The 122,328-nt window shown below is 44.6% G+C and overlaps 3 protein-coding genes across 4 annotated transcripts; all 3 read right to left on the reverse strand.

Annotated features, from left to right (window-relative positions):
• Positions 1–29,741: 29,741 nt before the first annotated feature.
• LOC142748955 (histone H3-like centromeric protein A) lies at positions 29,742–76,128 on the reverse strand. The gene is made up of 5 exons (XM_075856403.1): positions 76,107–76,128; positions 32,669–32,767; positions 30,815–30,951; positions 30,669–30,746; positions 29,742–30,366 (listed from the first exon to the last, which is right to left on the reverse strand). Exons 2-5 carry the CDS (start codon positions 32,751–32,753, stop codon positions 30,232–30,234), a joined length of 435 nt encoding a protein of 144 aa, XP_075712518.1. The 5' UTR covers positions 32,754–32,767; positions 76,107–76,128; the 3' UTR covers positions 29,742–30,231.
• Positions 61,576–64,969, reverse strand: LOC142748956 (histone H3-like centromeric protein A). Its single transcript, XM_075856404.1, has 4 exons — positions 64,870–64,969; positions 62,645–62,781; positions 62,499–62,576; positions 61,576–62,199 (listed from the first exon to the last, which is right to left on the reverse strand). The coding sequence occupies exons 1-4, from the start codon at positions 64,952–64,954 to the stop codon at positions 62,065–62,067; spliced, it is 435 nt and encodes a 144-aa protein (XP_075712519.1). The 5' UTR covers positions 64,955–64,969; the 3' UTR covers positions 61,576–62,064.
• Positions 76,129–105,236: 29,108 nt separating the features above from the next.
• On the reverse strand, positions 105,237–112,793 carry LOC142751010 (histone H3-like centromeric protein A). Of its 2 annotated transcripts, none has more exons than XM_075859982.1 (5): positions 112,692–112,793; positions 108,095–108,193; positions 106,306–106,442; positions 106,160–106,237; positions 105,237–105,860 (listed from the first exon to the last, which is right to left on the reverse strand). In XM_075859982.1, exons 2-5 carry the CDS (start codon positions 108,177–108,179, stop codon positions 105,726–105,728), a joined length of 435 nt encoding a protein of 144 aa, XP_075716097.1. In that variant the 5' UTR covers positions 108,180–108,193; positions 112,692–112,793; the 3' UTR covers positions 105,237–105,725. The 2 variants fall into 2 exon arrangements, with proteins under 2 accessions (XP_075716097.1, XP_075716096.1); XM_075859981.1 differs by having other exon boundaries at positions 108,095–108,196; positions 112,692–112,790.
• Between the last annotated feature and the right edge of the window lie 9,535 nt (positions 112,794–122,328).

The following is a 122,328-nucleotide window of genomic DNA, read 5'->3' on the forward strand; positions in this document are numbered from 1 at the left end:
CGAATTTTCCCTTAATAACCGGGTCAGTAACTCGTCAGGGGTCTCTCCTTTTTTTTGTAATTTTGGGTTTAATCCACGGTTCTCCTCCGTTTCACCTGGTAGTTCCAACAATCCTGAGGTAGAGGTCGTTCATCGGGAACTGTGCACAGTCTGGGCCCAGGTTCAGAAAAACCTAGAGGTGTCCCAGAGCGTACAAAAAACTCAGGCTGATAAAAAACGTTCTGCTAACCCCCTGTTTATGGTCGGGGATCTGGTGTGGTTGTAGTCTAGGAACTTGCGTCTCAAGGTTCCGTCCAAGAAGTTTGCTCCCCGGTATATTGGGCCGTATAAGGTCATTGAGGTCCTCAATCCTGTCTCCTTCCGGCTGGAGTTACCCCCGTCTTTTCGGATACACAACGTGTTTCATGCCTCCCTCCTCAAACGCTGCTCCCCGTCCTTGGCTCCCTCGAGGAGACCTCCTGTTCCCATCCTCACCCCGGAGGGGGTGGAATTCGAGGTGGCCAGGATTGTGGACAGCAAGATGGTCCAAGGCTCCCTCCAGTACCTGGTCCATTGGAGAGGATACGGGCCCGAGGAGAGGACTTGGGTACCCGCCCGGGATGTTCACGCTGGGGTATTGGTCAGGAGGTTCCACCTGCGTTTCCCCAGTAAGCCAGGTCCACTTAGAAAGGGTCCGGTGGCCCCTCATAAAAGGGGGGGTACTGTAAAGGATCTGCCAGGCACAGTGGGGTTAACTCCCAGAACTAATCAGTCAGCACCTGAGAATACATCCCTGAGACTGACTCCTGCTTCCACCATTCAGGCTGGCAGGCTTAGGAGTGGGAGAGCCTATCGTAACCAGGCCAGACTCAGCTAGCTCCCGCCCTCGGTCTATTTAAGCCTGCACTTCCTGTCCCTCGGTGCTTGTTATTGCTTTTGTTTCTTTCCTTGTGGTTCCTGGCCCAGCTACAGCTCCTGCTATTTTTGATCCTGCTCCATACCGACCCTGGCTTACCGACTACTCTTCTGCTTTTCGTTTTGTACCTCGCACACTCCTGGCTTGACTCGGCTCGTTCACCACTCTGGTTGCTCACGGTGTTGCCGTGGGCAACGGCCCCTTTTCCTTGCTTGTGTTCCTTGTATGTTTGTCGTGTTTGTCGTGCACTTACTGAGCGCAGGGACCGCCGCCCAGTTGTACCCCGTCGCCTAGGGCGGGTCGTTGCAAGTAGGCAGGGACAGAGTGGCGGGTAGATTAGGGCTCACTTGTCCGTCTCCCTACCCCCTGCCATTACACGTACACTCCTGGTTTTACTCGGCTTGTTCACTACTCTCCTGCTCTGCATTTGGTACCTCGTACACTCCTGGTTTGACTCGGCTCGTTCACCACTCTTGTTGCTCGCGGTGTTGCCGTGGGCAACTGCCCCTTTTCCCTTGCTTCTGTGTACCCTTGTCTGTTTGTCTGTCGGGCACTTATTGAGCGTAGGGACCGTCGCCCAGTTGTACCCCGTCGCCTAGGGCGGGTCGTTGCAAGTAGGCAGGTACTGAGTGGCGGGTAGATTAGGGCTCACTTGTCTGTTTCCTTACCCCGTCATTACATGTTACTCAAGTGTCCTGACAGTGAATAGACATCACTACCAGCCAGGACGTGATGTCTATTCACAATCCCGACACTTTAGTAACGTTTGAGTTTGACTTACAACACAGCTCATCGAGATCACGCTGGGCTGTCATTTACAGCGAGATCTCGTTGTGCTGTGCTGTAAATCCCACACAAACATTAGTGAAGTGTCAGGATTCTGAATAGACATCACGTCCTGGCTGGAGGTGATGTCTATTAGCTCTCAAGACACTTCAGTAACGTTAATGTGTGTGTATGTGGCTGCACATAGTGATCTAGTAAGATCACTATGTGCAGAGTAAATGAATGGAGAGAAGTGTATGGCGCTGATTGGTCAGCGTCATATACTTCTCTCCACAACGCCCACTTGGCTAAAAAGTAAAACACGCCCAGGTGTCTATTAAGAAACTCATTAGCATAAATCTAAAATAGGTCATCACTCGGTCAAAAATAATCGTTTTTCTAAATAAAAAAACACTGCTGTAATCTACATTACAGCGTGGATCACATCATGTACAAGATAGCCCACTTATAATGTGGTGACAGGGCCTCTTTAAGTGTCTTTTAAAATATGTTGGAGATCTGGGCTCAGTGTAAGATGTATTGCCCATAGTGTTTGCTAGTTGACTTTTCACTAACTAAAATCCAATGTAATTTAATCCGGGATTTGATAATCCAGAAAGTCTGATGATCTGGCTCTTGTTTCCAGCACAAATCTGTATAATGTGGAACCAATGAAGAAATTCCTCTAAGGAAATGTTGTTCTGAAATAATGGGGGGGGGTGAAGCTGGGCCCTGAGGAGTGGGGGGCCGACATGCCACATTAGAGGACTCAAGTACTATACATGGACATGATAATTGGGGGTCCCTGATACAGATTTACATTGGGAGCTTCAAGTTATGGCTCTGCTTACAAGTCAGTTTCATATACCTTTGTGTGTCGTCTGATAATCTGGCACCTATAAAGTCCCATTGATGCCAGATTACAGGAATTTTCCATACGTTGTGCACTACAGAGTCATGTAACATTGCTGCGTCCCTGAGGCGTCTTGTGAATATACAAGACTGTTCTGGAAACAAGTGCTGAATTATCAGATTTTCTGGATGATCGGAAGCCGGATTAAGGGAATTTCAGTGTATTTACATCACGTGCGCCGCGCGACCTGACTCGTCTTTATTTTTATACAGACGTCACATGACCTGGTTGTTGTAGTTTTATTTTTTATTATATGAAAGTTCCCACATATTAAATCCTTGTGTGAATGATGGGAATCCGAATCCCATATATGAGGCCGGCCCCGCAGAGAACAAGATTATGTAATATATTGATTATAGGCGTATGGATAGAGAACAGTCCAGCCGGCAGCGCAGTATCGTCTTGTCTCTATTGTGAAGCGATTTGGCGGCAGAATCAGGTTTTGTCGTGTACGGGTTGAACCCACGACTATTAGTAATAATGAAGCGGATCATATTGGTACATCGTGCCCCCTCCCTCTCCTCCTCTCAGATCCGGTTATTCCGTGTCCATTCGTTGAATGGTTTCTTCCACCAGATCGCAGCGAGTTACGGATTCTCTCAGGACGGTGGTGGTGCCCCGCAGGTAACAATAAGAAGCGAACCTGGGATGAGAGTAGGGAGAAGGATTATACGTGGACCGTGCGACATTGGTACCATCTGATGGAGTGTCCGCAGCGGGGGCATGTATAGGAGACGGGGCAGGACGTGTTCACATTATGGCTCAGGGTATATTCACACCCAGGGTCGTACTGGCCCACCAGAAGATCCTGCGGTTGCCCCTGAAGATCCAGCAGAAGACCCCCCCATTGGGAGCTGACACCACACCAATCATAAGTGTAGAGCCAACCTGAGCCCCTGACCCATGGGCACCATAGCAGCCGTAGGGGCTGATTCTATGTACGCACCGCAGGGTTTTATGTAAGTTCTGCAGCTTTCTAATGTACTTTGTACTTCAATTCTCATCATTTCCAAGATCTCTGCTTGCTATCAGTGAATGGAGCATGCATAGTTGCAACCCATTATGTCAAGCTGAAAATGTGCGTTGCTTGTCACAGTCAGACGGTGTGATCAAGTTGTGGTCTATTGCCATGAAATTGTTATGGTAATCACAAATATAAACCGCGATTTGACTGCACCATGTGAATAGACCCTAGCAGAGTTAGGTCAGAACGGATTTTCATTTTCTGGATGTAAACAATTAATATTTCCATTCACTGCAAGCAAGCAGAAATCTTGAAATGGGTGAGGAGTTAGAGCTGATAGTATATTAGAAAGTTGCAGAACTTTTCATTATACAGTGAATAAAACATAAACCCTTCATTATGGACGATCCTTGTTCTCCCCCACAAGAGATTTCAGGGGACACTGCCGCCATACACATTACATTGTCAGCGAGGTAGCATTGATATGGGGGTACCCTATATATGTATATGGCCTCTTATATTATTTTACCTTTTTCCCTTGGCCTCTGTTTCGGTGTAATCCCTTAATACCTGTGCCCCTCCACGTGTAATGACACAAAGATCCACGCCACTGCCGGAGCCAAGGTCACAGATGATGCCCGCCGTTATGGAGTCCGTGACTAGTTGCTTAGCGTCCTCCAGCTGAGAGAAGGTGGGAGTCAAATTAAATCTTATTGTCTGCATAATGAATGAGTCTATTCACAGTATATGAGTCTATTCACACAGTGCGTCATATCGCAGCTTACTGCCACAAAGCAATAAACCATAATTTGACTGCATTGTGTGAATCAACCTATAAGGCCACTTGATCAATATTTCAGGCAAACCCCCTCCTTTGCGCAATAATGATCTACTAAAAATGAATTGAGCTCATTATTTGGCAGGTATGAAAGTGCCGCAGATGACCACCAGCAGCCACTATTGTTGTATAATCTGTGGTGTATGGCCAAATCACCCCGTTATACAGTGACATGACGGATAATGAGGTAATGTTGCCATTCAGGAGCCTGGGAAAGCTGGGCGGCAGTTCCTGGTGGCCATATTAGTTGTCACTGCAGGGATATTACATTTCACATTGATGCCCACATTTATGGCCCCCTGTATTCTGTGACTGGAGAGAGCATAGGGGCTGCCATAAAGTGTGACCGGCCATCACAGCAGTTTTCACTTCCCTCCATTCACGACTCTCCTAAGTGACCCAACAATGCAGCACTAGCAGCCGGGGCGTCACTAAGGCTGGGTTCACACACCCTAGCATCAAAGAAGTGCCTGTCACTTCTTCAGACGTAAATGGAGCCGTTTTCGATGGACTCCATGGAAAAACAGCTCCAATTACGTCCGTAATGGACGCAGCGAAAGACGCCTGCACATGCTATTACGGCTGAAATTCCGGTGCTGTTTTTCTCCTGAAAACAGCACCGTAATTTCAGCCGTAATGGACGCTGCCGTGTGAACATACCCTCAGGGCTTAAAATGTCAGGGGAAATAGCCCCAATACATATGTGTCCGCCCCCCAAAAAATGTGTGTATAGGAGACAGCATATCTATGGCACTACGACCCTATAAACTATGGATAGGATTAGATACATTGGCTGAGCAGACAGTATCACACATGATAGGATTAGATACAGTGGCTGAGCAGACAGTATCACACATGATAGGATTAGATACAGTGGCTGAGCAGACAGTATCACACATGATAGGATTAGATACAGTGGCTCAGCAGACAGTATCACACATGATTGGATTAGATATAGGGCCCAGTAGACAGTATCACACATGATCGGATTAGATATAGGGCCCAGCAGACAGTATCACACATGTTCGGATTAGATACAGTGGCTCGGAAGGCAGTATCACACATGATAGGATTAGATACAGTGGCTCAGCAGACAGTATCACACATGATAGGATTAGATACAGGGCTCAGATCGCTGACATTGCGGCTCCAGCGTTGGACCCAGGAAAGGTAAGAATAATAATTTTGCTTCTTTATGTGTTACTGATTATTTTTGTGCGTTTGTGTTTTTTTACAGGTTCGGTTGTTGGACTTCGGATACGAGGACTTCAATGACGGCGTTTTTTTTATTCTCAATAAAATGGTTAATGAGGGTTGTGTTTTTTTATTTCAATAAAATATTTTTTCTATGTGCTTGTATCTTTTTAAACTTTATTATCACCGCCTTAGTAATGGCCGCTGGCTGATTGACAACCTCCATTACTAAGGCGGGGCTTAATGTTAGCAGGTGCAGAGGCCAACACTAACCCCCCATTATTACCCCGGTACTCACCGCCACCAGGGGTACTCGGAAGAGCCAGGTACGAACCAGTACCCGACCATCTGCAGTGACGGTCAGGCACCGGGGCGGCCGCAGGCTGGTAGCATTAGGCTGGGGAAGGCCAAAAACAGTGGCACCTACCACCCTGGTAATGCTACCTGCTGCTGCTGTGTTGTATCTGACTGGTTATGAAAATTGGGGGGGGGGGACCCGACATCAGTCTTTCCAATAATTTTTTATTTTATTTTTTTTAAATGACGTGGGGTCCCCCCCATTTTTCATAACCAGCCAGATACAATAGAGCAGCAGCAGGCTAGCATTACCAGGGTGGGAAGGGCCACTGTTTTTGGGCTTTCCCCTCCTGATACTACCAGCCTGCGGCCGCCCCAGTAGCCGACCATCACTACAGATGGTCAGGTACTGGATCGTACCCGGCTCTTCCCAGCACCCCTGGTGGCGGTGGGTACCGGGGTAATAATGGGGGTTAGAGTTAGCCTCTGCACCGGCTAACACTAAGCCCCACCTTAGCAATGGATGCTGTCAATCAGCCGGCGGCCATTACTAAGGCGGTAGTAATATAGTTAAAAAAAAATCAAAGACATAGAAAAAATATTTTATTGAAATAAAAAAAAAAAACACACAACCCTCATTAACCATTTTATTGATAATAAAAAAAAAAGACGTCATCGAAGTAGTCCTGGAATCCGACGTAGTCCAATGACCAAACCTGTAAGAAAACACACAAAAAAACACGATTAGTAACACATGTGTTAGGCTTAGATACAGGGCCCATGTGTGATACTGTCTGTGGGACCCTGTATCTAAGCCTACCACAAGGTAGGCTTAGATACAGGGTCCAGCAGACAGTAATCTTATACAGTATAAGATTACTGTCTGCTGGACCCTGTATCTAAACCTACAGTGTGGTAGGCTTATATACAGGGCCCATCAGACAGGATCACACATGGGCCATGTATCTAAGCCTACCATGTGATTGGCTTAGATACAGGGCCCAGCAGACAGGATCACGCATGGGCCATGTATCTAAACCTACAGTGTGGTAGGCTTATATACAGGGCCCATCAGACAGGATCACACATGGGCCATGTATCTAAGCCTACCATGTGATTGGCTTAGATACAGGGCCCAGAAGACAGGATCACGCATGGGCCATGTATCTAAGCCTACCATGTGATTGGCTTACATACAGGGCCCAGCAGACAGGATCACACAATCTGTGATCCTGTCTCATGGGCCCTCTAAGCCTGCTAAATCGTAGGCTTAAAGGGGTTGTGCAGTCCCTAAACATTGATGGCCTATCCACAGTACAAATCCATCGGTATGATGTGCACGGCCAACTTCTTATACATATAGCATGGCGCTGTAGGGCTTCAGGACTTGATCTGACAAGTCCCAACCCTCCCATGTACCTATTGTAATCCAGGATGCAGTCTGGTTTGGGGGTCACTGTACTCGTACCTCGTACTGGTACATGGGTACTGGTGTGGCCATGTATTGTTGTCAATACAAGGACATCTCTCTTGTCGTTGTACTTGACACACAATATGTTGCTGCTAGAATGTACCCTGCTCTCACCCCTTCTGAGTGTTTTCCCCAAGCAGAGTCTTAGGGAGGCCTCTCAGATTTCTTCTAGCAGTGCCGCATGACTGGAAGCGAGGCAGTTGAAGAGTGGGACGCTGGTATAAAAATAATCCAGGGACAGGTGGTAACCCTGGTCCAGCAGTGGGTGCACCAAATCCCACACAATTTTTGCATTAACTCCCAGTAAGGGGGGGCATTCTGGGGGCTGACTACTGGTGTCCTTCCCTTCATATATCCTAAACCTGTAGGTATACCCTGATGCACTTTCGCACAGCTTATACATCTTCACGCCATACCTTGCCCTCGTACCCGGCAGGTACTCGCGGAATTGAACACTCCCTTTAAAATGTACCAAGGACTCATCAATAGAAATACACTTCTTGGGGGTGTATGCTTGGGAAAACTGGGCACTGAAACGGTATAATAGGGGTCTCCGTTTATACAAACAGTCAAAACTGGGGTAATCTCGGGGTGGGCACGGCTCATTATCAGTATAATGTAAGAAGAGAAGTATTGCCCAATTTATTTATTTTTTAGTTTACAGTTCAGTTTTGAAGTTGCTTTGAGGGGCCCATATATTAGAAACCCCTATCAAACACCCCATTTTAGAAACTAGACCCCTCAAAGTATTCACAACAGCATTTAGAAAGTTTATGAACCCTTTATGTGTTTCACAGAAATTTAGAGCAAAGTAGAGGTGAAATTTACATTTTTTTTTTGTCAGAAAATCCTCTTTATACCATTTTTTTTTTAACACAAAAGGTTTTATCAGAGAAACGCAACTCAATACTTATTACCTAGATACTGCAGTTTTGAGAAATATCCCACATGTGGCCCTAGTGCGGTAATGGACTGAAGCACCGGCCTCCGAAGCAAAGGAGCACCTAGTGGATTTTGAGGCCTCTTTTTTATTAGGCACCATGTCCGGTTTGAAGAGGTCTTGTGGTGCCAAAACAGTGGAGGTAGGCTTATATACAGGGCCCATCAGACAGGATCACACATGGGCCATGTATCTAAGCCTACCATGTGATTGGCTTAGATACAGGGCCCAGCAGACAGGATCACGCATGGGCCATGTATCTAAACCTACAGTGTGGTAGGCTTATATACAGGGCCCATCAGACAGGATCACACATGGGCCATGTATCTAAGCCTACCATGTGATTGGCTTAGATACAGGGCCCAGAAGACAGGATCACGCATGGGCCATGTATCTAAGCCTACCATGTGATTGGCTTACATACAGGGCCCAGCAGACAGGATCACACAATCTGTGATCCTGTCTCATGGGCCCTCTAAGCCTGCTAAATCGTAGGCTTAAAGGGGTTGTGCAGTCCCTAAACATTGATGGCCTATCCACAGTACAAATCCATCGGTATGATGTGCACGGCCAACTTCTTATACATATAGCATGGCGCTGTAGGGCTTCAGGACTTGATCTGACAAGTCCCAACCCTCCCATGTACCTATTGTAATCCAGGATGCAGTCTGGTTTGGGGGTCACTGTACTCGTACCTCGTACTGGTACATGGGTACTGGTGTGGCCATGTATTGTTGTCAATACAAGGACATCTCTCTTGTCGTTGTACTTGACACACAATATGTTGCTGCTAGAATGTACCCTGCTCTCACCCCTTCTGAGTGTTTTCCCCAAGCAGAGTCTTAGGGAGGCCTCTCAGATTTCTTCTAGCAGTGCCGCATGACTGGAAGCGAGGCAGTTGAAGAGTGGGACGCTGGTATAAAAATAATCCAGGGACAGGTGGTAACCCTGGTCCAGCAGTGGGTGCACCAAATCCCACACAATTTTTGCATTAACTCCCAGTAAGGGGGGGCATTCTGGGGGCTGACTACTGGTGTCCTTCCCTTCATATATCCTAAACCTGTAGGTATACCCTGATGCACTTTCGCACAGCTTATACATCTTCACGCCATACCTTGCCCTCGTACCCGGCAGGTACTCGCGGAATTGAACACTCCCTTTAAAATGTACCAAGGACTCATCAATAGAAATACACTTCTTGGGGGTGTATGCTTGGGAAAACTGGGCACTGAAACGGTATAATAGGGGTCTCCGTTTATACAAACAGTCAAAACTGGGGTAATCTCGGGGTGGGCACGGCTCATTATCAGTATAATGTAAGAAGAGAAGTATTGCCCAATTTATTTATTTTTTAGTTTACAGTTCAGTTTTGAAGTTGCTTTGAGGGGCCCATATATTAGAAACCCCTATCAAACACCCCATTTTAGAAACTAGACCCCTCAAAGTATTCACAACAGCATTTAGAAAGTTTATGAACCCTTTATGTGTTTCACAGAAATTTAGAGCAAAGTAGAGGTGAAATTTACATTTTTTTTTTGTCAGAAAATCCTCTTTATACCATTTTTTTTTTAACACAAAAGGTTTTATCAGAGAAACGCAACTCAATACTTATTACCTAGATACTGCAGTTTTGAGAAATATCCCACATGTGGCCCTAGTGCGGTAATGGACTGAAGCACCGGCCTCCGAAGCAAAGGAGCACCTAGTGGATTTTGAGGCCTCTTTTTTATTAGGCACCATGTCCGGTTTGAAGAGGTCTTGTGGTGCCAAAACAGTGGAAACCCCCCAAAAGTGACCCCATTTTGTAAACTAGACCCCTTGAGGAATTCATTGTAGTTTTCTTGGGCTTTTTGATCAGTTTTTATTCTATTTTTAGGTGGCGTGGTGACTAAAAAACAGCAATTCTACTATTGTTCTTTTATTCTATTTTTTTTACAGCGTTCACTGTGAGCTATAAATGACATATTCACTTTATTCTGCGGGGTGATACGATTATGGCGATACCATATGTTTATAGTTTTTTTTATGTCTTATAGCGTTTGCACAATAAAATAAGTTTTGTAAAAAATCATTCACTTTTTGTGTTACCATATTCTAAGAGCCAGAACTTTTTTATTTTTCCATCAATAAAGCCGTACGAGGACTTATTTTTTGCGTAACGAACTGTAGTTCCGATAAGTTAAATTTTTAGGTACATGCGACTTTTTTCTCTCTTTTTATTCCATTTTTTGGGAGGTGAAGTGACCAAACAATTGTGTTTCTGGTATGGTTTATTATTATTTTCTTTTACGGCGTTCACCGTGCGGGATAAATAATGAAATAATTTTGTAGTTCAGGCCGTTACGGACACGGCGATACCAATTATGTATAGTTTATTTATATATTTTTATTAATAATAAATGACTGATAAGGTAAAAAGAGGGATTTTTACTTACTTTTATTTTCTTATTTTTACACATCTTTTTTTTACTTTTTTTTTTACTTTATTACTTTGTCCCTCTAGGGGACTTGAGGGCAGGAGGCCCTGATCGCAATTCTAATACACTGCACTACATGCGTAGTGCAGTGTATTAGAGCTGTCAGCTACTCACTGATAGCAAGCATAGTGGGTCCTGACTTTGTCAGGACCCACTAGGCTTCCGTCGATGGCATAACCGGACTCCATTGTTTGGTGCCCGGTTGCCATAGTCACCATCGCCGGCCGCTATCGTGTAGCAGGCCGGCGATGGCAGCTTAACCCCTAAAAAGCTGCGATCTCTATTGAATGCGGCTTTTAAGGGGTTAATCAGCGGTGACACAGCGATCGGTCCCCGCTGTAGGAGCTGTGACAGCTGTTGTACGAGACATCAGCTGTCACAGCTCCTGTATGTGTCGGGTGGACGGCCTAAACGGCCGTTACTCCCGAGACGTGCTATTAGGTCATGGAGCGCGAACGATACAGCTACCATGACCTAATAATACGTCCAGGAGCGGGAAGGGGTTAATGAAGTAGCCAGGTGAGGACCTGTGAGGCGTCTATTTCTCAAACTAGAGGCTCTAATGTACTTGTCTTGTTGCTCAGTTGAGCAGCGGGGCCTCCCACTTCTCTTTCTACTCTGGTTAGAGCCTGTTTGTGCTGTCCTCTGAAGGGAGTAGTACACATCGTTGTAGGACATCTTCAGTTTCTTGGCAATTTCTCGCATGGAATAGCCTTCATTTCTAAGAACAAGAATAGACTGTCGAGTTTCTCATGAAAGCTCTCTTTTTCTAGCCATTTGCAGAGTTTAATCGAACCCACAAATGTAATGCTCCAGATTCTCAACTAGCTCAAAGGAAGGTCAGTTTTATAGCTCCTCTAAACAGCAAAACTGTTTGCAGCGGTGCTAACATAATTGCACAAGGGTTTTCAAGTGTTTTCTAATCATCCATTAGCCTTCTAACACAGTTAGCAAACACAATGTACCATTAGAACACTGGAGTGATGGTTGCTGGAAATGGGCCTCTATACACCTATGTAGATATTGCATTAAAAACCAGACGTTTGCAGCTAGAATAGTCATTTAGCACATTAACAATGTATAGAGTGTATTTCTGATTAATTTAATGTTATCTTCATTGAAAAAAACTGTGCTTTTCTTTCAAAAATAAGGAAATTTCTAAGCGACCCTAAACTTTTGAACGGTAGCGTATATGTGTGTATGTGTATATATATATATATATATATATATATATATATACACACACGTGTTATATATATATATATATATATATATAATGTGTGTGTGTGTGTGTGTGTGTGTGTGTGTGTGTGTGTGTGTGTGTGTGTGTGTGTATGTATGTATATATATGTTTGTATGTGTGTGTGTGTGTGTGTGTGTGATATATATATATATATATATAATGTGTGTGTATATGTATATATATATGTGTGTGTGTGTGTGTGTGTGTGTGTGTGTGTATATATACATACACATACACACACTGCATATTATATTACACACACTGAGGCCTCGTTTCATTTGTCTTATCCATCATTCATCTCCCCTTGACTTATTCTCCGCTCACCCTCCATCTGCGTCCAAGGTCAGTACAGTCCTGTCATTCATTAGAACGTAAAGAGGTTGTGGAAAAAGGGAGGATCCCGTGAGGCGCTGCTGCGTGGCTGTTGAAGGAACTCAGCGATGGTAGACAAAATGATATAAATAAATATATGTTTATTGAAAAACATTAATAATAATGGCTACGCGTTTCAACGCTGTACTAGCGTCTTCCTCAGGCCGTTAAAATTACATACAAAAGAGGTTGCTTATATATCAACGGAAATCTAAGCACACAGGAAGGAAAAAATAAAAGGGGTCAAAAGGGGAAAGGTCAAAGAATGATTGTGACGTCATAAACAATTCTAAACAATTTTCCGATATAGATGTTATTTATGACGTCACAATCATTCTTTGACCTTTCCCCTTTTGACCCCTTTTTTTTCCTTCCTGTGTGCTTAGATTTCCGTTGATATATAGGCAACCTCTTTTGTATGTAATTTTAACGGCCTGAGGAAGACGCTAGTACAGCGTTGAAACGCGTAGCCATTATTATTAATGTTTTTCAATAAACATATATTTATTTATATCATTTTGTCTACCATCGCTGAGTTCCTTCAACAGCCATGCAGCAGCGCCTCACGGGATCCTCCCTTTTTCCACTACCTCTTTACGTTCTAACTAGCGGTGACCACCTGGTTTACCGGTTTGGATCCTGGCAGCAGCAACTGTGGGCTTTTTCATTGCCTTTTCCAAGCACTATCGTGGTGAGCATAATAGACCACGTTCAATATTCTATTTAAACCCCATTGACCTGCACTATGTGATGCCGTGCTTTTTGCTTTTCTGGTCATTCATTAGATGAAGCGATAAAACACAGGGGAAGGTCACGGTCACGGTCACAGGGTCTTGGGCTGTGAATAGAAACTCCATCATTTAAAGGGCCCCATCCACCCTATAGATAAACCGCACAGCACCTGGGCAATGTAGTGCGCAGGACCTGTAGGCGATGTGATATAATTTGTAGATTGCTATAGAGAGGAGTTCAGAGCCCCCAAATCTTGCCGCCAATGTAATTTGGACTTGCAGTGATCCCAGGCTGAGGAGTTCACTGTACTGGGCATGTGCAGCCTGAAGCTTGTGATCTTCTAGAGCGGAGACTCTCCAGCGGTTGTGAAACTACGACTCCCAGCATGCCAGGGCCTTGCCACCTGGTGAGGTTATTAAAGGGGAACTCCACTCAATTTATGGCTGTGCATAAAATGTGTCTTCTCCACACTGAGTGCTCACCCTGCGTCCGCTGCCTCCTCTCCTATCAATCTCCATGCCTGCCCCTGTATATTTCCTTTCCTCAAGTTTACGCCTGTCTCTACATATACACCCAGCATCTCCTAAGGCCCCATCTACACGAACGTGCTTTTGCGGCCGCAATTCCCCCGAAAATCCACGGGAGAATTGCGGCCCCATTCATTTCTATGGGGCCATGCACACAACCGTAGTTGTTACGGTCTGTGCATGGCCCAGGAGCCTGCACCGCAGAAAGAACGGACCTGTCTTATTACGGCTGTCTTCTGCGGTCCGGGCTCATTGAAAATAATGGCCGCGGCCATGTGCATGTCCCGCGATTTGCGGGCGGCTCGCGGCTGACAGTCCGCAGACGGCCGACCCGAAAATCACAGCCATGCACATGGCTACGGTCGAGTGCATGAGGCCTAAGTCTTCAGCTTCACTATGGTACCTCTGCTGCTGCCGGCCCTCGTCGTCCTCTTTTTTCTATACTTAAGATGTTCCCACTCCAAGTGTCACCTGTCAGGACTCGACCAGAATTAGCGCCCTCCGCGTCCCGCACCACTGCCCTTCAACGGGAATCTGATGGATCTGGGGCGCAGTGATCTTCCTCGACATTTCATGCACCTGGCCCAGAAATATGGCCCCATCTATCGTCTCAGCTTCTGGGGTCAAGGTATGTGAGGGTTCGGGGTTTTTTTTGTGGTATTTTATTACTAAAACTGCTTTACTTCCAAAACTAGAAATAATAAAAATGACACTGGCACTAAAAAAGTGACGACCAGTGCGCCAAGCATTAGATGTGGTCACTTCTTTAAGGCGACTTGCACCGAGACCAGCACCCATTCTGCTGGAACAATGTAAATTGCCGATTCATATGGTCATTACGAAGGACTCCTATGGTCAGCCATACAGCAGGCTATAGGTGGCTTATGAGCCACTGGTTGGGAACCCCCGCTGTAGCCTGTGACTTAAGGGTAAAATTGTTTACAGCGGGTATAGAAAATCTTGATTGGCATAACAAGGCAATGTGTTATACGGCCCGAAAAACTACCCAAAATAGGCCGTGTGAACATACCCTTGCAGCTCTTTAATATGTAGATGCCTCTTTTTCAAAGGACCAAATGTAATTGGACAATTATCTCAAGAGCTATTTAATGGGCTGCATGGGCTATTCCCTCGTTATTCCATCACCAATTAAGCAGGTAAAGGGTCTGGAGTTGATTCCAGGTGTGGCATTTGCATTTGGAAGCTGTTGCTGTGAACCTACAACATGAGGTGAAAGGAGCTCTCAATGCAAGTGAAACCGACCATCGCTAGGCTTAAAAAAAATGAAGAAATCCATCAGAGAGAAGCACAAATGTCAGGAGTGGCCAAATCAATAGTGTGGTATATTCTTAAAAAAAAAAGAGTGCACTGGTGATCTCAGGAACACCAAAAGGACTGGACGTCCACGTAAAACAAGAGTGGTGGATGATCGCAGAATCCTTTCCATGGTGAAGAAAACCCCTTCACAACATCTACCCAAGTGACGAACACTCTCCTGGAAGTAGGTGGATCAGTATCTAAGTCCACCATAAAGAGAAGACTTCATGAGAGCAAATACAGAGGGTTCACCACAAGGTGAAAACCATTAATCAGCCTCAGAAACAGAAAGGCCGGATTAGACTTTACCAAACAACAAGTAAAGAAGCCGCCCAGTTCTGGAACAGCATGAAACTAAGATCAACCTGTACCAGAATGATGGGAGGAAGAAAGTATGGAGAAGGCTCGGAACGGCTCATGATCCAAAGCACACCACATCCTGTGTAACACATGGTGGAGGCAGTGTGGTGGCATGGCGGGGGCAGTGTGGTGGCATGGCGGGGGCAGTGTGGTGGTATGGGCATGCATGGCTGCCTGGCACTGGGTCACTCGTGTTTGTTGATGATGTGACTGAAGACAGAAGCGGTCGGATGAATTCTGAAGTGTTCAGGGATTTACTTTCTGCTCAGATTCAACCACATGCAGCAGGTGATTGGACGTCGCTTCACAGGACAGATGGACAATGACCCAAAACATTCTGCGAAAGCAACCCAGGAGTATAGAAGGCAAAAAAGTGGAATATTCTGCAATGACCGAGTCAGATCTCAACCCGATCGAGCTGCATTTCTTTAGCTTAAAGGGAATGTGTCGCTAGAAAAATGTTTTTTGTTTTTTTTAGTTAAACTGTTAGTATATAAATGATTAAACATTGTTCTAATTTTTTTTTTTTTTTTTTCACAAGTCAGGAAATATTCTAAATTAGATTCTAATTTATAACATTTCCATGTGCTGGTCACTAGAGGGAGCAATTCCCAAAATTGCAGCATTGTCATGTGGTAAAGCAGCCTCATTGCTTTATTGTGCAAAATTGGAGAAGACACACTCGCTTTAGCGTCCTCAAACAATCCCCCCTCCTTTCTCCTGGCTAGTGCCAGGAGAAAAGAGGGGGTTGAATGTTCAAACCTCCTACACTGTGTGTCGCCATTTTTTGAGCGAATGTACAGTGTAGGAGGATTAGATACAGTGGTAAATACACAGTATAACACGAACATACACAAACATAACTTACCTGCTCCTGCCGCCGCCGCTCCGTCCGCTCCTAGTTCTTGCTTCTGAACATATGGACAGAAGCCGCGACCGGAAGTAGTCATCTTACTGTCCGGCTGCGACTTCCTGTCCACATGAAAATGGCGCCACATGTCGCTCGGCCGAAGACCTTCCTTTTGGATTGTGTGGGAGCGGCGCATGCGCCGTTCCCACAGACGGCGTACGCTATAGTGAATGGAATGGCTCCCGTTCGCATTCTCTATGGGGATGTATGTGCCGTATTCCATCTCTGTATGTGTCATTAATCGACACATGCAGAGATGAAAAAAAAATGGCAGCCCACATAGTGAAATAAAAGTAATAAAAAAGAAGAAACTACAACAAAAATAAATAAAATGTATTTTAATAACATACTAAAAGCAATAACATATATAAAAGAAAAATTTTTCACGACCCCTTCCCTTTAAAGATTAAAGGTTCTCTTTAATCTGTGTGTCAATATTGCAGGATGCGATCAGGTGGCCCTGTTATATAGGAGGTGTTCATTTGCAATAGAAATGAATGGATGAGTATTTTTATCTGCAATTATGGTCCGTAATTGAGTGTGATGTGTGTGCCAATATACAGAGCTTTACTAGCCTATTCTGCTGCCTTAAAGGGAATGTGTCGCAAATTTTAAAAAAAAAAACAGGCAGGTTGGACTTCCGGTTCCGGCCCCGGCATGTAGAGATGCACGCCTGAGAGCGCTCCTGCCTCCGTTCCACATATCTCCCTGTCAGACCGTACTTACGTCCTCTGGGGAAGCACAAATCATCCAGCCATCTTCCGGGCGCAGTACCCGTTCGACCGGTGAGTGCATGGACAGATTTGTCTCAGTAATGGGGAAATCCAAGACGCAAAGCAAATCAGGCCGCGTGGCTGAACAACTGCCCAATATGGCGGACGGGCCTGTCCCGCCTAGTGTATTGCCTGAACATTCGGAGCTCAGCTCCTCACAAATACAGGACATGGGCGACACATCTTGTGTCATTGATTACAAGCAACTGGCGGTACAGGTGGCACAGTTAATTACCCCAGATTTGCAGGAATCCTTGTCTAAAACGATAGAAACCTCATTATCACATCTGCATACCTCGGTGACACAGCATGAGGAACGTCTTGATAAGCTGGAAACGGCGATTCAAGATGTGGATTCTGGACTTGAGGAGGTACAACAACTGGTACGAGATGCACGGTTGGAGAACAAGAAGCTGTGGGAGCGGGTAGAAGATCTAGAGAACCGCTCTCGGCGGAATAATCTGCGCATTGTCGGCTTACCGGAATCGGTACCAGCTAAAGATCTGAGACGTCTATGTGAGCTGGATCTGCCGGCAGCTTTGGGCATTCACCATCCATGCAGGGTGGAAAGAGCGCATAGAATTGGAGCTGATCTGCGTGCGGCAAAGCCAGATAATCGTAGCGAGGTGAATACAATGAGAGATCGCCCGAGACAAGTAATTGTTAAGTACCTAGATTACTCTGACAAGATGTCTGTGCTCAAATCCTACAAGAACAGAAAAGATGGATTAGATTACAAAGGCCATCGTATCCTCATCTTTGGAGACTTCTCGGCGGAAGTTACGAAGAAAAGGCGAGCATTCTCTCAAATTTGCTCAGATTTATACAAACGCCAGATGAAATTCGCTTTACTGTACCCTGCGGTTTTAAAAGTTTTTCATTCGGATGGGTCATTTGATTCGTTTCAATCTCCGGAAGAGGCCATTGCAGGCTTGAAGCCCTCTACTTCAAAGGATGTACCCCATCGCTCTGCTCAGGGATCTCGGAAGCAGAGTGTAGAAGACAGTCGGGACATTACTACAATTCCGCCATCTTCTCCGAAGCCTCAGCGGGTGGGTCGTCTGGATGCAGCTGATACCTGACAAGATTTTGATGGCTAATACGGTCGGACAGAGCTGATGATCACCGGTGATTGCCTGTTTTGAGTCAGCTTTTATATTACCTGCCAGATCAAAAGAGAAGGGTCTGGATGACGGTTTTTCATTTCTTCTGAGTCTTGCCGATATGGAAGATGTGGTATGGACATACTAACTGTTTTATGTTGTTCTTTATTAAGCAACCCCAGTTGCTTTTACTTAGGAAGGGGGGAATGGAAGGCTACTGAATGTAATTGCACTATGATACATAACCTAGTTGCTTTTTTGGTAATGTATTTCTGTGTGTCGGAAATAAGTGAAGTCTTATTGCACCAATGGGTGGGTGATAAGGTATTAATCCACACCTCCAGTGCGGGAATTGTATTATTGTTTTTAGTTAAACAGTTGAACAGGCAGTTTATGTTGTGGGAATCCATGCTCAGGGACATCTATTTCTGTACCGTATATTTAATAGCTCTTATATGAGAATTGTATCTTGGAACGTCAAGGGGCTACGGTCTCCACATAAACGCATGATGGTATTGCGTCATCTGAAGCGTTTGCGTGCAGACATAGCGCTTTTACAAGAAACGCATTTGGCAGAGGCAGATTTCTTTAGGATGAAAAGGTTGTGGGTGGGTCAGGTGTTCGGATCCCCGGCTGTCGATTCGAAGGCGGGAGTTATTGTTCTCATACACCAAAAGTTTTCCTCAACAGTGTCACAGGTGTCTAGAGATTCGGAAGGTCGATGGATAAATGTATTACTTACTGGCTCCACAGAACAAATCAGTCTGTACAATGTCTATGGCCCAAACACGCGTAGCTCATCCTTTTTTCATAATTTAAGCACTACAATTGGAGCGGATGGACATCCACATAAAATTCTTGGAGGTGACTTAAATGTTGCTTTGCACCCGAGTGAGGATAGGACCAACACAGCTCAGGGGGGGAGAGCCCCCTCTATCACAACTGAAACGATATTAAAAAAATTCCTTGCGGCCACTGATTTGACGGATATCTGGAGACTTCAAAACCCGGACGGTAGGGAATATTCCCACTATTCACATCCACACCAATCCTGGTCTCGCATTGACTATATGTTAGTATCCCCACTTTTATTACACCGAATGCGAGGGTGTGTAATTGAGCAGATGCTTATCTCGGATCATTCCCCTGTAGTATTGGACGTACATGATAGCTTCCCCCACGGTACGGATTACTTATGGAGATTTCCGTCAAATCTGGCTGCGGAGGAATCCTTCCAAAGCAAACTGAAAGGATGGTGGCAGGAGTATGAATTGACAAATGGAGTTCATGCAGATAACACCCAGCTTTACTGGGATACAGCGAAGGTAGTTATGCGGGGTCACATCATGGCATATGTCGCTCATTTTAAGAAAGTAACTAAACAAAAAATTGAGACTTACAGTACTACTCTCAGGACATCTTACACTCTTTTCCAGAATTCGCCTTCTCTAGTTAATAGAGAAGCCTGGAAAAAAGCCAAAAGCGATTACGAGCTATGGTTAGATAAGGGTGAGAAACTGAAGCGCTCGGCCTTAGAGGCGAAATTGTTTCGTTTTGGCAACAAGGCAGGCAGTCTTCTGGCTAGGCTCTCAAAAGGTCCATGGTCACACTCTGTTATCGCTAGGTTAAAGGATCAATTGGGGCAGATACAAAATCACCCCAAACAGATCAATTCCATTTTGAGGGATTTCTATGCCACTTTATACGCTAGTCGCCAGAGTATACCGGGGGTGACTCCTCTTTCTTTAGATTCCCTAAATTTGCCGGTTCTTACTGAGGAAGAGAAGGTCCTGTTAGATTCCCCAATTACGGAGGATGAGCTCAAATCTGCGATCAATTCCCTGAAACTTAATAAAGCGCCAGGCCCCGATGGGTATACAGGGGAATATTTCAAAGCTCTGAGGGATCAAATGGCTCCATGTTTGCTTCAACTATATAATGGCTACCTGTCTGGGCAGCCGATCCCACCAGCCTCTAATGTCGCATATATAAAGGTATTGCCGAAACAGGATAAGGATCCTGCTTTAGCATCATCATACCGGCCAATCTCGTTAATTAATTTGGACCTTAAGTTGATGTCTAAAATAATGGCAGATAGGCTAGCCTTTATTCTCCCTAGATTAATTTCCCCTAGCCAGGTGGGCTTCGTCAAGGGCCGCTCAGCAGTGTCAAACATACGGAAAATTCTGAGTGTTCTAGACGACGTAAATCTTAATACTTCTGCTCATCCATCTCCGGCAATCCTTACCGTGGATGCCGAAAAAGCTTTTGATATGGTGGACTGGGGATGGTTGGGCAGGACTCTAGATTCCATGCATATAGTGGGCCCTTTCCGTAAATACTTGTCTGCACTTTACACAGAGCCGTCAGCACGGGTATACACTCCTGGTTTCCTGTCATCCCCTATTCCATTATTTAAGGGCACTAGACAAGGTTGCCCGCTTTCCCCTCTTCTTTTTAACATTGCCCTTGAACCTTTTATTAGGGCATTGGAGGCTGATGTGGACATTCATGGTATAGCGGTAGGTTCGGCAGTAGTTAAGGCGTCATATTTTGCAGATGATGTATTGGTCTTTTTATCAGATCCGCTTAGGGATCTTCCTAGGGTTTTTGATCTACTGAGGGCTTTCGAGGCCTCTTCAGGGTTTAAGGTGAATGTGGAGAAATGTGAACTCTTAGATTTGTCCCGTACACGAACCTCAAGTAACTGGTCCACTCTAAACATCCCTGTGACCATAGCCAAAAGTTCAATTAAATATCTGGGAATCCATATAGGACGTACCCCTGATTCTATATATACTCTCAACTATCCCCCCCTGTTGTCTAAATTGGTTAATGAATTAACGAGGTGGCGCAGCTTGCCATTATCTTTTATGGGAAAATGTCATTTAGTTAAGATGATAAGCTTTCCCAGATTGCTGTACCCGATGCAGACTATACCCCTTCTTCTTAGACACACAGATATTTTGAAACTTAATGCAGCCTTTACTTCCTTTATATGGTCCCAAAAACGACCAAGGATAGCGCTGAGGAAGCTTATGTTACCCAAAGACCAGGGAGGCCTCAATTTCCCAGACCTTCGTAGGTACAATTTAGCATGCCTTGCTCGGCATGGGATAGATTGGTTGCAGCAATCTAACTTTTATTCCAATTATTCCCTAGAGGCAGGAGTGGTGTACCCGCTACAGTTGTCATCGTTACTGCATACTGCTTATGGTATACTTCCTGACAATGTGAGATACCGTATATTATTAAGAGATACAATAATGGCATGGAAGTCACTTAGGTCTTCATTTGGGCTTCCTCAGCGTATATCCCCACACATGAATCTATGGGGACACCCGGGCTTTTCGCAGGGGAGAGAAAACTCTAATTTTAGACATTGGCGGGCTTTGGGCATCACAACACTCAGGCACATTCTACACCCTTCTGAAAACCGTGTAAGGAGCTTTCAGGAAATGGTGGATACTTTTAATGTCCCTTCACATCATCATTTAGCTTACTGTCAGCTACACTCGTTTATACGCTCCTTGAGTCGAGGTGTGACACAGGTGTGGTTGGAAAACCCCATTGATTCTATGATTGAATCTCCTCCAGCTAAAACCTCCTTATCACATCTGTATAAAACACTTCGGGACCAACAGGGGAGGTCTACGGCAGCATTGCTGTTTAAAGCATGGAGTAAAGAGTTCCCGGTCTCAGAATTGTCTCAACAAATCTTGGAAGGGTGGTTAAAAGTGAGGAAAGCGGTAGTAAATGAGCAATGGCGTGAAACACATTTTAAATTTATACATCGCGCTATCTATGGTTTCAATATTCCCCCACATCCAAATGCGCCAGATAGATTGGAGGCTTGCCCAAGATGTGCCACTCCCAAAACTGATCTTTTACATGGATTATGGAAGTGCCCCAAACTTGTTCCGTACTGGACCGAGATAGTGCAATTTATAAAGGATACTTGGGAAATCTCACTAACCCTGGACCCACTGTCTCTGCTGTTTCATGTCTTTCCTGATCTCCCTAGGGCACCACAAGCCCTTCATGTATTCTTGCTGATCGCTAAAAGATGCTTATTGGCACAATGGCTTACACCCCTTATACCTCCACTTACAGATCTAATGTACCAGATGAAGAAGGGTATACATATGGATAAGTTAGATATAGAGCGTACGCCGGAAGCTAAAGCTTCCAAATTTTTTCAGAAATGGAAGACCTTTATCTGCAAGCATTATCAACAAAGCGAGATTGTGGAATTGATGGCACCATTTCATTACACGTCCTGGTATTTGACAAGAGCGGTTGCAGGGACGCTAGGTAATTTGGGGCCTCAGTGAAGGACTAGCGCAAGGAGGGGGGATGCACAAAGCTTGATCATGACGATATATATGATTATTAGATCTGATGCCCAAATGTCGTATATTGGTTTCTATTAAAGATTAATTGAAAACTGATGGGCCCCTGAGCTATGGTGGGGGGGGGGGGGGGGTTTGTTTGATTGTTTAAGTTACCTGGGTCTAATATTATATGTAAAAACAAGTACCTCAATGTACATCGGTGATACTGTGAATGTAGCAGAATATGGTATTATCTGTTGTATCTTATGCAATATGTTGCTATTATTGTACATTTCCTTTTCTCAGGGATCAATTTTGATACAGAATATCTGATTTCTCATTGTTTTTCTGTTTTTTTTTGTAATGCTATAAAACCCAATAAAATTTGTTTACAAAAAAAAAAAAAAAACAAAAGGTTTAAGTGTCTTAACTTATTGCCATTATATTTTTTACGTTTTTTGCTGTATTTTTTTTTTTCTTCCATATGGTGGAAAGTATTACAAATTTAATAATAATTTTACATGTTTTCCTATGTTGGCCACCAGGGGGAGAACTTCCCAGAATTACAGCAAGGTGAATAAGGCAAAGCAACCTGACTCACAGCTGCCGTAAATGTGGGAGTGAATCTCAACCCCCCTCCCACAAGCCAGGAAAAGGTGTCTTCAAATTGCTAAGCAGTGTCAGGCAGCCATTTTGGGTGTGATTCTGCATCTGGCAGAAGTTATAGGAAACACCAAAAGGCTAAGGGTATGTTCACACGCTTACTAAACAAAGGGAAAACCGCTCCTGATTTTCAGCCATTTTTTAATCAAACTCGCGTTTTTATGGCCGTTTTTGGAGCTGTTTTTCTATAAAGTCAATTAAAAACGGCTCCAAAAACGTCCCAAGAAGTGATGTGCACTTCATTTTGGCGGGTGTCTTTTTACGTGCCGGTTTTGGAAAACGACCACGTAAAAAACGCCCTGTCGGAACAGAACGCCATATTTCCCATTGAAACCAATGGGCAGACGCTTGCAGGCTTTCTGCTTCCGATTTTTCAGCTGAAAACTCTGCGTGTGAACATACCCTTAGAATGTTGAAAGTGAAGTGAATGACTTTTCAGTTGACCGATTCACACGTCGTGTATTTGACACGTGTTTTTTTTGCACATTTTACGTGCCAAAAAGCACATTAAAAGAAATGCTTGATTACACTTGATTTTGCACAACTAGAGAGATTTATCGTTCAGGAGTCTGGGAAAGCTGGGTGACCACCATTACCCCTCCTAGTGGAGTGTGAAAGGGTCATTGTGGTCACCCAGCTTTCCCAGACCCCTGAACGATAAATCTCTCTAGTTGTGCTGAGACTGAGAGGTTCATTAGTCACATTCCCAAACAGTCTCAGCACAACTAGAGAGATTTATCGTTCAGGGGTCTGGGAAAGCTGGGTGACCACCATTACCCCTCCTACTGGAGTGTGAGAGGTTCATTAGTCACATCCCCAAACAGTCTCAGCACAACTAGAAAGATTTATCGTTCAGGGCTTTCCCAGTACAGTTGCATCATGTGTCCTTCATACAAGGGGGGGGGGCCCCATCGGGGGTCTGTGAGATAGAGAGTGGGACAGACAGAGACACACACCTTACCTGCAGTGCAGCTGGTCTTCAGTGTAGCGCCTGCTATCTCCCTGCAAACAGCTGCTCTGCTGTGTGACTCTGACCTGCGTCTGCGCAGTACAGAGACAGAAAGCAGAATCAATGGAACGGCTCCCGTTCATTGACTCCTATGCCCTGTAGCTGCCGTATTCCATCTCTGTATGCGTCGTTAATCGACACATACAGAGATGAAAAAAAAAATGGCAGCCCCCATAGAGGAGTAAAAGAAAGAAAAAAAAGAAAAAGAAAAAGTACAATACAAAAACACAAATAAATAAAATTTATTTTAACCCCTTGAGTACCCAGCTCATTTTGGCCTTGAGGACTAGACCCATTTTTTCAAATCTGACATGTATCACTTTATGTGGTAATAACTCCGGAATGCTTTTAGCTATCCAATTGATTCTGAGATTGTTTTCTCGTGACATATTGTACTTTAGTTTAGTGCAAAAATTTGGTCGATAAATTCATTGCTTATTGGTGAAAAACACCAACATTTAGCAAAAATATGAAGAAATTATGATTTTTCCAATTTTAAATGTATCTGCTTGTAAAACAGATGGTAATACCACACAAAATAGTTACCAATTAACATCTCCCATATGTCTACTTTATGTTTGCATCGTTTTTTGAACATCCTTTTATTTTTCTATGACCTCACAAGGCTTAGAACTTTAGCAGCAATTTCTCATATTTTTAAGAAAATTTCAAAAAGCGATTTTTTCAGGGACGAGTTCAGTTCTGAAGTGGTTTTGAGTGCCCTATATATTAGAAACCCCCATAAAACACCCCATTTTGAAAACTGCACCCCTCAAAGTATCCAAAACAGCATTCAGAAAGTGTTTCAACCCTTTAGGCGTTTTACAGGAATTGAAGGAAGGTAGAGCTGAAATTTTCAAATTTCATTTTTGTTTACAAAATTCATATGTAATACATTTTCTTCTGTACCACAGAAGGTTTTACCTGAGAAACGCAACTCAATATTTATTGCCCAGATTCTGCAGTTTTTAGAAATATCCCACATGTGGCCCTAGTGCGCTAATGGACTGAAACACAGGCCTCAGAAGCAAAGGAGCACCTCTTGGATTTTGGGGCCTCCTTTTTTCAGAATATATTTTAGGCACCATGTCAGGTTTGAAGAGGTCTTGTGGTGCCAAAACAGTGGAAACCCCCAAAAGTGACCCCCATTTTTTAAACTACACCCCTCAGGGAATTTATCTAGGGGTATAGTTAGCATTTTGATCCCACAGATATTTTGCTATATTTTCTGGAGTTAGGCCTGTGAAAATGAAAATCTACTTTTTTTCTGGAAAAACGTAAAAATTTCTAATTTTTGCAAGAAATAAAGGAGAGAAAGCACCCCAACATTTGTAAAGCAATTTCTCGCGATTACGGAAATACCCCATATGTGGTAATAAACTGCTGTTTGGACCCACAGCAGGGTTCAGAAGGGAAGGACCCCCATTTGGATTTTGGAGCTCTGATTTTACTGGAATGGTTTTCAGTGCCGTGTCACGTTTGCAACGCCCTGGAGGGACCTAAACAGTGGAATCCCCCCAAAAGTGACCCCATTTTGGAAACTATACCCCTCAAGGAATTTTTCTAGTGGTATAGTTAGCATTTTGACCCCACAGGTTTTTTGCTGAATTTATTGGAATTAGTCTGTGAAGATGAAAAGAGACTTTTTTTTGGAAAAAACACAGAATTTTCTAATTTTTATAAGGAATAAAGGAGAAAAAGCACCTCAACATTTGTAAAGCAATTTCTCCTGATTACGGAAATACCCCATTATGCGGTAATAAACTGCTGTTTGGACCCATGGCAGGGCTCAGAAGGGACGGAGCACCATTTGGATTTTGCAGCTCAGATTTTGCTGAATTGGTTTCTGGGGGCCATGTCGCATTTGCAGAGTCCCTGAAGTACCAGTACAGTAGAAATTCCCCAGATGTGATCCCAATTTGGAGACTATAATCCTGAAAGAATTAAATTAGAGGTGTAGTGAGCATTTTGAGCCCTCAGGTGTTTTATAGATTTTATTAGAATTGGTCCGTGAAAATGAAATTTTTTTTTTTTCCAATAACCTGTAGATTTAGCTCAGAATTTTTCATTTCCACAAGGAATACAGGAGAAAAGACACCCCAAAATGTGTTACACAATTTCTCCTGATTACGGAAATACCCCCAATTTCGTTTTTGGCGTGGAGATTTTACAAAATTTGTTTTTGACGCCATGTTGCATTGCGCTGAGGTACCAGTACAGTGAAATCTCCCGAGAAGTGACCCCATTTAGGAAACTACACCCCTCAAGGAATTCATCTAGAAGTGTAGTGAGCATTTTGACCCCCAAAGGTTTTGCAGAAATTAGTGCACAGTGGATGTTGCAGATTGAAAATTGACATTTTCCACATATATGCTATTTCAGTGCCCAATGCGTTGGGCCCAGCTTGTACCACTGGAGACATACGCCAGATAAATTGTTAAGCGGTTCTCCAGAGTACGGTAATACCCCATATGTGGTCATAAACCGCTGTTTGGGCACACTGCCAGGCCCAGGAGCGCCATTTGGCTTTTGGAGCGCAGATTTTGCTTGGTAGTAGTTTTGTTTAGTGTTTTACTGGTGTTTCAGTTTATAATGTGGGGGCATATGTAATCTGTGCGGAGTACATCAGGGTATATGTAAGTTGGGCAGAGTACATCAGGGTATATGTAAGCTGGGCGGAGTGTATCAGGGTATATGTAAGCTGGGCGGAGTACATCAGGGTATATGTAAGCTGTGCGGAGTACATCAGGGTATATGTAAGCTGTGCGGAGTACATCAAGGTATATGTAAGCTGGGCGGAGTACATCAGGGTATATGTAAGCTGTGCGGAGTACATCAGGGTATATGTAAGCTGTGCGGAGTACATCAGGGCATATGTAAGCTATGTGGAGTACATCAGGGTATATGTAAGCTGGGCGGAGTACATCAGGGTATATGTAAGCTGAGCGGAGTTCATCAGGGTATATGTAAGCTGTGCGGAGTACATCAGGGTATATGTAAGCTGTGCGGAGTACATCAGGGTATATGTAATATGTGAGGAGTACATCAGGGTATATGTAAGCTATGTGGAGTACATCAGGGTATATGTAAGCTGGGCGGAGTGCAACAGGTCATAATAGGATGATGTAATAATGGGGAGAATGAATAATAAAATTAATTATCCCTGGATAGTGACGTACGCTTTGAACCAATCCTTCATGCACAGGCCGGATTATTGGGTGCAGGAGTCGCACTTCTAAAGGGTGTCTGTGGTGTTGTACAAAATATCCGCACTCCAGCATTGCCTAATCTTTGACTTCTTCACTAGCCCCATATGTAGCACAGACCCCAAAACGTCGTTTTCGCTGGATTTACAGGGTCTACCAGTGGGGGCTGCAAATGATGACGTGGGGTTTTAGGTGAAGAACTGCTGCACATATAAATTAGTCTGGGCCATCGTTTTACATGACTGCGTTCCAAGAGTCATAACTTTTTATTTTTCCGTTGACGAGCTATGTGAGTGCTTGATTTTCATGGGACGAGCTGTCGTTTTTATTAGTATCATTTTGGGGTACATCCGATAATTTGATCAGTTTTTATTCCATTTTTTCTGAGGTGAGGAGACCAAATACCAGAAATTCTTTCACTATTTTTTTTATAATTTTTTACCGGCGTTCTCTGTGCAGTATAAACAACATGTTTACTTTATTCTACGGTTTGATACGATTATGGCAATACCAAATTTATATAGTTTTTATGTTTTACTACTTTTACAAAAAAAAAAACACTTTTTTCTAAATAAAATGTTTTAGTGTCACCATGTCCTGAGAGTCATAACTTTTTTATTTTTTTGTCGACAGAGCCGTGTGAGGGCTTGTTCTTTGCGTGACGCACTGTAGTTTTTATTGGTACCATGTTTGGCTACGCGCGACTTTTTGATCACTTTTTATTCCATTTTTTTGGAAACGTGACCAAAAAAGGAAATTCTGCCATTGTTTTTTATGGTATTTTTTTTACGGTGTTCACCGTGCGGGATAAATAATATGATATTTTTTTAGGTCAGGCCAATACGAACGCAGCGATACCTATTATGTATAGTTTTTGTCTTTTTTTTTCTAATTATAAAGCTTGATCAGGGAAACAAGACGATTATTGTTTTTATTACGTAAAACTTGTATTTATTTATTTATCTAAAACTTTTTTTTAACTTTTTATTTTACACATACTAGGGGACTGGAAGATCTGATCTTCTGATCCCCTGTACAATACACTGCACTACTTCTGTATGTACTGATGTAGTGCAGTGTATTGTAACTGTCACTTTACAACTGACAGTTGAGCCTATTACGTCCTGCCTCGGGCAGGATCTAATAGGCTCCCGTACCTGGCAACCAGGAAGCCGTTGCTAGGCTTCCCGGTTGCCATTGCAACCATCAGAACCCCGCGATTTTTCGCGGGGGGGGGGGCAATGGGAGCCCCCTCCCTCTGTATCAATCACTTAAATGCCGCTGTCGCTATTGACAGCGGCATTTAAGGGGTTAAACTACAGCGATCGGAGAGGACAGTGATCGCTGTAGTTGCAGTGGGATGTCGGCTGTATATTACAGCCGACATCCGATGAAGATGGAGCGAGCACAGCTCCTGTGCCCGCTTCATCCTCAGGGCGTTACTATACGCCCATTTTCGGGAAGGGGTTAATAAAAATAGTAGGTTTTTTTTTTACACCGCTTTCTCTGATCTCCTCACGTATCTCACAGAAGTGAGGAGATCAGAGAAAGTGACAGGAGCTTTCTCCTGCAGACGACGTCACAGACGGCTGTGATTGGTCAGTCTTCAGAGACTGACCAATCACAGCAATCGCCGGCATTGGGGACTGCTAATTGGTCCCCAGGCCGGTAGCAGAGACGGTTAGCTGTCAATGACAGCTGCCGCCGCTGTTCTGTCACTATGTGATTTCACATAGTGACAGTTTATTCCTGCGCCGTAATAGTACGTCGAAGGTACGCTGGAATAAGCGGCCAGCGACGTACTATTACGGCGAAGGTACGCAAGGGGTTAATGACATACTAAAAGCAATATTATATAAAAAAAATATTTTTTGTGACACCAGTCCATTAAGACAAAACTTAAAGCAGAAAGACCCACAAACAAGCAACAACTGAAGACGCGGCAGTAAAGGCCGGGCAAACATCACAAAGGAGGAAACCCAGCGTGTGGTGATGTCCATGGGTTCCAGACTTCAGGCCGTCATTGCCTGCAAAGGATTCTCTACAAAGTATTAAAAAAAACATTTATGGTAATGTTAATTTGTCCAATCACTTTTGAGCCCCTGAAATGAGGAGGTTGTGGCAATTCCTAAACTTTTCACAGGAGATTTTTGTTTAACCCCTTGAAATAAACCTGAAAGTCTAAACTTCAATTGCATCTCAGTTGTTTCATTTCAAATCCAATGTGGTGGCAGCAAAACCCAAATCATGAAGATTGTGTCACTGCCCAAATAATTCTGGACCCAACCCACAAATGCTGCAAACACTCTGAACAAGCATAGCTGCAGTGTAAAGAATGGAGGTGGGACAGAGCAAGAGTATTGAAGTACAGCGGAGCTGGAGTCATTGATCATATCCAAGTCCTTATGAAGATTAGTCTAAAATGATGAAGATCAAAGTTATAATATACATTTTTTTTTTTATTTGAAAAAATTAACAAATCTTCACAGAATAAAAACAGGAAGCGGATCACAAACTCAGCAGAACAATTAGAAGGTCGGCCAGATCAGAGGGTTCATTAGCGGTTGTGTCCAGCGTCTTTGTTAGCGGTTTTGTCCAGCAGTGCCGCCTTGTGGTCATTTTCTGTGCTACATCCTGGACCCCTACAACCCATTACATAGCTGGACAGAAAAACTACTGCACTACCACCCTGCAAACTGCAGTGGCAGCCATATTGGTTGTAACAACTTTCCCATGAACAGATAAATCAAAGAAAAAACCTCCACTGTAACCAGTGTCAGGAGGGGGCGCTAAAGCCGGTTTACTCTTCCAAACTGGATCTTTTATGCAATGGTAAAACTTGTATTTCCCAATAGATTTTCTCCATTAATATAAAACTATTTACACGTGATCATTCTTCATCAAATCTTGAGAGATAAAACGGCAGCGTTATCCCAGTCCATACGGGATGCCTCGGATTCTCCGTGCGAGCTGCATGTCCTTCACAAAGAGAGTGACCCTGTTGGCCTGGTGACTGCAGAGGTAAGAATCTTCAAAGAGACGCACGAGGAAGGCCTCAGCTGACTGTGGATACAGAAGAGCATTAGTCCCTCTTAAAGTGACAGCACTCCCGGTATAATTTACTACACAGCTCGAAGGACTGAGCAGATTTCACTTTTATGAGCTGATAGCTAGAGTGATGGTGGGGGGGGGGGTCTGGCCTCTGGAACTCCCACAATGCTTCACAACCCCTATGCAAATATCCCGCTAGGGCATATGGATGTGTTAGAGGGGGCGGGGGCTGAGTAGTGAACCACTGCAAAGAGCAGCTCCCTCTCTGGTTGACCCATGCGTTACATGGACAGTGCATTGTATCAGATACTGACCTCTTGTAGCGCCATAAGTGCGGTGCTTTGCCAGTAGTAAAACACGCCGCGGGAATACTTCAGGCAGATCTCTCTCACCTGCAAGAATAAAAGGGGAATATCACCGACAATAAAGAGGAGCAGCCGCAGAGGACACATCCACTCACCAGGCGGAAAAACGGGGCTTTCTGAATGAGCAGATTTGTTGATTTTTGGTACTTTCTTATTTCCATCAGCGCACGGGCTCCTGGGCGGTAGCGTCTTCTTCGTTGCGTGCTCGGTCTGTGACTTGTTTCCCCACTACCTGTAAGAAAGAAATCCATAATCATAGCTGAAAATGAATCTCCCGCTACATGGAAATTCACTGTCTGGCCGGGGTCACACGTAGGGTAAACACGGCGGATTTTCTGCAATGGATTTCATTGGGGAAACTCCACAGTGTAATACAGAAGCAGAGGAGTGGAGGAGATTCAAAAAAATCTCATCCAGACGCAGCGGAAAAAAACCCGCCAAACTTACCCAGATCTATCTGCTCCTGCGTTCAACAAGGCCTCCAGGGATGATGTCTCATCCCATATGACTGCTGCAGAACATCAGAGGGACACGTCACCATGGCTACGGGTAAGTATGGGGTTTTTTTTTTTTTTTTTTTTCTCTACCTACTATGGACATTCCAGCCGAAAAACTGCACTTTTTCAGCCAGAATTACCTCCGGTGCGCAGGGCCAATACGCTGTGTACTTTTACGCCGCGTATCTGCCCTGTGTGAACATGGCCTATTACCTTAATGTCCCCCAAGGAACATTAGGTAAACAGATTTAAAACATAACATGCTACCTGCAGCCACCACTAGAGGGAGCTCATTGTATATGGTTGTACATTGAACTTGGTAACAAAACAGTATGCAGTGAGCTCCCTCTAGTGGTGGCTGCAGGGAGACAAAATTATACCATGTAACTGTCTACGCAGGAGATTTAGAGCTCTGTTTCAGAAATCTGTGCTCCAACTGCTGTAAAACGACATTAAGAAATTAATCAGCACAGAATGTTGGACCTAAAAAGGATATAAATGTGGACGTTCACATTTTAGATACTTTTCTATGACTGATAATTTGGGGTCCATCAAGTCCCATTGATACCGGATTAAAGGGGTTGTACCACGAAAAGAATTTTTCACCTATCCACAAGATAGGTGATAAATGCCGGATCGCTGCGGGTTGTTAACAAGAGTACGGGTCCCAGAGTGGTGGTCACTCAAGTCATTCTCTATGGCAGTGGTCCCCAACCTATTTTGCACCGAGGACCGGTTTGATGCAAGAACATGTTTGCGCTGACTGGCGGGGGGGGGGGGGAGTGGGTGGAGGGGTTAGAGTCAGTTCACACATTGCGTAAATACGGCGTATACCTGTATTATAATGCGGAAAAATCGGCAGCATAATACAGTAGCAGCAAAGTGGATGAGATAAAACACGTCTCATCCACACGCTGCATAAACGGAGTAGAAAAAAGGCTCAGAAATTGACGTCACATCGCGGCTGCCTGCGCGGAGCCGCTCACGGCAGACTGCATAATTGGGCAAGGAGCAGTCAAACTTGACTATTTCCGTCGATCCCATAGGGAATGAATAGAGCGGTCGGACTGCAGGTTGGAAATTCTTAGATCCCTCATTTCATAATATATCTTCATGGGTGTGAGCTGTGTTCTCAGATTCCCTTCCCAGAGCCATATAGTAACGTGCTTCCTGCAACCACCACTAGGGGGAGACGATTGTGCACATGCATACAGCTCCTGTTGTGCCTATATAAATCAGTCCTCAGTTTGCTCCCCCTAGTGGCGGCCTTGTGCTACAGAAATTTCTGTATGTAACAGATTTTTACATGCATAGAAACGAACCCTCTAAGATATAAAGCTGAGAAACGGATTACAATCTAGTATTACACGACCCGAGGTTATCTGGAATTCATTTTTAAAATAAAATATATAATGAGAGTGATAAGATGATCAAGGTGCAACTTTCTCTTACTTGGCGGAGATTGAGGAGGAGCTGCAGGTTTCTTCTGTGGCTGCGCCAACTTCCTGCGGGACGAGCTTTTCTGGGGTGGTTTCATGATGATGTAAAACGCTGCTGAGAGACATACAATCAGTTAAGCGGATAAGAGATGGTGACAATTCAGCAGAATCACAGGTGACGTAGGATAAACGGAGCGGTTTTATCATTCCCCACAACTCCCCCCCCCCCCAATACCAAAACATTCAGGAGTCGGGAAGGTCGATTTTACTGCATCCAAGTCGCCACAGAGCGCTAGACTTATATACGTATATACTGACTGATGCCACCAATGCAAGTGACAAGAAAGTGATGACATTGACGGTGAAGATATGAGATTGCCGGATGTCAGTAATTAACGCACGCTGCATCAATGAATACAATAGATCCTCGTGACATCAATTACCAGAACAGCGACATCAATGATCTATTTAATAATGCGGCAACAGTAGAGCTACCCGCAGCAGATCCCGCAAGCAATGGGCAGAGGTTTGCAGACGTAATGGAGCCGTCTTTTCAGGCGTGATTCGAGGCGTAAAACGCCTGAAAATAGGTCGTGTGCACATAACCTTACAGAGAATCCGTAATCCAGACAAAGGTGGGAAATTTAAAACTGGAGCAAAGGAAAAGTGGAGCAGTCGTCATGGAAATGAAAGGCCGCAGCTGGAGGACGATGAGCTGCAACAATGCAGTACAAATATACAGAAATAAAACATCTAATAATCCATATGATCTCTAGACACGCAGCAGCGAAAATGTATAAAATCAACACACACGATAGACGAGGAGAAGAAACATTCAGTCGAGTGCGCAACTTTTCTTAGGACTCTCTGCTTTGTGCCGTTTCTCTGTTATTCCTCCTGGAAATGTAAGAATTGACAGCTGTGTGTTACCAGTTGGGGGTGTGTCCCTACACAAACTGACAACGTCCAATCAGTGCTGACAGAGAGACTGTAGGGACACGACCTTTGATGAGGAGAATGGCAACACAAAGTTATCTATTAATACATAAATTTCTAGGAGGAACAACAGAGGAACGGCACAAGCCAGAGATCTGAGAAAATACGCTCCAGAATAGTTATTTCATGGGGAATACAGGTATTTACTATAAGGGTATGTTCACACGCAGTGGTTTCAGACCTATTTCGGGCGTTTTACGCCTCGAATTACGGCTGAAAAAACGCCCCTAATACGCCTACAAACATCTGCCCATTGCTTTCAATGGGAATTACGATGTTCTGTTCGCACGAGCCTTAATTTTACGTGTCGCTGTCAAAATACGGCGCGTAAAATGACGGCTCGTCAAAAGAAGTGCAGGACACTTTTTGGGACGTTTTTGGAGCCGTTTTCTCATAGACTCGTGAAAACAGTTCCAAAAACGGCTTTAAAAAACGCAGCGAAAAACGCGAGTGGTTAAAAAAACATCTGAAACTCAGGAGCTGTTTTCGCCATAAAACAGCTCCGTATTTTCAGAAGTTTTTGCTCACTGCGTGTGAACAGAGCCTTACAGACACGTCAGGAGAAGTGACGGCTCCTCTTTAATAATATTGTCTGTATCCTGTATAATTCATGAGGACGCACGTGCTGCCCGGCGTGATGTCAGCGTCACCGTATCTATCAATGATTATACACTGAACTCTAGAAAACTGCCAGATACACCAGGACGACTGTATACATCAGAGTTTCCCAACCTTTTCAGGCTCGAGGCACCCCAGGGAAAAAAAATAATTCTCAGGGCACCCCTACCAAAAATTGTTTACAAAACGACAAAAAATGTCGAAAAACAAGCACTACACTCTTAGGTTATGTTCACACAACGTTTTTTTGTAAGGCAGAAACTAAAAGTCTGCCTCCAAATTCATTTACGAATTTTGAGGCAGATTTTGAATTGACAGCATTGTTTGACTTTTTTTGCCCACATTTTTTTTAAGCCGTTGAAGCGAATGCAAAAACCGCAGACAAAAAAGCACCAGAGGTCAGAGGCGGAAACCACTTGAAGACCATCAGCCCCCCACTCCCAGTAATGACCGTCAGCCCCCCACTCACAATAACGACCGTCAGCCCCCCACTCACAGTAACGACCGTCAGCCCCCCACTCACAGTAATGACCGTCTGCCCCCCACTCCCAGTAATGACCGTCAGCCCCCCACTCACAGTAATGACCGTCAGCCCCCCACTCACAGTAATGACCGTCAGCCCCCCACTCACAGTAATGACCGTCAGCCCCCCACTCACAGTAATGACCGTCAGCCCCCCACTCACAGTAATGACCGTCAGCCCCCCACTCCCAGTAATGACCGTCAGCCCCCCCACTCCCAGTAATGACCGTCAGCCCCCCACTCACATTATAATGACCCCTCAGTAAAGCCACCATCAGCCTCAGTCCCCCCGCCCCCCGATAAAATAACCATCTGCCCCTCCAGTAAAGGGACCATCACAGACAGAAAGTGTGCTTACCCCTGGGGAAGGAATAAATAAGGAGGTATAAGAACTACAACTCCCAGCATGCCCAGACTGTTGCGTGATATCAGAGGACATTATAGAGAGGAGGTATAAGAGAGAACTACAACTCCCAGCATGTCCAGACTGTTATTATGGGATATCAGAGGACAATACAGTGAGGAGGTATAAGAGGAGAGAACTACAACTCCTAGCATGTCAAGGCTGTTATTATGGGATATCAGAGGACATTACAGGGAGGAGGTATAAGAGGAGAGGACTACAACTCCCAGCATATCCACACTGTTATTATGGGATATCAGAGGACATTACAGTGAGGAGGTATAAGAGGAGAGAACTACAACTCCTAGCATGTCCAGGCTGTTATTATGGGATATCAGAGGACATTACAGGGAGGCGGTATAAGAGGAGGACTACAACTCCCAGCATGTCCAGGCTGTTATTATGGGATATCAGAGGACATTACAGGGAGGAGGTATAAGAGGAGGGAACTACAACTACCAGCATGTCCAGGACGTTATTATGGGATATCAGAGGACATTACAGGAGAAGAAGGTATAAGAGGAGAGGACTACAACTCCCAGCATGCCCAGACTGTTATTATGGGATATCTGAGGACATTACAGTTAGGAGGTATAAGAGGAAAGGACTACAACTCCCAGCATGTCCAGGAGGTTATTATGGGATATCAGAGGACATTACAGGGAGGAGGTATAAGAGGAGAGGACTACAACTCCCAGCATGTCCAGGACGTTATTGTGGGAAATCAGAGGACATTACAGGGAGGAGGTATAAGAGGAGAAGACTACAACTCCCAGCATGTCCAGGACGTTATTATGGGATATCAGAGGACATTACAGTGAGGAGATATAAGAGAGAACTATAACTCCCAGCATGCCCAGGCTGTTATTATGGGATATCAGAGGACATTACAGGGAGGAGATATAAGAGGAGATTACTACAACTCCCAGCATATCCAGGACGTTATTATGGGATATCAGAGGACATTACAGGGAGGAGGTATAAGAGGAGAGGACTACAACTCCCAGCATGTCCAGGACGTTATTATGGGATATCAGAGGACATTACAGGGAGGAGGTATAAGAGGAGAGAACTACAACTCCCAGCATGTCCAGGCTGTTATTATGGGATATCAGAGGACATTACAATGAGGAGGTATAAGAGGAGAGAACTACAACTCCCAGCATGTCCAGGCTGTTATTATGGGATATCAGAGGACATTACAGGGAGGAGGTACAAGAGGAGAAGACTACAACTCCCAGCATGTCCAGGATGTTATTATGGGATATCAGAGGACATTACAGGGAGGAGGTATAAGAGGGGACTACAACTCCCAGCATGTCCAGGCTGTTATGGGATATCAGAGGACATTACAGTGAGGAGGTATAAGAGGAGAGAACTACAACTCCCAGCATGTCCAGGAGGTTATTATGGGATATCAGAGGACATTACAGTGAGGAGGTATAAGAGGAGAGAACTACAACTCCCAGCATGTCCAGGACGTTATTATGGGATATCAGAGGACATTACAGGGAGGAGGTATAAGAGGAGAGAACTACAACTCCCAGAATGTCCAGGACGTTATTATGGGATATCAGAGGACATTACAGTGAGGAGGTATAAGAGGAGAGAACTACAACTCCCAGCATGTCCAGGCTGTTATTATGGGATATCAGAGGATATTACAGGGAGGAGGTCTAAGAGGAGATTACTACAACTCCCAGCATGTCCAGGACGTTATTATGGGATATCAGAGGACATTACAGTGAGGAGGTATAAGAGGAGAGGACTACAACTCCCAGCATGTCCAGGACGTTATTATGGGATATCAGAGGACATTACAGTGAGGAGGTATAAGAGGAGAGAACTACAACTACCCACATTCCCCTGGCTCCATTTCTCACACAACTGCTAAGAAAGTAAAGAAAAAAACCACTTACCCTGCCCAGTGTTAACGGCTCCTCTCCCTCCGTCAGGCTTCTAGTGGGAAGCGGTGGGCGGTGCTTGTAACGGACGTCCGCGCGTCACGTCTGCTACAACGTCGGGGGCGGAGCTTGTAGAAAAAAATAAAAAATAAAAAAATGTAATTTTTTTTTTTTGCCGTGGATGAGCCGCGGCACCCCTGAACAGCTCTCGGCACCCTGGTTGGGAACCACTGGTATAGATTATATAATAGCCCCACAATATAAAAGCCAATAAAAACCAAAAGGATCCCGCACTGCGTTCTTCCAGGTTATGTATCGCCCCCTTGTGGCTAATAGAAGAAGTACACAAAATGTTCAAACCATCGCTAAAGCCAACAAAACTATATCCTGATGTTTCATCTCCCACAATCTATAATAATTATAATACACGATCACCGCGCGGTCTCAATGACGTCATCAAAACCTCGGGCTATAAAGAAAAGCCTGTTTATACCCCTGGGTTCCAGGATGGGTCTATTTTAGGCTCGATGGGTTTCTATCAAGTTCTATAGAAAATGCTTAGAAACGTTGTGATATTAAAAAAAAAACTTTTATTGACATTAAGACCCCTTTACCAATGCCGATAATCATACGAGCGCTTGTTTTCGATCAGGCAGCGACGATCAGACGATAAACTGCACTGATTGGTCAGCTGATCACATCTTTTATGCGTCCCAAAAAAATCGTCGTTGTCCACTGCGTACAAACAGGGGATGTGCTGCCGACAATACGTAAACTGTACGAGCACGGACCATCGTATTAACCATCGCTCATCACCGTACAGCGTGCGTCGGCTCGTGTAAATGAGCACCGACTCACTGGATACATCGTTGATCGTGCAAGTTCTATCTAGTGAAACACTGTAAACAGGGAGGAGGGGGATGCAGCTGCAGTTTCTTATGCCCCACGCACGCGACCGTATTTTTCATCAGTAATTACAGCAGGGACTCTCTTATAGAAGTCTATGGGCGCTTCCGTAAATACGGCCGGCTATGGATACGCATCCGTACGCTGACCGTATTTACGGAAGCGTTGCTATGCAACATGCTGATGACATCATTTGCATCCTCCCTCTTTTTTTTTACGGATCCGTATATACCGATGCAATATGGACAGTATTTCGGGATAGATGAAAATACGGTCGTGTGCATGGGGCCTTACTTGGTGTTGCAATGAGGGGGAGGGGTAGCGGCTGGTACTTGCTAGTTATACTATTACTGATATACTCATTAAAGGGGTCTTCCCATCAGACACATTTATGAAGTATCCATAGGATGTCAGATAGATGAGGGTCCCACCTCCGGCTTTGTCTGATCTGTTTCCGTAACTCCCATAGTAGTGAATGCGGGTCCCAGAGGTGGGACCCCAATCTACCTGACATTTATGACATATCCGCTCGTTTGCTCCGGTCACACGGAGCTATGGTTGACACGGAGCTATGGATAACACGGAGCTATGGATGAGGGCGAGCGGTCGTTACTCCGATCGCTCGTCCCCATACGTTATTATCATGTCGGCAGCGCGTTTCTCTGTTTACACAGGGAGATGCGCTGCTGACAACAATAATATTTCACTTTTTTAACCCCTTCAGGACTGAGCCTGTTTTGGCCTTCAGGACGAAGCCGATTTTTCAAATCTGACATGTGTCACTTTATGTGGTAATAACTCCGTAATGCTTTTACCTATCCAAGGACCAGTTCAGTTCTGAAGTGGCTTTGAGGGCCTTATATATTAGAAAGTCCCCATAAATCACCCCATTTTGAAAACTGCACCCCTCAAAGTATTCAAAACAGCATTCAGAAAGTGTATTAACCCTTTAGGCGTTTCACAGGAATTAAAGCAAAGTAGAGGTGAAAGTTATAAATTTCATTTTTTTTTTACAAAATTCATTTGTAATAAATTTTTTTCTATACCACAGAAGGTTTTACCCAAGAAATGTAACTTATTATTTATTGCCCAGATTCTGCAGTTTTTAGAAATACCCCACATGTGGCCCTAGTGCGCTAATTTACTGAAATACAGGACTCAGAAGCAAAGGAGCACCTAGTGGATTTTGGGGCCTCCTTTTTTTAGCATATATTTTAGGTACCATGTCAGGTTTGAAGAGGTCTTGTGGGGCCAAAACAATAAAGACCCCCAAAAGTGACCTCATTTTGGAAACTACACCCCTCAGGGAATTTATCTAGGGGTATAGTTAGCATTTTGAACCCACAGATTTTTTGCTAAATTTATTTGAATTAGTTTGTGAAGATGAAAATCTACTTTTTTTCTGAAAAAACGTAGAAATTGTTAATTTTTTCAAGGAATAAAAGAGAAAAACCACCCCAACATATGTAAAGCAATTTCTCCTGATTATAGCAATACCCCATATGTGGTAATAAACTGCTGTTTGGACCCACAGCAGGACTTAGAAGGGAAGGAGCACCATTTGGATTTTGAAATTCTGATTTTGCTGGAATAGTTTTCAGTGCCGTATTGCGTTTGAAATGCACTGGAGGGAACAAAATAGTGGAAACCCCGGAAAGTGACCCCATTTTGGAAACTACACTCATCAAGGAATTTTTCTAGGGGTAAAGTTAGCAGTTTGACCCCACGGTTGTTTTGCTGAATTCATTGGAATTATTCTGTAAAGGTAAAAATCGACTTTTTTTCTGAAAAAAGGTAGCCATTTTTAATTTTTACAAGGAATAAAGGAGAAAAAGCACCCCAACATTTGTAAAACAATTTCTCCCGATTACGGAAATATGCCATATGTTGTAATAAACTGCTTTCTGGACCCACAGTAAGGCTTAGAAGGGAAGGAGCGCTATTTAGCTTTTGGAGCTCAAATTTAGCTGAAATGGTTTTTGGGTGCCATGTCGCATTTGCAAAGCCCCCGAGGGACCAAAACAGTGGAAACCCCCCAAAAGTGGAAATTAGAACCACTTAAAGAATCTATCTAGGGATATAGTGGGCATTTAGACCCCACACGTCTTTTGCAGGATTTATTAGAATTAGGCCGTGAAAATGAATATCAACATTTCTTCCACTAAAATGTTGCATTTTTTCAATTTCACAAAGGATAAAGGGGGAAAAAGCTGCCCAACATTTGTAAAGCAATTTCTCCCGAGTACGGCAATACCCCACGTGTGGTCATAAACGGTTTTTCATTAGAAAGTAATTAACCCTTTCTGGACTGATCCATTTTTTTATTTTCCTTCTTAGTTTTTTCCTCCCCGCGTTCCAAGAGCCACAACTTTTTATTTTTCAGTCAATAGAGCGGTATGAGGGCTTATTTATTGAGGGACGAGCGGTCGTTTTTATTGGTACCACTTTTTGGTATATACAACTTTTTGAGCACTTTTGATTCCATTTTTAGGTAGAGCCAAGGTGACCAAAAAACAGTGATTTTGCTGTTTTAAATGCTTTATTTTTCACGTGAGACGCTCCATACATCACCCCCCACACTAAGACATGCTATGTCGTGGTGTGCGCAGGAGTTAATGTGCAGCGGATGGTACAGAGTGAAAATTACAATTTTCCACTCATATGCCATTTTAGTGCACTACATGTTATGCCCAGTTTGTGCCACTGAAGACGAATACCTCATAAAATATTAAGCGGGTTCTCCTGGGTATGGCGATGCCATATCTATGGGCGTAAACTGGTGTTTAGGCACGCTGCAGGGCTCAGAAGGGAGGGAGCGGCATTTGGCTTTTGGGGCGCAGATGTAGCTTGGTAGTTGTTCTGTTTGGGGTTTTACTGGTGTTTCAGTTTATAATGTGGGGGCATATGTAATCTGTGCGGAATACATCAGGGTACATGTTATCTGTGCGGGGTACATCAGGTTATAATAAGAGGGTATAATAATGCAGTAAATACATAATAATCCATAGTTATGTGGTCAGTGTCGCACTGATAAAAGGCGCCCGATCTTATCCGCTTTTGGAACACTCTGCACATTTTGCATCGCCATATTCTGAGTGCCAGAACGGTTTTATATTTTTTCCACCAGAGCTGTATGAGGGTTTAGGGTATGTGCACACGCTAGCTGTCATTTACGTGTGAAAAAACAGACTGTTATCAAGAGAAAACAGCTGCCTCGTTTCACACGTAAATGCTCCTCCTCGCATTTTGCGAGGCGTCTGAGACGCTCGTAAATCTTGAGCTGTGCTTCATTGAGTACAATGAAGAACAGCTCAAATTACGTGGCAAAGAAGTGTCCTGCACTTCTTTGCCGAGGCAGTCCATTTACGCGTCGTCGTTTGACAGCTGTCAAACGACGACGCGTAAATTACAGGTCGTCTGCACAGTATGTCGGCAAACCCATTCAAATGAATGGGCAGATGTTTGCCGACGTATTGTAGCCCTATTTTCAGACGTAAAACGAGGCATAATACGCCTCGTTTACGTCTGAATATAGGTCGTGTGAACCCAGTCATATTCTTTGCGGGGCAATCTGTAGTTTTCATTGTTGCCATTTTGGGGTACCAGAAATTTTTTTGATCACGTTTTATTACATTTTTTGGCAAGCAAGGTGACCAAAAACCATCAATTCTGACACTGTTTTTTATTCTTTTTTTTAATGGCTTTCACCCTGGGCTATAAATTACCATTATATTTTATACTGCGGGTCGGTACGATTACGGCGATACCATATGTATATAATTTTTTGATGTTTTGCAGCGTTTGCGCAATAAAATCACTTATTTATAAAATAAATTATTTTTTGTGTCACCGTATTCTGAGAGCGATAACACTTTTATTTTTCAGTCAAAAATGCGGTGTAAGGGCTTGTTTTTTGCGGGACGGGATGTAGTTTGTATTGGTACCATTTTGGCGTACATGCGACTTTTTGATCACTTTTTATTGTATATTTTGGGAGGGTTGGTAACCAAAAAATTGTGATTCGGGCACGGTTTTTCGTTTATTTTTTTCGCGGTGTTCACCGTGCGGGAAAAATAATATTACAGTTTTATAGTTGGGGTCGTTACGAACGCGGTGATACCAAATATGTGTACTTTTTTTATCGTGTTAATTTTTTTCCTATAATAAAAGACTTATTATAGGAAAAAAAGCATTCTTTGTTTATGTCACTTCTAACTTTTATTTTTACACTTTTTCAAAACATTTTTATTATCTTTTTTTTACTTGTCCCACTAGGGGACACTTAGACTTGCAGCTTTGATCGCTGCTAGAACGTAGTGTAATGTGTTCTAACTGACATTGTGACGTAACTGTCACACTGACAGGAAGCATCGGAGGACCGGCCGGAGGCTGTTCCTCCGAGGCTTCCGTACATGGCAACCCGGAGGTCATTGTCTGGCCTCTGGTTGCCGTGAGAAGGATCGCCAGCCCCCGCAAATGCATGTGGCGGGCTGCCGATCCGCTGTAAACCTCTTCAATGTGTTGATCGCAATCGACCACCACATCGAAGGGGTTAATTGCCGATTTCAGCGGCGACAGGCCGCTGATCGGCAACAGGGAGAGCAGGGCTTACACCCTGCACAGTTAACCGCCGCTGCGGTGTAGCTCCGCGCGGCGGTTAACTGTCAAAGCACTGACGCTAGTGAACGTCAAGGTGCGCGAAGTTACTGCACACATTGACGTTCATTAACGTCAAGGTGCGGGAAGGGGTTAAAACGATACGACCAGCACATGATTGGGTGTTTGCTCGTTCATCTGCGGATCGCTGCCCTTTTTACACAGCGCAATTATCAGCAACGAGCGTTATATGAATACTTGTCTGCCCGATAATCGTCCTGTGTAAAGAACATTTTAGGCTAAGTTCACACTGAGTTTTTTGACGAGTTTTTTTTACGCGGAAACCGCGCTGCAAAACTCGTCAAAAACTGCCCTAAAATGCCTCCCATTGATTTCAATGGGAGGCGTCAGCGTCTTTTTCCCGCGAGCAGTAAAACTGCCTCGCGGGAAAAAGAAGCGACATGCCCTATCTTCGGGCATTTACGCCTCTGACCTCCCATTGACTTCAATGGGAGGCAGAGAAAGCGTATTTCGCTGTGTATTATGCCCTCGGCGCTCAATGGCCGCGGGCGAAAAACGCAGCGAAAATCGGCGTGCAGGGAGAGGAAAATGTGCCTCAAACTTCCAAACGGAATTTTGAGGCAGATATTCCTCCTGCAAAAAACTCCGTGTGAACATAGCCTTAGACTCATGTCCTGGTTACTACACTTCAGTGGAAAGCTACCGGCAGTCGCCACTAGGGGGAGCTACTGTAAATGTATTTATATTGTGCTAACTGACGTTAAAGAGGCTCTGTCACCACATTATAAGTGCCCTATCTCCTATATAAGGAGATCGGCGCTGTAATGTAGGTGACAGTAATGCTTTTTATTTTAAAAAAAACGATCTTTTTTCACAAAGTTAGGAGCGATTTAAGTTTATGCTAATGAGCTTTCGTAATGCCCAAGTGGGCGTACTTTTACTTTCGACCAAGTGGGTGTTGTACAGAGTAGTGCATGACGCTGACCAATCAGCATCATGCACTCCTCTCCATTCATTTACACTGCACTAGCGATATAGATATATCGCTATGTGCAGCCTCATACACAAGCCCTAACATTACTAGTGTCCTGATAATGAATAAACATGACCATCCAGCCTGGAAGTCATGTGTACTCAGAATCCCGACACTTCTGAATAAAGATCGTTTTTTTAAATAAAAAACATTACTGTGACCTACATTACAGCGCCCATCTCCTTATGTAGGAGATAGGGCACTTATAATGTGGTGACAGAGTCTCTTTAACCCCTTAGTGACCATCCCATTGTAGGCCCTAATGACTAAGCTATTTTATTCGTTTTTCTATAGTCGCATTCAAAGAGCTCTAACTTTTTTATTTTTTCAGCACCCCACAGGTGTCTCATATATTTTATTAGAAATGGGCAGTGAAAATGAAAAATGACATTATTTTCAAATAAGACGCATCATTAGTTAAAAATGTTTCATTTTCTCAACAAATAAAGGAGAAAAAGCACCGTAACATTTGTAAAGCAACTTCTTCCGAGTAGGGAAATACCCCACACGTGGTCATAAACTGCTATTTGGACACACAGAAAGGCTCTAAAGGGAAGGAACGCCATTTAGTATTTGGAGTGGAGATTTTATAAGATTCGTTTTTTGACACCATGTTGCATTGAGCTATAGTACCAGTACAGTGGTACCCCCCATGAAAAATTACCCCATTTTGGAAACTAGATTCCTCAAAGAATTGATCTAGGGGTGTAGTGAGCATTTTGACCGCACAAGTGTTTTGCAAAAATGAGTAAACAATAGATGTTGCAGATTGAAAATTGCTTTTTTCCACAAATATGCCATTTCAGTGCCCAATGTGTTGTGCCCAGCTTGTACCACCGTAGACACACATCCCATAAATTGTTAAGCGGGTTCTCCAGAATACACCATATGTGGTCATAAATTGCTGTTTGGGTACACTGCCAGGCTCAGTTGGACCACCATTTGGCTTTTGAAGCGCAGATTTTGCTTGTTGTATTAGTGTTATTTCAGCTTATAATGTGGGGGCATATGTGAACTGGGCAGAGTACATCAGGGTATATGTAAGCTGTGCGGACTACATCAGGGTATATGTAAGCTGGGCGGAGTACATCAGGGTATATGTAAACTGTGCGGAGTACATCAGGGCATATGTGAGCTATGCAGAGTACATCAGGGTATATGCGCGGAGTACATCAGGATATATGTAAGCTGTGCGTAGTACATCAGGGTATATGTAATCTGTGGAGTACATCAGGGTATATGTAAACTGTGGAGTACATCAGGCTATATGTAAGCTGTGCGGAGTACATCAGGGTATATGTAAGCTGGGCGGAGTACATCAGGGTATATGTAAACTGTGGAGTACATCAGGGTATATGTAAGCTGTGCGGAGTACATCAGGGTATATGTTAGCTGGGTGGAGCGCATCAGGATATATGTAAGCTGTGCGGAGTACATCAGGGTATATGTTAGCTGGGTGGAGTGCATCAGGATATATGTAAACTGGGCGGAGTACATCAGGGTATATGTAAGCTGTGTGGAGTACATCAGGGTATATGTAATATGCTCGGAGTACATCAGGGTATATGTAATATGTGCGGGTACATCAGGGTATATGTAATATGTGCGGGTACATCAGGCTATATGCAAGCTGTGAGAAGTACATCAGGGTATATGTAAGCTGGGCGGAGTACATCAGGGTATATGTAAGCTGTGCGGAGTACATCAGGGTATATGTAAGCTGGTCAGAGTACATCAGGGTATATGTAATATGTGCGGGTACATCAGGCTATATGCAAGCTGTGAGGAGTACATCAGGGTATATGTAAGTTGGGCAGAGTACATCAGGGTATATGTAATATGTGCGGGTACATCAGGCTATATGCAAGCTGTGAGGAGTACATCAGGGTATATGTAAGCTGTGCGGAGTACATCAGGGTATATGTAAGCTGGGCGGAGTACATCAGGGCATATGTAAGCTGTGTGGAGTACATCATTGTATATGTAAGCTGGGCGGAGTACATAATTGTATATGTAAGCTGGTCGGAGTACATCAGGGTATATGTAAACTGGGCGGAGTACATCAGGTTATATATAAGCTGTGCGGAGTACATCAGGGTATATGTAAGCTGGGCGGAGTACATCAGGGTATATGTAATATGTGCGGGTACATCAGGCTATATGTAAGCTGGGCGGAGTACATCAGGGTATATGTAAGCTGGGCGGAGTACATCAGGGTATATGTAAGCTGGGCGGAGTACATCAAGGTATATGTAAGCTGGGCGGAGTACATCAGGGTATATGTAAACTGGGCGGAGTGCAACAGGTCATAATAGGATGATGTAATAAATGGGGAGAATGAATAATCCATGGATTGGTGTGGTACGCTTTGAACCAATTATTTTATGCACAGGCCGGGTTTATTGGGTATTATACAGAATATCTGCGCTCCAGCATTGCCTAATCATTGACTTCTTCACTAGCCCTATAAGCCGCACAAGGCCCTAAAGTTTCCTCATCTCCGCTGCGTCTACAGGGTCCACCTGTGGGGTCCAGCAAATGACGATGTGGGATATTTAGTGAAATTCTACTGGACCTAAAAAATGAGTCTGGGTCGTCATTTAGCATCATTGCGTTTTGAGAGCCATAACGTGTTATTTTTCTGAGCTGTGTGAGGGCGCGTTTTTTGTGGAACGAGCTGTAATTTTTATTGGTTCCATTTTGGGGTACATGCGATTTTTTTATCACTATTTATTAAATTTTTTGGGAGATGAGGAAACAACAAAACAGCAATTCTAGCACCTTTCTTTGTTTTTTTTTACAGTGTTCACCGTGCAGTATAAACAACATGTTAACTTTATTCTGCGGGGCGATACGATTACAGCGACACCAAATTTATATCGTTTTTTTACGTTTCACTACGTTCCCACAATAAAAATACTCTTTTCTAAAAAAATCATGTTTTAGTGTCGCCATTTTCTGACAGCCATAACTTTTTTATTTTTTAGTTGATATCGCTGCGGGGCGGCTTGTTTTATGCGTGACGAACTGTAGTTTCTATTGGTACCATATTGCGTTACTTGCAACTTTTTGATCACTTTTTATTAAAAAAAATTTGAGACAAGACCAAAAACTAAAATATTGTCATTGTTTTTTATTAAAAATGTTTACGGTGTTCACCGTGCGGTAAAAATAATGTGATATTTTTATAGATCAGGCCGTTCCGAATGCGGCCATAACTATTATGTATAGGTTTTTTTCATATTTTAATTTATTTTCTAATAAAGAAGTTGATCAGGGAAACAGGGCAAGTGTTGTTTTTATTATTTATTTATTATTTATTAACTTTTATTTATTTATTTTTCTTTCACATTTTTTTTTACATTTTTTACTTTTTTTTTTACATTGACCTGGGGACTTGAAGATCTGGTCTTCTGATCCCCGGTACGATGCACTGCACTACTTATGTAGTGCAGTGCATCGTAACTGTCATTCTTCATTTGACAGTTAGCGTATTAGGTCCTGCCTCGGGCAGGACCTAATAGGCTACCATACCTGGGCAACCAGGAAGCCTAGTAACGGCTTCCTGGCTGCCATAGCAACAATCGCCACCCGCGATCCATCGCGGGGCGCGCGGGGGGTACAGAGGGAGCTCCCTCCCTCTGTCAACCACTTCAATGCGGCGGGCGTCATTGACAGCCGCATTGAAGGGGTTAAAAGGCTGTGATCGGCGGTAACAGCCATCGCAGCCATTGCAGCGGCATGTCACCTGTGTATAACAGCTGACAGCCGCTGAAGATAAAGCGCGCACAGCTCCTGTGCTCGCTTTATCTGCAGGGCGTAACTGTACGCCCGTCTGCGGGAAATCACTTTGATTTCGGACGTACAGTCACGCCCAATCGCGGGAAGGGGTTAATAATCTTTATTTCACATTTATTACTTATTTCATTAGTCCCACTAGGGGACTTTACTGTGCGATCTTCAGATCGCTGCTATAAGGCTTTGGTATACTTCGTATACCAGAGCATTATTGTCTGTCAGTGTAAGGCCTCATTTACACGAGCGTGTGCGTTTTGCGCGCGCAAAAAACGCAGCGTTTTGCGTGCGCAAAAGGCACTTGACAGCTCTGTGTGTCATCCGTGTATGATGCGCGGCTGCGTGATTTTCGCGCAGCCGCCATCATAGAGATGAGGCTAGTCGACGTCAGTCACTGTCCATGGTGCTGAAAGAGTTAACTGATCGGCAGTAACTCTTTCAGCACCCTCGACAGTGCATTCCGATCACCATATCGAGTAACCTGTTTAAAAAAAAAGAGGTTCGTACTTACCGAGAACTTCCCGGCCGTTGCCTTGGTGACGCGTCCTTGGTGACGCGCCTCTCTTGACATCTGGCCCCACCTCCCTGGATGACGTGGCAGTCCATGTGACCGCTGCAGCCTGTGCTTGGCTTGTGATTGGCTGCAGCTGTCACTTGGACTGAATTGTCATCCCGGGAGGTCAGACTGGAGGAAGAAGCCGGGAGTTATCGGTAAGTCAGAACTTTTATACGTTCACGTATATTGGGATCGGAAGTCACTGTCCAGGGTGCTGAACCAGTTTAACTCTTTCAGCACCCTGCACAGTGACTGCCTCCTGCCGGGTTCGGTCAAAACGAGTTCGGCCGAACCCGGTAAAGTTCGGTTCGCTCATGTCTAAGACACTCCGTTCGGATGTTTGTAAACAGAAAAGCACGTGGTGCTTTTCTGTTTACATTCGGTTTTGACAGCTCTTGCGTGAATCACACCGTTCGCACGGAAGTGCTTCCGTGCGACCTTCGTGGTTTTCACGCACCCATTGACTTCAATGGGTGCGTGATGCGCGAAAAACGCAGATTTTTAGAACATGTCGTGAGTTTTTTTCAGCGCACTCACGCTGAGCAAAACTCACGGACTGTCTGCATGCCCCCATAGAGTAATATAGGTGCGTACGACACGCGTGAAAAGCACGCGCGTATATTACGCTCGTGTAAATGAGGCCTAAATCTGACAGGCAATCTATTAGGACGTGCCTCCGGCGCGTCCTAACAGGCATATGTCCAGGGCAGAACTGGGGGCTTTTATCAATCCCACGGCTGCCATGACAACCCTTCGGAGACCCGCGATTGCATTTGCGGGCCGCCGATGGGTGACAGAGGGAGCTCACTCCCTCTGTAAACAAGTTAAATGCCGCGGTCACTATTGGCGGCATTTAACGTGTTAAACGGCCGCGATCGAAGTCAACTTCTATCGCGGGCATTGGAGCAGGAGCTCAGCTGTCATCAGACAGCTGAGCCCCGACTCCAGCATGCACGGGAGACCCGTGCAGGACTTAGACTAGGCGAACGTGAAAAGGCATCAGCCTAGCCTAAGGCCCCTTAGTGACGAACGTGAAAAGGCGTCAGCCTAGCCTAAGGCCACTTAGTGACGAACGTGAAAAGGCGTATTGTTGGTCACTAAGGGGTTAATGGAGCTGTACGCACATGTATGCAGTGAGCCCACCCGCTAATAGTCGGCCATAGCGAAGAGACTGCTGAATAAACAACCTGCGACTAGAGACATGCTGGGCGTTATAGTACCACATAGCAGCAGACCACTACTGAATGTCATTACCGGAAAGAGCGCGTCCTGTCAGCGGAGCACACGACACACGAGAAAACCGCCTCTCCTCTCGGGTAATACCTCACGCCGATCCTGCAGGTGTCGCTGTCCGCGGCCGCTTGGTCTCACGTTTTTTCCTCACTTTGAATCTAAACATCCGACCACGTCCAGTCCGCTCTCTGCTGTTACTTAGGAAACGGGGCGGAACCTATAGCTGGCCAATAGCTGCTGGCCATTTTTTCTTTATTCAATAAACGTTATTGTAAAGAACAATTTAGACAACCTAAAGCTGCTGCTCGCTGGCGTTAGCACCGGGGTGCTTAGGGTGGCAGGAGGTCCTGCCCGTCTTATCAGAGTTGTCCTTGAATTAAATGGAGAAGATGTTTTGGAATATTGGGCAGGGGCGTAGCTGGGGGGGAAACAGTTATGAAAAATGGGGGAACCCCACATCGATTTTTCCAATTATTATTTTTTTTTTTTTTTTAGATCGACGTGGGCCCCTCCCCCCCCACATTTTTATAGCCAGCCAGATACAACAGAGCAGCAGCCGAGCATTACCAGGGTGTGAAGGGCCACTGTCAGTGGCGTAACTACCGCCGTAGCAGCAGTAGCGGCTGCTACGGGGCCCGCGGCATAAGGGGGCCCGTATCGCCCGCCGGCACGGGCCCCCACCATGGCCGGAGGCTCCGCTAGCAGCCGCTATGGCTGCTACAGCGGGACACCACTGAACACTACGGCAGAGCAGGGAGGTATCTCCCCGCTCTGCCATTAACTGGTTTCCGACCGCTGGCTGTATTTTTACGGCCTGCGGTCAGGGTCCTTAAAACCCGAGCCATAGACTTTCTACGGCTCGGGTTTTAACTTGCTGCCCGCGCGATCGTGCAGCTGAATGTCGGGTCTCCGGCTGTCAGTGACTGCCGGGGACCCTGAGGAGAGGATAGAAGCAGCTTTCGCTGCTTCTGTCTTCTCTGATCACTTGTACACAGCGCTGAATGCGCGCTGTGTACAGGAATAGAGACAGCAGCAGCGCCGCTGTCTCTATTCCTCCTGGTGATCATGTGACTGGTCACATGATCGCCGGGTGCCGTTAGTGGCAGGCTGCTGCTGGGTCTTACTAGACCCAGCACAGCCCTATTAGTGACAATCGTCACTATGAGAGGGCTGATTTCCCCTGTAACTGGGGCTGCTGTGCAGCTCCAGTTACAGGGAAAAACATGGTGTAAAAGAAAGAAAAAAAATATATAAAGTTCCCCAAAGGTCTTTTTTGACCTTTGGGGGACAGACCATAGTAATAAAAAAATAATAAATTAAAGTGCAAAAAAAAATGTAAATAATAAATACACATAAAATACCCACCCCCCAAAAAAAAACGTTCCCCCCCGCCAATCATTGTTGTAACGCTAGCGCTGACCCAATTACCCTAATATAGACATGTAATATATAAAAATTTACGGTAGACTATGACGATAACAAATAAAAGGTCTATTTTAGGGTAAAACTATGTTATTACCAAAAAAAAAATAGCTGAAATGTAAAAAAGCTTATTTTTTTACTATTATTTTCAAACTTTATGAATAAAAATTCTAAAATAGCAAAAAAGGTGTGTATAAAAACGATAAAAAATGAAACCTGCATTGTCTACGGAAAAAACGTCGCAAAAATCACGTCGTTAGCCCAACAAATAAAAAAGTTATAGCCATTTAACTAACACGTGCTAAAAATGGCTAAACGGTGTCTGGTCCTGAAGGCGCAAAATAGAGCAAAAGACATGTATCCCCTCTCCACAGGATATACACAGGATAGGGGATACATGTGTGATCGCTGGCAGCGATAGGGAGAACGGGGGACTGAAAGTCCCCTGAAGTTCTCCATCACAAACCTCGGACTTCCGGGGTCTGTGTCGGCAGCCCCGTAGAAATGAATGGAGCGCCGGTCGTGCTTGTGCTCATGCGTGACCAGCGCTCCTTTCATTTTTATTAAGCTGCGCAGACGCCAGAAGTCAGAGGTTTGTCATGGAGAAGTTCAGGGGACTTTCAGTCCCCCGTTCTCCCTATCGCTGCCAGTGATCACTCATGTATCCCCTATCCTGTGGAGATCCTGTGGAGAGGGAATACATGTCTTTTGTAGGACACACTGTAGGTCGCATTTTTTTGGGAGGGGGGACGCTGTATGGCGTTCCCTACAGGGGGGGGGGGTGGCTGTATGGCGTTCCCTACAGGGGGGGATCTGTATGGCGTTCCCTACAGGGGGGGCTGTATGGCGTTCTCTACAGGGGGGGCTGTATGGCGTTCTCTACAGGGGGGGCTGTATGGCGTTCTCTGCAGGGGGGCTGTATGGCGTTATCTACAGGGGGCTGTATGGCATTATCTACAGGGGGCTGTATGGCATTCTCTACAGGGGGATGTATGGCGTTATCTACAGAGGGGGGCTGTATGGCGTTATCTACAGGGGGGGCTGTAAAAAAGGCACTATCTACAAGGGGGGGGTTGTGTGACACCCAGGGGAGGGGGGCCCCAGTCAAAAGTTTGCTATGGGGCCCAGTCTTTCCTAGTTATGCCCCGGGCCACTGTTTTTGTACTTTACCAGCCTGCGGCCGCCCCGGTGCCGGCCATCACTACAGATGGGGTCCGCCTGCCGGGACCTCCGCCAATCAGTTGTATTGGAGGGGGTGCAGCGATAGTGAGAGCGTTGCTTCCCCTTCATTCCGGTCACTTCTGAATCGCCGTCACACCGCAGTGAGAGCGCTGCACCCCCTTCAAAACAGCTGTTTGGCGGGGGTCCCGGCAGGCGGACCCCGACCCATCAGCTATTGATAGCCTATCCTGGGGATAGGCCATACATTTTTAGGGACTGGACAACCCGGGCCCCAGCAGGCAGTAATAGTATACTTACCCTCCTCTTCAGCTCCGGCCGCAGCGGAGGTCCTGACTCCATCCAGAGTCGGGATGTTGCGCACAGCGATGCGACATCATGACGTGAAGAGACGCCAGGATCTCCCCTGCGCTCGGAACGAGGATAAGTATATTGTCAGTTACTATAGTAACAGGGGCACGTGTAGTTTATTTCATAGGCCCCAGGAGGTACTATAGTAACATTTTATAGACGTGGTGCGAGGGGCCGCAGGCAATTGTGGCCGCTGCGACCCCTATAGTTATGCCACTGTATGAAGAAATGACTATACCAGGGATAAGATTTATTTGCTAATAGTGGAATGCCCCTTTAAGGGGTTAGTGACTGCTATACTGTATAAAAGGGCATCTGTTATTCAGGGACTTTGCTGGTCACCCAGAAAGGGGCGTGTGAAACGTTTTCAGCTAAAAAGAGAGCCTTGGTGGACTATTCCTTTAAAGAGGCTCTGTCACCACATTATAAGTGGTCTATCTTGTACATGATGTGATCGGCGCTGTAATGTAGATTACAGCAGTTTTTTATTTAGAAAAACAATCATTTTTGACGGAGTTATGACCTATTTTAGCTTTATGGTAATGAGTTTCTCAATTGACAACTGGGTGTGTTTTACTATATGACCAAGTGGGCGTTGTGGAGAGAAGTGTATGACGCTGACCAATCAGTGACCAATCAGTGTCATACACTTCTCTCCATTCATTTACACAGCACATCTTGATCTTACTAGATCTCTATGTGCAGACACATACACACGCTAATGTTACTCAAGTGTCCTGACAGTGAATAGACATCACTACCAGCCAGGACGTGATGTCTATTCACAATCCCGACACTTCAGTAACGTTTGAGTGTGACTTACAACACAGTTTATCGTGATCACGCTGGGCTGTCATTTACAGCGAGATCTCATTGTGATGTGCTGTAAATCCCACACAAACATTAGCGAAGTGTCAGGATTCTGAATAGACATCACGTTCTGGCTGGAGGTGATGTCTGTTAGCTCTCAAGACACTTCAGTAACGTTAATGTGTGTGTATGTGGCTGCACATAGTGATCTAGTAAGATCACTATGTGCAGAGTAAATGAATGGAGAGAAGTGTATGGCGCTGATTGCTCAGCGTCATACACTTCTCTCCACAACGCCCACTTGGCTAAAATGTAAAACACGCCCAGTTGTCTATTAAGAAACTCATTAGCATAAATCTAAAATAGGTCATCACTCCGTAAAAAAAAATCGTTTTTCTAAATAAAAAAACACTGCTGTAATCGACATTGTACATTAGCGTGGATCACATCATGTACAAGAGAGGCCACTTATAATGTGGTGACAGAGACTCTTTAAGTGTCTTTTAGAATATGTTGGAGATCTGGGATCAGTGTAAGAAGATATATTGCCCATAGTGTTTGCTAGTCGACTTTTCACTCACTAAAATCCAATGTAATTTAATCCGGCATTTGATAATCCAGAAAGTCTGATGATCTGGCTCTTGTTTCCAGCACAAATCTGTATAATGTGGAACCAATGAAGAAATTCCTCTAAGAAAATGTTGTTCTGAAATAATGGAAAGGGTGAAGCTGGGCCCTGAGGAGTGGGGGGCCGACATGCCACATTAGAGGACTCCAGTACTATACATGGACATGATAATTGGGGGTCCCTGATACAGATTTACATTGGGAGCTTCAAGTTATGACTCTGCTTACAAGTCAGTTTCATATACCTTTGTGTGTTGTCTGATAATCGAGCACCTATAAAGTCCCATTGATGCCAGATTAAAGGAATTTTCCATACGTTGTGCACTACAGAGTCATGTAACATTGCTGCGTCCCTGAGGCGTCTTGTGAATATACAAGACTGTTCTGGAAACAAGTGCTGAATTATCAGATTTTCTGGATGATCGGAAGCCGGATTAAGGGAATTTCAGTGTATTTACATCACGTGCGCCGCGCGACCTGACTCGTCTTTATTTTTATACACAACGTCACATGACCCGGTTGTTGTAGTTTTATTTTTTATTATATGAAAGTTCCCACATATTAAATCCTTGTGTGAATGATGGGAATCCGAATCCCATATATGAGGCCGGCCCCGCAGAGAACAAGATTATGTAATATATTGATTATAGGCGTATGGATAGAGAACAGTCCAGCAGGCAGCGCAGTATCGTCTTGTCTCTATTGTGAAGCGATTTGGCGGCAGAATCAGGTTTTGTCGTGTACGGGTTGAACCCACGACTATTAGTAATAATGAAGCGGATCATATTGGTACATCGTGCCCCCTCCCCTCTCAGATCCGGTTATTCCGTGTCCATTCGTTGAACGGTTTCTTCCACCAGATCGCAGCGAGTTACGGTTTCGCTCAGGACGGCGGTGGTGCCCCGCAGGTAACAATAAGAAGCGAACCTGGGATGAGAGTAGGGAGAAGGATTATACGTGGACCGTGCGACATTGGTACCATCTGATGGAGTGTCCGCAGCGGGGGCATGTATAAGGGACGGGGCAGGACGTGTTCACATTATGGCTCAGGGTATATTCACACCCAGGGTCGTACTGGCCCACCAGAAGATCCTGCGGTTGGCCCTGAAGATCCAGCAGAAGACCCCCCCATTGGGAGCTGACACCACACCAATCATAAGTGTAGAGCCAACCTGAGCCCCTGACCCATGGGCACCATAGCAGCCGTAGGGGCTGATTCTATGTACGCACCGCAGGGTTTTATGTAAGTTCTGCAGCTTTCTAATGTGCTTTGTACTTCAATTCTCATCATTTCCAAGATCTCTGCTTGCTATCAGTGAATGGAGCATGCATAGTTGCAACCCATTATGTCAAGCTGAAAATGTGCGATGCTTGTCACAGAAAGAGGGGGTGATCAAGTTGTGGTGTATTGCCATGAAATTGTTATGGTAATCACAAATATAAACCGCGATTTGACTGCACCATGTGAATAGACCCTAGCAGAGTTAGGTCAGAACGGATTTTCATTTTCTGGATGTAAACAATTAATATTTCCATTCACTGCAAGCAAGCAGAAATCTTGAAATGGGTGAGGAGTTAGAGCTGATAGTATATTAGAAAGTTGCAGAACTTTTCATTATACAGTGAATAAAACATAAACCCTCCATTATGGACGATCCTTGTTCTCCCCCACAAGAGATTTCAGGGGACACTGCCGCCATACACATTACATTGTCAGCGAGGTAGCATTGATATGGGGGTACCCTATATATGTATATGGCCTCTTATATTATCTTACCTTTTTCCCTTGGCCTCCGTTTCGGTGTAATCCCTTAATACCTGTGCCCCTCCACGTGTAATGACACAAAGATCCACGCCACTGCCGGAGCCAAGGTCACAGACGATGCCCGCCGTTATGGAGTCCGTGACTAGTTGCTTAGCGTCCTCCAGCTGAGAGAAGGCGGGAGTCAAATTAAATCTTACTGTCTGAATAGTGAAACCACTGGAGCCCCCCCATCCCAGTATATGAGTCTATTCACACAGTGCGTCATATCGCAGTTTACTGCCACAAAGCAATAAACCACAATTTGACTGCATTGTGTGAATCGACCTATAAGGCCACTTGATCAATATTTCAGGCAAACCTCTCCAAAAAATTAACTCTCTTGAACTGGCTCACAAGCGTGCCCTGTCTCTTCCAATCTTGCGGGAGTTACAGGTTGCCCGACAGGATGCCAGACGGCTGTTGGACTCAGCCTAGCAGCGTGCTCTTCAAGTCTGTCGTAGTAAATTCTATGAGTTTGGCAATAAGAGCGGACGCATGTTGGCCAGAGCTTTAAAGGCTAAGATTGCCCAGTCACATATACCAAACACTAAATCTCCTTCTGGCCAGGTTGTTCACACGACCCCAAAGATAGCGGATTTCTTCCATAGCTTTTTCTCTGATCTATACAACCTTGACCCTCCCACCCCCGCCCCCTCCCATCCGCCGAGGCGGGATTCTTTCTCCTCTCCCTTCACACCGTTGTCTAGGGAGATAGCTGAGGAACTTGATATGGACTTCACCTCCCCGGAGCTCCTTGCGGTTATAACCGATCTTCCTGGGGGAAAGAGTCCTGGCCCGGATGGCTATACTGCCAAGTTTTACAAAGCGTTGGCTGACCGTTTGCTACCGCTTCTACTGCCAGCTTTTAACTCTATTTCCCCGGAGGTCCTGTTTCCTCCTAGCTCCACTTTGGCGCATATCGCAGTTATCCCTAAGCCGGGTAAAGATCCTCAACTGTTCCAGTTATCGTCCCATCTCCTTACTCAATGTAGACCTAAAAATTTACGCCAAATTGCTCGCCAATAGATTGAATAAATACCTGCCTAGTCTAGTCCATCCGGACCAGGTGGGGTTTGAGCCTGGTCGGGAGGCCCGTGACAACACCCTTAAAACTTTTGATATCATTCATCACGCTTAGACTAACCACATCCCGCTCATGATCCTATCCCTAGATGCCGAAAAGGCGTTTGACAGAATATCATGGCCTGCCCTTTACCAAACCCTTCAACATGTAGGCATAGGACCCTCTCTCCTGGCAAAAATTATGGCATTGTATCGCACGCCTTCGGCCCAAATAAAATTAAATGGCTCCCTCTCGGCACCATTCCCTATTCACAATGGCACACGACAGGGCTGTCCCCTCTCCCCCCTGTTGTATGTCCTGGTCATGGAACATCTCATGGCCTCCATTCGGAACAACACGGATATTAAGGGTATTAACATTGCAGGGATGGAATACAAGTGCTCGGCATTTGCTGATGACCTATTGGTCTATCTCACGGACCCTCATGTCTCTCTCCCTTCATTGATGTCCGAGTTGTCCCGTTTTGGAACATGGTCTAATTTCAAGATCAACTTCTCTAAATCTGAAGCGCTGAATGTTTCTCTCCCGGTCCTGTTAGTGTCTCTTCTCCAAAGTAATTTCCCCTTGGCCCTCCAGAGGTATTACGTATTTGGGTGCCCGTATAAGTAGTGACCTCACACAACTGTTTACAAATAATTTCATCCCCCTGCTGGCCAAGTTTCGTACTGATCTTAATTCCTGGCATAAGACTGAATTTTCCTGGTTTGGCTGTATTAATATTATTAAAATGTCTCTCCTTCCCCGATTACTTTATCTCCTGCAGACGATCCTCATCTCTATCCCATCTTTTTATTGGTTGCGGCTTCAGCAGTGCTTTGGCTCCTTCATTTGGCCGACTGGTCGTCCGCGTTTGAGCCGAGCTCTTCTGACTCGTTCCAGGGGTACAGGTGGGGTTGGTCTGCCGGATTGTCGGCTCTATTATCTGGCATCAACTCACGCGCGTGTTTTAGATTTTTTTCATAATCGCGAACCAAAACTGTGGGTCCGTTTGGCTCAACAACTATGTCCCAGTAGCCTATCAACCCTGCCGTGGACCCTGTCCGGGAATAGACCGACCCAAGCCTCCTTTGTTGTTTACCATACCCTCTTGGTGTTGCAGTCCTTAGGGCCTGGAAGTACGCTTATAGACCCCCTGGGTCCTTTAACTCCTATTACGGATAATCCAGCCTTTCCTGCTTGTAAGGCTGGTCGCTCCTTCCTAGGTAGGTCATCCACCGACCCCATGTATTTTGCCCAGGTCCTCTCCGCTTCCTCTCTTCTCCCTCTAACCTCCATCTGCCCTGATGATGTGCCCTCTACTCGCCATATGTATGAATACGCCCAGTTAAAGCATTTTTATGGAGCGGTTAATCGACGCGCACATCTTCACCGGTTGTTGACTGACTTTGAGCGCCTATGTGTTTCCACCCAGCCCCCTACCCATGCCATCTCCACATTATATAAATTACTCCTTTCACAGCGTTCCCAACAACTCCCCTCCTTCTGCAGGGCCTGGGAGAGAGAATTACATACTACATTTACTGATGCACAATGGAAGCGGTGTTTCTCCCTTTCTCAAAAAGCCTCTATAGCCATTAGGGCCCAGGAAACTAGTTACAAAATTGTCTCTAGATGGTACCGGGTCCCGGCTGCTCTTCATAAATGGTATCCGTCTGTGCCTGACAATTGTTGGCGTCGTGGTGCTGTGGGAGGTTCCATGTCTCATGTTTGGTGGAGTTGCCCCTTGTTGAGGAGTTTTTGGGATGCAGTACTTAAATTAATATTGGAGGTTACTGGAGTCTCTGTTCCCAATTCTCCGGAAGCAGCTCTTTTATTTATGTTCCCGATGCCAATACACGTTTATAAAAGTTCCCTAACTAGACATCTCCTTCAGGAGGCAAAGTCAGTGATCCCGCGCAGGTAGAAAACGGCAATACCCCCAACATTAGATGAGTGGTTTCGGGAGGTTGCCTTGATACAGCGAATGGAACACCTGGTGGCTCACTCCCCAGCAGCTGTGGTAAAATACACGTCTACGTGGTCTCCTTGGATAGTGTTCCTTTCTTCCTCTTCCTACCTCACGTCTGTAACTTGAGTCGGCCTATGCCCCTGTGAAGTGTACTGAGGTTCTTGCTCGCTGCTGTTTTCACACATAACACCCCGGAACTGGAGTACAGGATCCCCATGTCCTCTCCCCTCCCTCCTATTCCTCAATCTCTTGGGGCCTTTTTCTATTCTTTCTCTTCCCCTGTCTAGGGTAATGTGCCTCTCCTTCTCCGCTTGAATTAAGTGGCCTCATTGTACCTCCTGATGTTTTGCTTCTAGGCTTATTCATGCTACTGTTGTATACTGAACAATGTCCTTTATATTGAGATGTGATGCACATTTTTGATTTTTGTTTTTGCTTTGGTCCTTGACATTGTTTGTTGTTTTTTTTTTATTTTACTGTGTGGAGGCCTTCCCTCCACTATGTTTTGTAATTTTGTGTACTGAAACTCAATAAAAATTTTGAATAAGAAAAAAAAATATTTCAGGCAAACCCCTTCCTTTGTGCAATAATGATCTACTAAAAATGAATTGAGCTCATTATTTGGCAGGTATGAAAGTGCCGCAGATGACCACCAGCAGCCACTATTGTATAATCTGTGGTGTACGGTCAAATCTCCCCGTTATACAGTGACATGATGGATAATGAGGTAATGTTGCCATTCAGGAGCCTGGGAAAGCTGGGCGGCAGTTCCTGATGGCCATATTAGTTGTCACTAAGAAATGACAGAAAAGAACGATAACATCTTGATAGAAGAGGGCGGCTTTTTTGGGCTCCGCAGCTGCAGGGATATTACATTTCACATTGATGCCCACATTTATGGCCCCCTGTATTCTGTGAATGGAGAGAGCATAGGGGCTGCCATAAAGTGTGACCGGCCATCACAGCAGTTTTCACTTCCCTCCATTCACGGCCTGGATCCTGCGGACGATGCTGGCGGTGATTTCAGTTCTGGATATATATTAGGGACAAGCTTACAATATATTTCCCCTATAAACTACTTAGAGGGGCTCCATGAGGGGCTTCACTTTCACTGTACTTCGTCTTGAGGAATATATGGCTACCTATATGAAGTTATTACGCTCTCACCTCCATGTCGGGTTTGACCATCAGACCCCAGACAATCACATTACCTCCACCATGCTTGACAGATGGCGTCAGGCACTCTTCCAGCATCTTTTCAGTTGTTCTGCGTCTCACAAATGTTCTTCTGTGTGATCCAAACACCTCAAACTTCGATTCGTCTGTCCATAACACTTTTTTCCAATCTTCCTCTGTCCAATGTCTGTGTGCTTTTGCCCATATTAATCTTTTCCTTTTATTAGCCAGTCTCAGATATGGCTTTTTCTTTGCCACTCTGCCCTGAAGGCCAGCATCCCAGAGTCACCTCTTCACTGTAGACGTTGATACTGGCGTTTTTGCGGGTACTATTTAATGAAGCTGCCAGTTGAGGACCTGTGAGGCGTCTATTTCTCAAACTAGAGACTCTAATGTACTTGTCTTGTTGCTCAGTTGTGCAGCGGAGCCTCCGACTTCTCTTTCTACTCTGGTTAGAGCCTGTTTGTGCTGTCCTCTGAAGGGAGTAGTACACACCGTTGTAGGAAATCTTCCGTTTCTTGGCAATTTCTCGTATGGAATAGCCTTCATTTCTAAGAACAAGAATAAACTGTCGAGTTTCACATGAAAGATCTCTTTTTCTAGCCATTTTGAGAGTTTAATCGAACCCACAAATGTAATGCTCCAGATTCTCAACTAGCTCAAAGGAAGGTCAGTTTTATAGCTCCTCTAAACAGCAAAACTGTTTACAGCGGTGCTAACATAATTGCACAAGGGTTTTAAAAGTATTTTCTAATCATCCATTAGCCTTCTAACACAGTTAGCAAACACAATGTACCATTAGAACACTGGAGTGATGGTTGCTGGAAATGGGCCTCTATACACCTATGCAGATATTGCATTAAAAACCAGACATTTGCAGCTAGAATAGTCATTTAGCACATTAACAATGTATAGAGTGTATTTCTGATTAATTTAATATTATCTTCATTGAAAAAAACTGTGCTTTTCTTTCAAAAATAAGAAAATTTCTAAGTGACCCTAAACTTTTGAACGGTAGTGTGTGTGTGTGTGTGTGTGTGTGTACACACAATGCATATTATATTACACATGGCATGGTGGGGGCAGTGTGGTGGCATGGCGGGGGCAGTGTGGTGGCATGGGCATGCATGGCTGCCTGGCACTGGCGTTTGTGGATGATGTGACTGAAGACAGAAGCGGCCGGATGAATTCTTAAGTGTTCAGGGATTTACTTTCTGCTCAGATTCAACCACATGCAGCAGGTGATTGGACGTTGCTTCACAGGACAGATGGACAATGACCCAAAACATTCTGCAAAAGCAACCCAGGAGTATAGAAGGCAAAAAAGTGGAATATTCTGCAATGACCGAGTCGCCAGATCTCAAATCGATCGAGCTGCAGAAAGACCCACAAAGAAGCAACAACTGAAGACGCGGCAGTAAAGGCCGGGCAAACATCACAAAGGAGGAAACCCAGCGTGTGGTGATGTCCATGGGTTCCAGACTTCAGGCCGTCATTGCCTGCAAAGGATTCTCTACAAAGTATTAAAAAAAACATTTATGGTAATGTTAATTTGTCCAATCACTTTTGAGCCCCTGAAATGAGGAGGTTGTGTAGAAAAATGGTGGCAATTCCTAAACTTTTCACAGGAGATTTTTGTTTAACCCCTTGAAATAAACCTGAAAGTTTAAACTTCAATTGCATCTCAGTTGTTTCATTTCAAATCCAATGTGGTGTGGTGGCAGCAAAACCCAAATCATGAAGATTGTGTCACTGCCCAAATAATTCTGGACCCAACCCACACACCCACCCACACAGCAAACACTCTGAACAAGCATAGCTGCAGTGTAAAGAATGAGGGTGGGACAGAGCAAGAGTATTGAACTACAGCGAAGCTGGAGTCATTGATCATATCCAAGTCCTTATGAAGATTAGTCTAAAATGATGAAGATCAAAGTTATAAAATACATTTTTTTTTAATTTGAAAAAATTAACAAATCTTTACAGAATAAAAACAGGAAACGGATCATAAACTCAGCAGAACAATTAGAAGGTCAGCCAGATCAGAGGTTTCATTAGCGGTTGTGTCCAGCGTCTTTGTTAGCGGTTTTGTCCAGCAGTGCCGCCTTGTCGTCATTTTCTGTGCTACATCCTGGACCCCTACAACCCATTACATAGCTGGACAGAAAAACGACTGCAGTACCACCCTGCAAACTGCAGTGGCAGCCATATTGGTTGTAACAACTTTCCCATGAACAGATAAATCAAACAAAAAACATCCACTGTAACCAGTGTCAGGAGGGGGCGCTAAAGCCGGTTTACTCTTCCAAACTGGATCTTTTATGCAATGGTAAAACTTGTATTTCCCAATAGATTTTCTCCATTAATATAAAACTATTTACACGTGATCATTCTTCATCAAATCTTGGGAGATAAAACGGCAGCGTTATCCCAGTCCATACGGGATGCCTCGGATTCTCCGTGCGAGCTGCATGTCCTTCACAAAGAGAGTGACCCTATTGGCCTGGTGACTGCAGAGGTAAGAATCTTCAAAGAGACGCACGAGGAAGGCCTCAGCTGACTGTGGATACAGAAGAGCATTAGTCCCTCTTAAAGTGACAGCACTCCCGGTATAATTTACTACACAGCTCGAAGGACTGATCAGATTTCATTTTTATGAGCTGATAGCTAGAGTGATGGTGGGGGGGTTCTGGCCTCTGGAACTCCCACAATGCTTCACAACCCCTATGCAAATGTCCCGCTAGGGCATATGGATGTGTTAGAGGGGGCGGGGGCTGAGTAGTGAACCACTGCAAAGAGCAGCTCCCCCTCTGGTTGACCCATGCGTTACATGGACAGTGCATTGTATGAGATACTGACCTCTTGTAGCGCCATAAGTGCGGTGCTTTGCCAGTAGTAAAACACACCGCGGGAATACTTCAGGCAGATCTCTCTCACCTGCAAGAATAAAAGGGGAATATCACCGACAATAAAGAGGAGCAGCCGCAGAGGACACATCCACTCACCAGGCGGAAAAACGGGGCTTTCTGAATGAGCAGATTGGTTGATTTTTGGTACTTTCTTATTTCCATCAGCGCACGGGCTCCTGGGCGGTAGCGTCTTCTTCGTTGCGTGCTCGGTCTGTGACTTGTTTCCCCACTACCTGTAAGAAAGAAATCCATAATCACAGCTGAAAATGAATCTCCCGCTACATGGAAATTCACTGTCTGGCCGGGTTCACAGGTAGCGTAAACACGGCGGATTTTCTGCAACGGATTTCACTGCGGAAACTCCACAGCGTAATACAGAAGCAGAGGAGTGGAGGAGATTCAAACAAATCTCATCCAGACGCAGCGGAAAAAAACCCGCCAAACTTACCCAGATCTCTCTGCTCCTGCGTTCAACCCGGCCTCCAGGGATGATGTCTCATCCCATATGACTGCTGCAGAACATCAGAGGGACACGTCACCATGGCTACAGGTAAGTATGTTTTTTTTTTTTCTCTACCTTCTATGGACATTCCAGCCGAAAAACTGCACCTTTTCAGCCAGAATTACCTCCGGTGCCCAGGGCCAATACGCTGTGTACTTTTACGCTGCGTATCTGCCCTGTGTGAACATGGCCTATTACCTTAATGTCCCCCAAGGAACATCAGGTAAACAGATTTAAGACAGAACATGCTACCTGCAGTCACCACTAGAGGGAGCTCATTGTATATGGTTGTACATTGAACTTGGTAACAAAACAGTATGCAGTGAGCTCCCTCTAGTGGTGGCTGCAGGGAGACAAAATTATACCATGTAACTGTCTACGCAGGAGATTTAGAGCTCTGTTTCAGAAAAGTGTGCTCCAACTGCTGTAAAACTACATTAAGAAATTAATCAGCACAGAATGTTGGACCTAAAAAGGATATAAATGTGGACGTTCAAATTTTAGATACTTTTCTATGACTGATAATTTGGGGTCCATCAAGTCCCATTGATACCGGATTAAAGGGGTTGTACCACGAAAATAATTTTTCACCTATACACAAGATAGGTGATAAATGCCGGATCGCTGCGGGTTGTTAACAAGAGTGCGGGTCCCAGAGTGGTGGTCACTCAAGTCATTCTCTATGGCAGTGGTCCCCAACCTATTTTGCACCGAGGACCGGTTTGATGCAAGAACAGTTTTGTGGGGACCGGCGGGGGGGGTTAGAGTCAGTTCACACATTGCGTAAATACAGCTTATACCTGTATTATAATACCTGTATTATGCTGTGGAAAATCGGCAGCATAATACAGTAGCAGCAAAGTGGTTGAGATAAAACAAATCTCATCCACACGCTGCATAAACGGAGTAGAAAAAAGGCTCAGAAATTGACGTCACAACATCGCGCCTGCCTGCGCGGAGCCGCTCACGGCAGACTGCATAATTGGGCAAGGAGCAGTCAATCTGGCTCCAGCATTCAATTCAACTGTATCTGCGTCATAAGGATGCAGATGGAATTGGGACCAGCGGCAGTCACATGGGATGAAACATCATCCCAGGAGGCCGGCCTGGATGACGTTTCATCCCATGTGACCACCGCTGCAGCCAATCACAGGCTGCAGTGGTCTCCTGTGATGAAACGTCATCCCAGGAGGCCTGCTCAGCAGTTTTTCGCAGCGGACATTCCGGGGGCGAAAAACTGCACCACAGTTTGGTGGGATATTTCGCCAGAAATTCCCTGACTCCATTGGGGCTGATATCAGATACCCCGGCCCGGTATCAAATGAACCACTGCCCGGTGGTTGGGGATCACTACTCTATGGGACTGAGGGAGACAGCGAGTATTGTACTTGACTATTTCCGTCGATCCCATAGGGAATGAATAGAGCGGTCGGACTGCAGGTTGGAAATTCTTAGATCCCTCATTTCATAATATATCTTCATGGGTGTGAGCTGTGTTCTCAGATTCCCTTCCCAGAGCCATATAGTAACGTGCTTCCTGCAACCACCACTAGGGGGAGACGATTGTGCACATGCATACAGCTCCTGTTGTGCCTATATAAATCAGTCCTCAGTTTGCTCCCCCTAGTGGCGGCCTTGTGCTACAGAAATTTGTGTATGTAACAGATTTTTACCTGCATAGAAACGAACCCTCTAAGGTATAAAGCTGAGAAACGGATTACAATCTAGTATTACACGACCCGAGGTTATCTGAAATTCATTTTTAAAATAAAATATATAATGAGAGTGATAAGATGATCAAGGTGCAACTTTCTCTTACTTGGCGGAGATTGAGGAGGAGCTGCAGGTTTCTTCTGCGGCTGCGCCGACTTCCTGCGGGACGAGCTTTTCTGGGGTGGTTTCATGATGATGTAAAACGCTGCTGAGAGACATACAATCAGTTAAGCGGATAAGAGATGGTGACAATTCAGCAGAATCACAGGTGACGTAGGATAAACGGAGCGGTTTTATCATTCCCCACAACTCCCCCCCCCCCCAATACCAAAACATTCAGGAGTCGGGAAGGTCGATTTTACTGCATCCAAGTCGCCACAGAGCGCTAGACTTATATACGTATATACTGACTGATGCCACCAATGCAAGTGACAAGAAAGTGATGACATTGACGGTGAAGATATGAGATTGCCGGATGTCAGTAATTAACGCACGCTGCATCAATGAATACAATAGATCCTCGTGGCATCAATTACCAGAACAGCGACATCAATGATCTATTTAACCCCTTCCCGACATTTGCCGTAAATGTACGTCATGGAAAGCATTGACTTCCCGCAAAATGCCGTACATTTATGGCAAATGTTTGGCACCGGCTCAGAAGCTGAGTCGGTGCCATCATCATCGGATCTCAGCTGTATCTTACAGCTGACATCCCACTGTAACGGCGGGGACCGAAATTAGCTTCGATCCCCGCCATTAACCCTCAAACGCGATCGCTGCACTTAAGGTGTTTGCAGCTCATCGGAGCCCCAACAATGAAATTGCCGGGGTTCCGGTGGCTGCAATGGCAACCGGAGGCCTAATACTGGCCTCCCGGTCTGCCTAGCACCGAAGCCGGTCAAGATCCGCCCAGCGGCGGAGCCTGATCGGCTTCCGTAGCTGCCGGCAAGATGGCGCCGGGTCAGGAGCTGATCCGGCGTCATCAGCGGTGGAAGTCAGCTGTACTGTACAGCTGACATCCACCTGTAACGGCAGGAACCGGAGCTAGCTCCGATCCCTGCCATTAACCCCTTCGATGCAGCAATCGAAAGCGATTGCTGCATCGTAGCAGTTACTAGCAGATCGCCAGCCCTGTCAGGCAATCAGGACTGGCGACTGCTGTTATGGCAACAGGAGACACAATGGTCTCCTGCTCTGCCATTACGGAAGCCGATTTAGGCCCCGCCGGGAGGCGAAGCCTAATCGGCTTGCTGTCGGTGAATGACTGACAGATCTAATACATTGCACTACATAGGTAGTGCAATGTTTTAGGAAAAAAAAAAATCTGACCGTTGGACCTTCAAGTCCCCTAGTGGGACTTGAAGAAAAGTGTTAAAAAAGTATAAAAAAAGTGTAAAAAAGAGTGCAAAAAATAAAAGTTTGAAAACAATAAAAGTTTCAAGTAATCAAATAAAACACAATCACCCTTTTACTCTTATCAAGTCCTTTATTATTGAAAAATAATAATAAACCATACGTATTTGGTATCGCCACGACCGTAACGACCTGAGGTATCAAAATATTATATTATGTATTGCACGCGGTGAACAGCGTAAAAAAAAAACGTAAAAAAACTTTACCAGAGTTTCTGTTTTTTAGTCACTTTGCCCTACAAATATTAGAATAAAAAGTGATCAAAAAGTCGCACGTATCCAAAAATGGTACCTATAAAAACTATAGCTCGTCCCGCAAAAAACAAGCCCTCATACACCTCCGTCGACAAAAATTTTTAAAAGTTATGGTTCTCACAACTTGGCGACCAAAAAAATACATTCTTTTTACAAAAGTAATTTTATTGTGCAAAAAGTTGTAAAACATAAAAAAGTGCTATAAATTAGGTATCGCCGGAATCGTACTGACCCGCAGAATAAAGTTAACATGTAGTTTATAACGCATGGTGAACGCTGTATAAAAAAAAAACCGAAAAAAGCTGTGCCAGAATTGCGTTTTTTTGTTTACCTGGCATCCCAAAAAATAGGATAAAAGGTGATCAAAAAGTCACATGTACCCCAAAATGGTACCAATAATATCTACAGCTCGTCCCGCAACAAACCAGCCCTCATACCGCTACGTCTATGAAAAATAAAATTAGTTATGGCTCCAATAAGTCAGGAAATAAAAAAATATGCAGTTGTGCCCGAGGGGAACATTTCTTCTGTTTCAAGAGGCGATTTATCAAGGACCTAAAATTAGGGAACCAGGAAGGGGAGAGCCCAAACATATCCGCTGGAAGCGACGGTGCCCGTATTATACCAGGATAACACTTTCCCAGCAAAATTCCCCTAACTACAAAAGGTGCGGAGTGTGGATCAAAAGGCGGATAAGAAATGACACCATTTATCAGTGCGACACTGGCCTGTGCGGAAAGGATTGCTTCACAGCGTAACACACATCTATGGATTTTATTTTATTTTTTATACCACCTGACTATGCCCCTTATATACTCCGCCCTGCTTACATGTACCCCCACATTATAAATGGAAACACCAGCAATACTCAAACAAATATAGTACCAAGCAAAATCCGCTCTCCAAAAGCCAAATGGTGCTCCCTCGGCTCTGAACCCTACAGCGTGCCCAAACAGCAGTTTCCTTCAACATATATGGCATAGTCATACCCGGGAGAACCCTTTTAACAATTTTTGGGGTGTGTGTCTCCAGTGTCATAAGCTGGGCATGACATATTTGCCACTGAATGGCATATCTAGGAAAAAATATAAATTTTTAATTTGCACCATCCGCAGCGCATTCATTTATGGAAAAGACCTGTGGGGTGAAAATGCTCACTAAACCCCTTAATAAATGCCTTGAGGGGTGCAGTTTCCATAATGGAGTCACTTCTCAGGGGTTTCTTTTTATTATTTCACATCGGAGCCTCTGCAGTTGTGAACCAACACTTTGTAAATCGCCAAATTAGGCCTCCACTCCGCATGGTACTCTTCACTCCTGAGCCCTGTCATATGCCCAAGCAAAAGATTTGTGTATAGGTTCAGATAGCACCAGATACGTGGAAGGGTGAGGTTTTGCACGGATAGGGGCCCAACCCAAACATAAATATAAAAGAGTATCCGGCACACCAATTTTGAAAAAAGGTATTTTTTTTATTATTATTTTATTATTTTGTTTTTAATGCCAGTGGCAGAGGGCGACGTTTCGGTCTAGGTGACCTTCATCAGGCACTGAGCCGTGCTGGGCAACTGAATAGACGATCGCTGGTGGTGCTGATAGCGGCTGGCCGCTGTATCATGGCGCCATGATACAGCGGCCAGCCGCTATCAGCACCACCAGCGCTCATCTATTCAGTTGCACAGCACGGCTCAGTGCCTGATGAAGGTCACCAAGACCGAAACGTCGCACTCTCGCCACTGGCATTAAAGACAAAATAATAAAAAAATACCTTTTTTCAAAATTGGTGTGCCGGATACTCTTTTATATTCAGGCAAAAGATTAGGGCCACATGTAGGGTGTTTCTAAAACCGGGAAACACCGCATAATAATTAGAGAGCTGTCTTGTTATGGTGGCACAAGCCGGGCACCACATATTGGCAAATCTATGGAAAAAAATCTAATTTTCACTCTGCAACATCGAGTGAACACTAATTTCTACAAAACACCTGTAGGGTTAAAATGCTTACTACACCCCTTGGTAAATGCATTGAGGGGTGTAGTTTCCAAAATGGGGTCACTTCTGTGGGGTTTCCACTGTTTTGGGCCCACAGGCGCCCAGAAACCAATCCAGCAACATCTGCACTCCAAATGGCGGTCCTTCCCGTCTGAGCCCTGCCGTTTGCCCAAACAGCAGTTTATGACCACATATGGGGTATTGCCGTACTCGGGAGAAATTGCTTTACAAATGTTGAGTTCTTTTTTTCCTTTATTTGTTGAGAAAATGAAAACATTTGCGCTAAAGCTACGTCTTATTGAAGAAAAAGGACGGTTTTTATTTTCACTGCCTAATTCTAATAAATTCTATGAAACATCTGTGGGGTCAAAATGCTCACTACACCCCTAGATGAATTCCTCAAGAGGTGTAGTTTCCTAAATGGAGTCCCTTTTTGGGCGTTTTCATTGTTTTGTCCTCTCAGGGGCTTTGCAAATGTGACCTGGCCTCCGCAAACCATTCCTGCTAAATGTGATCTCAAAAAGCCAAATAGTGCTCTTTCCCTTCTAAGCCCTGCCGTGTGTCCAAACAGCCGTTTATTACCACATGTGGGGTATTGTTTTACTGGGAAGAAATTGCTTTACAAATTTTGTGGTTCTTTTTCTCCTTCAGTCCTTCTGGAAATGAGAAAAAATTAGCTAAACCTAGATTATTATTTTCAGGGCCTACTTCCAATAATTTCTGCAAAAAAACTGTGGGGTCAAATCGCTCACTATACCTAGATAATTTCCTCAATGGGTGTAGTCTCCAAAATGGGGTCACTTGTGGGGGGTTTCCACTGTTTTGTCCCCTCAGGGGCTTCGTAAATGTGACATGGCCTCCGCAAACCATTCCTGCTAAATGTGTACTCCAAAAGCCAAATGGCACTCCATCTCTTCTAAGCCCTGCCGTGTGTCCAAATATCCGTTTATTACCACATGTGGGGTATTGTTTTACTCGGGAGAAATTGATTTACAAATTTTACGGTGCTTTTTCTCCTTCAGTCCTTGTGGAAATGAGAAAAAATTAGCTAAACCTACATTTTCTTTGAAAAAATTTAGATTATCATTTTCACAGCCTACTTCCAATAATTTATGCAAAAAACCTGTGGGGTCAAAACGCTCACTATACCCCTAGATAATTTCCTCAATGGGTGTAGTTTCCGAAATGGGGTCACTTGTGGGGGGTTTCCACTGTTTTGTTCCCTCAGGGGCTTTGTAAATGTGACATGGCCTCCACAAACCATTCCTGCTAAATTTGAGCCCCTAAAAGCCAAATGGCGCTCTTTCCCTTCTAAGCCCTGCCGTGTGTCCAAATATCCATTTATTACCACATGTTGGGTATTGTTTTACTCGGGAGAAATTGCTTTACAAATTTTGCGGTGCTTTTTCTCCTTTAGTCCTTGTGGAAATGAGAAAAAAAAAATCGCTAAACCTACATTTTCTTTGAAGAAATGTTGATTTTAATTTTCACGGCCTAATTCCAATAATTTCTGTAAAAAACCTGTGCGGTCAAAATGCTCACTATACCCCTAGATAATTTCCTTGAGGTGTCTAGTTTCCCAGATGGGGTCACTTTTGGGGGATTTTTACTGTTTTGTCACTGCAAGAGCCCTTCAAACCTGACATGGTGCCTAAAATATATTCTAATAAAAATAAGGCCCCAAAATCCCCTAGGTGTTCCTTTGCTTCTGAGGCCGGTGCTTCATTCCAGTAGCACGCTACGGCCACATGTGGGATATTTCCTAAAACTGCAGAAACTGGGCAACAAATATTGAGTTGCATTTCTCTGGTAAAACCTTCTGTGTTATAAAAAAAATTGTATTAAAAATTTATTTCTGCAAAAAAAAATGAAATTTGTAAATTTCACCTCTACTTTGCTTTAATTCCTGTGAAATGTGTAAAGGGTTAAGACATTTTCTAAATGCTGTTTTGAATACTTTGAGGGGTGAAGTTTTTAAAATGGGGTGACTTTTTGGGGGTTTCTAATATATAAGGCCCTCAAAACCACTTCACAACTGAACTGGCCCCTGTAAAAATAGCCTTTTGAAATTTTCTTGAAAATGTGAGAAATTGCTGCTAAAGTTCTAAGCCTTGTGATGTCATAGAAAAATAAAAGGATGTTCAAAAAACGATACCAAACTAAAGTAGACATATGGGGGATGTTAATTAGGAACAATTTTGTGTGGTATAACTGCCTGTCTTACAAGCAGATACATTTAAATTGAGAAAAATGCTAATTTTTGCAATTTTTCGCTAATTTTTGGTGTTTTTCACAATTAAATACTGAACATATCGAGCAAATTTTGCTAGTAACTTAAAGTGCAATGTGTCACGATAAAACAAATCTCAGGCTGGATTCACACGAACGTGGCGTTTTTGCGGATGCAAAAACGCGGCGTTTTGCGCGCGCAAAAATCACTTGCCAGCTCCGTGTGTCATCCGTGTATGATGCGCGGCTGCGTGATTTTCGCGCAGCCGCCATCATAGAGATGATTCTAGCCGACGTCAGTCACTGTCTAGGGTGCTGAAAGAGTTAACTGATCGGCAGTAACTCTTTCAGCACCCTCGACAGTGAATTCCGATCACCATATCTAGCAACCGGTTAAAAAAAAAAAAAAAGAGGTTCGTACTTACCGAGAACTTTCTGGCCGTTGACTTGGTGACGCGTCCTTGGTGACGCGTCCTTGGTGACGCGCCTCTCTTGACATCTGGCCCCACCTCCCTGGATGATGCCGCAGTCCATGTGACCGCTGCAGCCTTTGCTTGGCCTGTGATTGGCTGCAGCTGTCACTTGGACTGAATTGTCATCCCGGGAGGTCAGACTGGAGGAAGAAGCCGGGAGTTATCTGTAAGTCAGAACTTTTTTTTTACTCTTTCATGTATATTGGGATCGGAAGTCACTGTCCAGGGTGCTGAAACAGTTTAACTCTTTCTGCACCCTGGACAGTGACTATATCCAGACGTCGCGTACCGGAATTTTTTTTGCCGGGTTCGGCCAAAACGAGTTCGGCCGAACCCGGTGAAGTTCGGTTCGGTTGTCAGGGTTCGCTCTTCTCAAAGACACTCCGTTTGGATGTTTGTAAATAGAAAAGCACGTGGTGCTTTTCTGCTTACATTCATCCTTTTGACAGCTCTTGCGCGAATCACGCAGTTCGCACGGAAGTGCTTCCGTGCGGCATGCATGGTTTTCACGCACCCATTGACTTCAATGGGTGCGTGATGCGTGCAAAACGCCCAAAGAACGGACATATCGTGACTTTTTTTCAGCGGACTCACGCTGAGGAAAAACCACGGACATGTCTGCACGGCCCCATTTACACATATAGGTCCGTGCAACGCGCGTGCAAATCACGCGCGTTGCACGGACCTTTTTCACGTTCGTCTGAATAAAGCCTCAGAATCGCTTGGATAGGTGAAAGCATTCCGGAGTTATTACCACATAAAGTGACACATGTCAGATTTGAAAAATGAGGCTCTGTCAGGAAGGTCAAAAGTGGCTAAAGAGGGAAGGGGTTAATAATGCGGCAATAGTAGAGCTACCCGCAGCAGATCCCGCAAGCAATGGGCAGATGTTTGCAGACGTAATGGAGCCGTCTTTTCAGGCGTGATTCGAGGCGTAAAACGCCTGAAAATAGGTCGTGTGCACATAACCTTACAGAGAATCCGTAATCCAGACAAAGGTGGGAAATTTAAAACTGGAGCAAAGGAAAAGTGGAGCAGTCGTCATGGAAATGAAAGGCCGCAGCTGGAGGACGATGAGCTGCAACAATGCAGTACAAATATACAGAAATAAAACATCTAATAATCCATATGATCTCTAGACACGCAGCAGCGAAAATGTATAAAATCAACACACACGATAGACGAGGAGAAGAAACATTCAGTCGAGAGCACAACTTTTCTTAGGACTCTCTGCTTTGTGCCGTTTCTCTGTTATTCCTCCTGGAAATGTAAGAATTGACAGCTGTGTGTTACCAGTTGGGGGTGTGTCCCTACACAAACTGACAACGTCCAATCAGTGCTGACAGAGAGACTGTAGGGACACGTCCTTTGATGAGGAGAATGGCAACACAAAGTTATCTATTAATACATAAATTTCTAGGAGGAACAACAGAGGAACGGCACAAGCCAGAGATCTGAGAAAATACGCTCCAGAATAGTTATTTCATGGGGAATACAGGTATTTACTATAAGGGTATGTTCACACGCAGTGGTTTCAGACCTAATTCTGGCGTTTTACGACTCGAATTACGGCTGAAAAAACGCCCCTAATACGCCTACAAACATCTGCCCATTGCTATCAATGGGAATTACGATGTTCTGTTCGCACGAGCCTTAATTTTACGTGTCGCTGTCAAAATACGGCGAGTAAAATTACGGCTCGTCAAAAGAAGTGCAGGACACTTTTTGGGACGTTTTTGGAGCAGTTTTCTCATAGACTCGTGAAAACAGTTCCAAAAACGGCTGTAAAAAACGCAGCGAAAAACGCGAGTGGTTAAAAAAACATCTGAAAATCAGGAGCTGTTTTCACCATAAAACAGCTCCGTATTTTCAGAAGTTTTTGCTCACTGCGTGTGAACAGAGCCTTACAGACACGTCAGGAGAAGTGACGGCTCCTCTTTAATAATATTGTCTGTATCCTGTATAATTCATGAGGACGCACGTGCTGCCCGGCGTGATGTCAGCGTCACCGTATCTATCAATGATTATACACTGAACTCTAGAAAACTGCCAGATACACCAGGACGACTGTATACATCAGAGTTTCCCAACCTTTTCAGGCTCGAGGCACCCCAGGGAAAAAAAATAATTCTCAGGGCACCCCTACCAAAAATTGTTTACAAAACGACAAAAAATGTCGAAAAACAAGCACTACACTCTTAGGTTATGTTCACACAACGTTTTTTTGTAAGGCAGAAACTAAAAGTCTGCCTCCAAATTCATTTACGAATTTTGAGGCAGATTTTGAATTGACAGCGTTGTTTGACTTTTTTTTTCTTTTTTTGCCCACATTTTTTTTAAGCCGTTGAAGCGAATGCAAAAACCGCAGACAAAAAAGCACCAGAGGTCAGAGGCGGAAACCACTTGAAGACCATCAGCCCCCCACTCCCAGTAATGACCGTCAGCCCCCCCACTCACAATAATGACCGTCAGCCCCCCCACTCCCAGTAATGACCGTCAGCCCCCCCACTCCCAGTAATGACCGTCAGCCCCCCACTCCCAGTAATGACCGTCAGCCCCCCACTCCCAGTAATGACCGTCAGCCCCCAACTCCCAGTAATGACCGTCAGCCCCCCCCACTCCCAGTAATGACCGTCAGCCCCCCACTCCCAGTAATGACCGTCAGCCCCCCACTCACAGAAATGACCGTCAGCCCCCCACTCCCAGTAATGACCGTCAGCCCCCCCACTCACAGTAATGACCGTCAGCCCCCCCCACTCCCAGTAATGACCTTCAGCCCCCCCACTCCCAGTAATGACCGTCAGCCCCCCCCACTCCCAGTAATGACCGTCAGCCCCCCACTCACAGTAATGACCGTCAGCCCCCCACTCCCAGTAATGACCGTCAGCCCCCCACTCCCAGTAATGACCGTCAGCCCCCCACTCCCAGTAATGACCGTCAGCCCCCCACTCCCAGTAATGACCGTCAGCCCCCCACTCCCAGTAATGACCGTCAGCCCCCCACTCACAGTAATGACCGTCAGCCCCCCACTCACAGTAATGACCGTCAGCCCCCCACTCCCAGTAATGACCGTCAGCCCCCCACTCCCAGTAATGACCGTCAGCCCCCCACTCCCAGTAATGACCGTCAGCCCCCCACTCCCAGTAATGACCGTCAGCCCCCCACTCCCAGTAATGACCGTCAGCCCCCCACTCACAGTAATGACCGTCAGCCCCCCCACTCACAGTAATGACCGTCAGCCCCCCACTCCCAGTAATGACCGTCAGCCCCCCCACTCCCAGTAATGACCGTCAGCCCCCCACTCACAGTAATGACCGTCAGCCCCCCCCCACTCACAGTAATGACCGTCAGCCCACCACTCCCAGTAATGACCGTCAGCCCCCCCCACTCACAGTAATGACCGTCAGCCCCCCCCACTCACAGTAATGACCGTCAGCCCCCCCCACTCACAGTAATGACCGTCAGCCCCCCCCACTCACAGTAATGACCGTCAGCCCCCCACTCACAGTAATGACCGTCAGCCCCCCAACTCACAGTAATGACCGTCAGCCCCCCACTCACAGTAATGACCGTCAGCCCCCCCACTCACAGTAATGACCGTCAGCCCCCCCACTCACAGTAATGACCGTCAGCCCCCCACTCACAGTAATGACCGTCAGCCCCCCCCACTCACAGTAATGACCGTCAGCCCCCCCACTCACAGTAATGACCGTCAGCCCCCCCACTCACAGTAATGACCATCAGCCCCCCCACTCACAGTAATGACCATCAGCCCCCCCACTCACAGTAATGACCATCAGCCCCCCACTCACAGTAATGACCGTCGGCCTCCCCACTCACAGTAATGACCGTCAGCCCCCCACTCACAGTAATGACCGTCAGCCCCCCCACTCACAGTAATGACCGTCAGCCCCCCCACTCACAGTAATGACCATCAGCCCCCCCACTCACAGTAATGACCATCAGCCCCCCCACTCACAGTAATGACCATCAGCCCCCCACTCACAGTAATGACCGTCGGCCTCCCCACTCACAGTAATGACCGTCAGCCCCCCACTCACAGTAATGACCGTCAGCCCCCCACTCCCAGTAATGACCGTCAGCCCCCACTCACAGTATAATGACCCCTCAGTAAAGAGACCATCAGCCCCCCTCCAGTAAAGCCACCATCAGCCTCCGTCCCCCCGATAAAATGACCATCTGCCCCTCCAGTAAAGTGACCATCACAGACAGAAAGTGTGCTTAACCCTGGGGAAGGAATAAATAAGGAGGTAAAAGAACAACAACTCCCAGCATGTCCAGGCTGTTATTATGGGATATCAGAGGACATTACAATGAGGAGGTATAAGAGGAGAGAACTACAACTCCCAGCATGTCCAGGCTGTTATTATGGGATATCAGAGGACATTACAGGGAGGAGGTACAAGAGGAGAAGACTACAACTCCCAGCATGTCCAGGCTGTTATTATGGGATATCAGAGGACATTACAGTGAGGAGGTATAAGAGGAGAGAACTACAACTCCCAGCATGTCCAGGACGTTATTATGGGATATCAGAGGACATTACAGGGAGGAGGTATAAGAGGAGAGAACTACAACTCCCAGCATGTCCAGGACGTTGTTATGGGATATCAGAGGACAGTACAGTGAGGAGGTATAAGAGGAGAGGACTACAACTCCCAGCATGTCCAGGATGTTATTATGGGATATCAGAGGACATTACAGGGAGGAGGTATAAGAGGAGAGAACTACAACTCCCAGCATGTCCAGGCTGTTATTATGGGATATCAGAGGACATTACAGTGAGGAGGTATAAGAGTAGAGAACTACAACTCCCAGCATGTCCAGACTGTTATTATGGGATATCAGAGGACATTACAGGGAGGAGGTATAAGAGGAGAGAACTACAACTACCCACATTCCCCTGGCTCCATTTCTCACACAACTGCTAAGAAAGTAAAGAAAAAAAACCACTTACCCTGCCCAGTGTTAATGGCTCCTCTCCCTCCGTCAGGCTTCTAGTGGGAAGCGGTGGGCGGTGCTTGTAACAGACGTCCCCGCGTCACGTCTGCTACAACGTCGGGGGCGGAGCTTGTAGAAAAAAAAAAATGTAATTTTTTTTTTGTGCCGTGGATGAGCCGCGGCACCCCTGAACAGCTCTCGGCACCCTGGTTGGGAACCACTGGTATAGATTATATAATAGCCCCACAATATAAAAGCCAAGAAAAACCAAAAGGCTCCCGCACTGCGTTCTTCCAGGTTATGTATCGCCCCCTTGTGGCTAATAGAAGAAGTACACAAAATGTTCAAACCATCGCTAAAGCCAACAAAACTATATCCTGATGTTTCATCTCCCACAATCTATAATAATTATAATACACAATCACCGCGCGGTCTCAATGACGTCATCAAGACCTCGGGCTGTAAAGAAAAGCCTGTTTATACCCCTGGGTTCCAGGATGGGTCTATTTTAGGCTCGATGGGTTTCTATCAAGTTCTATAGAAAATGCTTAGAAACGTTGTGATATTAAAAAAAAAACTTTTATTGACATTAAGACCCCTTTACCAATGCCGATAATCATACGAGCGCTTGTTTTCGATCAGGCAGCGACGATCAGACGATAAACTGCACTGATTGGTCAGCTGATCACATCTTTTATGCGTCCCAAAAAAATCGTCGTTGTCCACTGCGTACAAACGGGATGTGCTGCCGACAATACGTAAAGTGAACGAGCACGGACCATCGTATTAACCATCGCTCATCCCCGTACAGCGTGCGTCGGCTCGTGTAAATGAGCACCGACTCACTGGATACATCGTTGATCGTGCAAGTTCCATCTAGTGAAACACTGTAAACAGGGAGGAGGGGGATGCAGCTGCAGTTTCTTATGCCCCACGCACGCGACCGTATTTTTCATCAGTAATTACAGCAGGGACTCTCCCATAGAAGTCTATGGGCGCTTCCGTAAATACGGGCGGCTATGGATACGCATCCGTACGCTGACCGTATTTACGGAAGCGTTGCTATGCAACATGCTGATGACATCATTTGCATCCTCCCTCTTTTTTTTTACGGATCCGTATATACCGATGCAATATTGACAGTATTTCGGGATAGATGAAAATACGGTCGTGTGCATGGGGCCTTACTTGGTGTTGCAATGAGGGGGAGGGGTAGCGGCTGGTACTTGCTAGTTATACTATTACTGATATACTCATTAAAGGGGTCTTCCCATCAGACACATTTATGAAGTATCCATAGGATGTCAGATAGATGAGGGTCCCACCTCCGGCTTTGTCTGATCTGTTTCCGTAACTCCCATAGTAGTGAATGCGGGTCCCAGAGGTGGGACCCCAATCTACCTGACATTTATGACATATCCGCTCGTTTGCTCCGGTCACACGGAGCTATGGATGACACGGAGCTATGGATGACACGGAGCTATGGATGAGGGCGAGCGGTCGTTACTCCGATCGCTCGTCCCCATACGTTATTATCATGTCGGCAGCGCGTTTATCTGTTTACACAGGAAGATGCGCTGCTGACAACAATAATATTTCACTTTTTTAAAACGATACGACCAGCAGATGATTGGGTGTTTGCTCGTTCATCTGCGAATCGCTGCCCTTTTTACACAGCGCAATTATCAGCAACGAGCGTTATATGAACACTTGTCTGCCTGATAATCGTCCTGTGTAAAGAACATTTTAGGCTAAGTTCACACAGAGTTTTTTTACGAGTTTTTTGACACGGAAACCGCGCCGCAAAACTCATCAAAAACGCCCCTAAATTGCCTCCCATTGATTTCAATGGGAGGCGTCGGCGTCTTTTTCCCGCGAGCAGTAAAACTGCCTCGCGGGAAAAAGAAGCGACATGCCCTATCTTCGGGCGTTTACGCTTCCGACCTCCCATTGACTTCAATGGGAGGCAGAGAAAGCGTATTTCGCGGTGTTTTATGCCCGCGGCGCTCAATGGCCGCGGGCGAAAAACGCTGCGAAAATCGGCGTGCAGGGAGAGGAAAATCTGTCTCAAATTTCCAAACGGAATTCTGGGGCAGATATTCCTCCTGCAAAAAACACTGTGTGAACATAGCCTTAGACTCATGTCCTGGTTACTACACTTCAGTGGAAAGCTACCGGCAGTCGCCACTAGGGGGAGCTACTGTAAATGTATTTATAGTGTGCTAACTGACGTTAACCCCTTAGTGACCAGGCCATTTTAGGCCCTAATGACCAAGCTATTTTATTTTTTTTTCTAGTCACATTCAAAGAGCTATAACTTTTTTATTTTTTCGTCTACATAGCTGTATGAGGACTTGTTTTTTGCGGAATTAGTTGTACTTTTTAATAGCACCATTTTAGGGTACATATAATTTTTTTATTAACTTTTATTAACTTTTTTTGGGGACATTATAAAAAAAAACTCAAATTCCACCATTGTTCTATGCGTTTTTAAATGGACGCCGTTCACTGTGCGGCGTAAGTAACATGTTACCTTTATTCTATGGGTCGGTACGATTACGGTGATACCACATATGTAGAGGTTTTTTATGTTTTACGACTTTAGCACAATAAAAACACTTTTGAACTAAAATAATTAGTTTTTGCATCGTCGCTTTCCAAGAGCCGTAACTTTTTTATGTTTCCATCAATGTAGTGATTTTTTTGGGCTTGTTTTCTGCGGGACGAGATGTAGTTTTGATTGGTACTGTTTTGGGGTGCATGGGACTTATTGATTCATTTTTATGACTTTTTGGGGGGCAATGGAAAAAAATTGCAATTTCGCCATTGTTTTTTGCGTTTTTTTTTTACGGTGTTCACCTTGCGGTTTAAATTACATATTAACTTTATTAATGAAGTCATTACGGTCGCGATGATACCATATATGTGTACTTTTATTTATTTTTTACACTTTTACTAAATAAGACCACTTTTTATGGAAAAAAATGGTTTTATTTTTATTTTTTACTGTAATTTTTATTAACCCCTTCAGGACTGAGCCACTTTTGGACCAAATGACAGAGCCTCATTTTTTAAATCTGACGTGTGTTATTTTATGTGGTAATAACTCGGGAATGCTTTTACCCATCCAAGCGATTCTGAGATTGTTTTCTCGTGACATATTGTACTTTTCAAAAAATTAGCATTTTCTAAATTCAAATGTATCTGCTTGTAAGACAGATAGTAATACCACACAAAACAGTTACTAGCTAACTTTTCCAATATGTCTACTTTATGTTTGCATCATTTTTTGAACATGCTTTTATTTTTCTAGGACGTTACAAGGCTTATAATTTTAGCAGCAATTTCTCACATTTTCAAGAAAATTTCAAAAGCCCATTTTTTTAGGGAACGTTCAGTTGTGAAGTGGCTTTGAGGGCCTTATATATTAGAAACCCCCACAAATCATCCCACTTTAAAAATTGCACCCCTAAAAGTATTCAAAACAGCATTCACAAAGTTTTTTTTAACCCTTTAGGCGTATCACAGGAATTAAAGCAAAGTAGCGGGGAAATTTACAAATTTCATTTTTTTTTCAGAAATTCCATTGTAATCCATTTTTCCTGTAATACTGAAGGTTTTTACCGGAGAAGCACAACTGAATATTTATTGCCCTGATTCTGCAGTTTTTAGAAATATCCCACATGTGGCCCTAGTGCGCTACTGGACTGAAATACCGGCCTCAGAAGCAAAGGAGCACCTAGAGGATTTTAGGGCCTTCCTTTTCTTAGATTATATTTCAGGCACCATGTCAGGTTAGAAGAGGTCTTGTGGTGCCGAAACAAAGGAAACACCCCAAAAAATACCCCATTTTGGAAACTAAACTCCTTGAGGAATTCATCTAGGGGTGTAGTGAGCATTTTGACCCCACAGGTGTTTCATAGATTTCATTAGAATTGGGCAGTGAAAATGAAAAATTACATTATTTTCCAATACCATGTAGCTTTACCTCCAAATTTTATTTTTTTAAACAAATAAATGAGGAAAAGCACCCCAACATTTGTAAAGCAACTTCTCCAGAGTACGGAAATACCAAACATGTGGTCATAAACTGCTGTTTGTACAAGCGGAAGGACTCGGAAGGGAAGGCACGCCATTTAGCTTTTGGAGCGCTGATTTTGCTGGATTCATTTCTCTGCACCATGTCGCATTTGTAGAGCTCCTAAGGTACCAGTACAGTGGAAACCCCCCAAAAGTGACTCCATTTAGGAAACTACCGCCCTTGAGGAATTAATCTAGGGGTGGAATGAGCATTTTGACCCCACAGGTTTTTCATAGATTTCATTAAAATTGGGCAGTGAAAATGAAAAATTACATTATTTTCCAATAAGATGTAGCTTTACCTCAAAATGTTTATTTTTTTCAACAAATAAATGATGAAAAGCACCCCAACATTTGTAAAGCAACTTCTCCAGAGTACAGAAATACCCAACATGTGGTCATAAACGGCTGTTTGGGGAAGCGGCAGGACTCAGAAAGGAAGGCACGCCATTTAGCTTTTGAAGTACAGATTTTGCTGGTTTGATTTCTCGGCATCATGTCGCATTTGTAGAGCTCCTAAGGTACCAGTACAGTGGAAACCCCCCAAAAGTGACTCCATTTGGGAAACTACACCCCTAGAGGAATTAATCTAGGGGTGTAGTGAGCATTTTGACCCCCCAGGTGTTCCATAGATTTCATTAGAATTGGGCAGTAAACATGAAAAATGTCATTTTTTTCCACTAAGACGTAGCTTTAGGTAAAAATGTTTAATTTTCTCATCAAATAAAGGAGAAAAATCACCGTAACATTTGTAAAGCAATTTCTCCAGAGTACGGCAATACCCCTAATGTGGTTATAAAGTACTGTATGAATACATATCAGGGCTCAGAAGGGAAGGAGCGCCATTTGGCTTTTGGAGAGCAGATTTTGCTGGATTGGTTTTCTGCACCATGTTGCTTTTGCAAAGCCCCTTAGGTAGCAGTACAGTGGAAGCTACCCAAAAGTGACTCCATTTGGCAAACTACACCCATTGAGGAATTCATGTAGGGGTGTAGTGAGCATTTTGACCCCACAGGTGTCTCATATATTTTATTAGAAATGGGCAGTGAAAATGAAAAATGACATTATTTTCCAATAAGACGCAGCATTAGTTAAAACATTTTCATTTTCTCAACAAATAAAGGAGAAAAAGCACCGTAACATTTGTAAAGCAACTTCTTCAGAGTAGGGAAATACCCCACACGTGGTCATAAACTGCTATTTGGACACACAGCAAGGCTCTAAAGAGAAAGAGCGCCAATTAGTATTTGGAGTGGAGATTTTATAAGATTCGTTTTTTGACACCATGTTGCATTGAGCTATAGTACCAGTACAGTGGTACCCCCCGAAAAATTACGCCATTTTGGAAACTAGATCCCTCAAAGAATTGATCTAGGGGTGTAGTGAGCATTTTGACCGCACAAGTGTTTTGCAAAAATGAGTAAACAATAGATGTTGCAGATTGAAAATTGCTTTTCTCCACAAATATGCAATTTCAGTGCCCAATGTGTTGTGCCCAGCTTGTACCACCGTAGACACACATCCCATAAATTGTTAAGCGTGTTCTTCAGAATACCCCATATGTGGTCATAAATTGCCGTTTGGGCACACTGCCAGGCTCAGTTGGACCACCATTTGGCTTTTGAAGCGCAGATTTTGCTTGGTGTATTAGTGGTATTTCAGCTTATAATGTGGGGGCATATGTGAGCTGGGCGGAGTACATCAGGGTATATGTAAGCTGGGCGTAGTACATCAGGGTATATGTAAACTGTGCGGAGTACATCAGGGCATATGTGAGCTATGCAGAGTACATCAGGGTATATGCGCGGAGTACATCAGGATATATGTAAGCTGTGCGTAGTACATCAGGATATATGTAATCTGTGGAGTACATCAGGGTATATGTAAACTGTGGAGTACATCAGGGTATATGTAATATGTGCGGGTACATCAGGCTATATGTAAGCTGTGAGGAGTACATCAGGGCATATGTAAACTGGGCGGAGTACATCAGGGAATATGTAAGCTGGGCAGAGTACATCAGGGTATATGTAAGCTGGGCGGAGTACATCAGGGTATATGTAAACTGGGCGGAGTACATCAGGGTATATGTAATATGTGCGTGTACATCAGGGTATATGTAAACTGTGGAGTACATCAGGGTATATGTAATATGTGCGGGTACATCAGGCTATATGTAAGCTGTGAGGAGTACATCAGGGTATATGTAAGCTGTGCGGAGTGTATCAGGGTATATGTGAGCTGGGCGGAGTACATCAGGGTATATGTAAGCTGTGCTGAGTGCATCAGGGTATATGTAAGCTGTGCGGAGTACATCAGGATATATGTAAGCTGTGCGTAGTACATCAGGATATATGTAAACTGTGGAGTACATCAGGGTATATGTAATATGTGCGAGTACATCAGGCTATATGTAAGCTGGGCGGAGTACATCAGGGTATATGTTAGCTGGGTGGAGCGCATCAGGGTATATGTAAGCTGTGCGGAGTACATCAGGGTATATGTTAGCTGGGTGGAGCGCATCAGGGTATATGTAAGCTGTGCGGAGTACATCAGGGTATATGTAAGCTGGGCGGAGTACATCAGGGTATATGTAAGATGGGCGGAGTACATCAGGGTATATGTAAGCTGGGCGGAGTACATCAGGGCATAATAGGATGATGTAATAATGGGGTGAATGAATAATCCATGGATTGGTGTGGTACGCTTTGAACTAATCCTTTATACACAGGCCGGGTTTATTGGGTATTATACAAAATATCTGTGCTCCAGCATTGCCTAATCTTTGATTTCTTCACTAGCCCTATAAGCCGCACAAGGCACTAAAGTTTCCTCATCACCGCTGCGTCTACAGGGTCCACCTGTGGGGTCCAGCAAATGACGATGTGGGGTATTTAGTGAAATTCTACTGGACCTAAAAAATTAGTGTGGGCCGTCATTTAGCATCATTGCGTTTCGAGAGTCATAACGTGTTATTTTTCCGTTGATGGAGCTGTGTGAGGGCGCGTTTTTTGTGGAACGAGCTGTAATTTTTATTGGTTCCATTTTGGGGGACATGCAATTTTTTTTATCACTATTCCATTTTTTGGGAGATGAGGAAACCAAACAACAGCCGTTCCAGCACGTTACTTTGTTTTTTTTACAGTGTTCACCGTGCAGTATAAACAAGATGTTAACTTTATTCTGCGGGGCGATACGATTACAGCGATACCAAATTTATATCGTTTTTTTACGTTTTACTACGTTCCCACAATAAAAATACTCTTTTCTAAAAAAAAACATGTTTTAGTGTCGCCATTTTCTGACAGCCATACCTTTTTTATTTTTTCGTTGATATCGCTGCGGGACGGCTTGTTTTATGCGTGACGAACTGTAGTTTCTATTGGTACCATATTGCGTTACTTGCAACTTTTTGATCACTTTTTATTAAAAAAAATTGCTGTCATAGTTTTTTATTAAAAATGTTTACGGTGTTCACCGTGCGGTAAAAATAATGTGATATTTTTATAGATCAGGCCGTTCCAAACGCGGCGATACCTATTATGTATAGTTTTTTTTCATATTTTAATTTTTTTTCTAATAAAGAAGTTGATCAGAGAAACAGGGCAAGTGTTGTTTTTATTATTTATTTATTAACTTTTATTTATTTATTTTTCTTTCACATTTTTTTCTTTTTCTTTTACACTGACCTGGGGACTTGAAGATCTGGTCTTCTGATCCCCGGTACGATGCACTGCACTACTTATGTAGTGCAGTGCATCGTAACTGTCATTCTTCATTTGACAGTTAGCGTATTAGGTCCTGCCTCGGGCAGGACCTAATAGGCTACCATACCTGGGCAACCAGGAAGCCTAGTAACGGCTTCCTGGTTGCCATAGCAACAATCGCCACCCGCGATCCATCGCGTGGCGTGCGGGGGGTACAGAGGGAGCTCCCTCCCTCTGTCAACCACTTCAATGCGGCGGACGTCATTGACAGCCGCATTGAAGGGGTTAAATGGCTGCGATCGGCGCTAACAGCCATCGCAGCGGCATGTCAGCTGTGTATAACAGCTGACAGCCGCTGAAGATAAAGCGCGCACAGCTCCTGGGCGTACGACCGTCTGCGGAAAAATCACTTTGATTTCGGACGTACAGTCACGGCCAATCGCGGGAAGGGGTTAATAATCTTTATTTTACATTTATTATTTATTTCATTAGCCCCACTAGTGGACTTTACTGTGCGATCTTCAGATCGCTGCTATAAGGCTTTGGTATACTTCGTATACCAGAGCATTATTGCCTGTCAGTGTAAATCTGACAGGCAATCTGTTAGGACGTGCCTCCGGCGCGTCCTAACAGGCATATGTCCAGGGCAGAACTGGGGGCTTTTATCAAGACCACGGCTGCCATGACAACTTTTCGGAGATCCGCGATTGCATTTGCGGGCCGCCGATGGGTGACAGAGGGAGCTCACTCCCTCTGTAAACAAGTTAAATGCCGCGGTCGCTATTGACGGCATTTAACGGGTTAAACGGCCGCGATCGAAGTCAACTTCTATCGCGGGTGTTAGAGCAGGAGCTCGGCTGTCATCAGACAGCTGAGCCCCGGCTCCAGCCTGCACGGGAGACCTGTGCAGGACTTAGACTAGGCGAACGTGAAAAGGCGTCAGCCTAGCCGAAGGCCCCTTAGTGACGAATGTGAAAAGGCGTATTGTTGGTCACTAAGGGGTTAATGGAGCTGTACGCACATGTATGCAGTCAGCACCCGCTAATAGTCGGCCATAGCGAAGAGACTGCTGAATAAACAACCTGCGACTAGAGACATGCTGGGAGTTATAGTACCACATAGCAGCAGACCACTACTGAACGTCTGTACCCATGCCCATAGGTAATCAGCCTGCACCTGCTTCTATGTCTGTGAGACTGACTCCATCTTCCATCACTCAGGATGGCAGGCTTAGGAGTGGGAGAGCCTATCACAGCCTGGCCAGACGGAGCTAGCTCCCGCCCTCTGTCTATTTATACCTGCCTTTCCTGTTCCTCCTTGCTTGTGATTCTTGTTTTGTTTCCTGGCCCTGCTGCAGCTTCTTTATCCATTTGACCCTGCTTCATATCGACCCTGGCTTACTGACTACTCTCCTGCTCTGCGTTTGGTACCTCGTACACTCCTGGTTTGACTCGGCTTGTTCACTACTCTCCTGCTCTGCATTTGGTACCTCGTACACTCCTGGTTTGACTCGGCTCGTTCACCACTCTTGTTGCTCGCGGTGTTGCCGTGGGCAACTGCCCCTTTTCCCTTGCTTCTGTGTACCCTTGTCTGTTTGTCTGTCGGGCACTTATTGAGCGTAGGGACCGTCGCCCAGTTGTACCCCGTCGCCTAGGGCGGGTCGCTGCAAGTAGGCAGGTACTGAGTGGCGGGTAGATTAGGGCTCACTTGTCTGTTTCCTTACCCCGTCATTACATGTTACTCAAGTGTCCTGACAGTGAATAGACATCACTACCAGCCAGGACGTGATGTCTATTCACAATCCCGACACTTTAGTAACGTTTGAGTTTGACTTACAACACAGCTCATCGAGATCACGCTGGGCTGTCATTTACAGCGAGATCTCGTTGTGCTGTGCTGTAAATCCCACACAAACATTAGTGAAGTGTCAGGATTCTGAATAGACATCACGTCCTGGCTGGAGGTGATGTCTATTAGCTCTCAAGACACTTCAGTAACGTTAATGTGTGTGTATGTGGCTGCACATAGTGATCTAGTAAGATCACTATGTGCAGAGTAAATGAATGGAGAGAAGTGTATGGCGCTGATTGGTCAGCGTCATACACTTCTCTCCACAACGCCCACTTGGCTAAAAAGTAAAACACGCCCAGGTGTCTATTAAGAAACTCATTAGCATAAATCTAAAATAGGTCATCACTCCGTCAAAAATAATCGTTTTTCTAAATAAAAAAACACTGCTGTAATCTACATTACAGCGCGGATCACATCATGTACAAGATAGCCCACTTATAATGTGGTGACAGGGCCTCTTTAAGTGTCTTTTAGAATATGTTGGAGATCTGGGCTCAGTGTAAGGGTATGTTCACACGGCGGGGGTCCGTAACGGCTGAAATTACGGCGATGTTTCAGCCTGAAAACATCCCCGTAATTGCAGCCGTACCGGCATGTGCAGGCGCTTGAACGCCGCGTCAATTACGGCCGTAATTAGCGCTGCTATTCATTGGAGTCAATGAATAGCGGCTCCAATTACGGCCAAAGAAGTGACAGGTCACTTCTTTGACGCGGGCGTCTAGTTACGCGCCGTCATTTGACAGCGGCGCGTAAATATACGCCTCGTGTGAACAGACAAACGTCTGCCCATTGCTTTCAATGGGCAGATGTTTGTCAGCGCTATTGAGGCGCTATTTTCGGGCGTAATTCGGGGCAAAAACGCCCGATTTACGTCCGTAAATAGGCCGTGTGAACATACCCTAAGATGTATTGCCCATAGTGTTTGCTAGTTGACTTTTCACTCACTAAAATCCAATGTAATTTAATACGGCATTTGATAATCCAGAAAGTCTGATGATCTGGCTCTTGTTTCCAGCACAAATCTGTATAATGTGGAACCAATGAAGAAATTCCTCTAAGGAAATGTTGTTCTGAAATAATGGGGGGGGGGGTGAAGCTGGGCCCTGAGGAGTGGGGGGCCGACATGCCACATTAGAGGACTCAAGTACTATACATGGACATGATAATTGGGGGTCCCTGATACAGATTTACATTGGGAGCTTCAAGTTATGACTCTGCTTACAAGTCAGTTTCATATACCTTTGTGTGTCGTCTGATAATCTGGCACCTATAAAGTCCCATTGATGCCAGATTACAGGAATTTTCCATACGTTGTGCACTACAGAGTCATGTAACATTGCTGCGTCCCTGAGGCGTTTTGTGAATATACAAGACTGTTCTGGAAACAAGTGCTGAATTATCAGATTTTCTGGATGATCGGAAGCCGGATTAAGGGAATTTCAGTGTATTTACATCACGTGCGCCGCGCGACCTGACTCGTCTTTATTTTTATACACAACGTCACATGACCCGGTTGTTGTAGTTTTATTTTTTATTATATGAAAGTTCCCACATATTAAATCCTTGTGTGAATGATGGGAATCCGAATCCCATATATGAGGCCGGCCCCGCAGAGAACAAGATTATGTAATATATTGATTATAGGCGTATGGATAGAGAACAGTCCAGCAGGCAGCGCAGTATCGTCTTGTCTCTATTGTGAAGCGATTTGGCGGCAGAATCAGGTTTTGTCGTGTACGGGTTGAACCCACGACTATTAGTAATAATGAAGCGGATCATATTGGTACATCGTGCCCCCTCCCCTCTCCTCCTCTCAGATCCGGTTATTCCGTGTCCATTCGTTGAATGGTTTCTTCCACCAGATCGCAGCGAGTTACGGTTTCTCTCAGGACGGCGGTGGTGTCCCGCAGGTAACAATAAGAAGCGAACCTGGGATGAGAGTAGGGAGGATTATACGTAGACCGTGCGACATTGGTACCATCTGATGGAGTGTCCGCAGCGGGGGCATGTATAGGGGACGGGGCAGGACGTTTTCACATTATGGCTCAGGGTATATTCACACCCAGGGTCGTACTGGCCCACCAGAAGATCCTGCGGTTGGCCCTGAAGATCCTGCAGGAGACCCCCCCCATTGGGAGCTGACACCACACCAATCATAAGTGTAGAGCCAACCTGAGCCCCCGACCCATGGGCACCATAGCAGCCGTAGGGGCTGATTCTATGTACGCACCGCAGGGTTTTATGTAAGTTCTGCAGCTTTCTAATGTGCTTTGTACTTCAATTCTCATCATTTCAGAGATCTCTGCTTGCTATCAGTGAATGGAGCATGCATAGTTGCAACCCATTATGTCAAGCTGAAAATGTGCGTTGCTTGTCACAGTCAGACGGTGTGATCAAGTTGTGGTGTATTGCCATGAAATTGTTATGGTAATCACAAATATAAACCGCGATTTGACTGCACCATGTGAATAGACCCTAGCAGAGTTAGGTCAGAACGGATTTTCATTTTCTGGATGTAAACAATTAATATTTCCATTCACTGCAAGCAAGCAGAAATCTTGAAATGGGTGAGGAGTTAGAGCTGATAGTATATTAGAAAGTTGCAGAACTTTTCATTATACAGTGAATAAAACATAAACCCTTCATTATGGACGATCCTTGTTCTCCCCCACAAGAGATTTCAGGGGACACTGCCGCCATACACATTACATTGTCAGCGAGGTAGCATTGATATGGGGGTACCCTATATATGTATATGGCCTCTTATATTATCTTACCTTTTTCCCTTGGCCTCCGTTTCGGTGTAATCCCTTAATACCTGTGCCCCTCCACGTGTAATGACACAAAGATCCACGCCACTGCCGGAGCCAAGGTCACAGATGATGCCCGCCGTTATGGAGTCCGTGACTAGTTGCTTAGCGTCCTCCAGCTGAGAGAAGGTGGGAGTCAAATTAAATCTTACTGTCTGCATAATGAATGAGTCTATTCACAGTATATGAGTCTATTCACACAGTGCGTCATATCGCAGCTTACTGCCACAAAGCAATAAACCACAATTTGACTGCATTGTGTGAATCAACCTATAAGGCCACTTGATCAATATTTCAGGCAAACCCCCTCCTTTGCGCAATAATGATCTACTAAAAATGAATTGAGCTCATTATTTGGCAGGTATGAAAGTGCCGCAGATGACCACCAGCAGCCACTATTGTTGTATAATCTGTGGTGTATGGCCAAATCACCCCGTTATACAGTGACATGACGGATAATGAGGTAATGTTGCCATTCAGGAGCCTGGGAAAGCTGGGCGGCAGTTCCTGGTGGCCATATTAGTTGTCACTAAGAAATGACAGAAAAGAAGGATAACATCTTGATAGAAGAGGGCGGCTTTTTTGGGCACCGCAGCTGCAGGGATATTACATTTCACATTGATGCCCACATTTATGGCCCCCTGTATTCTGTGACTGGAGAGAGCATAGGGGCTGCCATAAAGTGTGACCGGCCATCACAGCAGTTTTCACTTCCCTCCATTCACGACTCTCCTAAGTGACCCAACAATGCAGCACTAGCAGCCGGGGCGTCACTAAGGCTGGGTTCACACACCCTAGCATCAAACAAGTGCCTGTCACTTCTTCAGACGTAAATGGAGCCGTTTTCGATGGACTCCATGGAAAAACAGCTCCAAAGACGCCTGCACATGCTATTACGGCTGAAATTACGGTGCTGTTTTCTCCTGAAAACAGCACCGTAATTTCAGCCGTAATGGACGCTGCCGTGTGAACATACCCTCAGGGCTTAAAATGTCAGGGGAAATAGCCCCAATACATATGTGTCCGCCCCCCACAAAATGTGTGTATAGGAGACAGCATATCTATGGCACTACGACCCTATAAACTATGGATAGGATTAGATACATTGGCTGAGCAGACAGTATCACACATGATAGGATTAGATACAGTCGCTGAGCAGACAGTATCACACATGATAGGATTAGATACAGTGGCTCAGCAGACAGTATCACACATGATTGGATTAGATATAGGGCCCAGCAGACAGTATCACACATGATCGGATTAGATATAGGGCCCAGCAGACAGTATCACACATGTTCGGATTAGATACAGTGGCTCGGAAGGCAGTATCACACATGATAGGATTAGATACAGCGGCTCAGCAGACAATATCACACATGATAGGATTAGATACAGGGCTCAGCTCGCTGACATTGCGGCTCCAGCGTTGGACCCAGGAAAGGTAAGAATGATAATTTTGCTTCTTTATGTGTTACTGATTATTTTTGTGCGTTTGTGTTTTTTTACAGGTTCGGTTGTTGGACTTCGGATACGAGGACTTCAATGACGGCGTTTTTTTTATTCTCAATAAAATGGTTAATGAGGGTTGTGTTTTTTTATTTCAATAAAATATTTTTTCTATGTGCTTGTATCTTTTTAAACTTTATTATCACCACCTTAGTAATGGCCGCTGGCTGATTGACAACCTCCATTACTAAGGCGGGGCTTAATGTTAGCAGGTGCAGAGGCCAACACTAACCCCCCATTATTACCCCGGATGGTCAGGTACTGGATCGTACCCGGCTCTTCCCAGCACCCCTGGTGGCGGTGGGTACCGGGGTAATAATGGGGGTTAGTGTTAGCCTCTGCACCGGCTAACACTAAGCCCCGCCTTAGCAATGGATGCTGTCAATCAGCCGGCGGCCATTACTAAGGCGGTAGTAATATAGTTAAAAAAAAATCAAAGACATAGAAAAAATATTTTATTGAAATAAAAAAAAAAAAACACACAACCCTCATTAACCATTTTATTGATAATAAAAAAAAAAGACGTCATCGAAGTAGTCCTGGAATCCGACGTAGTCCAATGACCAAACCTGTAAGAAAACATACAAAAAAACACGATTAGTAACACATGTGTTAGGCTTAGATACAGGGCCCATGTGTGATACTGTCTGTGGGACCCTGTATCTAAGCCTACCACAAGGTAGGCTTAGATACAGGGTCCAGCAGACAGTAATCTTATACAGTATAAGATCACTGTCTGCTGGACCCTGTATCTAAACCTACAGTGTGGTAGGCTTATATACAGGGCCCATCAGACAGGATCACACATGGGCCATGTATCTAAGCCTACCATGTGATTGGCTTAGATATAGGGCCCAGCAGACAGGATCACGCATGGGCCATGTATCTAAACCTACAGTGTGGTAGGCTTATATACAGGGCCCATCAGACAGGATCACACATGGGCCATGTATCTAAGCCTACCATGTGATTGGCTTAGATACAGGGCCCAGCAGACAGGATCACGCATGGGCCATGTATTTAGATACATGGCCCATGCGTGATCCTGTCTGCTGGGCCCTGTATCTAAGCCAATCACATGGTAGGCTTAGATACATGGCCCATGTGTGATCCTGTCTGATGGGCCTACCATGTGATTGGCTTAGATACAGGGCCCAGAAGACAGGATCACGCATGGGCCATGTATCTAAGCCTACCATGTGATTGGCTTACATACAGGGCCCAGCAGACAGGATCACACAATCTGTGATCCTGTCTCATGGGCCCTCTAAGCCTGCTAAATCGTAGGCTTAAAGGGGTTGTGCAGTCCCTAAACATTGATGGCCTATCCACAGTACAAATCCATCGGTATGATGTGCACGGCCAACTTCTTATACATATAGCATGGCGCTGTAGGGCTTCAGGACTTGATCTGACAAGTCCAACCCTCCCATGTACCTATTGTAATCCAGGATGCAGTCTGGTTTGGGGGTCTCTGTACTGGTACCTCGTACTGGTACATGGGTACTGGTGTGGCCATGTAGTGTTGTCAATACAAGGACATCTCTCTTGTCCTTGTACTTGTTGACACACAATATGTTGCTGCTAGAATGTACCCTGCTCTCACCCCTTCTGAGTGTTTTCCCCAAGCAGAGTCTTAGGGAGGCCTCTCAGATTTCTTCTAGCAGTGCCGCATGACTGGAAGCGAGGCAGTTGAAGAGTGGGACGCTGGTATAAAAATAATCCAGGGACAGGTGGTAACCCTGGTCCAGCAGTGGGTGCACCAAATCCCACACAATTTTTGCATTAACTCCCAGTAAGGGAGCTGACTACTGGTGTCCTTCCCTTCATATATCCTAAACCTGTAGGTATACCCTGATGCACTTTCGCACAGCTTATACATCTTCACGCCATACCTTGCCCTCGTACCCGGCAGGTACTCGCGGAATTGAACACTCCCTTTAAAATGTACCAAGGACTCATCATAAGAAATACACTTCTTGGGGGTGCATGCTTGGGAAAACTGGGCACTGAAACGGTATAATAGGGGTCTCCGTTTATACAAACAGTCAAAACTGGGGTAATCTCGGGGTGGGCACGGCTCATTATCAGTATAATGTAAGAAGAGAAGTATTGCCTAATTTATTTATTTTTTAGTTTACAGTTCAGTTTTGAAGTTGCTTTGAGGGGCCCATATATTAGAAACCCCTATCAAACACCCCATTTTAGAAACTAGACCCCTCAAAGTATTCACAACAGCATTTAGAAAGTTTATGAACCCTTTATGTGTTTCACAGAAATTTAGAGCAAAGTAGAGGTGAAATTTACATTTTTTTTTGTCAGAAAATCCTCTTTATACCATTTTTTTTTTAACACAAAAGGTTTTATCAGAGAAACGCAACTCAATACTTATTACCTAGATACTGCAGTTTTGAGAAATATCCCACATGTGGCCCTAGTGCGGTAATGGACTGAAGCACCGGCCTCCGAAGCAAAGTAGCACCTAGTGGATTTTGAGGCCTCTTTTTTATTAGGCACCATGTCCGGTTTGAAGAGGTCTTGTGGTGCCAAAACAGTGGAAACCCCCCAAAAGTGACCCCATTTTGGAAACTAGACCCCTTGAGGAATTCATTGTAGTTTTCTTGGGCTTTTTGATCAGTTTTTATTCTATTTTTAGGTGGCGTGGTGACTAAAAAACAGCAATTCTACTATTGTTCTTTTATTCTATTTTTTTTACAGCGTTCACTGTGAGCTATAAATGACATATTCACTTTATTCTGTGGGGCGATACGATTATGGCGATACCATATGTTTATAGTTTTTTTTATGTCTTATGGCGTTTGCACAATAAAATAAGTTTTGTAAAAAATCATTCACTTTTTGTGTTACCATATTCTAAGAGCCAGAACTTTTTTATTTTTCCATCAATAAAGCCGTACGAGGACTTATTTTTTGCGTAACGAACTGTAGTTCCGATAAGTTACATTTTTAGGTACATGCGACTTTTTTCTCTCTTTTTATTCCATTTTTTGGGAGGTGAAGTGACCAAACAATTGTGTTTCTGGTATGGTTTATTATTATTTTCTTTTACGGCGTTCACCGTGCGGGATAAATAATGAAATAATTTTGTAGTTCAAGCCGTTACGGACACGGCGATACCAATTATGTATAGTTTATTTATATATTTTTATTAATAATAAAGGACTGATAAGGTAAAAAGAGGGATTTTTACTTACTTTTATTTTCTTATTTTTACACATCTTTTTTTTACTTTATTACTTTGTCCCACTAGGGAACTTGAGGGCAGGAGGCCCTGATCGCAATTCTAATACACTGCACTACATGCGTAGTGCAGTGTATTAGAGCTGTCAGCTACTCACTGATAGCAAGCATAGTGGGTCCTGACTTTGTCAGGACCCACTAGGCTTCCGTCGATGGCATAACCGGACTCCATTGTTTGGTGCCCGGTTGCCATAGTCACCATCGCCGGCCGCTATCGTGTAGCAGGCCGGCGATGGCAGCTTAACCCCTAAAAAGCTGCGATCTCTATTGAATGCGGCTTTTAAGGGGTTAATCAGCGGTGACACAGCGATCGGTCCCCACTGTAGGAGCTGTGACAGCTGTTGTACGAGACATCAGCTGTCACAGCTCCTGTATGTGTCGGGTGGACGGCCTAAACGGCCGTTACTCCCGAGACGTGCTATTAGGTCATGGAGCGCGAACGATACAGCTACCATGACCTAATAATACGTCCAGGAGCGGGAAGGGGTTAATGAAGCTGCCAGGTGAGGACCTGTGAGGCGTCTATTTCTCAAACTAGAGACTCTAATGTACTTGTCTTGTTGCTCAGTTGAGCAGCGGGGCCTCCCACTTCTCTTTCTACTCTGGTTAGAGCCTGTTTGTGCTGTCTTCTGAAGGGAGTAGTACACATCGTTGTAGGACATCTTCAGTTTCTTGGCAATTTCTCGCATGGAATAGCCTTCATTTCTAAGAACAAGAATAGACTGTCGAGTTTCTCATGAAAGCTCTCTTTTTCTAGCCATTTGCAGAGTTTAATCGAACCCACAAATGTAATGCTCCAGATTCTCAACTAGCTCAAAGGAAGGTCAGTTTTATAGCTCCTCTAAACAGTAAAACTGTTTGCAGCGGTGCTAACATAATTGCACAAGGGTTTTCAAGTGTTTTCTAATCATCCATTAGCCTTCTAACACAGTTAGCAAACACAATGTACCATTAGAACACTGGAGTGATGGTTGCTGGAAATGGGCCTCTATACACCTATGTAGATATTGCATTAAAAACCAGACGTTTGCAGCTAGAATAGTCATTTAGCACATTAACAATGTATAGAGTGTATTTCTGATTAATTTAATGTTATCTTCATTGAAAAAAACTGTGCTTTTCTTTCAAAAATAAGGAAATTTCTAAGTGACCCTAAACTTTTGAACGGTAGCGTATATGTGTGTATGTGTATATATATATATATATATATATATATATACACACACATGTGTTATATATATATATATATATATATATATATATATATATATATATATATATATATATAATGTGTGTGTGTGTATATATGTTTGTATGTGTGTGTGTGTGTGTGATATATATATATATATATAATGTGTGTGTATATGTATATATATGTGTGTACATACACACACTGCATATTGAAAAACATTAATAATAATGGCTACGCGTTTCAACGCTGTACTAGCGTCTTCCTCAGGCCGTTAAAATTACATACAAAAGAGGTTGCTTATATATCAACGAAAATCTAAGCACACCGGAAGGAAAAAATAAAAGGGGTCAAAAGGGGAAAGGTCAAAGAATGATTGTGACGTCATAAACAATTCTAAACAATTTTCCGATATAGATGTTATTTATGACGTCACAATCATTCTTTGACCTTTCCCCTTTTGACCCCTTTTTTTTCCTTCCTGTGTGCTTAGATTTCCGTTGATATATAAGCAACCTCTTTTGTATGTAATTTTAACGGCCTGAGGAAGACGCTAGTACAGCGTTGAAACGCGTAGCCATTATTATTAATGTTTTTCAATAAACATATATTTATTTATATCATTTTGTCTACCATCGCTGAGTTCCTTCAACAGCCATGCAGCAGCGCCTCACGGGATCCTCCCTTTTTCCACTACCTCTTTACGTTCTAACTAGCGGTGACCACCTGGTTTACCGGTTTGGATCCTGGCAGCAGCAACTGTGGGCTTTTTCATTGCCTTTTCCAAGCACTATCGTGGTGAGCATAATAGACCACGTTCAATATTCTATTTAAACCCCATTGACCTGCACTATGTGGCGCCGTGCTTTTTGCTTTTCTGGTCATTCATTAGATGAAGCGATAAAACACAGGGGAAGGTCACGGTCACGGTCACAGGATCTTGGGCTGTGAATAGAAACTCCATCATTTAAAGGGCCCCATCCACCCTATAGATAAACCGCACAGCACCTGGGCAATGTAGTGCGCAGGACCTGTAGGCGATGTGATATAATTTGTAGATTGCTATAGAGAGGAGTTCAGAGCCCCCAAATCTTGCCGCCAATGTAATTTGGACTTGCAGTGATCCCAGGCTGAGGAGTTCACTGTACTGGGCATGTGCAGCCTGAAGCTTGTGATCTTCTAGAGCGGAGACTCTCCAGCGGTTGTGAAACTACGACTCCCAGCATGCCAGGGCCTTGCCACCTGGTGAGGGGAACTCCACTCAATTTATGGCTGTGCATAAAATGTGTCTTCTCCACACTGAGTGCTCACCCTGCGTCCGCTGCCTCCTCTCCTATCAATCTCCATGCCTGCCCCTGTATATTTCCTGTCCTCAAGGTTACGCCTGTCTCTACATATACACCCAGCATCTCCTAAGGCCCCATCTACACGAACGTGCTTTTGCGGCCGCAATTCCCCCGAAAATCCACGGGAGAATTGCGGCCCCATTCATTTCTATGGGGCCATGCACACAACCGTAGTTGTTACGGTCTGTGCATGACCATGGAGCCTGCACCGCAGAAAGAACGGACCTGTCTTATTACGGCTGTCTTCTGCGGTCCGGGCTCATTGAAAATAATGGCCGCGGCCATGTGCATGTCCCGCGATTTGCGGGCGGCTCGCGGCTGACAGTCCGCAGACGGCCGACCCGAAAATCACAGCCATGCACATGGCTACGGTCGAGTGCATGAGGCCTAAGTCTTCAGCTTCACTATGGTACCTCTGCTGCTGCCGGCCCTCGTCGTCCTCTTTTTTCTATACTTAAGATGTTCCCACTCCAAGTGTCGCCTGTCAGGACTCGACCAGAATTAGCGTCCTCCGCGTCCCGCACCACTGCCCTTCATCGGGAATCTGATGGATCTGGGGCGCAGTGATCTTCCTCAACATTTCATGCACCTGGCCCAGAAATATGGCCCCATCTATCGTCTCAGCTTCTGGGGTCAAGGTATGTGAGGGTCCGGGGTTTTTTTGTGGTATTTTATTACTAAAACTGCTTTACTTCCAAAACTAGAAATAATAAAAATGACACTGGCACTAAAAAAGTGACGACCAGTGCGCCAAGCATTAGATGTGGTCACTTCTTTAAGGCGACTTGCACCGAGACCAGCACCCATTCTGCTGGAACAATGTAAATTGCCGATTCATATGGTCATTACGAAGGACTCCTATGGTCAGCCATACAGCAGGCTATAGGTGGCTTATGAGCCACTGGTTGGGAACCCCCGCTGTAGCCTCTGACTTACGGGTAAAATTGTTTACAGCGGGTATAGAAAATCTTGATTGGCATAACAAGGCAATGTGTTATACGGCCCGAAAAACTACCCAAAATAGGCCGTGTGAACATACCCTTGCAGCTCTTTAATATGTAGATGCCTCTTTTTCAAAGGACCAAATGTAATTGGACAATTATCTCAAGAGCTATTTAATGGGCTGCATGGGCTATTCCCTCGTTATTCCATCACCAATTAAGCAGGTAAAGGGTCTGGAGTTGATTCCAGGTGTGGCATTTGCATTTGGAAGCTGTTGCTGTGAACCTACAACATGAGGTGAAAGGAGCTCTCAATGCAAGTGAAACCGACCATCGCTAGGCTTAAAAAAAATGAAGAAATCCATCAGAGAGAAGCACAAATGTCAGGAGTGGCCAAATCAACAGTGTGGTATATTCTTAAAAAAAAAAGAGTGCACTGGTGATCTCAGGAACACCAAAAGGACTGGACGTCCACGTAAAACAAGAGTGGTGGATGATCGCAGAATCCTTTCCATGGTGAATAAAACCCCTTCACAACATCTACCCAAGTGACGAACACTCTCCTGGAAGTAGGTGGATCAGTATCTAAGTCCACCATAAAGAGAAGACTTCATGAGAGCAAATACAGAGGGTTCACCACAAGGTGAAAACCATTAATCAGCCTCAGAAACAGAAAGGCCGGATTAGACTTTACCAAACAACAAGTAAAGAAGCCGCCCAGTTCTGGAACAGCATGAAACTAAGATCAACCTGTACCAGAATGATGGGAGGAAGAAAGTATGGAGAAGGCTCGGAACGGCTCATGATCCAAAGCACACCACATCCTGTGTAACACCTGGTGGAGGCAGTGTGGTGGCATGGCGGGGGCAGTGTGGTGGCATTGCGGGGGCAGTGTGGTGGTATGGGCATGCATGGCTGCCTGGCACTGGGTCACTAGTGTTTGTTGATGATGTGACTGAAGACAGAAGCGGTCGGATGAATTCTGAAGTGTTCAGGGATTTACTTTCTGCTCAGATTCAACCACATGCAGCAGGTGATTGGACGTCGCTTCACAGGACAGATGGACAATGACCCAAAACATTCTGCGAAAGCAACCCAGGAGTATAGAAGGCAAAAAAGTGGAATATTCTGCAATGACCGAGTCAGATCTCAACCCGATCGAGCTGCATTTCTTTAGCTTAAAGGGAATGTGTCGCTAGAAAAATGTTTTTTGTTTTTTTTAGTTAAACTGTTAGTATATAAATGATTAAACATTGTTCTAATTTTTTTTTTTTTTTTTCACAAGTCAGGAAATATTCTAAATTAGATTCTAATTTATAACATTTCCATGTGCTGGTCACTAGAGGGAGCAATTCCCAAAATTGCAGCATTGTCATGTGGTAAAGCAACCTCATTGCTTTATTGTGCAAAATTGGAGACGACACACTCGCTTTAGCGTCCTCAAACAATCCCCCCTCCTTTCTCCTGGCTAGTGCCAGGAGAAAGGAGGGGGTTGAATGTTCAAACCTCCTACACTGTGTGTCGCCATTTTTTGAACGAATGTACAGTGTAGGAGGATTAGATACAGTGGTAAATACACAGTATAACACGAACATACACAAACATAACTTACCTGCTCCTGCCGCCGCCGCTCCTAGTCCTTGCTTCTGAACATATGGACGGAAGCCGCGACCGGAAGTAGTCATCTTACTGTCCGGCTGCGACTTCCGGTCCACATGAAAATGGCGCCACATGTCGCTCGGCCGAAGACCTTCCTTTTGGATTGTGTGGGAGCGGCGCATGCGCCGTTCCCACACAGACGGCGTACGCTATAGTGAATGGAATGGCTCCCGTTCGCATTCTTTATGGGGATGTATGTGCCGTATTCCATCTCTGTATGTGTCATTAATCGACACATGCAGAGATGAAAAAAAAATGGCAGCCCACATAGTGAAATAAAAGTAATAAAAAAGAAAAAACTACAACAAAAATAAATAAAATGTATTTTAATAACATACTAAAAGCAATAACATATATAAAAGAAATTTTTTTCATGACCCCTTCCCTTTAAAGATTAAAGGTTCTCTTTAATCTGTGTGTCAATATTGCAGGATGCGATCAGGTGGCCCTGTTATATAGGAGGTGTTCATTTGCAATAGAAATGAATGGATGAGTATTTTTATCTGCAATTATGGTCCGTAATTGAGTGTGATGTGTGTGCCAATATACAGAGCTTTACTAGCCTATTCTGCTGCCTTAAAGGGAATGTGTCGCAAATTAAATAAAAAAAAAAAAGTTTAAGTGTCTTTACTTATTGTCATTATATTTTTTAAGTTTTTTGCTGTATTTTTTTTTTTCTTCCATATGGTGGAAAGTATTACAAATTTAATAATAATTTTACATGTTTTCCTATGTTGGCCACCAGGGGGAGAACTTCCCAGAATTACAGCAAGGTGAATAAGGCAAAGCAACCTGACTCACAGCTGCCGTAAATGTGGGAGGGAATCTCACCCCCCCTCCCACAAGCCAGGAAAAGGTGTCTTCAAATTGCTAAGCAGTGTCAGGCAGCCATTTTGGGTGTGATTCTGCATCTGGCAGAAGTTATAGGAAACACCAAAAGGCTAAGGGTATGTTCACACGCTTACTAAACAAAGGGAAAACCGCTCCTGATTTTCAGCCATTTTTTAATCAAACTCGCGTTTTTACGGCCGTTTTTGGAGCTGTTTTTCTATAAAGTCAATTAAAAACGGCTCCAAAAACGTCCCAAGAAGTGATGTGCACTTCATTTTGGCGGGTGTCTTTTTACGTGCCGGTTTTGGAAAACGACCACGTAAAAAACGCCCTGTCGGAACAGAACGCCATATTTCCCATTGAAACCAATGGGCAGACGCTTGCAGGCTTTCTGCTTCCGATTTTTCAGCTGAAAACTCTGCGTGTGAACATACCCTTAGAATGTTGAAAGTGAAGTGAATGACTTTTCAGTTGACCGGTTCACACGCCGTGTATTTGACACGTGTTTTTTTTGCACATTTTACGTGCCAAAAAGCACATTAAAAGAAATGCTTGATTACACTTGATTTTGCACAACTAGAGAGATTTATCGTTCAGGAGTCTGGGAAAGCTGGGTGACCACCATTACCCCTCCTAGTGGAGTGTGAAAGGGTCATGGTGGTCACCCAGCTTTCCCAGACGCCTGAACGATAAATCTCTCTAGTTGTGCTGAGACTGAGCGGTTCATTAGTCACATTCCCAAACAGTCTCAGCACAACTAGAGAGATTTATCGTTCAGGGGTCTGGGAAAGCTGGGTGACCACCATTACCCCTCCTACTGGAGTGTGAGAGGTTCATTAGTCACATCCCCAAACAGTCTCAGCACAACTAGAAAGATTTATCGTTCAGGGCTTTCCCAGTACAGTTGCATCATGTGTCCTTCATACAAGGGGGGGGGGGCCCGTCGGGGGTCACGAGAGCGGGGGTCTGTGAGATAGAGAGTGGGACAGACAGAGACACACACCTTACCTGCAGTGCAGCTGGTCTTCAGTATGGCGCCTGCTATCTCCCTGCAAACAGCTGCTCTGCTGTGTGACTCTGACCTGCGTCTGCGCAGTACAGAGACAGAAAGCAGAATCAATGGAACGGCTCCCGTTCATTGACTCCTATGCCCTGTAGCACCTCTTGGATTTTGGGGCCTCCTTTTTTCAGAATATATTTTAGGCACCATGTCAGGTATGAAGAGGTCTTGTAGTGCCAAAACAGTGGAAACCCCCAAAAGTGACCCCCATTTTTTAAACTACACCCCTCAGGGAATTTATCTAGGGGTATAGTTAGCATTTTGATCCCACAGGTATTTTGCTATATTTTCTGGAGTTAGTCTGTGAAAATGAAAATCTACTTTTTTTCTGGAAAAACGTAAAAATTTCTAATTTTTGCAAGAAATAAAGGAGAGAAAGCACCCCAACATTTGTAAAGCAATTTCTCACGATTACGGAAATACCCCATATGTGGTAATAAACTGCTGTTTGGACCCACAGCAGAGTTCAGAAGGGAAGGACCCCCATTTGGATTTTGGAGCTCTGATTTTACTGGAATGGTTTTCAGTGCCGTGTTACGTTTGCAACGCCCTGGAGGGACCTAAACAGTGGAATCCCCCCAAAAGTGACCCCATTTTGGAAACTATACCCCTCAAGGAATTTTTCTAGTGGTATAGTTAGCATTTTGACCCCACAGGTTTTTTGCTGAATTTATTGGAATTAGTCTGTGAAGATGAAAAGAGACTTTTTTTTGGAAAAAACACAGAATTTTCTAATTTTTATAAGGAATAAAGGAGAAAAAGCACCTCGACATTTGTAAAGCAATTTCTCCTGATTACGGAAATACCCCATTATGCGGTAATAAACTGCTGTTTGGACCCCCATGGCAGGGCTCAGAAGGGACGGAGCACCATTTGGATTTTGCAGCTCAGATTTTGCTGAATTGGTTTCTGGGGGCCATGTCGCATTTGCAGAGTCCCTGAAGTACCAGTACAGTAGAAATTCCCCAGATGTGATCCCAATTTGGAGACTATAATCCTGAAAGAATTAAATTAGAGGTGTAGTGAGCATTTTGAGCCCTCAGGTGTTTTATAGATTTTATTAGAATTGGTCCGTGAAAATGAAAATTTTTTTTTCCCAATAACCTGTAGATTTAGCTCAGAATTTTTCATTTCAACAAGGAATACAGGAGAAAAGACACCCCAAAATGTGTTACACAATTTCTCCTGATTACGGAAATACCCCATATGTGGTTGTAAACGGCTATTTGGACATACGGCAAGGGTCTAAAGGGAAAAAGTGCAATTTCGTTTTTTGGCGTGGAGATTTTACAAAATTTGTTTTTGACGCCATGTTGCATTGCGCTGAGGTACCAATACAGTGAAAACTCCAGAGAAGTGACCCCATTTAGGAAACTACACCCCTCAAGGAATTCATCTAGAATTGTAGTGAGCATTTTGACCCCCAAAGGTTTTGCAGAAATTAGTGCACAGTGGATGTTGCAGATTGAAAATTGCTATTTTCCACAGATATGCTATTTCAGTGCCCAATGCGTTGGGCCCAGCTTGTACCACTGGAGACATACGCCCCATAAATTGTTAAGCGGTTCTCCAGAGTACGGTAATACCCCATATGTGGTCATAAACCGCTGTTTGGGCACACTGCCAGGCCCAGGAGCGCCATTTGGCTTTTGGAGCGCAGATTTTGCTTGGTAGTAGTTTTGTTTAGTGTTTTACTGGTGTTTCAGTTTATAATGTGGGGGCATATGTAATCTGTGCGGAGTACATCAGGGTATATGTAAGTTGGGCAGAGTACATCAGGGTATATGTAAGCTGGGCGGAGTGTATCAGGGTATATGTAAGCTGGGCGGAGTACATCAGGGTATATGTAAGCTGGGCGGAGTACATCAGGGTATATGTAAGCTGTGCGGAGTACATCAAGGTATATGTAAGCTGGGCGGAGTACATCAGGGTATATGTAAGCTGGGCGGAGTTCATCAGGGTATATGTTTGCTGGGCGGAGTGTATCAGGGTATATGTAAACTGTGCGGAGTACATCAGGGTATATGTAAGCTGGGCGGAGTACATCAGGGTATATGTAAGCTGTGCGGAGTACATCAGGGTATATGTAAGCTGGGCGGAGTACATCAGGGCATATGTAAGCTGTGCGGAGTACATCATTGTATATGTAAGCTGGGCGGAGTACATCATTGTATATGTAAGCTGGTCGGAGTACATCAGGGTATATGTAAGCTGGGCGGAGTACATCAGGGTATATGTAAGCTGGGCGGAGTACATCAGGGTATATGTAAGCTGGGCGGAGTACATCAGGGTATATGTAAGCTGTGCGGAGTACATCAGGGTATATGTAAGCTGGGCGGAGTGCAACAGGTCATAATAGGATGATGTAATAATGGGGAGAATGAATAATAAAATTAATTATCCCTGGATAGTGACGTACGCTTTGAACCAATCCTTCATGCACAGGCCGGATTATTGGGTGCAGGAGTCGCACTTCTAAAGGGTGTCTGTGGTGTTGTACAAAATAATATCCGCACTCCAGTATTGCCTAATCTTTGACTTCTTCACTAGCCCCATATGTAGCACAGACCCCCAAAACGTCATCGTTTTCGCTGGATTTACAGGGTCTACCAGTGGGGGCTGCAAATGATGACGTGGGGTTTTAGGTGAAGAACTGCTGCACATATAAATTAGTCTGGGCCATCGTTTTACATTATTGCGTTCCAAGAGTCATAACTTTTTATTTTTCCGTTGACTAGCTGTGAGTGCTTGATTTTCATGGGACGAGCTGTCGTTTTTATTAGTATCATGGGGTACATCCGATAATTTGATCAGTTTTTTATTCCATTTTTTCTGAGGTGAGGAGACCAAATACCAGAAATTCTTTCACTATTTTTTTTATAATTTTTTACCGGCGTTTTCTGTGCAGTATAAACAACATGTTTACTTTATTCTACGGTTTGATACGATTATGGCAATACCAAATTTATATAGTTTTTATATGTTTTACTACTTTTACAAAAAAAAAACACTTTTTTCTAAATAAAATGTTTTAGTGTCACCATGTCCTGAGAGTCATAACTTTTTTATTTTTTTGTCAACGGAGCTTTGTGAGGGCTTGTTCTTTGCCTGACACACTGTAGTTTTTATTGGTACCATGTTTGGCTACGCGCGACTTTTTGATCACTTTTTATTCCATTTTTTTGGAAACAACGTGACCAAAAAAGGAAATTCTGCCATTGTTTTTTATGGTATTTTTTTTACGGTGTTCACCGTGCGGGATAAATAATATGATATTTTTTTTAGGTCAGGCCAATACGAACGCAGCGATACCTATTATGTCTAGTTTTTGTCTTTTTTTTTCTAATTATAAAGGGCTTGATCAGGGAAACAAGACGATTATTGTTTTTATTACGTAAAACTTGTATTTATTTATCTAAAACTTTTTTTTTACTTTTTTTTCACTTTTTATTTTACACATACTAGGGGACTGGAAGATCTGATCTTCTGATCCCCTGCACAATACACTGCACTACTTCTGTATGTACTGATGTAGTGCAGTGTATTGTAACTGTCACTTTACAACTGACAGTTGAGCCTATTACGTCCTGCCTTGGGCAGGATCTAATAGGCTCCCGTACCTGGCAACCAGGAAGCCGTTGCTAGGCTTCCTGGTTGCCATTGCAACCATCAGAACCCCGCGATTTTTCGCGGGGGGGGGCAATGGGAGCCCCCTCCCTCTGTATCAATCACTTAAATGCCGCTGTCGCTATTGACAGCGGCATTTAAGGGGTTAAACTACAGCGATCGGAGAGGACAGTGATCGCTGTAGTTGCAGTGGGATGTCGGCTGTATATTACAGCCGACATCCGATGAAGATGGAGCGAGCACAGCTCCTGTGCCCGCTTCATCCTCAGGGCGTTACTATACGCCCATTTTCGGGAAGGGGTTAATAAAAATAGTAGTTTTTTTTTTTTACACCGCTTTCTCTGATATCCTCACGTATCTCACAGAAGTGAGGAGATCAGAGAAAGTGACAGGAGCTTTCTCCTGCAGACGACGTCACAGACGGCTGTGATTGGTCAGTCTCTGAAGACTGACCAATCACAGCAATCGCCGGCATTGGGGACTGCTAATTGGTCCCCAGGCCGGTAGCAGAGACGGTTAGCTGTCAATGACAGCTGCCGCCGCTGTTCTGTCGCTATGTGATTTCACATAGTGACAGTTTATTCCTGCGCCGTAATAGTACGTCGAAGGTACGCTGGAATAAGCGGCCAGCGACGTACTATTATGGCGAAGGTACGCAAGGGGTTAATGACATACTAAAAGCAATATTATATAAAAAAAATGTTGTGACACCAGTCCATTAAGACAAAACTTAAAGCAGAAAGACCCACAAACAAGCAACAACTGAAGACGCGGCAGTAAAGGCCGGGCAAACATCACTAATGAGGAAACCCAGCGTGTGGTGATGTCCATGGGTTCCAGACTTCAGGCCGTCATTGCCTGCAAAGGATTCTCTACAAAGTATTAAAAAAAACATTTATGGTAATGTTAATTTGTCCAATCACTTTTGATCACCTGAAATGAGGAGGTGGTGTAGAAAAAAGGTGGCAATTCCTAAACTTTTCACAGGAGATTTTTGTTTAACCCCTTGAAATAAACCTGAAAGTCTAAACTTCAATTGCATCTCAGTTGTTTCATTTCAAATCCAATGTGGTGGCAGCAAAACCCAAATCATGAAGATTGTGCCACTGCCCAAATAATTCTGGACCCAACCCACACACCCACTCTGAACAAGCATAGCTGCAGTGTAAAGAATGAGGGTGGGACAGAGCAAGAGTATTGAACTACAGCGAAGCTGGAGTCATTGATCATATCCAAGTCCTTATGAAGATTAGTCTAAAATGATGAAGATCAAAGTTATAAAATACATTTTTTTTTAATTTGAAAAAATTAACAAATCTTTACAGAATAAAAACAGGAAACGGATCATAAACTCAGCAGAACAATTAGAAGGTCAGCCAGATCAGAGGTTTCATTAGCGGTTGTGTCCAGCGTCTTTGTTAGCGGTTTTGTCCAGCAGTGCCGCCTTGTGGTCATTTTCTGTGCTACATCCTGGACCCCTACAACCCATTACATAGCTGGACAGAAAAACTACTGCACTACCACCCTGCAAACTGCAGTGGCAGCCATATTGGTTGTAACAACTTTCCCATGAACAGATAAATCAAAGAAAAAACCTCCACTGTAACCAGTGTCAGGAGGGGGCGCTAAAGCCGGTTTACTCTTCCAAACTGGATCTTTTATGCAATGGTAAAACTTGTATTTCCCAATAGATTTTCTCCATTAATATAAAACTATTTACACGTGATCATTCTTCATCAAATCTTGAGAGATAAAACGGCAGCATTATCCCAGTCCATACGGGATGCCTCGGATTCTCCGTGCGAGCTGCATGTCCTTCACAAAGAGAGTGACCCTGTTGGCCTGGTGACTGCAGAGGTAAGAATCTTCAAAGAGACGCACGAGGAAGGCCTCAGCTGACTGTGGATACAGAAGAGCATTAGTCCCTCTTAAAGTGACAGCACTCCCGGTATAATTTACTACACAGCTCGAAGGACTGAGCAGATTTCACTTTTATGAGCTGATAGCTAGAGTGATGGTGGGGGGGGTCTGGCCTCTGGAACTCCCACAATGCTTCACAACCCCTATGCAAATGTCACGCTAGGGCATATGGATGTGTTAGAGGGGGCGGGGGCTGAGTAGTGAACCACTGCAAAGAGCAGCTCCCCCTCTGGTTGACCCATGCGTTACATGGACAGTGCATTGTATGAGATACTGACCTCTTGTAGCGCCATAAGTGCGGTGCTTTGCCAGTAGTAAAACACACCGCGGGAATACTTCAGGCAGATCTCTCTCACCTGCAAGAATAAAAGGGGAATATCACCGACAATAAAGAGGAGCAGCCGCAGAGGACACATCCACTCACCAGGCGGAAAAACGGGGCTTTCTGAATGAGCAGATTGGTTGATTTTTGGTACTTTCTTATTTCCATCAGCGCACGGGCTCCTGGGCGGTAGCGTCTTCTTCGTTGCGTGCTCGGTCTGTGACTTGTTTCCCCTCTACCTGTAAGAAAGAAATCCATAATCATAGCTGAAAATGAATCTCCCGCTACATGGAAATTCACTGTCTGGCCGGGTTCACACGTAGCGTAAACACGGCGGATTTTCTGCAACGGATTTCACTGCGGAAACTCCACAGCGTAATACAGAAGCAGAGGAGATACAAACAAATCTCATCCAGACGCAGCGGAAAAAAACCCGCCAAACTTACCCAGATCTCTCTGCTCCTGCGTTCAACCCGGCCTCCAGGGATGATGTCTCATCCCATATGACTGCTGCAGAACATCAGAGGGACACGTCACCATGGCTACGGGTAAGTATGTTTTTTTTTTTCTCTACCTTCTATGGACATTCCAGCCGAAAAACTTCACCTTTTCAGCCAGAATTACCTCCGGTGCCCAGGGCCAATACGCTGTGTACTTTTACGCTGCGTATCTGCCCTGTGTGAACATGGCCTATTACCTTAATGTCCCCCAAGGAACATCAGGTAAACAGATTTAAAACAGAACATGCTACCTGCAGCCACCACTAGAGGGAGCTCATTGTATATGGTTGTACATTGAACTTGGTAACAAAACAGTATGCAGTGAGCTCCCTCTAGTGGTGGCTGCAGGGAGACAAAATTATACCATGTAACTGCTGTAAAACTACATTAAGAAATTAATCAGCACAGAATGTTGGACCTAAAAAGGATATAAATGTGGACGTTCAAATTTTAGATACTTTTCTATGACTGATAATTTGGGGTCCATCAAGTCCCATTGATACCGGATTAAAGGGGTTGTACCACGAAAAGAATTTTTCACCTATCCACAAGATAGGTGATAAATGCCGGATCGCTGCGGGTTGTTAACAAGAGTGCGGGTCCCAGAGTGGTGGTCACTCAAGTCATTCTCTATGGCAGTGGTCCCCAACCTATTTTGCACCGAGGACCGGTTTGATGCAAGAACATGTTTGCGGGGACTGGCGGGGGGGGGGGGGGAGGGAGTGGAGGGGTTAGAGTCAGTTCACACATTGCGTAAATACGGCGTATACCTGTATTATAATGCGGAAAAATCGGCAGCATAATACAGTAGCAGCAAAGTGGATGAGATAAAACACGTCTCATCCACACGCTGCATAAACGGAGTAGAAAAAAGGCTCAGAAATTGACGTCACAACATCGCGGCTGCCTGCGCGGAGCCGCTCACGGCAGAGTGCATAATTGGGCAAGGAGCAGTCAAACTTGACTATTTCCGTCGATCCCATAGGGAATGAATAGAGCGGTCGGACAGCAGGTTGGAAATTCTTAGATCCCTCATTTCATAATATATCTTCATGGGTGTGAGCTGTGTTCTCAGATTCCCTTCCCAGGGCCATATAGTAACGTGCTTCCTGCAACCACCACTAGGGGGAGACGATTGTGCACATGCATACAGCTCCTGTTGTGCCTATATAAATCAGTCCTCAGTTTGCTCCCCCTAGTTGCGGCCTTGTGCTACAGAAATTTCTGTATGTAACAGATTTTTACCTGCATAGAAACGAACCCTCTAAGATATAAAGCTGAGAAACGGATTACAATCTAGTATTACACGACCCGAGGTTATCTGAAATTCATTTTTAAAATAAAATATATAATGAGAGTGATAAGATGATCAAGGTGCAACTTTCTCTTACTTGGCGGAGATTGAGGAGGAGCTGCAGGTTTCTTCTGCGGCTGCGCCGACTTCCTGCGGGACGAGCTTTTCTGGGGTGGTTTCATGATGATGTAAAACGCTGCTGAGAGACATACAATCAGTTAAGCGGATAAGAGATGGTGACAATTCAGCAGAATCACAGGTGACGTAGGATAAACGGAGCGGTTTTATCATTCCCCACAACTCCCCCCCCCCCAATACCAAAACATTCAGGTGTCGGGAAGGTCGATTTTACTGCATCCAAGTCGCCACAGAGCGCTAGACTTATATACGTATATACTGACTGATGCCACCAATGCAAGTGACAAGAAAGTGATGACATTGACGGTGAAGATATGAGATTGCCGGATGTCAGTAATTAACGCACGCTGCATCAATGAATACAATAGATCCTCGTGGCATCAATTACCAGAACAGCGGCATCAATGATCTATTTAATAATGCGGCAACAGTAGAGCTACCCGCAGCAGATCCCGCAAGCAATGGGCAGAGGTTTGCAGACGTAATGGAGCCGTCTTTTCAGGCGTGATTCGAGGCGTAAAACGCCTGAAAATAGGTCGTGTGCACATAACCTTACAGAGAATCCGTAATCCAGACAAAGGTGGGAAATTTAAAACTGGAGCAAAGGAAAAGTGGAGCAGTCGTCATGGAAATGAAAGGCCGCAGCTGGAGGACGATGAGCTGCAACAATGCAGTACAAATATACAGAAATAAAACATCTAATAATCCATATGATCTCTAGACACGCAGCAGCGAAAATGTATAAAATCAACACACACGATAGACGAGGAGAAGAAACATTCAGTCGAGAGCGCAACTTTTCTTAGGACTCTCTGCTTTGTGCCGTTTCTCTGTTATTCCTGCTGGAAATGTAAGAATTGACAGCTGTGTGTTACCAGTTGGGGGTGTGTCCCTACACAAACTGACAACGTCCAATCAGTGCTGACAGAGAGACTGTAGGGACACGTCCTTTGATGAGGAGAATGGCAACACAAAGTTATCTATTAATACATAAATTTCTAGGAGGAACAACAGAGGAACGGCACAAGCCAGAGATCTGAGAAAATACGCTCCAGAATAGTTATTTCATGGGGAATACAGGTATTTACTATAAGGGTATGTTCACACGCAGTGGTTTCAGACCTAATTCTGGCGTTTTACGACTCGAATTACGGCTGAAAAAACGCCCCTAATACGCCTACAAACATCTGCCCATTGCTTTCAATGGGAATTACGATGTTCTGTTCGCACGAGCCTTAATTTTACGTGTCGCTGTCAAAATACGGCGTGTAAAATGACGGCTCGTCAAAAGAAGTGCAGGACACTTTTTGGGACGTTTTTGGAGCCGTTTTCTCATAGACTCGTGAAAACAGCTCCAAAAACGGCTGTAAAAAACGCAGCGAAAAACGCGAGTGGTTAAAAAAACATCTGAAAATCAGGAGCTGTTTTCGCCATAAAACAGCTCCGTATTTTCAGACGTTTTTGCTCACTGCGTGTGAACAGAGCCTTACAGACACGTCAGGAGAAGTGACGGCTCCTCTTTAATAATATTGTCTGTATCCTGTATAATTCATGAGGACGCACGTGCTGCCCGGCGTGATGTCAGCGTCACCGTATCTATCAATGATTATACACTGAACTCTAGAAAACTGCCAGATACACCAGGACGACTGTATACATCAGAGTTTCCCAACCTTTTCAGGCTCGAGGCACCCCAGGGAAAAAAAATAATTCTCAGGGCACCCCTACCAAAAATTGTTTACAAAACGACAAAAAATGTCAAAAAACAAGCACTACACTCTTAGGTTATGTTCACACAACGTTTTTTTGTAAGGCAGAAACTAAAAGTCTGCCTCCAAATTCATTTACGAATTTTGAGGCAGATTTTGAATTGACAGCGTTGTTTGACTTTTTTTTGCCCACATGTTTTTTAAGCCGTTGAAGCGAATGCAAAAACCGCAGACAAAAAAGCACCAGAGGTCAGAGGCGGAAACCACTTGAAGACCATCAGCCCCCCACTCCCAGTAATGACCGTCAGCCCCCCCACTCACAATAACGACCGTCAGCCCCCCACTCACAGTAACGACCGTCAGCCCCCCCACTCCCAGTAATGACCGTCAGCCCCCCACTCACAATAATGACCGTCAGCCCCCCCACTCCCAGTAATGACCGTCAGCCCCCCCACTCACAGTAATGACCGTCAGCCCCCCACTCACAGTAATGACCGTCAGCCCCCCACTCACAGTAATGACCGTCAGCCCCCCACTCACAGTAATGACCGTCAGCCCCCCACTCACAGTAATGACCGTCAGCCCCCCACTCACAGTAATGGCCGTCAGCCCCCCACTCACAGTAATGGCCGTCAGCCCCCCACTCACAGTAATGGCCGTCAGCCCCCCACTCACAGTAATGACCGTCAGCCCCCCACTCACAGTAATGACCGTCAGGCCCCCCACTCACAGTAATGACCGTCAGGCCCCCCACTCACAGTAATGACCGTCAGGCCCCCCACTCACAGTAATGACCGTCAGCCCCCACACTCACAGTAATGACCGTCAGCCCCCCACTCCCAGTAATGACCGTCAGCCCCCCACTCCCAGTAATGACCGTCAGCCCCCCCACTCACAGTAATGACCGTCAGCCCCCCCACTCACAGTAATGACCGTCAGCCCCCCCACTCACAGTAATGACCGTCAGCCCCCCCACTCACAGTAATGACCGTCAGCCCCCCACTCACAGTAATGACCGTCAGCCCCCCACTCCCAGTAATGACCGTCAGCCCCCCCCACTCACAGTAATGACCGTCAGCCCCCCACTCACAGTAATGACCGTCAGCCCCCCCACTCACAGTAATGACCGTCAGCCCCCCACTCCCAGTAATGACCGTCAGCCCCCCCACTCCCAGTAATGACCGTCAGCCCCCCACTCCCAGTAATGACCGTCAGCCCCCCACTCCCAGTAATGACCGTCAGCCCCCCACTCCCAGTAATGACCGTCAGCCCCCCACTCCCAGTAATGACCGTCAGCCCCCCACTCACATTATAATGACCCCTCAGTAAAGCCACCATCAGCCTCAGTCCCCCCGCCCCCCGATAAAATAACCATCTGCCCCTCTAGTAAAGGGACCATCACAGACAGAAAGTGTGCTTACCCCTGGGGAAGGAATAAATAAGGAGGTATAAGAACTACAACTCCCAGCATGCCCAGACTGTTGCGTGATATCAGAGGACATTATAGAGAGGAGGTATAAGAGAGAACTACAACTCCCAGCATGTCCAGACTGTTATTATGGGATATCAGAGGACAATACAGTGAGGAGGTATAAGAGGAGAGAACTATAACTCCTAGCATGTCAAGGCTGTTATTATGGGATATCAGAGGACATTACAGGGAGGAGGTATAAGAGGAGAGGACTACAACTCCCAGCATATCCAGACTGTTATTATGGGATATCAGAGGACATTACAGTGAGGAGGTATAAGAGGAGAGAACTACAACTCCTAGCATGTCCAGGCTGTTATTATGGGATATCAGAGGACATTACAGGGAGGCGGTATAAGAGGAGGACTACAACTCCCAGCATGTCCAGGCTGTTATTATGGGATATCAGAGGACATTACAGGGAGGAGGTATAAGAGGAGGGAACTACAACTACCAGCATGTCCATGACGTTATTATGGGATATCAGAGGACATTACAGGAGAAGAAGGTATAAGAGGAGAGGACTACAACTCCCAGCATGCCCAGACTGTTATTATGGGATATCTGAGGACATTACAGTGAGGAGGTATAAGAGGAAAGGACTACAACTCCCAGCATGTCCAGGAGGTTATTATGGGATATCAGAGGACATTACAGGGAGGAGGTATAAGAGGAGAGGACTACAACTCCCAGCATGTCCAGGACGTTATTGTGGGATATCAGAGGACATTACAGGGAGGAGGTATAAGAGGAGAAGACTACAACCCCCAGCATGTCCAGGACGTTATTATGGGATATCAGAGGACATTACAGGGAGGAGGTATAAGAGGAGAGGACTACAACTCCCAGCATGTCCAGGACGTTATTATGGGATATCAGAGGACATTACAGGGAGGAGGTATAAGAGGAGAGAACTACAACTCCCAGCATATCCAGGACGTTATTATGGGATATCAGAGGACATTACAGGGAGGAGGTATAAGAGGAGAGGACTACAACTCCCAGCATATCCAGGACGTTATTATGGGATATCAGAGGACATTACAGGGAGGCGGTATAAGAGGGGAGAACTACAACTCCCAGCATGTCCAGGACGTTATTATGGGATATCAGAGGACATTACAGGGAGGAGGTATAAGAGGAGAGAACTACAACTCCCAGCATATCCAGGACGTTATTATGGGATATCAGAGGACATTACAGAGAGGAGGTATAAGAGGAGAGGACTACAACTCCCAGCATGTCCAGGACGTTATTATGGGATATCAGAGGACATTACAGGGAGGAGGTATAAGAGGAGAGAACTACAACTACCCACATTCCCCTGGCTCCATTTCTCACACAACTGCTAAGAAAGTAAAGAAAACCGCACTTACCCTGCCCAGTGTTAATGGCTCCTCTCCCTCCGTCAGGCTTCTAGTGGGAAGCAGTGGGCGGTGCTTGTAACAGACGTCCGCGCGTCACGTCTGCTACAACGTCGGGGGCGGAGCTTGTAGCAAAAAAAATAAAAAAAATGAAAAAAAAATGTTTTTTTTTTTTTTTTTTTGCCGTGGATGAGCCTCGGCACCCCTGAACAGCTCTCGGCACCCTGGTTGGGAACCACTGGTATAGATTATATAATAGCCCCACAATATAAAAGCCAATAAAAACCAAAAGGATCCCGCACTGCGTTCTTCCAGGTTATGTATCGCCCCCTTGTGGCTAATAGAAGAAGTACACCAAATGTTCAAACCATGATCACCGCGCGGTCTCAATGACATCATCTAGACCTCGGGCTGTAATGAAAAGCCTGTTTATACCCCTGGGTTCCAGGATGGGTCTATTTTAGGCTCGATGGGTTTCTATCAAGTTCTATAGAAAATGCTTAGAAACGTTGTGATATAAAAAAGAAAACCCTTTTATTGACATTAAGACCCCTTTACCAATGCCGATAATCATACGAGCGCTTGTTTTCGATCACGCACAGCGACGATCAGACGATAAACTGCACTGATTTGTCAGCTGATCACATCTTTTATGCGTCCCAAAAAATCCTCGTTGTCCACAGCGTACAATCAGGGGATGTGCTGCCGACAATACGTAAACTGTACGAGCACGGACCATCGTATTAACCATCGCTCATCCCCGTACAGCGTGCGTCGGCTCGTGTAAATGAGCGCCGACTCACTGGATACATCGTTGATCGTGCAAGTTCCATCTAGTGAAAAACTGTAAAACAGGGAGGAGGGGGATGCAGCTGCAGTTTCTTATGCCCCACGCACGCGACCGTATTTTTCATCAGTAATTACAGCAGGGACTCTCCCATAGAAGTCTATGGGCGCTTCCGTAAATATGGGCGGCTATGGATACGCATCCGTACTCTGACTATATTTACGGAAGCGTTGCTATGCAACATGCTGATGACATCATTTGCATCCTCCCTCTTTTTTTTTACGGATCCGTATATACCGATGCAATATGGACTGTATTTCGGGATAGATGAAAATACGGTCGTGTGCATGGGGCCTTACTTGGTGTTGCAATGAGGGGGGAGGGGTAGCGGCTGGTACTTGCTAGTTACACTATTACTTATATACTCATTAAAGGGGTCTTCCCATCAGACACATTTATGAAGTATCCATAGGATGTCAGATAGATGAGGGTCCCACCTCCGGCTTTGTCTGATCTGTTTCCGTAACTCCCATAGTAGTGAATGCGGGTCCCAGAGGTGGGACTCCAATCTACCTGACATTTATGACATATCCGCTCGTTTGCTCCGGTCACACGGAGCTATGGATGACACGGAGCTATGGATGAGGGCGAGCGGTCGTTACTCCGATCGCTCTTCCCCATACGTTATTATCATGTCGGCAGCGCGTTTCTCTGTTTACACAGGGAGCTGACAACAATAATATTTCACTTTTTTAACCCCTTCAGGACTGAGCCTGTTTTGGCCTTCAAGACGAAGCCGATTTTTCAAATCTGACATGTGTCACTTTATGTGGTAATAACTCCGTAATGCTTTTACCTATCCAAGCGATTCTGAGACTGTTTTCTCGTGACATATTGTACTTTATGTTAGTGAAAAAATTTGGTTGATAAATTCAATATTTATTTGTAAAAAACACCAAGATTTGGAGAAAATTTGCAAAAATTAGCATTTTTCTAAATTTAAACGTATCTGCTTGTAAAACAGATAGTAATACCACGCAAAATAGTTACTAGTTAACATTTCCCATATGTCTACTTTAGTTTGGCATCGTTTTTTGAACATCCTTTTATTTTTCTAGGACGTTACAAGACTTAGATCTTTAGCAGGAATTTCTCATATTTTCAAGAAAATTTCAAAAGGCGATTTTTACAAGGACCAGTTCAGTACTGAAGTGGCTTTGAGAGCCTTATATATTAGAAAGTCCCCATAAATCACCCAATTTTGAAAACTGCACCCCTCAAAGTATTCAAAACAGCATTCAGAAAGTGTATTAACCCTTTAGGCGTTTCACAGGAATTAAAGCAAAGTAGAGGTGAAAGTTATAAATTTCATTTTTTTTTTACAAAATTCATTTGTAATACATTTTTTTCTATACCACAGAAGGTTTTACCCGAGAAATGTAACTTATTATTTATTGCCCAGATTCTGCAGTTTTTAGAAATACCCCACATGTGGCCCTAGTGCGCTAATTTACTGAAATACAGGACTCAGAAGCAAAGGAGCACCTAGTGAATTTTGGGGCCTCCTTTTTTTTAGCATATATTTTAGGTACCATGTCAGGTTTGAAGAGGTCTTGTGGGGCCAAAACAATAAAGACCCCCAAAAGTGACCTCATTTTGGAAACTACACCCCTCAGGGAATTTATCTAGGGGTATAGTTAGCATTTTGAACCCACAGATTTTTTGCTAAATTTATTTGAATTAGTTTGTGAAGATGAAAATCTACTTTTTTTCTGAAAAAACGTAGAAATTTTTAATTTTTTAAATTAATAAAAGAGAAAAAACACCCCAACATATGTAAAGCAATTTCTCCTGATTATAGCAATACCCCATATGTGGTAATAAACTGCTGTTTGGACCCACAGCAGGACTTAGAAGGGAAGGAGCACCATTTGGATTTTGAAATTCTGATTTTGCTGGAATAGTTCTCAGTGCCGTATTGCGTTTGAAATGCACTGGAGGGAACAAAATAGTGGAAACCCCGGAAAGTGACCCCATTTTGGAAACTACACTCATCAAGGAATTTTTCTAGGGGTAAAGTTAGCATTTTGACCCCACGGTTGTTTTGCTGAATTCATTGGAATTATTCTGTAAAGGTAAAAATCGACTTTTTTTCTGAAAAAAGGTAGCCATTTTTAATTTTTACAAGGAATAAAGGAGAAAAAGCACCCCAACATTTGTAAAACAATTTCTCCCGATTACGGAAATATGCCATATGTGGTAATAAACTGCTTTCTGGACCCACAGCAAGGCTTAGAAGGGAAGGAGCGCTATTTGGCTTTTGGAGCTCAAATTTAGCTGAAATGGTTTTTGGGTGCCATGTCGCATTTGCAAAGCCCCCGAGGGACCAAAACAGTGGAAACCCCCCAAAAGTGGAAATTAGAACCACTTAAAGAATCTATCTAGGGATATAGTGGGCATTTAGACCCCACACGTCTTTTGCTGGATTTATTAGAATTAGGCCGTGAAAATGAATATCAACATTTCTTCCACTAAAATGTTGCATTTTTTCAATTTCACAAAGGATAAAGGGGGAAAAAGCTGCCCAACATTTGTAAAGCAATTTCTCCCGAGTACGGCAATACCCCACGTGTGGTCATAAACGTTTTTTCATTAGAAAGTAATTAACCCTTTCTGGACTGATCCATTTTTTTATTTTCCTTCTTCGTTTTTTCCTCCCCGCGTTCCAAGAGCCACAACTTTTTTATTTTTCAGTCAATAGAGCGGTATGAGGGCTTATTTATTGAGGGACGAGCGGTAGTTTTTATTGGTACCATTTTTTGGTATATACAACTTTTTGAGCACTTTTGATTCCATTTTTAGGTAGAGCCAAGGTGACCAAAAAACAGTGATTTTGCTGTTTTAAATGCTTTATTTTTCACGTGAGATGCTCCACACATCACCCCCCACACTAAGACATGCTATGTCGTGGTGTGCGCAGGGGTTAATGTGCAGCGGATGGTACAGAGTGAAAATTAAAATTTTCCACTCATATGCCATTTTAGTGCACTACATGTTATGCCCAGTTTGTGCCACTGAAGACGAATACCTCATAAAATATTAAGCGGGTTCTCCTGGGTATGGCGATGCCATATCTATGGGCGTAAACTGGTGTTTAGGCACGCTGCAGGGCTCAGAAGGGAGGGAGCGGCTTTTGGGGCGCAGATGTAGCTTGGTAGTTGTTCTGTTTGGGGTTTTACTGGTGTTTCAGTTTATAATGTGGGGGCATATGTAATCTGTGCGGAATACATCAGGGTACATGTTATCTGTGCGGGGTACATCAGGGTATAATAAGAGGGTATAATAATGCAGTAAATACATAATAATCCATAGTTATGTGGTCAGTGTCGCACTGATAAAAGGCGCCCGATCTTATCCGCTTTTGGAACACTCTGCACATTTTGCATCGCCATATTCTGAGTGCCAGAACGGTTTTATATTTTTTCCACCAGAGCTGTATGAGGGTTTAGGGTATGTGCACACGCTAGCTGTCATTTACGTGTGAAAAAACAGACTGTTATCAAGAGAAAACAGCTGCCTCGTTTCACACGTAAATGCTCCTCCTCGCATTTTGCGAGGCGTCTGAGATGCTCGTAAATCTTGAGCTGTGGTTCATTGAGTACAATGAAGAACAGCTCAAATTACGTGGCAAAGAAGTGTCTTGCACTTCTTTGCCGAGGCAGTCCATTTACGCGTCGTCGTTTGACAGCTGTCAAACGACGACGCGTAAATTACAGGTCGTCTGCACAATACGTCGGCAAACCCATTCAAATGAATGGGCAGATGTTTGCCGACGTATTGTAGCCCTATTTTCAGACGTAAAACGAGGCATAATACGCCTCGTTTACGTCTGAATATAGGTCGTGTGAACCCAGTCATATTCTTTGCGGGGCAATCTGTAGTTTTCATTGTTGCCATTTTGGGGTACCAGAAATTTTTTTGATCACGTTTTATTACATTTTTTGGCAAGCAAGGTGACCAAAAACCATCAATTCTGACACTGTTTTTTATTCTTTTTTTTTATGGCGTTCACCCTGGGCTATAAATTACCATTATATTTTATACTGCGGGTCGGTACGATTACGGCGATACCATATGTATATAATTTTTTGATGTTTTGCAGCGTTTGCGCAATAAAATCACTTATTTATAAAATAAATAATTTTTTGTGTCACCGTACTCTGAGAGCGATAACACTTTTATTTTTCAGTCAAAAATGCGGTGTAAGGGCTTATTTTTTGCGGGACGGGATGTAGTTTGTATTGGTACCATTTTGGCGTACATGCGACTTTTTGATCACTTTTTATTGTATATTTTGGGAGGGTTGGTAACCAAAAAATTGTGATTCGGGCACGGTTTTTCATTTATTTTTTTCGCGGTGTTCACCGTGTGGGAAAAATAATATTACAGTTTTATAGTTGGGGTCGTTACGAACGCGGTGATACCAAATATGTGTATTTTTTTTATCATGTTAATTTTTTTCCTATAATAAAAGACTTATTATAGGAAAAAAAGCATTCTTTGTTTATGTCACTTCTAACTTTTATTTTTACACTTTTTCAAAACATTTTTATTATCTTTTTTTTACTTTTTTTTACTTGTCCCACTAGGGGACACTTAGACTTGCAGCTTTGATCGCTGCTAGAACACATTACACTACACACGTAGTGTAATGTGTTCTAACTGACATTGTGACGTAACTGTCACACTGACAGGAAGCATCGGAGGACCGGCCGGAGGCTGATCCTCCGAGGCTTCCGTACATGGCAACCCGGAGGTCATTGTCTGGCCTCTGGTTGCCGTGAAAAGGATCGCCAGCCCCCGCAAATACATGTGGTGGGCTGCCGATCCGCTGTAAACCTCTTCAATGTGGTGATCGCAATCGACCACCGCATCGAAGGGGTTAATTGCCGATTTCAGCGGCGACAGGCCGCTGATCGGCAACAGGGAGAGCAGGGCTTACACCCTGCACAGTTAACCGCCGCTGCGGTGTAGCGCCGCGCGGCGGTTAACTGTCAAAGCACTGACGCTAGTGAACGTCAAGGTGCGCGAAGTTACTGCACACATTGACGTTCATTAACGTCAAGGTGCGGGAAGGGGTTAAAACGATACGACCAGCAGATGATTGGGTGTTTGCTCGTTCATCTGCGGATCGCTGCCCTTTTTACACAGCGCAATTATCAGCAACGAGCGTTATATGAATACTTGTCTGCCCGATAATCGTCCTGTGTAAAGAACATTTTAGGCTAAGTTCACACTGAGTTTTTTTACGAGTTTTTTTTACGCGGAAACCGAGCAGTAAAACTGCCTCGCGGGAAAAAGAAGCGACATGCCCTATCTTCGGCCATTTACGCCTCTGACCTCACATTGACTTCAATGGGAGGCAGAGAAAGCGTATTTCGCTGTGTATTATGCCCGCGGCGCTCAATGGCCGCGGGCAAAAAACGCAGCGAAAATCGGCGTGCAGGGAGAGGAAAATGTGCCTCAAACTTCCAAACGGAATTTTGAGGCAGATATTCCTCCTGCAAAAAACTCTGTGTGAACATAGCCTTAGACTCATGTCCTGGTTACTACACTTCAGTGGAAAGCTACCGGCAGTCGCCACTAGGGGGAGCTACTGTAAATGTATTTATATTGTGCTAACTGACGTTAAAGAGGCTCTGTCACCACATTATAAGTGCCCTATCTCCTATATAAGGAGATCGGCGCTGTAATGTAGGTGACAGTAATGCTTTTTATTTTAAAAAAAACGATCTTTTTTCACAAAGTTAGGAGCGATTTAAGTTTATGCTAATGAGCTTTCGTAATGCCCAAGTGGGCGTACTTTTACTTTCGACCAAGTGGGTGTTGTACAGAGGAGTGCATGACGCTGACCAATCAGCATCATGCACTCCTCTCCATTCATTTACACTGCACTAGCGATATAGATATATCGCTATGTGCAGCCTCATACACAAGCCCTAACATTACTAGTGTCCTGATAATGAATACACATGAAATCCAGCCTGGACGTCATGTGTACTCAGAATCCTGACACTTCTGAATCTTTTTTGTGAGATTCCAGCAACGGATACGAAATCTCGCGATCTCGAACGAGATTTGGTTTCACTTGCCGGAATCTCACAAAAAAAGAGTCAGAAGTGTCAGGATTCTGAGTACACATGACGTCCAGGCTGGATTTCATGTGTATTCATTATCAGGACACTAGTAATGTTAGGGCTTGTGTATGAGGCTGCACATAGCGATATATCTATATCGCTAGTGCAGTGTAAATGAATGGAGAGGAGTGCATGATGCTGATTGGTCAGCGTCATGAACTCCTCTGTACAACGCCCACTTGGTCGAAAGTAAAAGTACGCCCACTTGGGCATTAAGAAAGGTCATTAGCATAAACTTAAATCGCTCCTAACTTTGTGAAAAAAGATCGTTTTTTTAAATAAAAAGCATTACTGTGACCTACATTACAGCGCCCATCTCCTTATGTAGGAGACAGGGCACTTATAATGTGGTGACAGAGTCTCTTTAACCCCTTAGTGACCATCCCATTGTAGGCCCTAATGACCAAGCTATTTTATTCGTTTTTCTATAGTCGCATTCAAAGAGCTCTAACTTTTTTATTTTTTCAGCACCCCACAGGTGTCTCATATATTTTATTAGAAATGGGCAGTGAAAATGAAAAATGACATTATTTTCCAATAAGACGCAGCATTAGTTAAAAATGTTTCATTTTCTCAACAAATAAAGGAGAAAAAGCACCGTAACATTTGTAAGGGCATGACCACACGTGGCGGATTTCCTCCGCAACTGTCCGCATCAATGCCGCACAGAATCTGCGTTGCAGATTCTGCTGCGGATCTGCACAAAGTGTGCAGTAAATTGATGCGGACTAGCTGCTGCGGACTGCGGTAAAAGTACTTCCCTTCTCCCTATTCAGTGCAGGATAGAGAGAAGGGACAGCACTTTCCCTTGTGAAAGTCAAGGAAATTCATACTTACCGCCCGTTGTCTTGGTGACGCGTCCCTCCTTCGGCATCCAGCCCGACCTCCCTGGATGACGCGGCAGTCCATGTGACCGCTGAGGCCTGTTATTAGCCTGTGATTGGCTGCAGCCGTCACTTAGACTGAAACGTCATCCTGGGAGGCCGGACTGGAGACAGAAGCAGGGAGTTCTCGGTAAGTATGAACTTCATTTTTTTTTACAGATAGATGTATATTGGGATCGGTAGTCACTGTCCCGGGTGCAGAAACAGTTACTGCCGATCGCTTAACTCTTTCAGCACCCTGGACAGTGACTATTTACTGACGTCTCCTAGCAACGCTCCCGTCATTACGGGAGCCCCATTGACTTCCTCAGTCTGGCTGTAGACCTAGAAATACATAGGTCCAGCCAGAATGAAGAAATGTCAAGTTAAAAAAGCAAGACGGATCCGCAGCACACATAACATGTGCATGACAGCTGCGGACTTCATTGCGGAAATTAGAATCTCCATTGAAGTCAATGGAGAAATTCCGCCATGAGTCCGCCACTGCTCCGCAACAGACAGAGCATGCTGCGGACACCAAATTCCGCTCCGCAGCGGAATTTTACGCATTGTCTAAACGAACACTGCTAAATTAAAGTGTAAGTCAATGGACAAACGGCTCCGCTGCGGATTAACGCTGCGGAGTGTCCGCAGCGGAATTTAAGTGAAATTCCGCCACGTGTGAACCCAGCCTAAAGCAACTTCTTCAGAGTAGGGAAATACCCCACACGTGGTCATAAACTGCTATTTGGACACACAGAAAGGCTCTAAAGGGAAGGAGCGCCATTTAGTATTTGGAGTGGAGATTTTACAAGATTCGTTTTTTGACACCATGTTGCATTGAGCTATAGTACCAGTACAGTGGTACCCCCCGAAAAATTACCCCATTTTGGAAACTAGATTCCTCAAAGAATTGATCTAGGGGTGTAGTGAGCATTTTGACCGCACAAGTGTCTTGCAAAAATGAGTAAACAATAGATGTTGCAGATTGAAAATTGCTTTTTTCCACAAATATGCCATTTCAGTGCCCAATGTGTTGTGCCCAGCTTGTACCACCGTAGACACACATCCCATAAATTGTTAAGCGGGTTCTCCAGAATACACCATATGTGGTTATAAATTGCCGTTTGGGTACACTGCCAGGCTCAGTTGGACCACCATTTGGCTTTTGAAGCGCAGATTTTGCTTGGTGTATTAGTGTTATTTCAGCTTATAATGTGGGGGCATATGTGAGCTGGGCGGAGTACATCAGGGTATATGTAAGCTGTGCGGAGTACATCAGGGTATATGTAAGCTGGGCGGAGTACATCAGGCTATATGTAATATGCGCGGAGTACATCGGGATATATGTAAGCTGTGCGTAGTACATCAGGATATATGTAAACTGTGGAGTACATCAGGGTATATGTAAGCTGTGCGGAGTACATCATGGTATATGTTAGCTGGGTGGAGCGCATCAGGATATATGTAAGCTGTGCGGAGTACATCAGGGTATATGTTAGCTGGGTGGAGTGCATCAGGATATATGTAAACTGGGCGGAGTACATCAGGGTATATGTAAGCTGGGCGGAGTGTATCAGGGTATATGTAATATGTGCGGGTACATCAGGGTATATGTAATATGTGCGGGTACATCAGGCTATATGCAAGCTGTGAGGAGTACATCAGGGTATATGTAAGCTGTGCGGAGTACATCAGGGTATATGTAAGCTGGGCGGAGTACATCAGGGCATATGTAAGCTGTGCGGAGTACATCATTGTATATGTAAGCTGGGCGGAGTACATCATTGTATATGTAAGCT

The sequence above is a fragment of the Rhinoderma darwinii genome, chromosome 3 (genome assembly GCF_050947455.1).
Source record: "Rhinoderma darwinii isolate aRhiDar2 chromosome 3, aRhiDar2.hap1, whole genome shotgun sequence".
Classification (NCBI taxonomy): Eukaryota; Metazoa; Chordata; class Amphibia; order Anura; family Rhinodermatidae; genus Rhinoderma; species Rhinoderma darwinii.

Excerpts from the sequence above, each read along its gene's own strand:
- LOC142748955 (XM_075856403.1), bottom strand. The coding sequence starts at position 32,753 with ATGAAACCACCCCAGAAAAGCTCGTCCCGCAGGAAGTTGGCGCAGCCA. Across the intron at positions 30,952-32,668 it reads TCCTCCTCAATCTCCGCCAA|GTAGTGGGGAAACAAGTCAC; the intron begins GTAAGAGAAAGT and ends TCTTTCTTACAG. Across the intron at positions 30,747-30,814 it reads AAGCCCCGTTTTTCCGCCTG|GTGAGAGAGATCTGCCTGAA; the intron begins GTGAGTGGATGT and ends TTATTCTTGCAG.
- LOC142751010 (XM_075859982.1), bottom strand. The coding sequence starts at position 108,179 with ATGAAACCACCCCAGAAAAGCTCGTCCCGCAGGAAGTCGGCGCAGCCG. Across the intron at positions 106,238-106,305 it reads AAGCCCCGTTTTTCCGCCTG|GTGAGAGAGATCTGCCTGAA; the intron begins GTGAGTGGATGT and ends TTATTCTTGCAG. Across the intron at positions 105,861-106,159 it reads CACTTATGGCGCTACAAGAG|TCAGCTGAGGCCTTCCTCGT; the intron begins GTCAGTATCTCA and ends CTGTATCCACAG.
- LOC142748956 (XM_075856404.1), bottom strand. The coding sequence starts at position 64,954 with ATGAAACCACCCCAGAAAAGCTCGTCCCGCAGGAAGTCGGCGCAGCCG. Across the intron at positions 62,782-64,869 it reads TCCTCCTCAATCTCCGCCAA|GTAGTGGGGAAACAAGTCAC; the intron begins GTAAGAGAAAGT and ends TCTTTCTTACAG. Across the intron at positions 62,200-62,498 it reads CACTTATGGCGCTACAAGAG|TCAGCTGAGGCCTTCCTCGT; the intron begins GTCAGTATCTCA and ends CTGTATCCACAG.